The sequence below is a fragment of the Callospermophilus lateralis genome, chromosome 16 (genome assembly GCF_048772815.1).
Source record: "Callospermophilus lateralis isolate mCalLat2 chromosome 16, mCalLat2.hap1, whole genome shotgun sequence".
Lineage (NCBI taxonomy): Eukaryota > Metazoa > Chordata > Mammalia > Rodentia > Sciuridae > Callospermophilus > Callospermophilus lateralis.
Window position 1 is genome coordinate 33924055 of NC_135320.1, and position 144179 is coordinate 34068233.

Consider the following 144179-nt stretch of genomic DNA (forward strand, 5'->3'; position numbering starts at 1 on the left):
CCTATCTGTAAATCTGGCTTCACCACCAAGGCTGCTTTGTAAACTTTAAAGTCACTGTAAATTCACCCATTTATGAAAATCACCAGGTGCACTGTCCATTAACTCAAGAGATAAATTAAGAGAGATACAACAATAGAGAGATAGAACACTTTAAGAAAACTGTAACTGGCCCTGGCATCTTGTCTATGGCAAATGCTGGGCCAAACACAAACAGTTTTTCATCTGTACTGCCAAGACTGAGTGGTTGGATGGCAAGCAGGTGGTCTTTGGGAAGGTGAAAGAGGGCTTGAACATTGTGGAAGCCATGGAATGCTTTGGGTCCAGGAACGGCAAGACCAGCAAGAAGATCACCATTTCCGACTGTGGACAACTCTAATACATTTGACTTGTGTTTATCTTAACCACCAAACCATTCCTGTAGCTCAGGAGAGCACCCCTCCACCCCATCTGCTTGCAATATCCCATAATCTTTGTGCTCTCACTGCAGTTCTTTGGGTTCCATATTTTCCTTATTCCCCTCCCAAGTCTAGCTGGATTGCAGAGTTAAGTTTATGATTGTGAATAAAAAATAATGACCAAAAAAAAAAAAAAAAAAGAAAATTGTAACTGGGACTGGGGTTGTGGCTCAGCAGTGAGTGCCCATCTAGCACTTTCCCGCATTTCTGTCCTTTGTTCTGTTATCTTGCAGCGACAGAATGTAGGTAGGATATACCAGATGTACCTAACTACAATAACTATCTAACTTTAAATCTGGCTTCAGTGCTGGGGATCAAACTGTCCTTTGTTCTGTAATCCACTGTCCTTTGTTCTGTTATCCACCCACATTCTATCACTGCAAGATAACAGAACAAAGGACAGTTCCATCCCCAGCACTGAAGCCAGATTTAAAGACAGGTAGTTACTGTAGATAGGTACATCCTGTCTAATATCCAGTGAGGTGAAGATGGAGCCCATCCCAAGGAAATGTTAATAAAGCAGCTCGCAGCAAAGAGATGCTAATCCAAAAACTATGCTAAACAAAGAGATGCTAATCCAAAAGCCTTTATTGCCCAGATTATTCCTTTGGGCCCCTTTGTCCCCCACCCTTTGGGCCTTCCCACCTACATTCTACCACTGCAAGATAACAGAACAAAGGACAGAAGTCTTTTCTGCTGTCCTTTAATAAAGCTTCTACTTTCCATTCTAAACTTGCCTGGGCATGCTCCTCTGGTGTTATACTTCAGCATTGGGGAAGCAAGGACTTGTCACCGGTAAACCCTGGTAACAGCACAACATTTAAAAAAATAATAATAATAATTAATTAAAGATATTGTATCCAACTACAACTAAAAAATATTTTAAAAAAAGAAACATATAACTGAGGGAACTTTCCAACATTATTTATCAATCCAAGAATGGAAAGCACAACAGCTTAAGGATCCTGAGAATGACCAGACAGACATCAGCCTCACATATCTACCCCTCCCCAATTCCCTTTAAAAGAGAAGCCAGGAATCTCAAAAGCAATTTTCTCACTTTCAAGATGGCTCTCATTCTCCCTTGAATGTCTATTTCCTTGTTTTCCTAAATAAGTTTGTCTGTGCCACTATGTAGTGACAGGTGCTGAAATTCTTTTCCATCAAAGTCCCTTCTGGTCCACAGTCAAGGTCTGCCTGTCTGGGAATTCCACCAGTGACATCTCCACCAAATTCCTATTGTAATAAGGACTTAGACTCTTCATATATACATATGAATATTCGATGGATGCCTAAAAGTTGACTAAAGATTTGGCATCTCTGCCTCCATTTTGCATCAGTCTCCTTTACTCTGAATCACTTTGGATTCCAGGAATGAGATCTGATCTGATAAACATCTTGTGAGGAGAAGTCAGACCCAGGCAACAGCAACTTTCTTATCTGGGACCCAGTCTGACCAATTCTGAAATGGTGGACAGACCACACCTGATCAAGATTACCTACTTAGGCAGTTGTAAAAAGGCTTCAGTTGTGCAAATCCTTGCCCTCCTTCCTTTTCCTATAAAACTACAAGGTCCGCCTCTGTTCCTCAAAGACAGGATTAAAAACTTGGGTCCCTTTGTCTTCCTGGTGTAGCTGTCTCAGGAAGTTCCTTTCATGCTTTTCATCATTACCATTTCTGTTTGATTTCTGGGGTGAGTAGCTATGTTACCAAAAGCTGGGTCCTTGCCCCCTGAATGCCAATCAAATAACGAGGACACGGTTTTAAGAAAAAGGAAAACGATTTATTGTTTTGCTGGCAAAGGAGAAATATGGGGTGGAGGGGGGGGACCTCCTGTCCCAAAGGCTGTGATTCTGCCCATTAGCAAGAATAGGGGGCTTCTAGGGGTGATCCAGAGAAAATGAGTTTAGGGAGGAGAAGGTCAGGAAGATTAGGGAAAAGATCAAGAAGGATGTTAGGGAAAAGAAGATCAGGGAGAAGATTGGGAAAAAGAAAAAAAGCGACAAGGAATATAGTCAAATTGAACCTATGTTACAGCTGGCTCTGATTTATTGGATCCCCAGAATCGGGCCTCTGGCCTAGGACTCTGGTAACACTATTAGGGTATTGCAATACCCATGAATTTGTGTACTTTGTATCTTTCTTGTCTCCTCAACAGGACCTTAATTCTTCATGGAAAGGAATGGTATTATGTTTACCATTCTAACAGTATAAAAGGCACACAACAGGTAAAGAACATTTCAAAAATACATATGTAGTCTGGATATTAAGGAGTTATTAATGAAGGGTTTTGTTGTTGTTTTTGATACTGTAGCGTGAACTCGGTAAAGGGGTGCTTCACCACTGACCTACATAGCCAGATGTTTTCTCTTTTTTGAGACACAGTCTCACCAAATTGCTGAGGCTGGCAATCCTGCCCCAGGCTCCCTTGAGATTGCAGGAGTGCTGCTACAGGCCCAGCCTAACAATGCACTCTTTCTAGAACAGTGGTTCTCAAAATGTGGTCCTCAAACAAGGGCCTCAGCATCACCTGGAAAGCTTATTAAACGTGCAAAATTCAAGGATTCCCCAAGCCAGAACTAGAGAACATGAATTACTTTTTAACCAGCCCCAGGGCGGAAAATACTGCACCTAAAAGTTGGAAAACACGGGTATCAGTCCTTTTCAGTTTTGGTTTATGATCATGTACTGCGTTAAATAAACCCTAGGATCTGTCTCCTTTTTAACTACGGACCTTGTTTCTAGTCAAGATTTACATTTTAAAAGAAGGGAAAAGGCAGACTCCCGCTTCCGCATCAGCCCAGCCGGTCATTACCGTAGACACAGGTTTACCAGCAGGGCACTGGCCACCGACTGGCGGGGAATTCAATGTCCAGAGACTGGAGCAGGAACCGACCAATCAGAAGCCAGGTTCGAGTTGCTCGCCCATCCCGGCGGTGTGATTGGGTGGTTTTTTGCCGACGGAAGAGACCCGCCGTGGTCATGCTTCATGCCCTCTAGCGCGAGCCAATCGTTGCTCGCCGCTCGAAGAGGCACGACCCGCGCGAGCGATACAACATGGCGGAGTCCGCTTCCTCAGCGGCTCCGAGCCCGCGGGGCCGTGCGGACGGGGAGGATGAAGAGTCCTCCCATCGAGAGGGGATGGAGAGGGCCAGAGAAGACCTAGAACAGTTTGAATACCAGGAACTGACCGACTGTCAGATGCAGTTGGGGGCCCCTGAGGAAGAGGGGGGGGAGGCGGAGGAGGAGGAGGAGGAAGAAGAGGGGGAAGACGCGGACCTGGTGGCGGAGGCCGAGGCAGTGGCTGCTGGCTGGATGCTCGATTTCCTCTGCCTTTCTCTTTGCCGGGCCTTCCGCGACGGCCGCTCGGAGGACTTCCACCGGACCCGCGACAGCGCTGAAGGTGAGGGGCGGGTGGCTGCGCGGGAACGGACCGCAAAGGCTGGGTTTCCAGCGGGGTCGCGAGCAGGGCTCTTGCGGCGGTTCGGCGGAGGCTCGGCTGAACCAACCTCTGTTTGAATCCCGGTTCCGCCTCTTGTCATCAAGCTTCTGTTTTGCTCTTCGGAAAAATGAAACTAAGACCCGAGGCTAGGGCTGATTAAAAAAAAAAAAATTGAGTTGAATTGAATAAGATTGCACCCGACCCACTGCCCAATTCCTCTCTCCTTTGCCTATATTTGTTGCTTTTCTGCTTAGGCATTCCTGTAGTAATGTTAATTTGTCAATTATTTAAATCTCATTTGCCTTACTTGCTGACTATAGCCTCTGGAATAAAAATGACTATGAAATCTACTGTCTAGCTAGCCTTTAAGTGATGGGAAAAGGTAGACCCAATGAGAGGAGTTAGCATTTTGAAGGGCAACGAAATGATATCCCGGGACTTCATTTAGCGTTGCCATTGAATTAATTGTGTATCTATAATATGGCTAGTATTTAATACAAGATTCTCAGCAAGCCATATCGGTGCATCTTCCTGAGTAGGCATAGAATCGTATAGAAGACTGAATTAGTTAACCTAAGGTACTGGTAGGTTAAAAGGGGTGTTAAACATTAAACATGCTTTAATGTTCCAATTCAAGGACCTTTCTTCTACGTGTCATACGTGGATACACTGGAGCCATAATTACCATTAATTAGAAAATTAAATCCTAGAATGAAGTCATTTAGTAATAATTAGAATTATTAAAAAGTTGTCTTTGGGGCTGTGGCTATAGCTCAGTTGGTAGAATGCTTGCCTGGCATGCACAAGATCCCTAGCTCCATCCCCAGCACCACAAAAAAAAAAAAAAAGGTTGTCTTTGGGCAGGAGGATTGAAAGTTCAAGGCTAAAACTTAGCAAGACCTTGTCTCAAAATAGAAATTTTAAAAAGGCCATGGATGCTGCTAAACATCCTATAGGGCACAGGAGATATCCCCAATCCCATTCTCCAAAAAAAAAAAAATGTCAAGTGTTTCCATTCTACCTTATTAGAGATAAGACCTAAAGCAGCTGGGCATCTGGTCTACGCCTGTAATCCCAGCAATTTGAGAGGCTGTGGCAGCCTCAGGAGTTTAGCAAGGCCCTGTCTCAAAATTTTAAAAAGGGAGCTGGGGATATAGCTCAGTGATAAAGCACCCCTGGATTCAATCCCTGCTACAAAAAAAAAAAAAAAAAAAAAAAGGAAGAAGAAGCAGCAGCAATACTATTCTTTTGGTTTCTCAGTTTTTTCATCTGTAAAATCTGTTAAGCAAATCAATTGATATGTGTAAAGGAAGGTTTCTGAATGGCAACTCTTGAAGTTTTGGACCATGTAATTCTTTGTTGGAGGATGGGGTTGGTGATATCTCCTATGCCAGGATGTTTAGCAGCATCTGTGACTTTGACCCACTAGAGCCAGTCCTTGTATTATGAGACAGGGTCTTGCTAGATTGCCCAAACTAGCCTTTAACTTTCCATCATTCTGCCTCAGCCTCCTGTTTACCTGGGATTACAGGCATGTGCCTCCTCCCCCACTGTTTTTGTATATTTGATGATAACCCTTCTGACTAAGGTAATATAGAAGGAATTTTTTTTGACTTTGTTTTGCAGTGCTGGACCTCAGACTCAGGGGCTCCTGCATACCAGATAAGCATTCTAACAGCTTTCTTTAGTATAGAGTGTTGCTTTTGATTTTTTTTTTTTTTTTTTTTTTTTTTTTTTTTTTTGGGTACTGGGGATTGAAGCCAGGGGTGCTTTACCACTAAACTGCTTTCCAACCACTTTTTTTTTTTTTTTTTTTTTTTTTTTTTTTTTTTTTTTAAAAGACAGAGTCTCATTAAATTAGTGAGGCTGGCCTAGAACTTGTAATCTTTCTTCCTTAGCCTGCTGGGGTTACAGGTGTGCACCAGCACGCCTGACAAATGCTGCTTGATGAAAGTAGTTTTAAGTGTTTGTTATTCTGCATATTAGTCAGTTATATTTTTCAAGAAAAGCATTAATTCTGAAAGGTTATCTTTTTTGTTTAGTTTTTTTAAAAGTTGACTTAAGTAAAACATACACCTCTAAATTTCTGCTAAATTTTTTTTGGGGGGGTGGGTACCAGGGATTGAACTTGGGGGCATTCAACCACTGGGCCACATCTCCAGCCCAATTTTGTATTTTATTAAGAGACAGGGTCTCTCTGGCTTGCTTAGTGCCTCAGTGTTGCTGAGGCTGGCTTTGAACTTGTTACCCTCCTGCCTCAGCCTCCTGAGCCACTGGGATTACAGGCATGCACCATCACTCCCAGCTCTGCTGATTTTTACAAGATATTTGTAACCTATTAACAAACCACATAGTGGCACTGCTGGATTGTTTGTTTTTAATAAAATTCATTTTTTTCTTTTCTAGCCATAATTCATGGATTATCCAGTCTTACAACTTATCAATTGAAAACTGTATACATATGTCAGTTTTTGACAAGAATTGCAGCAGGAAAATCCCTTGGTAAATATGTTTTTATCTTATAGTAGAAGTATTTTGATTTATGTCTAAATATAAGAGAATGAGAAGAAACAGATGGGAGCTGTCTTCTCCCTTTTATTTAAGTTTACCTACAGGTATACAGCATATAAACACATACACACAAACACATATATATGTTCACGTAAGTATATCTAAAGCAAGTAAAAGTATATTCTCTGTCTTCTTAGCATAGTGGTTTTCAAACTTTAGCCTGCTTCAGAATTGCATATAGTACTTCTTAAAAAACATGAGTGCTGAGTCCTTCTGCCCCTCATGAGTTTCAGATTCTGTAGGATGGGTGTGGAGCCTTGGAATTTGCGTTTCTAATAAGTTCCCAGATAATTTTGGTGTTGCAGTGGAAGAATTATGCCTTATCGATTCTTGGGGATTTCACTTTAAATTTTATACACAATAACTTTGTAATGATGCCTGTCATATACACACTGTTTTTACTGGTAATTATGATATTTGAAACCTTTCATAAACTTGATGTTAGTACTTATTTATTATAAGGAAACGTGGTTTATATTTAAGTTCAGTTAAGATTGGAACAGGGAGGTTTAGTTCAGTTTATCAATAATGACTATTTACAACATGGTCGTTTAAATGACTGTTTTGTGCAAATAATTACATAATTATGTTGGGTTTTTACCACTTATAAAAATGCTTTCTCTTCCATTCTGGGTGGTGGGCAGTACTTACGTGACACTGCTTACTTAAACATGTATTACATAAGATTACAGAGTATTACCACATGAATCCAGCTCTTGCTCATGTATCCTGCTTTGTTTGGCAACTGAGGTTAGATCTGGAGTTAATGCTGAAGCACAAGTGGAAGAACTAGAGGTAGAGTAGATGTGGAAGAGAAAGGATGAAGATAGGACCTGTTACTGAGGAAAACAAACTGATGTGGACACAAATGGAAATTTTCAGACCACAAGTTAACATTGCTATTCAGGGTTGTTTGGAAAATTAAATGTGAGAAAATATACTAAAGTGTCCAGAAGTTCTTTACATATAGCATTTGTTCAATATATCTTAGTTTCTTCTCAGAAACCTCCCAGCAAAAAAGGAAGGGAGATCCAGATATTATGTGTGACACAGAGCTGGGAATATAGCTCAGTTGATAGAGTGCTTGCCTCACATTCACAAGGCTGCCCTGGGTTCAATCCCTAGCACCACAAAAAAAAAAAAAAAAAAAAATAGTAGTAGAGTGCCTCTGGATCCCCAGTACCAAAAAAAAAGAAAAAAAAGAAAGAAAGAAAGAAAATACTAGCATTATTTAGAAAATAAGCTATAGTTGCTGTCTTGATATCTTCATGCTAATCTTCCTAAACTTGGTCCTCACCCAGGCCTCTTAAGTTAGTAAATGTCAGCACATTTATCCATTAATTAAAACCTGAGAGGCCTTCCTCTCTTGATTTTTCATTCTGTATATCTAATCCATTAGTCAAGTCTTGTTCTATTTTAAAATAAGTTCCAAATTGGACAACTGCTTGCCTTTTCCATTATTCTGATCTTAGGTAGCTGACTCTTCCTTCTCCTTTTTTTGGTACTTAGGATTGAACCCAGGGGTGCTTTACCAGTGAGCTATATCTTCAACCCTTTTTTATTCTGAGATAGGATCTCATCAAATTGCCAAGATTGGCTTCAAATTTGTAATCTTCCTGCTTCAGCCTCCCATATCCCTGAGATTAAGGCATATATAACTGCATCCAGCCAAAAGGAATTCATTATTGTAGTAAAGAAAAGTTTCAGTTGTTTTATAATTTTATCAGAATTTTTTCAGTTTTAAAATCTTGGCAAATTAACTTAGAAAATCACTTCCCTAAATTGGTGTGTGTGAGAACAGTGTCTGGCACATAATATATACTCATATAAATATATAATATATACTCAAATATTTACAAGCAATGCATCTTTAAAAAGCTGACAAAGTAAGGTTCTACTTAAGTCTTCTAAATTACTTATTTTTCTTCTGTTTTTTTAAAAGACGCACAGTTTGAAAATGATGAGCGAATTACACCCTTGGAATCAGCCCTGATGATTTGGGCTTCAATTGAAAAAGAACATGACAAACTTCATGAAGAAATAGAGAATTTAATTAAAATTCAGGTATGAATATTACTTTGTACTTACAGTTGTTATTGTGAAAGAAAATGAAAGCATATGATATCTAAAACAATTGGTTTGGGGTTTAGCTTAGTGGTAGAGCATGTGCTTATTACTAGCATATATATATATAGAGAGAGAGAAATTGGATAGGATACCCAGAGTAAAATTTAGAATCTTTTAGAAATTTTGACCTTTGTTTTGTAGTCTTGATATACACACCAGCGCCTGGAACTTAGATTATCAAGCAGTCTTCAAAATTGAGGAGTTGTACCCTCCCAATTTCTATTTAAGGAGTATTTTTTTTTAAATAGGCAATTTTTTTTTTTTTTTTTTTTTGGTGGGGTTTTTGATGCTGAAGATTGAACATGGGGCCTCATATATGCTAGTAATAAGCACATGCTCTACCACTAAGCTAAACCCCAAACCAGTATTTTCGATTAAGAATAAATTATGGATTTTTGCAAGCAAGAGTATATAAAATTTTAAACATGTTGAGAATTTTCATAGACCATTTAAGAGTCAGAAGCCAAAAGCCATTCAGAGATATAATTGGTAAAATATGTTTTGCTAGCATTAAAGCCAATAGTATAGACTTTGTCAGTTAAATAAACTTTTCCTCATTCTTATAAAATTAAAGTTGTTTTTTTTAACATGGTGAAGGTAGAGAATCTAAGTGGTTTTTCCCGTTCCCAGGAATTAGTGTGATGACAGTCAAGTAGAATTAGGACATGAAAAGATTGGGCAGAAAAAGGCCTAATTACTTTAAGACTTGAACTCAAGTTGAAGAGATTTTTCATGTTATTCCAGGCTTTAGGGGCTCTAGAAAAAAGCTAACCTTTGTCACTACACTGTAAGGTTGAGGGGTTGACAATAAGTACATAGTAAACATTTAATATAATACTTGCCAGACATTCTAAGCCCTTTCACATTTGTTTATTGTTTCACATTTGTATATTGTTCTTTTCATCATTTTACGTATTTATAAGGCAACAAGAAGTATCCTGCCAAGTTTATAGTTAACCTGATGATAATGGTGGTCTGATATCTTCTCACATGTTGTATCAGAAAGGCTAATGTGTAAATGATCATTCAAAAGCAGCTGACTTCCTAGGTTTCTAGTAGAGATCTTCCAGGGATCCTGACTACTAGCAAATTTTTTTATATTTTAATTATCAAAAATAACATCTACCTCCTGTCTCATTTTCCTGTAGCTCAAAATTAATATTTAGATAGGTCCTAAATGTACATCATTTAGCTTCTTATCTATTAGTGCCTGCTTTACATTTGGCTTAAATATGAGATAGAATGTTGAGTATTTGTTTTTGAATATGTACAGGACCAATGAAAAATTTTTTTTCATTTTTTCATACCTATTGTAAATTGTTCTGTTATTTGTCAAATCTAACTTATTAAACTGCATAAAAGTTTTAAATGTATTTCAGATTCACTTGATTTCAGTAATTAAAAAAAATTCTGGATATATAGTAGTTTAAGGTGTGTATTTGTCATTTTATCTTTAGGCTATAGCTGTTTGTATGGAAAATGGCAGTTTTAAGGAAGCAAAAGAAGTCTTTGAAAGAATATTTGACGCAAATTCTCACACGGTAATTGTCTAAATTGAAATCATAGAATTTTAGAAAAAAATTGTCATTTTTACATTAAATCAAAGTATTATTGATATTTTATATCCCCCTTTTTAAAAATCAAGTCTTCTAAATCTGTTGTATACTTTATATGTTTAATATATCTAAATTCAAACTAGTCACATTTCAAGGAATCAGCAGTTATGTGTGGCTAGTAGCTACCATATTAGGCAACTCAGGTATAAAGAATGCAAATTTTAACTTGCTTATTTTTCCAGTTATTTTTGTGATTATTAGTAATTTGCCTGTGGATAATGTTAGTCAATAGAACTTTTTTTTTTTTTTAATATTAAAAGCATAGTATTTTTGGAGTGAATTAACATTCATAGAAAAATGGTTTTATATGTTTTTAGTGAAATTTTTACTGAACAGGGCATATCTCTAGAAGAGTACATGTATATAAGTAGCTGTGATTTTACAAAAGGAATATGTTTATGTGAGGAGCCTCTAGATCAAAAAACAGAACCTTAACAGCATCTTCCAGTCACTTGAGGAAGTAGTTACCTTCTCAGGTATAACTACTACCCTGGCTTGTACCACCAAAGATTGGCTTTACTTTTTTCTGAACTTATGATGGAATTATATAGCAAGTTTATATTTGTAAGATTGATCCATGTTGTTGCTTATAATAATAGTTTGTTCACTCTCATTGTTTCATCATATAAATATGCTATAATTTATTCATTCTACTGTTGAACATTTAAATTATTTCCAATTTTTGGCTGTAGCATACTTTTTGGTTTTTTTTTTTTTTTTTTTTTTTTTTTTTTTGAAGTACTGAGGATTAAACCCAGGAGTGCTTTACTGCTGAGTTACATTCTCAGAAATTTTTAATTTTTTTAAAATTTTTGAGATAGGGTCTCACTAAGTTGCTGAGGCTGGCCTTGAACTTGAGATCTTCCCATCTCAGCTATGAGTCATTGGGATTTCAGGCACGCACCACAGCACTTGGCCAAAGTTCTGTAGTTTTTTATTGTGCATCCAGCATTGAAAGAATTACTGCTGAAGAAAAACTTGTAATATCCTCAAGAAGATATGAAGAAAAATGTTTAGGGGCATTGCAATAATGGCCGATAGCCTAAATCCTCAACATGCTGGAAGAGTGGGTGAACAAATGATATTTTTGATCAAATATTTTTTCAAATTTTACAACTATGAAATAAGTAGTTCTACAAACATCAAACATTCCCATTACAATAGGAAAAAAGTTTGATAAATTGTAAAATCATGTTGCTAAAGACATGGAAGCAATGAGAATGAGATGCGCTAAAATTCTAATCACTAGAAATTAAAAGAGACAATAAAAGTTGAAAAACCCCGTTTTAGATAAAATACTGATATATTTTTTCCTTTTTACCATCCCCTTTCCTTCTCAGTTTTTCAGTATTTGATGTTTTAGACACACAAACATTATTTAACTTTTAATTGTTCTTTGAGTTTATTATAAAGTGCTTGTTTCCAATTAAATAATATGATGAATTCTTTTGTATTTGGAATTTACTTGTGTGGCATATTATTAATACATTTTTTTCTATTTCCTTTAGCCTTTAGAAAGGAAATTGCTTATGATAATCTCTCAGAAAAATACATTCCATTCTATTTTTCAACAGTTCAGCTACAACCACATGATGAAGAAAATTAAGAGTTATGTGAATTATGTGCTTAATGAAAAATCATCAACTTTTCTAATGAAGGTATGCGTATTCAGAGAGTCTTAACAATAGACTTAAGAGAAATTCTTAAGATAAAGAGGTTGAAATAGCCTTAAAAAAACAATCAGAATTTTGCTGGGCATGGTGGTATATGCCTGTAATACCAGCAACTCAGGAGCCTGAGGCTGGAGTTTTGGATGTTCAAGGATAACCTCAGCAATTTAGCAGGGCTGAAGCAACATAGCAAGACCCTGTCTCTAAATAAAATATAAAAGGGTTTGAGGGGGTGTGGCTCAGTGATTAAGTAGCCCTGATTTCAATCCCCAGTACCTAAAAATTGAATCAGAATTTTGTGTAGTGGTTTTATAGAAGAATGTGGTAAAGTGTTACAATTTATGAACCTACTAAAAGGGTTTTATAGGTGGTCTTTGTAGTATTTTTGGAACTTTTCAAAATAAGAGTTGCATCCGGGCATTATGACTTATGCCTCTAATACCAGCTGCTCTGTGAGGCAGGAGGAACACAAGTTCATGGCCAGCCTGGGAAACGTAGTGAGATCTTTAAAATAAAAATATTTTGAAAGATCAGAATAAGAGTTGGGGAAATTTTCAAAACTGTGTTATTAAGAGGAAAACTTAAAATGCATTAAGAAAAATGAAAGCACATATTTAGTTTTATTGCCAGTAAATTTTAAACATTGTGGGAGAAGCAAAATCGGATTGAATAGGGATTCCCAGCCCCCACCCTTCCTACCCCACTCCCCCAGTGATGGGGATCAATCAGGGCCTCACACATGCTAGGCAAGCACTTTGCCATTGAACCCAGTCCTTTAAAATATTAAGTAACATTTTTTAAAAATATTAAGTAACATTTTTTTTTAAATATTAAGTAACATTTTTAAAATATATTAAGTAACAATTTTATTCTATCTTGGCCACAAAATATTTTAAGTTATTTATTGTGCATCCAGCATTAATTTGTTGCTGGATTAATTTGAGGGAATTTTATTTCAAAATAACGGATTTTTTTTTTTTTTTTTTTTTTTAATTTTAATTTTTTAGTAGCTTTTGGTCTTAAAATTGCCTAGAGAGGGCTGGGGATGTGGCTCAAGCAGTAGTGCGCTCTCTTGGCATGTGTGCAGCCCGGGTTTGATCCACAGCACCACATACAAACAAAGATGTTGTGTCCGCTGAAAACTAAAAAATAAATATTAAAATTCTCTCTCTCTCTCTCTCTCTCTCTCTCTCTTTTTCTCTCTCTCCCTCCTTTAAAAAAAAAAATTGCCTAGAGATCAGTATGTCTGTCAAATATATTTACAAGGAAAGATCCCCTCCATAATGCTTTACCAAGCAGGTAGCTAAAATAGCTGCCAGCATTACTATAATTATTGGTGAGAGCCTTGCACAGTGGGGCATGGCCTGTAATTCCAGCAACTCAGGGGATATAGCTCAGTGGTAAAGTGCTCCAGCTCAATTCCCAGTACCACCCCCCCCCCACAAAAAAAAAAAAAAACCCTATTGGTGAAAATAGTAACATTATACCCTTTATTGTTCTGTGAACAAATATTTGCCTATGATTATTGGCAAAGAATTAAAAGAGTTATTTAAATGTTGTTTTTTTTAAATAACCTAATGTGTTCTTTCCTCTTCCTTTCTTCTACACAACCCTCTAAGGCAGCAGCAAAAGTAGTGGAAAGTGAAAAATCGAGAAAAATAACTTCTCAAGATAAACTTAACGGTAATGATATTGAAATGGAAACTGAAGTCAATTTGGATAAAGTAAAAAGGTTTGTAAAGTCAGTAATTTTTTATCTTATAAATGATCCTTCTTTATGTAAAAGTGATGCCATTGAGCCATTATTATTAAGAATAATAAGTTCTTAAGTGTGTAATCTTACTAATGATTAACATTGGCTTTTTGAAGTACTATAGAGTTATTGCATGACATACACAAATTATGTATTCTAAGCAAAAATGGAATGAGAAAATACTATGGCTTAAATAATGTAGGTAATTTCATTTATTATTCTCAGCAAAGATGTGCTGAGAAAACTAGATTGAGGTTGGAAAGTTGAATCATTTGTGCCCCTTAGTTCTATTCATAACCCACATACCTTCATTATATGACTCAATTATGCACTAAGAATTATTCTAGTATTTTTAAATATTGTTCATATGTCTTCTCAAGGGTAAGCTGATAGTTCAGATGATGTTCAGCTAAAGAGCGAGTAATTTGCTCTCTCACTGAAGAGAAATAGGTTGTATTAGTCCTAAGTATTGAGAGACAGTAGTTCGATTTTCTGCAAAATTAGGAATTTTTAAGGCTGAATTTTTCTTTTAGCTTTTTTTTTTTTTGGTGCCATGGATCAAACCCAGGGCCTTAAACATGCTAGACAAGTGTTTTACCACCACTGAATTACATCCCCAGTCCAAAGGTAATTTTTTACTTTTTGCATTATAAGCTAATCCTATTGAAGAAAATGCAACTCAATCATTAAAAAGATCTTTTCTGTTAAATCTGTAGTCTACCTGGCACAATGATGCACTCCATTTAATCCCAGAAACTCAGGAGGCTGAGACTAGGGAGGTGATGATGAGTTTGAGGCCAGCCTAGGCAACTTAGAAGACCCACAAAATAAACATTTTTATAAAGGGCTAAGAATGAGATTCATCAGTGAAGCACCCCTGGGTTGTGTCCCAATACCACAAAATAAACAAGCACTCAGTGTTTGTTCCCTTTGTGCTTCCAACCTTAATTCGAAGCCAGATAGTCTTATTCAGAGCCTCTGATTTCTGGATGAATATATTTGGCAACAGAAATAATATTATTTCTTCTTAGGACCACAACTTGAGTGCTTAATTATTAGAGATAGGTATTAGGATTCTAGTTGGATATATATGGCATTGGTAACACCTCTGGACTGAGGCTTAGTCTTCTTACAGTGTTTCCTTTTATTGTTCCTGCCTATCAGAGAATGGCCTATCCCTCATTGGTTCATCTCGAGGTCTTATTTATCATTTGACTTTTTTCTATGATCCATTTTGAAAAGTAGAGATTGTATTTTTATTGGATACATTATTTCATTTTGTTGAGAAAAATCAAGGTTTAATGATTCTAAAACCCCAAACATCCTTGAAGCCAGGCCTTCCTTATTTTATGATGTAGTACTATCATAAAATAAAATAAAAACTTATTCCATGGTTCTTGCAGATAATGAGCACATTTCCTATATTCTTTCCTTATATAATACCATTCACTTATTTCTGATGTTCTCCTAGACTGAATGCAATATATGTATACTTCTTCATGTTCTCATCTACCTTTCTGGTGTGTCCTGTCCTCCACCTCATAAATCCAGATGTCTCTTGTATTAAGAATCTCATCTCAGAAATATTTCTCTAATGTGTTCTTTCTCTCTCTCTTTTTTTTTGTACTGGGGATTGAATTCAGGGGCACTCAACACTCAACCACTGAGTCACAATCCCAGCCCTTTTTGTACTTTATTTAGAGACAGGATCTCACTAAGTGCTTAGCGCCTTGCTTTTTGCTGAGGCTGGCTTTGAACTTGTGATCCTCCTGCCTTGAGCTGCTAGGATTACAGGCGTGCGCCACGGTGTCCAGCCTCTTATCTCTTTTTTTTTTTTAATATTTATTTTTTAGTTGAAGTGTTGGACACAATACCTTTATTTTATTTTCATGTAGTACTGAGAATCGAACCCAGGGCCTGGCACATGTTAGGCAAGCACTCTACTGCTGAGCCACAACCCCAGCCCTCATCATTTTTATCATAGATTATTACATAGAATTCTATCATATAAATCCAACCTTGACATAATTCCCAGAATTAGCTTTCACAAAATCAGATGTTTAAATCCCAGGTTAAAAACCTTTTGGCTCGTGTTTCCTACTAAATATGTCAGAATTTATTGGCATGGCTTACAAAGCTTTATATGGCCTTGTTTTTTGCTTTTGTTTTGTTTTGTTTTTCAAAAGTCCCCTTGTATCCATAGTTTCACTTACAGGTTGTCAACCATGATCTATAAATATTAAATGGAAAATTCCAGGAACAATTCAGAAGTCTTAAATTGTGTGTCTTTCTGAGTAGCATGATGAGATCTTGCATCTTCTTGCTGCACCCTTTTGCTCTCTCCCAGGCAGGACATGAATCATCCTTTTGTCCAATGTATCCATGCTATATTCACTACCTACCCATCACTCATTTAGTAGCCATCTCAGTTATCAATTGACATTTGTAATATTGCAGTATTTGTATTCAGGTAACCCTTATTTTACTTAATAATAGCCCCAAAGGGCAAAAATAATGATGTCCCAATTTAGATATCCCACAAAGAACCCATAAAGTGCTTTCTTTAAGTGTCAGCTTAAATGAAAGCTATTGACCTAATAAGGAAAAGAAACACTGTATATTGACCTTATTAAGCTTTAAAGTAAGAACAAATCTATCCATGAAATAGTGCAGGAAAAAAAAGAACGTTATACTAGTTTTGCTGTCTTACCTCAGATTACTGCTACAGTGCTTCGTAGATTCTTACTTTATAAGGTTCAGTACTGTCCACTTTCAGTCATCTGCTTGGAGGCCTTGGAAATTAAAATTAACCCTGGTGGGTAAAGAAAGGGGGGATGTGCTGTGTACTGTACTTCGGCTTACAACATGTTAACCTTCAAACAAATCATATTTCTTTGCCCACAAATTTAAAGTTTGAGGTAAGACAGCAAAACTAGCATAAAGTTCTTTTTTTTTTTTTTTCCTGCACTATTTCATGGATAGATTTGTCCTTACCTTAAAGGTCGTCATGAGCAGTTTGAGGTACAATAGAAAGACTAACATGTATGTTTTGGTCTTTCTTTACAATTTGACAGCTAGAATATTTGTTTTTACATTAGAACTTAATAGTGTTGGCATATGGTGCTTTTCTTGCCAAGTTGAGAGCTTTTGCTTTTTTTATTGAATGGATAGATGCTGTGTGGCTTCTCTTTGGCACATTCAAAATGCCAAATCACTACGTTTTGTGCTTCAGGTTCATTATTAAGGAAAAAGGGTTACTTGAGGGCCTGTGGGTGTAGCTCAGTTGCGGAGTTCCTGCCTAGCATCTACAAGGCCCTGGTTTAGATCTTTAACACCACAAATAAAATAAAGCTGCATTTAAAAGAAATGGGTGTGATGTTGCATGCCTAAACTCCCAGCTACTTGGGAGGCTGAGGAAGGAGGATCACAAGTTTGAGACCAGCCTTGGCAACTTATCAAGACCCTGTCTCAAAAAATAAAAAGGAATGGGGACATAACTCAGCGGTAGAGCTCCCCTGGGTTCAATCCCCAATAACACACACCAAAAAAGGTGGGGGTTGGCAGGGGGTATTTATACACTGCTTTGATAAGTGACTGATGGGTAAGTAGCATATATAGCATGGATATACTGGGCAATAGGCTAGTTCATGTCCCATGCAGAACAGCAGGGAGAATGTGAGATTTCAACATACTACTCAGAAAGGCATGTAATTGAAATCTTAATATACATTCAGCAGTTTTCTATTTAATATTTTTGGACTGCTGTACACCGGTAATATCGGATAAGAGAGAACTAATGGCTCAACTATGGTATATGGTTTCAAATATTCATTGGAGACCTTGGAATATACCTTTCATGGAAAAAGGGGGGCCATCACATAATCTCATTCTTAAGTGTTATCCCCCTTTATGCCCACATGCTTGAAACTTTCTAGAAAACAGAATTTATCACTGATCTTAAAATGTTACCCTGTTCCCTTGCTTAGTTTCTTCTATTTTGGATTCCCTTCTTTTTATTCTCTCTATGGCAGGCTGTTATTTGTTGTTCAAGGTCTACTTTACAGATCACCTATGCAAAGTCTTGCCTACCTCTGATCAGAGTTATTACTTCTGGGCTCCAATGGTACCAAGTCACATCTATAAAAAGGACTTATCTTAGATTGTAACTTATTTGTTTACCTGTCTGCATCTCTCATTAGTCTTTAGACTAATGAGAAGGTTCTTTTGTGGCAGAGGCTAGGATGGAGGCTGGTTCTGGGCAGTGTGCTAAGATTGAGGCCGATTCTGGGAAATGCTTGGGATTGAACCACCCGAGTTAAATCCCTAGCTCCCCTTCTGAAGGTTCTTATTAGTCTTGAAGCATCTTAATTGGCTTGGTAACCTTGATTACCAAGGTTATATTAGAACTATTAGTCCACTAGTTACAGGGATTAAAATAAAAATTAGAGACAGGATAAAGATTGGTAACCAAGCAAACATCAATATTATCTTGTAAGCAGAAAAGGACAAATAAAGCATTAAACCACAAGTATCAGAACAGCAGTCAACGGAATGCAAATGAAACAAGCATAGCATCAGAAGTATGATTGTGAGGTCAGACAAATGTTAGAAAAATCAAATAAATGTTCTTAAAAATAAAATCAAATGAATGTTCTTAACTTCCTTCCTTGGGACCCAGAAGTGCCTTGTGACATTTTAAAACTTATTAGTAACTCTCATATTTGAAAGTACTGAGTGCTTTACATTTAAAATGTACACTGTTAATAAAAGATTAATTCTAAAAAGAAAAAAAAACTCTCCTTAAGACTAGATGGAATAAATGTTTTGCTGTGATAAAGCTTTTAATCTATTTGAGGCATCAACAGTTATTGGCAGGAAACAGCAGAAAATCTATAATTTGTTGCTAAAGTCTTTAGATAGACCTCAGTGCTGAAGGAATTGAGATAGACTGCTTTGTAGAAGTATTAGTTTTGAGCAGGGACTTGAAGGATGGTTGAGATTTTTCATGAGTAGATGGAAATGTTACCTCAAAAAAGAGGAGTAGAAGCAGTGAAGGCATGGAGATGAAAATGGTCATGCTATATTTTGGAAGCTATTTCAACTATAACAAAGGGGAATTTATTTAAAAGTTCAGTTGGAGACTTGGCAGGATCAGAAATTAAAATTGAATTATTCAAATTGTATACATCAAACACAAAGCAGTATTTTTTGTAAATCGATCATACCTCAATAAAACTTTTTTAAAAACATGAATTCATGAAAATAAGGGCCATGGAAAATTTTTTTAAGAATGATATTATGAATGTTTGATGAAAGCATTAAATGTTTAATGTTTGAAGCTTGATATATGTCTTATGCCTCTTATAAGCACATCTGGATAAGCACATCTGGGCAAAAATTAACCATGTTGTAATGGACTATGTATGTCTTAATGTTACCAGGCTTTCTTTCCAAAGATATTTTTATAAATCGAAATGTGACTTGACTATGTGGAAAGTGCTATCTTTAGGCAAAATTGCTTTTATTTACATTCTCACAAATTTTTTCTTCTTTTAAAGTGTTAGTGACAAACAGTCTGCGGTAACTGAATCCTCAGAGGGTACAATATCCTTATTGAGGTGAAGTAAATTGATGTTTTTCTTCTCTGTTTTTAAAAGTCTTTGATTGAAACAATTCATGCAGACTTAAATATGTTATTATAACTGCCATGTAAATGGTATGATTAAAAGTATGTCTGGGTTCTGCGTACCTCAACAAATCCTCAAGACCCTGATATGTCTTAAAATTTCAAATTAGAGACCTACTTCTGGAATCTGGGTTGTTTTACATTGTTTCAACAAGGCCATTATTGGAATAATATATAGGGAGTACTTGAGCTTACATCAGGTGTTCAGTAAACTTATTCTGTCATAGAAACAAAGATGTGATACTGGGGCAGGAAGGGAATAGGGGAAACATATCTGATAAATGTCCCATATTCCAGTTTAACGAAATTACTTGAAAAACTGGTTTTGATCTAGAAATGCTGTGACAGATGATAAATGAGAGTCTGCATGAACGGTTTCAGAATAGAGTAGTTGGGATGCTTGATGGAACCATGGGAGAGGGTGGCTAATATGGTGTGGAAGAGATTGTTGAAGATGAGGATTTGAGGGGCTGGGGATGTGGCTCAAGCGGTAGTGCGCTCGCCTGGCATGCGTGCGGCCCGGGTTTAATCCTAAGCACCACATACAAAGATGTTGAGTCCGCCGAAAACTAAAAAAATAAATATTAAAATTAAAAAAAAAAAAAAGAAGATGAGGATTTGAGAAGCCAGGATGTTCTATGGTTTGTCCACAAACACTGAAATTATTCATAATGGCAGCACTTAGGTGTAGAAAATGGTCCATGAATGATGGGAAGTTCTTTGAGGGATAGTGAGTGGCTATAGAGAATTGATAAAAGGTGATATATATCAGGAGCTTGATTCCTCAAGAACTGAGACTTGTGGGGAAACAGGCTCCTGAACATGGTATCCATTGGTAAATGAAAACTATATTGGGGTTATGGATGTAATTCAGTGAGGAATTGCTTGTCTAGCATGTGTGAGGCTTTGAGTTTTATCCCCAGCACAGGAAACAAAAGAACAATAAAAATACTAAAATACTATGAAGATCCACCTCTAGGAACCTGTGGCTTATAGAGAGTGGAAGATTAAGCCAGCCTCCACTTGAGAAAGCCAGAAAGAAGAGAAATGTCCCAAAAGAAGAGCTAGATTTTAGATAAGGCAGAGATAGAGAAACTAGTGAAGCCATTGAGAATGGCATTCCAGAGAGCACAAGAAAAACTTTTGGGAGAGGGAAAGAGGGGAAGTATCATTAACTGGAATAGAGTATTTGTAGGGATAGCAATGTAGCAGAGCCTACGTTTTAGTTAGGTGTAGATAATATAGCTGTCTAAGCTCAGGCACTCTGCTTTTTGAATCCTTTATTTAAATGAGTATTACCAACTTTGCAGGGTTGTTAAATATATATATATAAATTATAAACATGTAAATATATATATATATCTCACATCCTGTAATTTCAGACAGCCTACATCTGCTATCATATAAAGGAATTTTGGAATTTCTTTTTTGGGGAAATAAACTCAAAAGCCATAGGGAGAATGAAAGTTGGAGGGTTTTGATTTCTCCCCCCCCCCTTGATCTAATTGGAAGGCCAGTAGAGTCTTGATTTCTGAGAAAAGAGATGAAAGAGGGAAGTCTGACAACAGAAGTCTTAAGAAACCAAACGTTAACATGAAACACTAAACAAGGAGAGCATGGAAGGAAGCAGGCCAAAGTAAAAGATCCTAGAACAGAGATAGTGATAAATCATGTACCTTTTCCTCCCTATCTTTACTAGTCTTTCTGGAATCACATGCTTTCACTTTTTGTTTAGGTCTCACAAGAATCTCTTCATATCCAAATTGAAACATGGAAGCTGGCAGCAAGACTTTAATGAGAAAGAGGAGAGAGTAGGAACTCTTCAAAGTAAGTACTATTACTGTAGTTTTAAAATTGGAAAGATGCTGTGTTCTCAAAAATGATCCTCAAAGTTGAGGTCACCCTGCAACATACAAGACACTTGAGAAAACAAGAGAACAAAGAATATGATAGTTACTTGAGATAATACTTAATTTAGAAAGTTCTGAATGCTTAAAGTTCTTTTGCTTGTAACATAGTAACATAGTAAAACTTGTTTTCTACCTTAAGTGTATTCATCATCTTCATCTTCTTTTCTACCTTAAGTGTATTCATCATCTTCATCTTCAAGTAATTACTTTCTTGAGACACAAATACACTCAGATTTCATTATTCACAGATAATTATAAGTCTTGAGAGCACTGAATTAGCAGATACTGAATCATTATCCCTAGGAAAAATACAAAGTTAGATTCCGCTGAGCCTTTCACCACAACTTTTTTTTTTAACTAACTGATTAATACATAATCTTGTTTTGTGTATTGATCAGTTGTTAGAAAACACTATTAAACACTATTAGCTGTTAAAGAAGGCACTTTATTATTGATTAACATTGAGTTACTGCCACCAGCACTACAATGCAAGCCTTGACGAACTTTGTGTAACATCTGTTTTTCTATAAGGTGCATCACAGCCTTCTTGCTCTGAGAAACACTAGACAGCATTTCCAGATTTAAAAATATGTCACTAAATCAACCACAAAAGACACGTCTACCAATGGACCTGGAAACTTCCATGAGTATTGTTTTTGGAGTTAGACAAATTTTAGAGAATAGATAAATTTAGAAATTGAATCTGAGGATTGACCATATGAAGAACCTATATATCCCATATATTTTCCTTATTACTACTTTTTTTTTTTTTTTTTTTTTTTTTGATGCCAAGGATTAAACCCAGGGGAACTTTACCACTGAGCTACATCCCCAGCTCTTTTTTATTTTGAAACAGGGTCTTGGTAAGTTGTTGAGGTTGGTCTTGAACTTGCAATCCTTGCCTCCTGAGTTGATGGAATTACAGGTGTGTGCTGTCATACCTGGCTTGGATAGCTTCTGAAAACCGGTCTGAAATTATTTTCAATTGTTATTTGATTATCAGTTCCTTCTTGGTATGTATTCATTTAACAAAAATGCATTGACCGATATTTTATTCTAAGCACTGTATTAATGGAGAAATTAATGTAAATTATTTAGGTATAAACCTAAATATTAGGTCTACATCTTTATTGATCAGAATAAAAAATAAGAGATTTAAGAAAATTAGGCTTGTTTTCCATGCTCATAGTTACCAACTGAATACTCAGTACAATAAGTAGGCCTTCAATAAATATTATTAAATAAATGTATTCAGATCTGATACCTGGTGACATGGCCAGTATTAGCTAATATTTGTGAATATAGTGCTAAAACACATTTGTAAATACTGTCATCACTCTCATTTTAAAGATGAAAAAACTGAAACTCCATTATTTTCCTAATGTTGGTAAATTCCAAAATCGAATTTCTTCATCTCTTACTACAGAATGTCTCAAAATTATAATTATAAACTAGAATAATGTGAGCCTTTTCTTGAGCTTTTAATATCATAATACAAAATTCAAGTAACAGTAAACATACACTTGTTGATGCTCAACATAGCTCATCAGTAGTTAAACTCTGAAGACTATAACCTTGTTTCAGAGGGGTTTACAGTGACTGTGGATATTGATTCTATAAGGACTTGTGATTTTTAGCATTTTAAAAATCTAGTTTACTTAAATAGTACCAAGTGTCCTCTCAATTAGAGGATATTAGTTTGGTTGTAAAAAGGTTTTCATTTTTTTTAAAATGAATTTTGGGTGCCATCTTTGATAGCACAAATATAAAAACAAATATTTGGTTTATAAAATTGATAAACTAATTTGGAAGAAAATCAAATATTTCAGAAAAGTTGAAAGAAAAGAATCATCCAGATTCCTTCTATGCAGAAAAACTTCACCAGCATTTGACAAATAATCATTACTATTTGTGTTAAAAGTTCTTTATATAGAATTCATTTAATATTTAAATCTACCTTTTTAATCAAGGTAGAAGTTGAGATAAAAAGAGGTTAATTAAAATGCCCTTTGCTATATAGTATGTGAGCAGAACCTACCCTAACCAGAATCTGAAATTAGACTTTCAGACTTTAGGCAGACCCATGTCCTTAAAGGTTAGAAAAATATTACCACATGTTATCTACAAATATGTTTATATATAATTTAAATTTTAAAGTAGATCTGAAGGATTCAGTGAATTTCAAATATTGTTTCATAAGAAGCATCACTGTATGAGCTCTCCAAAATCAAGAATAAATATGAAATGCTTTGAAAGGCTGGGTCCAGTTGCATCTACAAATATAAATTTAAGCCTTGGCTGTTGATTGGTTTTTAGCAAAAATGTGTCCCACCAATGCCCATTTTTCTTAACGTTTTATGTAATCAAGATTTGTAACCTGTTTTGTAGCCATAATTCCTGTAAAAATTTGATCATATTTAAATTGATCTATTTACGAAATCCTTCTACCAAGATTCCCTTAATCCTCAGCTCTTTATTTTATTTATTTTTGGGCTGGATTTTAAAAAAATGGCTTATAGACACTATAATTTCTAAATTCATGCATGTCCAAGAACGTCTACTCTTTTTTGCTTAAAAGATTTACCTACATATACTAGAAGAAAAAGTAGGCCCAAATCTCTCTTGTCAGTGTAGGAACTGAATTCTTCAAGTCTCCTAAAGCACAAGAAGTAAAATCAAGAATCAATAAATGGATAGTATCAAACTAAAAAACAACTTCTCAGCAAAGGAAACAATCAAGAATGTGAAAAGAGAGCCTACAGAATGGGAGAAAATCTTTGCCACCTGCACCTCAGATAGAGCATTAACCTTCAGGATATATAAAGACCTCAAAAACCTTAACACTTAATCAGTAAATGGGCAAACGAACTAAACAGACACTTTCCAAAAGAAAAATACAGTCAACAAATACATGAAAAAATGTTCAATGTCTCTAGCAATTAGAGAAATGCAAATTAAAACTATACTGAGATGTCATCTCTTCAGTCAGAATAGCAGTTATCAAGAATACAAGTGACACTAAATGTTGGTAAGGATGTGAGGAAAAAAGAACACTCATACATTGCTGGTGGGAGTGCAAATTGGTGCAACAGTTATGGAAAGCAGTATGGAGATTCCTCAGAAAACTTGGAATAAATCCACCGTTTTGACCTAGTTATCCCACTCCTCAGCATATATCCAAAAGATTTAAAATCAGCATATTATAGTGATACAGGCCACATCTTTGTAGCAGCTCAATTCACATTAACTAAGTTATGGAACCAGTGTAGGTGCCCTTCAGCAGGTAAGTAAAGAAAATGTGGTATATCAACATAATGGAGTTTTAATGAGCCATAAAGTAGAATGAAATTATGGCATTTTCTGGTAAATGGATGGGACTGGAAACTATTGTGCTAAGTGAAATAAGCCAATCCCAAAAAAACTTTCTCTCTGATATTCGGATGCTAACTCACAGTAGGTGAGGGTAGGGTGGGAGTAGGAGAAGAGTGGAGGTTCACTGGGTAGACAGTGGGGGAAAGGGAAAGAGAATGGGAATGGAAAAGACAGTAGAATGAATTGGACATAACCTTCCTATTTTCATATATGAATACACAACTAGCATAACTCCATATCCTGTACAAACATAAAAATGAGAAGTTATACTCCACGTATATGATATGTCAAAATACATTCTACTGTCGTATGTAACTAAAAAGAAAAAAATTAAGAAAAAAAGATTTACCTACATATAATATTTTCTAGGAATACCTTTTTCTCACAGCTTTGTAAACTTTGATTCAAGTGCTACTGTGGTCAAGTCTGAGGTTAATTTGACTTCTCCCATAATTCTGTATAGGTGTTTCTTTTTTTCCTTACATGCTCAGATAGTTCTAATATTATTGTCTGTTTTATGCTATAAATCCCTTTTTTCTGCTTTAGTTGTACCCACAAATTTCATGTTGGATTTTCATTTCGTTCAACGTATTTTTTTCATTTCTGTTGAGAAACTTTTTCTTGGCCCTATGGATTATTTTGAAGTAGCTTGTTTAACTTCCAAATAATTTAAGGATATTATACATGTCTTTGTGTGATTGATTTTCATTTAATTCTGGTCTAGTCTGAGAAGGTACTTGTAGAATTTTTATTTTATAAAAGATTTTTTTATGGTCCAGAATATGATTTCTCTTGGAGACTCTTTATGTATACCTGAGAAGAATAATGGCCCCTGAGCATCCTGCAGTTTTGCTATTGTTATGGGGTGTTTTAAAATGTCAGTTAGACCATGTGTGGTGGTGCATTCCTGTAATCCCAGCATCTCAGGAGGCTGAAGCAGGAGGATCACAAGCAAGGCGCTAAGCAACTCAGTAAGACCTTGTCTTGAATAAAATACAGAATAGGGCTGGGGATGTGACTCCGTGGTTGAGTGCCCCTGAGTTCAATCCTCAGTAGCCCCCCCCCCCAAAAAAAAAAAGTCAGGTCAAGTTAATATGCTACTCAAATATTCAATATTCTTACTCCTTTCCTGCCTACATGTTCTACTGGTTACAGAGAGGTGTTGAAATCTCCCAACTATAATCCTGAATTTGTCTGTTAATACATATGTATCTGTTAACTTTTAATTCCTTTTTTACTTTTTTTTTTAGCCTTCTAGTATCTGCTTAAACAATTTTTCCAACCAGGCATAGTGGCGCACACCTATAATTCCAGTATCATCTCCAGAGACCAAGGCAGGAGGAAGCAAAAGTTCAAAGCCAGCCTCAGCAACTTAGCAAGACCCTGTCTCAAAGTAAAACATGAAAAAGGCTAGGGATGCAGTTTAGTGGTTAAGCACCAGTGGGTTCAATCCTTGGTACCAAAATAAATCAATGAATACATACATCACATTTCCAGTACCTTGGTCCATTCTTGCAATGATGCTATAGTATAGTCTCATTATTTTATTTTATTTTAGCCGTGCTTGGAATTGAACCCAGGACCTTCTTGGTCACTATTGTTTCAATTACTGTAGTTTTGTAATAACCAAATATGTGGTAGATAGTATTCTTCTTCAGGAGTGTTTTTCTATTCTAAAGTATTTTGGTCTTCCATATTGTCAGTTAAAAAAAAAAAAAATCCCAACCATGGAGATGATAAGCAATAAACCTTTCACTCCATAGGTGTGCCAAGTCAAGAGTAAGACAGTCTATTACAGTATAATTGCATGATAATCACTATAGTTGTGTTTATTCACTAACCCTAAGTCTCATGGGCAATGCAGTGAACCCAGATTGATGATATGAAAGCAGCAGATTGTATTTCACCTGAGGAACTCAGTGTCGAATGCTTAGCACTTTTTGAGTACGCCACATGACATTGTTGTGAATAGCAAACAAGCCAGTATCCTCCTTCAGGAGAGAACAGTTGCATAGTGATTTCCATGACTTATCTGCTTAGCTATAGAAACTGCATGGTACCAGGGTATGAATAACGGTGTACTTTTAGCAGAACTACAGGGATGCTCAGGGACTATGGTGGACTACCTCTCAAAGAACCTTTTTAAAATTTTTATTTGAAATTACATCAGATCATTTTAGTGAGATCTAACAATTATATTATTTCTTCCTATGCATAAATAAATTTCTTTAGCCAGGTGCAGTGGTGCATGCCTACAATCCTGCTAGCAGCTTGGAAGTCTGAGGCAGGAGGATCCCAAGTTCAAGGTCAGCTTAGGCAACATAGGGAAACTCTGTTTCAAAATCAAAAACAAAAAGGGCTGGGGTTGTGGCTCAGAGGTAGACCACTCGCCTACTATGCATGAGGCACCGGGTTCTATCCTCAGCATCACATAAAAATAAAGATACGGTGTCCACTATAACTAAAAAATAAATATTTTTTAAAAAGGGGCTGGGGATGTGACTGTGCAGTATGGATGCAGACTCCTGGTTTGATTCCTAGTACCAAAAATAAAATTATGTTAGAGAACTATATTTACTTATATATACATAAGTATGTGTGTATATGCTTTATAACTTATTACACATTGTTTTTGTACACTTTGATAGAGTTATTTCTAAGAATTCACTTTCTTTTTTTTTTTTTTTTTTTTTTTTTTTTGGTACCAGAGATTGAATCGGGCACTGGGCCACATCCCCAGCCATTTTTTCTATTTTATTTAGAGGCATTTATTTTATTTATTTTTTATTTTATTATTTATTTATTTTATTCATTTTCTATTTTGCTTAGTGCCTCACCATTGCTGAGGCTAGCTTTGAACTTGTGATCCTTCTGCCTCAGCCTCCTGAGATGCTGGGATTACAGGCATGTTCCACCGCACCCGGCGTCTAAGAATTCATTTCTTGCTAATGTAAATGGTCTTGATTTTTTTTCTTGGTGTGATTTTTGTTTGTTTGGTTTTGATTTTGTTTTTGGTACTAGGGATTGAATTTAGGGGTACTTAACCATTTAGCAACATCCCCAGCCTGTGGGTTTTTTGTTGTTATTGCTGTTTTTAAAAAACTATTATATATATATACCACATTTTCTTTATCCATTCATCCACTGAAAAAGGGTCTTGTTTAAGTTGATGAGGCACATCTTGAACTCGAAATCCTCCTGCCTCACCCTCCCAAGATGCTAGGATTATAGGCATGCTCCACTGTACCTGACTCCTGTTGTTTAACTGTTTGCTAATTATTAGTGTATGGAAATCCCATTGTTTTTTATGTGTTGATTTTATAGCCTACCATCCTGCTAATTCCTTTTACTTATTTGTAGATTCTTTTAGGTTTTCTATCTAAATAATTATCATCATTCAATATTTACAGTTCTGTTTCTTTTCTGTTGCATGTATACATTTATTTTTTGTTTTACTGTACTGACTGAGGGAAAGGTTATATATACTTTATATGTCAAGTACCCCTAAACATTATCATAAGAAAATTTCAAAGATCACTTGTGATAAATATGTTTCCTTTCTTTAACAGATGATGAACATACAGGCTCAGGGAAAGAAGGCTTTACTATTTTTTTTTTAAATTTTTTTCTTTAGTTGTTGACAGATCTTTATTTTATTTATTTATACATGGTGCTGAGAATCGAACTCGGTGCCTCACACATGCCAGTCAAGTGCACTACCACTGAGCCACAGTCCCAGCCCGGAAGATGACTTATTAAATGACAAAAAAGCTAGACTTAAAACACCCTTCCCTCTGATCTTAAACACCTGTGATTCTTGTACCTTACTGCTTCCAGATTTGAAAGAAAAAATTAAACATGCAGAGTTCTTTTTTTAAATAGCTAAGAAGAGATGAAACTTTGTAATAGCTTCTAAAATTGTAATTTCTCTTTTTCCTTTAATGTGAACAGTTTTCCAACTTTTTTTTTAAATTGGTGTATTACAGTTGTACACAATGGTGGGATTTGTTGATACATATTTATACGTGTACACAATATAACAATATTATTTGACTAATAATGTTCCCTAGTATTTCCCATTTCTCTCCTCTCCCCTCCCTCTGATTCCTTTCCTCTATTCTACTGATCTCTCTTTGATTTTCATGGGAACCCCCACCACCATCACCTTTCTTTTCCTTTTTGCTCTCTAGCTTCCACATTAGAGAGAAATTATAACTCTTGACCTTCTGAGCTTGGCTTATTTTGCTTAACATAATGGTCTCAAGTTCTGTCCATTTTCCTGCAAATAACATAATGTCATTTTTCTTTATGGCTAAATAAAAAACTGTTATGTATATATACCACATTTTCTTTATCCATTCATCCACTGATAGACACCTAAGCTGATACCACAGTTTGGCTATGCTGCTGTAAACATGGGTATGCAAGTGTATATGCATGCTGATTTTCTCTCTCTCTCTCTCTCTCTCTCTCTCTCTCTCTCTCTCTCTCTCTCTCTCTTTTTTTTTTTTTTAGTTACCAGAGATGAACCTAGGGGCACTTAACCCAGCCCTTTTAAAATATTTTATTTGGAGACAGGGTCTCTCTGAGTTGCTTAGAGCCTCGCTAAGTTGCTGAGGCTGGCTTTGAATTCACAATCCTCCTGCCTCAGCCTCCTGAGCCACTGGGATTACAGGCATGTGCCTCTATGCCTAGTCTTTTGAGAAACCTCTGTACTGATTTCCATAGTGGTGATATAGATTATAATCTCACCAGAAGTGTAAAAGTGTTTCTTTGTTCCACATCCTCTCCAGCATTTACTATGGTTTGTATTCTTAATGACTGCCATTCTGACTGACATGAGATGAAATTTCAGTGTAGTTTTGATTTGCATTTATGTGAAAATTATTTTTGATGGCAATATTTTTAATTTTAGGTGGAAAGGAAAAAGAAGAAAACAGAAGAGTCACTGAAAGCAAGAGAGTATATGTTTCAAACAAACAACCCAAAACTCCTAAAAAACAGCGACCTAGGAAAAAACAGGTATCTTAAATTATAATACTTATGAACAAAGCTATAACATAAAGTCAGTTTATTACAGGTAAGATGAGACTTATATCCACATTAAAAGCTTTTATATTTCATTCTTCCAACAGATTCAATGTAAGATTTTTCTATGTGTAAAAACAAAGAATTATATTGTTTGATTAGAAAATTTTATTAAGGCAAGTCAATTTTAGGGTTTAACGTATTTGTTTCCTCACTTGGTATAGTCCTGTACCATCTGTCCAATATCAGACTATTTTTTATTTATTTTATCTAATTTTTCTATTGTTTTTTTTACAGCAGGTAAATAAATCTGGTGCTTGTTACTCTATTGTTTCTGGAACTTTTCACTTTATTTCAGATGTTGTTTTTCTTGACAAGCAATCTGTAGATGGTTCCTATTGAAGTGTGATGGACAACTAGCATCAAGTTGCAAGCCACTAGCAATATTATCTGTGACTCAAGTTATATTGGCCTTGATATTTCCCTCAATGAATTTAACAAGCAGCTTCTACTTTTGACTTGTTTGCTACTCATACTACTTCCCTTTGATTCCTTTTTTTTTTTTAAACCTGCTCTCTTTACCATTTGGAGTGATATTTGGTTGAAGGAAGCTTCTGCTGTTTGCACACCAGGGATATAGGGTGTGCACTTCATGGTGTGTTCCTTACTTTGGAAAATTATACACCACAGACCTTCTGAGATCTGAAGGCAAAGTAACTGTGCCCTACTTCCTCATATCCCTGTTAAGATTTGTTATTAAAAAAAAAGAAAGAAAGAAAATCACCCCCCCACCCCCACAACACACTTTGTTTTAGTTTCTGTTCTTCAGAGTTTGGGATTTTGTTTATTTCCTTGTTACTTTGGGTGAATTTTCAAAGGGAGAAATATGGACTTTATGCCACTGTATATGACCACAAAGTCATAAGTAATTTTATGCTTGATTTTCTTTTTGCAGTTGAAATTGATGTATATAGATTTCGATATTTTGTCATTTACCCTACTTGGTGTTCTCTAAGATTCCTCAGTCTGTATTTTGTTCTTTGTCATTAGTTTTTGAGAATTCTCAGCCACTTTTACATCAAATCTCCTATTCCTCTTTTTTTTTTTTTTCTGGTGTTCCCATTATAAATATGTTACATCTTTTGTGATTTTTCTGAAGTTCTTGGAAAATTTTTCCTGTCTTTTTATTCTTTCTTTTTTTCCCTCTTTGCTTTTTGATTTGAGAAGTTTCTCTTCACTGATTCCTCAGCTCTGTCTAGTCTATTAAAGAATTCACAAAAGACAATTCATTTTGTTACTGTGTTGCTGGTTTTAGCATTTTCCTTTGATTCTTTAGTAGGTTTCCTATCTCTGCTTACATTTGCCCCTCTGTACTTCCATGTGGTCTGGTTTTCTCTCAGAGGCTTTGGTGTATTAATCATAATCATTGTAAATTCCAAACCTGACAATTTCTGTGATTATCTGCTTGAGAGTGTGGTTCTGATGCTTGCTTCATCTCTTCAGAAACTATTTTGCCTTTTAACATGCTTGCAATTTTTGTTGATAGATGGATATTTATTTCATGTTGCCTTTGGTGTGAGGTTATGTTTTTTGTTTTGTTTTGTTTTTTTATTTTTTTGGTACTGGGGATTGAGCTCAGAGGCACTCGACAACTAAGCCACATTCCCAGTTCTATTTTGTATTTTATTTAGGGACAGGGTCTTACTGATTTACTTAGCACCTTGCTTTTGCTGACGTTGGCTTTGAACTCGTGATCCTCCTCCTGTCTTGGCCTCCTGAGATGCTGGGATTACAGGTGTGTGCCACCACACCCAGCTTATTATGAGATTTTATGTTTGTCTAGCTTGGAGTTAGGCTGTGCTTTACTAAGTTAGCTGTAGCTGTTGGTGTGGAGGCTAAATTTTCCTCCAGTGTCCTTATTTTTGTCTCTAGTTACCTTTGGATTTCTCTTGAGGCTCCTTAATAGAGATCTAAGGCACCTCTTTTAGTTGAAATCCTGTGTAAAATGTTGTGAGACAGGGAGAAGCATTCAAAAGTTCTGTGTATAGGTCTCATTCTTTAGTGAGCCTATGTCCTAGGCTGTGACTTTCAAAGTGTACTAAAACTGTTCTACTCATTAAATAGTAACTCTCCATTCCTTGCCTTCCTCTGCCAGCGACTGTCATTCAACTATATTTGAATTTGACTGTTCTAGGCACCTCATATCAGTGAAATCATGTAATACTTTTGTGTCTAAATTACTTCACTTGGTATGTTGTTCCATGTTCATTCATGTTGTAGCATATGTTAGAATTTCCTTCCTTTTTAAGAATGAGTAATATTCTATTATATTTATACACCACATCTTTTAACCATTTGTCCATTGATAGGCACTTAAGTTGCTTCCACATTTTACTTGTTATGAATAATGCTTCTATGAACATGAATGCATGAATATCTCTTCTGAGTCCTTCCTTTCGTTTCTTTTGAGTATATACCTAGAATTAGAATCATTCATTGGATCATATGGTAATTCTATTTGTAAATTTTTTGAGGAACTACCATATTGTTTTTTACAGTGGCTGCATCATTTTATATTCCAATCAATAATGCACATGAGTTCACTTTTTTCCCCTCATCCAAATAAGTCAAGATGATAAACTAGATTTTCTTTAAAAATGTGGAAGTCTAACCAGGTGTAGTATACACACCTGTAATCCCAGTAGCTCTGGAGGCTGAGGCAGGAGGATTGCAAATTCAGGGTCAGCCTCAGCAACGAGGCCCTGTCTCAAAATAAAAAATAAAAGGGCTGGAAATGTAACACAGGGTTTAAGCGCCCCTGGGTTCAATCCCCAGTTAGCCCCTACCCCCACGCCACTCCCCTGCCCCCAAAAAGTAAGTCTAAAAATGCAGAAGTCTTCTTGGACATTTCCCACATAATCTGGTAAAATTAAATAATAACAGATGATCAAACTCTCCTTGCCACCATAAGGAGTAATTAGTCAGTCACCTGTAGCAAATGCCAAATGTCAGTGATTTTTCTATGTATGGTATTCAATTTTATTTTAAAATGTTATCATTTTCTTCCAAAATGCCCTAAATGTTTTAAATTTTGTTTTGTCTTGGGTTTATGGCAGTTGTTGAACCCAAGAGCACTTTACTACTGAACAACATCCCCAGCCCTTTTTATTTTTTGAGACAGGGTCTTACTAAATTGCTGTGGGCCTCCTTAATTTTCTGAAGCTGGCCCCCCAATTTGGGATCCTTCTACCCCAGTCTCCATGTTGTTTGGATTATAGCTATGTGCCACTGTGCCCAGGTAAATTGTATTTTTTTAAATTTTTTATTTCTTAAATTTTTTTTTTCTTCAATAGACCTTTATTTTGCTTATTTATATGCAGTGCTGAGAATTGAACCCAGGGCCTCACACGTGCTAGGCAAGTGTTCTACCACTGAACCACAACCCCAGCCCTAAATTGTATTTTTGAAAATTTATTATATACACACACATATACTTCCCTCAATGTTGGAAGAATAGGATTTTCACTGAGTTTGTTAATGAAGTACTAAACATTTATAAACTCTGTTTAGAGGTGTGGAATAATATATAAAAACATCATAAGAAATAATGTACCTTAAGTTGGACAGATTGGTTTGGCTAGAAACCAAGTAGCTCTGTTGCTTTCTAGCTGTCCTAGAGCTTATATAAAATGAACAGCAATAATGATTACCCTTAAAATGTTTAGATAAGTTTTGTAAGAAATATAGAGAGAAATTCTTCCATCTTTAAGAGACTGTAAGTATTATTTTAACAAAAAACAGTTGTTCTTTAAAAAAGAACAGTGGGGTGTTCTTACAGAATCATTTAGAAATAACTCTTCTACTTTTTTTTAAAAGGCATGGCTTTGGGAAGAAGACAAGAATTTGAGATCTGGTGTGAGGAAGTATGGAGAGGGAAACTGGTCTAAAATACTATCACATTATAAATTCAACAACCGAACAAGTGTCATGTTAAAAGACAGATGGAGGACTATGAAGAAACTAAAATTGATTTGCTCAGACAGTGAAAACTGAATGTATTTGTTGAAGCTTGATAAAGGACAGTTAAATATTTTGATAACTACATTTTGTTTGAAACTTATTGGTCGTTGATGTATTTCAAAATTTTTGTTTAAAGCATTATTTTTAGTTTAGCAAAGATTTGTGCTATAGAGTAAAATTACATGCCTCATTTTTTTCTTCAAGAATTTTTTAATTTTGATAAAGTGTAAATATGTTAACTCCAAATTCAGTACTCCATCCCCAAATCTTGTTCCAGTAAAAAAATGAAACCTGACAGGAAAAAAATCCGTTTTTTTATTTACCTATTTTGTGTCTATAAGGTACCTTCAGCCTCCTAAGACACAGCATGAAAATGAATTTTCTCACTAAGTGAACAGTAATAGTCCTTTTATAGGAAACTTGATTTATGGCCTTAATATTCTACTTAATTACTAAAACATTTGTTAATAGAGTGATAGATAAAGCTGTTTTTGTTTTCTTTTTTGATACTAAGGATTGAATCCAGGGACAGTTAACTGCCAAGACACATCCCCAGCTCTTTTCCACCTTTTTTTTTTTTTTTTTTTTTTTTTTAAACTTTTGATATAAGGTCTTGATAAGTTGATCAGAGCCTTGCTAAATCTCTGAGGCTGGCTTTGAACTTGCAATCCTCATGCCTCAGCCTTCTGAGTCGCTGAAATTCAGGCATGTGCCACCACACCGAGCTAAATAAAGCTTCTTTATAACCTGATACTGAGTTCTCTGGGATGCTTTGATTTAATATGTCAATATTGGACATAAATAGTATTCTGTAAATGCTTAAGTTGTATTCACCATGATCATCTTTATATAGTATTAATAAATAAGGTTAAACATACCTTACTAGACAATTTGAATTTTCATTAATTTATTTAGATGTCCTAGTCAAATATTAATAGAATTATTTAGCATTTTGTGTTATGTGATTTGTTTAGCAAACAAGTATTGAAATATTGAGGTAGTTGCATTAAAACCATATGTAATATTTTATGATCTTGTCCATTTCTTATTAAAGTTTTTTTATACTACTTTCTGGTTGCTCGTGAAATTATGTTGTCCTTTATGTATAAACAGAAACATGAATAATTACTGTATGGTTCCTGACTCAGTTTGTCCTATTATACCAAAAATATTGTGTTTATCCAGGACATCAATGATTAATGCCAAAGTACCTTAAGTCAAAACAGACTTATAAGTCAACCACCTCATTCCAAACATGAACCATAAACCATCAAATCTAAATTGCCATTAATTGTATGATGCTTTGTTACTTCATATACTTAAAAAGAAAAATCACCATCAATTATACTATAGTTTGGTGCTTTCTTTGTTAAAAGTCTGTTTTATTAAAAGCTATTTTAGATTTATTTAAACATAACATTCTTTTCATCTAACTTGTGTATATGTAAAAATTTTATAAGCTCAGTAATTTTGGTGGCATATTCCTAAAACATCCCTCCCATCTGAATCCTCTGACTTACTTTTTTTTAAAATTGATTTTTTAAAAATAGTTTTAGGGCTGGAGTTGTGGCAGAGTGCTTGCCTCGCACATGTGAGGCACTGGGTTTGATCCTCGGCACTGCATAAAAAATAAAAATAGTTGTAGATATACATGGAGTCTTAAGAGACAATGCAAAGATCCCTACATGCTTAGCTCAGTTTTCCCCAGTATAAATATTTTGTAAAGCTGCAGTATATCGCCACCAGGAAATTGTACTAGTGGAATCCATTCATTTTATTCAGATTTCCCAAGTTTTGTACTTAGAGTGTAGTTCTAAACAATTTTATCATTTGCATTCATCTCTCTACCAGAATCAAAGATCCTGAACAGTCGATTATCATATGAGAATCCTTTAAGTTGCTTTTGTATAATGATACTTTCCTCCCCTGGCAACCACTAATCTATCCTTTATTTCTAAAGTCTCATCATTTTTAAATATTATGTAACATGATGTCACCAAAAATAGTATAGGGAACTCCCAAGATCTGGCCCTCGACTGAAATAACCATGAAGTTGACAAGAGAGTCAAAATTTTGGAACTTCAATATCTAGTACAAACCTAGAACAACCAAGGAAATACTTCATGAAACAGTTTTTTTTTTTTTTTTTTTTGTGTGTGTGTGTGTGTGGTACTGGGGATTGAAACCAGTACTACTACTGAGCTAACCAAGGTGAGGGGCTGTCCTGGAACAAGATCTTTCTGCCTCAGTCCCCTGAGTTGCTGAGATTACGGGTATGTACCATTGCTCCTGGTTGAAAACTATTAAATTTTGGTTGAAGTTTTGGTGCTTTTCCTTAACCTCCTACCATACCCTAGTCCTCAGGTTGGCAACTGCTGTGGCAACTTAGTGCCAGTGCCAAAGATTGCAATGCAGATCTTGTCTTCAAAAAACAGATTGTGCATTTCGACCTGTTTGTTCCTGAGGTTAAGCTCAAAAGTTTGCATTTGTTTCACACACACCTCCTCACCGCTGAGTTGGACCAACCTCCTGAGTGGTGTTGTCAAAAGCTTTTTAAAATAGGCTATCTGCAGCCACCTGGGTAAAGGGATGGGGTAAGCAGCAACAGACTAAAAAACCTGAGAGGAAACAGCTGGGGAAGAGAGGTGTGGGGGAAGCTCCAGCTCTCACATATACCAGGAGTCTGGACATGCCCAGGACTGGACACATTCAGAGAAAAACATGAGTACTAGAGACCTGCACCTCTGACTGATCTTTAGGTTCTACAAAAGGAGGATGCCAAATCAGAGTTGTAGGTGGCCTGGCCATGGGTTGAAGAATTGCTCTACTCTGATCCAATCTGCAAAATGTGGGAGAGTATTTTTTTTGTTTCACTCTTGTGACATTAAAGGAATTAAATGAAATGTAAGTATCCTTCATCATCTTTGACTCAATCCAAATTGTATGTAGCTATGGCTTATTTTCATTTCGACATCATTTTCCATTATAAAGTTACACCAGTTATTGTGCTATTGATGAACATTGAGTTGTGAAAATAAATGAAGACCATCCAATAATGAAAATAAACATTTATTCAGCACTTGCTGTAGCAAAAGCCCATCACAATCCCTTGTATATGGCAGGCACATGTTTCTGGCAGGACAGCATTATACTATTGATACTGCTGTTTAACCAGTGAAAAGTCCTGCTTCCTCACATTTTGAAGTATAACATTAGAGAAGTGTGCTGAGGCAAGCATATAAAGCAGGGTTTATTTTAAAAGGGGTAACAGATTTCTCCCGGGAGGGAGAAAGGGACCATAGCTGGTTTCCTGGTATCCCAAGAAGTGAGATGTTCTGCCCTTTTTTGTCCTAGGCTTCCTTTGTTCTGCTCTCTTGCCCTGTCTGTCTCCTTCCTGTGTGTGTGACTAGGCCTAGGAAATGCTCAGTGGGGTGGCCAAAAAGTGGGAAACAGGTGAGCTGAAGGGAGAAGAGCAGAAAGGAGGAGCCCAGGACACATTAATTAACAATCTTATAGCTCTCTGTAGGGAGGGGCAATTCCTGGGACAGGATACCTTAGCAATAGGTTGGAGCAGGGGCAGGTTCTTGATAAGGATGGAGGAAGGGCTCTGGAGTTTCAGCCTCTGGCTCTGAATTAACATTTCAGTCCCTCAGGGGGCAGTCTCCAACTCACTCAGATTGGCCTCCTTGACCTGACCTGACTCGATTTACCTATATCTATACTGCCTGCCTGTCTAATTCTGGCTTCACTATAGTGCAAAACTAACAAACTTCAGACACTCCGGAAGTTCTTGACATGAGGAAACTGGACACAAATAGCAGCAGACATTTTATGGGATTGTTTCAGGAAACATATTTGGCTTTTTCTCATTGGTCCGAGTCAGAGGTGAGGGCAAGGTATTGGAATGTTGGCAGCCAAGTCCTGGCCATTGAATGGATCACTTAGGGGGGTTTGGGTTTGGCTTCTAGGACTGGTAACATTTCACATGAAGTATAATATTAGGAATAATAGTTCAAACCAAGAAAAGTTAGTTATAAATATTGTGGTCATTAGATTAAAAAATACATTAAGCCAGGTGTGGTAGCACAGGTCTGTAATCCAGGGATTCTGGACTCCAAGACAGGATGATCAAAAGTTCCAGGCCAGCCTCAGCAATTTAGTGAGGCCCAGTGTGAAAATAACAAAACAGAGGACTGGGGAAGGGAAAGGGAGACTGGGGATGTACCACAGTGGTAAGTACCCCTGGGTGAAATCCTCAGTACCAAAAAATTTAGAAATACACTAAATGATAATTAAAAACAATAGAGATTGAAATGCTTTACTAAAAATCATTTTATGCAAAAACAAAGGAGGGAAGCAAAAACCACGAGGACAAAAAATGGTACAACCTACATCAAATCCCATCAGTAATGACATTAAATATTAACAATCTAAGCCCTGGGATATGGAAGAGTTGTTGGCAAACCCTTTCTATAAAGGACCAGATAGTAAATATTGTAGACTTTGTAGGCCATAGTCTGTGCATACTCTGCTTGGAATTAATCCTAGACGATATATCAGTGGGTATAGCTGTGTTCTGATGATTTTACAAATAATTTTATTACTCTTATACCACTTACAATCCCCCTCCTGTGTGTGTGTGTGTGTGTGTGTGTGTGTGTGTAATTTAATTTACACATAATTTACAAAAATAAATAGCTTAGCTTTGGACTACTGACTGAAGTTTGCTAACTTGATTTTGTTTACTTCCTTTAAAATTTATTGGATTCTTTCTGGCAGTTATTCTGGTTTTCGTTCTTTGTTTTTGGTACTGGAGTTTGAACCCAGGGTTGCTTAAGCACTGAACCATATCCCCAACCCTTTTTATTTTGAAACAGGATCTCTCTAAGTTGCTAAGGCTGGGCTCAAAGCTTGTGATCCTCCTGTCTCAGCCTCCTGATTAGATGGGATTACAGATGTGCCACCACCGTGCCCGGCAGTTACTCTGTGGTTTTGGTGCTAGCGATTGAACCCAGAGCTTCACTCATGCTAAGCCCACACTCTGCCATTGAGCTATACCATCAGCAAAGCCCAGCAGGAATAAAGGCAAGATGTGCCTCTATCAGCTCCATTGAGTCTTTCTTTAAAAGCCTTTTCTATCTTTCTAGGTCATTCTTTGTATCCTACCATATTTTTTTTTAAAAAGGATACAGAATGGCAGTAAATGAAAAAAGGGCTTTTGCTTTTCACAGTTCTACTTTTTTTCTTTGGAGGGGGGGCTGGGGATTGAACCCAGGGCCTTATGAATGCAAGGCAAGCACTCTACCAACCAAGCTCTATCCCCAAACCTCACTAGTTCTACTTTTTAGAGGTTATCATCCTATTGGTTCTTAATTTCATGTGTTCTGGCCATTCTCATTCTAAATAACATGTTTGTTTCCATTCATTCCTTGGTCACTTAACCTTACTTAATTGCAACTCATCAATGTAAGTCCAGGCATTAAGCTCCTCATGGGACCCCTCTTTCCTCCCTGTGTTCTCCTGAGTTTGATTCATTCATGTAGTTGGGTTTCTCTTTCTTATGCCATCATCAGCTTTAGACAGAATTCCTTGGCCCTGCCCTGTAGGGTGAGGAAGTCAGTACCTCTGCTCCTCGTGTGGCCTAGCGTCCCATTCCTGCCTCTAGTTGGCTATTACTTTTACATTGTCAAAGGGTGGGTGGGTGGGTTGGTTGACTGGCTTGGTTTTAGTTTTACCATTTGCAGTCCGTCCATTAGTTAATAATTAAATATTTTGTGCTTTAGGTATGGATTGGTTCTAAAAATCATAAACCAACAAATCTATATTATGATTATATAGTATGCTGTTTACATTTGAGCTTATAAATACAGTTAACTCATTTTAAAAAAATCCTGTATCATAAAATTCATATAACTCAAAGAAGTTTCAAGGTAAATTATATTTTCTCTCCTTGTCTCTTTCTCTTCCTCACCTCAGCGGCTCAGAACCATGCCACATCTTAGCATGGTTATATTTTGATCATACTTGTTTTGTAATTTCTTACCCCAATTTTTATTTCCGTTTTTATGAAAGGAATACATGTTCATAATTTTAAAACAAGAAATTGTTATACATGACTCAAATTGGAAAACACTATTTTCTACCAGGCATGGTGGCTCACACCTTTAATCCCAGCTACTGGGGAGGCTGAGGCAGGAGGATTGCAAGTTCAAAGCTAGCCTCAGCAATTTAGCAAAGTCCTACGCAACATAGCGAGACCCTGTCTCAAAATAAAAAGGGCTGGGGATGTAGTTCAGTGGTAAAGTATCCCTAGGTTCAATCCTTAGTACCAAAAAAAAAAAAAAAGAAAGAAAGAAAAGTATTATTGACTTCTTACTGTGTGAGATGAAATGTTGGGTCTCTTACATAATCCCCAACCGCACCCTCCCATGCAAACAGACATTCTACCCACACATGGGGTCCACCATGCTTCCAACACAACTGTCAGTTTTTTGGCTTAATGAATACTGAGTGTTTATATTATAACAACTGGACCTGTTATTTACCCCTGAGCTGGGTAGTTTCTAAATTCTCTAACCAAATCAAAAATCAACAAACCCCTTGAAATATGTTGGCCATCCCACTGGTGTAGTTTTCTTTTTTTAATAAGTTATATTCCATGTATGTATACCTTTGGGGATCGAACCCAGTGCCTCACATGTGCTAGGCGAGCGCTCTACCACTGAGCCACATCCTCAGTCCCTGGTGTAGTTTTATTGAAGCCATCCATCCTCTGCTCCCAGGAGGCTGGTCCCAGTCCAGTCGCAAGCTGTCTTCTCTCTCCTGAGTACTCCTCATTTCCTGCACCCTCTGCCTGGTTTACACTACTGTTTAAGTTGACCACCTCCTCCCTGAAAGGGTGAGCAGAATGGAGAATTTTTGTATCTTACATGTCTGAAAATATCATTTTAGCCTCACATTTGATTCATAGTAATTTTATTGGACACAGAATTTTTTGTAACTTCTTACCCAAATTTTACTCTATTACTCTATTCTAGCTTCAAATGTTGCTTTAGATAAATAATTCAATACTATTCTAATACTGATCCTTTACATGTGACCTGGCTTTTCCTCTCAGGTTTTAGATTCTTCTATATATCTGAAGATCTGGAATTTCATGATAATGTGCCTTGGTGTGATTTTAAGTTTTACAGATTTGCCTCAAGGGAAAGGAACTTTTTAAAAAATTCATCTTGTGCTCAGTGGGAGCATAAGATGCTCCCCACTCTAAGGAAGAATGGCTTTTACATCTCACTCCACCATCTTCTCTATACGAACGGGTCCCTCTATCCACATCTGGCTCATCATCCATCAGTAGAATGTCATTTGCTTCCGATCTTCACAACGATTCTTTAAAATCACTGAGCTTCTCATCTATTTATGGATTTGGTCTCTTTGGTAAGTCCTGTAACCTCAAGTGGGTTCGAAGAGAGAGTAAATATGTGCATCTGTCACAGAAACCTAGAGGTTTCGCTTCCCTTTAAAATGCTCATCTTCTGATTGCTTAACTGCAGAATACCCAGGGCTTGCCTTCTAAGTCAACTTGTAATTGTTGGTATGAAACTTCACTAGAGGGCACAAACCTGTTTCTTTTGTGTCTGTTTTGTGCCTACCTGGAAAAAAATGGTTAATTAAAATTTTTATGCCAGAAGAGACCCAAACAATATAAATTATTGCTATTTATGCTTAATTATGACATTTTCAAATAAATAAAGCAAGACTCATAAAAAAAAAAGATTGGTGCAATTATAGTTCATCTTGGTCCCCCCCACTCCCGACTCTTCATTTTTCCTTCTTTTCCACTTTTCTACATGATCATTATTTCTAATTCCTTTCCCCTTCTTTCCTGGTAGGCATATTTATTTTTGTTCAAATTACTTTCCACATTCACTTTTGAAAATCAGTCTAATAAGTGATTTTGAGTCTGTAAATCAAGGCAGAGTGCCTGCAGAAGGGACCCTGACACTGGGGCTTATTAAAAAAGAATGCCAAGAGGCCTCTAAATACTTTGATCTTTAACTTTGAAAATAAAAACTTTGGGTTCTTCATTAATCACATGGACTACATGTTTCAGTTCTGACATGTTTCCTAGAGCTTGGCTAGAATTAATAACGAGCTTTTTAAAACCATTATTTAATAGTCTTCTAGCTTAGGAAATTTTCTCAAAAATAAAAGTAGCAAAAATATAACTTCAATATGAAAGTAATTAGTGGTTATGCACCAAAATAAAATGCGTAAGGTGAAAAATGGATTTATACAACACGATTATGTTAAGTGTTGGAACACATATTGGAACCATAAATGCATCAGAGCTTTATTTATTTATTTATTTATTTATTTATTTATAGTTGTGTATGGACTCAATGCCTTTATTTGTTTTTGTGTGGTGCTAGGATCGAACCCAGTGCATCGCACTTGTGAGGCAAGTGCTCTGCCTCAGCCACAGCCACAGCCCACACTATTGCTCTTAATGATTATTTCACCTTTACCTATAAATTATGAAAGGGTTTTTTTTTGTGGTTGTTATTTTTCTTTTGGTGAAATTTTTATGCATTCTCTGACCATTCCAAAAGTTTTGGGTTCTTTTTTTAGTCAAACCAGTGAAGAACTTTTGTAAATGTAATAAGAAAGTTTATTTACTGATATAAACATTTTAAGCAACATTGGAAAATACCCAGAGACATCATTAAAAATCTTGCTTTATAATTGATTAAAAAATGGGCTTAAAATGTTAATACTGACATTATAGTTGAAGTGGTAGCCTGGGTGAGATTCAAATTTTTTATCATTAATTTCTAACATTAATTTTCCATTAAAATAATTTTGGCAGTTAAATCAGGATACAGTCAGAAATATTACTACTCTCAGTATCACATATTGGGGACTTTTCCATCCCTTTTCTATCTTGCTGTTGTCATCCTGTTATTACATGAAATATGTGTTTTAGGGCATGGTGGCACACGCCTATGATCCCAGTGACTTGAGAGGCCAAGGCAGGAAGATTGCAAGTTTGAGGTCAGTCTGGACAACTTAGAAAAACCCTGTCAAAAATAAAAAGGGATGTGGGTGTAGCTCAGTGGTAAAGTGCCCCTGTGCTGAACCCTGGTATTCTGCCCGCCCCACCAAAAAAAAAAAAAAAAGAAAGAAATATTTATTTTAGTAAACTGTTTATTAGTAAATAACTATATAATAACATTGAACTCAGAGAAATTTTATATGATTTAAATCTCAAGAGTCAATCCTTCCTTCAAAGGAAATATTCTCAATATAAAGCCTACTTCAAAACTGAAATATTTGGCATAGTCAGCTTATTACTGAAGCTGAGCACCAGTGAGGAGCCGGATCTAGGCTCCGTGGCTGTCTGCAGAATGACTTGTTGTCTCAGACCCTTTAGCTCACCAAGTCAATTTGAGTTCAGTGATCTGCTAGAGGAAGGAGACTGACATCAGGAGATGTCAGTAGGAAAGCTCACAGTATTCGTAGTGAAATCCATGCCTCTTCCTCTGCCTTCCATCCCAAACATAAGAAAATGCATGCTGTAGAAAAAGAGTACTACACACACTTCAACTAAACTTGAAGTTGGGCTCTGAAAGAGTATTCCATTCAACTTCAGGCTTTAAGCTTTTGGAAATAATGTTAGATGCAAATAATGGTAGAATTTTTCATAATGAAAGAAATTGTTTCGTTCGTTGGCAGCAAAATTTCTCTTCATGAAAATTATAACATTTAAAAGAATTTCTATTGCCGAAAATGGCCATTTCGCTAATCTTTTCAATTAACTGAAGAAAATGTCTTCTTCAAAATATTTTTACAGCCAGGTGAGGTGGTGCACGTCTGTAATCCTGGTGACTCAGGAGGCTGAGGCAGGAAGATTCCAAGTCCAAAGCCAGCCTCAGCAAAAGCGAGTTGCCAAGCAACTCAGTGAGACCCTGTCTCTAAATAAAATACAAAATAGGGCTGGGGATGTGGCTCAGTGGTCAAGTGCTCCTGAATTCAATCCCTAGTACCCCACCCCCAATATTTTTAGCATAGCTGGTTGGCTTTTCATTGCAAAATGCTCACTGAAATTTTAAACAACTTGCCCTGTGGAAAATATTGGGGATAATTTGCTTGAAATTATTGTTTCAGGATTTATGGAATATTGTATGGGAAATATGTGTGGTTTGTTTTTTTTTTTTTTTTTTTTGGTGGGGGGATAGGTATGGGAAATTGATCTCAGGGGTGCTCTACCACTGAGCTACATTCCCAGACCTTTTTATTTGGAGACAGAGTCTTGCTGAATTGCTGAGGCTGGCTTCAAACTTGCAGTCCTCCTGCCTTAGCTCCCTACATTGCTGAGATTTCAGACATGTACCACAGTGCCCAGCTCTATAACATTGCTTTTTAAAGTGAGGAATAGAGAGAAAAGGATGCAAGTCAAAGTGTAGTTACCCTTAAATAATAACTTCCTCCAAAGCGGAGCATGGGATAGTAATTCTAGTGCAAACCAACACATATTTTGTGACTGGATGGAAGGTCGAGGACATAAAACCTCAGGAGCTTTTCTAAGTCCTCAACTTATAAAAGTAAGAAATATAGACATTCCTTGAGAATGTTCCTTGAGAATTAGCCTCTAAGTTTTCTTTCTATACTTCAGTGTATGGCACTGATGTGTTCAGGAACTTGGGCCCAACAGTTTTTAGAGTTTCTGAAGTGTTACACACAACCTAACAATATTCAGCATGCTTACAAAACACATCTTGAAATAGTTACATGATGATCTATATAAAAATGAAACTGTGAACTGCTGGACAAGAACAGTGGTCTACTCGCCGGACTTTTTTCCAGGTTCCTTGACATCGAGGATTGCCGATTGCTTGCCAGTGAAGAGTCTGATTTCTGAAACAATATTTTTGAAAGTGTTAGTCACGATAATAAGGCCAGCCCCCACAACTTTGCAAGTCCCTGTCCCAAAATAAGTAAAAAGGACTGGGCATGTAGCTCAGTGGTAGAGCACCGCTGGGTTCAATCCCCAATCACAGAATTTTGAAGTTCCTTACTAATAGAATTTTTTTTAAATAACCATAAAGGGGATTTCTTTTCCTTAGATTCCATCAAAGTAAGTTTCCATTTGATCCCTATCTGAGGACACTCTCATGGTGGAAGACTTGTTTGTTCAATTCACTGTGCTCACAGGGCTGAGGATATAGCTTAGTTGATTGAGTGCTTGCCTTGCATGCACAAAGCCCTGGGTTCAATCCCCAGCACCACCAAAAAAAAGTCAATTCACTGTGTTCACCGTGTTCAATTCTCCCACTTGATCTGAATACAAGTGCCACATAAAGGTGAATGGCTATTTCAATTTATATTTAAATTCTAAAGGTACCCAATTACCTCTTTCATCCCTTTCCAATTCTTTGATTTTGTAATGAAAAAATGAGAGTAGTAAAAAGAGAGTGAAGCCAGATTATTAAAATTATTATTTTTAAAGTCACTAGTGCCTTAAGCAGGGTTTAAATACTTACTTTATTAGGTACAAATTGAATTATAGAATCATTTAAAGTCAAAATATGGATGAGGTATTCAGAAAAATATTAAATCTAAATATCAAGTTCCATTTGATATGCATTCCTCACCAGCTTTATTGTTCGTATGGTGTATGCAATAGAGGCCTTCCTTTGGGCACAAGTGACTAATGAACACAAATTCAAATTATTAAGTATTAAAGCATACAAAAGGAATGACGATTGACAGGAAAGTTCAATATTTTGGTTCTTAATCTGTATTTTGATCAGTTTCATCTAACATTCTTAAAACTATAATCCAAGTATGACCTAAATTGGTCCTTGTCCAATAGCTGATCCAGTGTGACGTTGACCCTTCTCCTAGTTATAAATGGTGTTACCAGGACTAGGGTAGATTTACAGGATGGCAAATGTTTTTTGGCATCAATTCTTTCAGAAAAATCTGTAGATGTATGTGGAGTTATTACCCTGCAGAACTGAGCCCATGACTCTATCCCTGTTGTGACTTCATGACAAAGCCCCTTTGGGCAGTAGTTCTGAAATGTCACCGTGGGTTTGAATCATCTGGGCAGGGTCAGCAGGCTGTGACCCCTCATAGGCCAAATCTGACCTACGGCCTCTTTTTGTACAGATTGTGAGTTAATAATTTGTACGTTTTCAAGTATCAAAAAGGAAAAATCAAAAGAATGATATTTTGTGACACATTTAAATTTTAGTATCCATAAATAAAGTTTTGTTAGAACAAAGCCCAAGATTTACACAGCATGTATGGCTGCTTTCATGCCACAGTGTCAGAGTTGAGTAGTTAAGATAGTAGCTGCTGTATAGGATGCGAAGCTAAAAATATCTACGCTCTGGCATTTTATAGAAAAAATTTTCTGACCTCTGACCTAAGAGATTATTAAGAATCTACATCAGCCAGGCCTGTTGGCACACACACACCTATAATCCCAGAGATTTAGGAGGCTGGGACAGGAGGATCACAACTTTTGAAGCCAGCCTCAGCCGTTTAGGGAGACTCAGCAACTTATTAAGACCTGGTCTCAAAATATCAAATAATAAGGACTAGGGATGTAGCTCAGTGGTAAAGCACCTCTGGGTTTAATCCCCGGTACCAGGAAAAAAAACCCAAAAATCCATTCCCCCAAATTCTGATTTCAGCTGGTCTGAAGAGGGATTAAGAATTTGCATATTTTAAATCTCCATTCTAAGAGATTCAGATACAAGTTGTCTTAGAATGTGGCTTTGGAGCAAACAGATTTTCAGTGGTCATCTGAGAGCTTTAACCTAAATGACCCAAATCAAATTGACCCATGCAGTTGTGGTACTGAAAGCCTCTGAGTTCCACAGAGAAAACTGAAGTCCTGGGCTCCGGGGCAGCTGCACAGATGTTCCTCCTCGCTGCCCCAGATCATGCCTTTTTGTGACACACTGGTCAGCCACTCTGGATGTGGAGAGGACAGATCCTCAACATGAGTAACAAGTCCTTCCATCAGTTCCCGCCCTTACCCGTCAGAGTCCAGGCCATCTCCAGAACAACGAAGGCTCACAGAATTCATGGCGGGGGGCTGACAGTCCACACACACGGTGTATCCCTCTCGGAGATACTGCATCCACCGCGTCAGGGGCCGGTTCTCCAGAGCACAGTGAGGAGTCAGGGACTCTGTCTTGAACTCCATACAGTATCTAGGGCAAAAGAAGTAATAATGTCACCTGCTAGTACCAGAGGTGGCCTGACACTGTGGAAAGTCTTAGGAAGTCTCCAGTGGCCTCTGGCAGACTGGAGCATGGAGTCACATCTTCACAAGTCACACACGACTCACAGAGGTCTTCAAGTTTCTTTTTCACTAAATGCTGACCACATGCGACTGACCACCATAGAAAAGCTTTTTAACTCTTTTTCAATCCATTATTGAATTATCTGGCCAACAGAAATTTGCAGATTTAGATAGCCTCTATCCTTTCCAGTCAGATCACTAAATTGTATGTAAAGGCATGTTTTACTAGCAAACCAGCCCTCGGTAGTTTGGCTTGTGTTCTAAGGAATTATATAAATTGAACCAGGCATGATGGCACATGCCTGTAATTCCCAGCAACCCACAAGACTGAGGCAGAAGGCTCACAAGTTCAAGGCCAGGCTGAGCAGCTATGTGAATTCTTGTTTTAAAAATTCAAAAAGGGGGCCAGGGATATCCTCAAACATTTATTATTTATTATGTTAAATTTTAAAGGGGCATGGGGTTGTGGCTCAGTGGTAGAGCACTCTCCTAGCACATGCAAGGCCCTGGGTTCGATCCTCAGAACCACATAAAAATAAATAAATAAATAGAATAGAATAGAATAAAGGTGTTGTGTCCAACTACAACTAAAAAATAAATATTAAAAAAAAACTTTAAAAATTATTTCCTCTAAAAAAAAAAGGGGGGGGAGGGAGCAGGAATGTAGCTCAGTGGTAAAGCGCCCCTGGTTCAATTCCCAGTACCAAAAGAAAGGTCGGGGGAAGGGAGGTAGGCTGGTGGTTCATGACTGTTATCTCAGTGACTTAGGAGGCTGTGACAGGAGGATCCCAAATTGGAGGTCAGCCTCAGCAACTCAGCAAGATCCTATCTCCAATTTTTTAAAAAAGGGCCGGGTGCAATGGCACACACCTGTAATCACAGTAGTTTGGGAGACTGAGGCAAGAGGATCACAAGTTCAAGGCCAGCCTCAGCAACTTAGCAAGGCCCTAAGCAAATTAGTGAGACCCTGTCTCAAAAAATAAAAAGGGCTGGAGATGTATGTACCTCAGGGGTAAAGCATCTCTGAGTTTGAGCTCTGGTACGACAAGGGTTAAAAAAAAAGTTACATAAATTGAACAAGCATTTGCATGAGTCTGAGAGCCCTTAAATATGAGTTCAGGAGGGTATATCCTCAACACCCAGGCCAGCACCTGTGCTGTTCAGTCTCACAAATGGCCCCAGCCCTCACCTTCCCCACCCAACCTACCTGCACGATCTGTTGTCACACTGATGAACATTGAATTACATCAGGCATCACAGATGAGAACAGAAAGCGGGAGCTGAGTAACGTTTTCTATGACAGGTTAGTGTCACCTTATACTGGGCTGTGGAAAGCTCTCCCATGTATGTCTAGACTCTGAAGGTCCCAGGGGAACATCCAGATATGAGTAAATATTTGAAAATTTTGTAGTTAAAAGAAACATAATTTTCCAGTTCTCAGGGAAACAAAACATAATATAAATCCTGAGTTGCCATAGTAGAAACTTGTATTTTCAGCTCAATGGAATAATTTCTTATTCATCAAATTATGAGTTATAATAGGTTAAATGGAAAATGTTTAGACAGTCTACTTCAAAGATTTTTTTTATTATTTTCTTTTTTTTAAAATTTTTTTAATATTTATTTTTTAGTTATCGGCGGACACAACATCTTTGTACGTGGTGCTGAGAATCGAACCCAGGCCACACGCATGCCAGGCGAGCGCGCTACCACTTGAGCCACATCCCCAGCCCTTTTTTATTATTTTCATTTTCACTGCTTCAAAGGTATTTAACAACTGAGTGTGGTGGCGCAAGCCTGTGATCCCAGCGAGTTGGGAGGCTGAGGCAGGAGGATCACGAGTTCAAAGCCAGCTCCAGCAACTTAGTGAGACCCTGTCTCAAAATAAAAAGTAAAAGGGGCTGGGGATGTGACTCAGTGGTAAATTCCTCTAGGTTAAATCTCTAGAGGGGGGCGGGGAGAGAGAGAGAGAGGGAGAGAGAGAGAGATCTTTAACAATGGTAAGTACTACTTATTAGTAACTAAGTGTAACTGGTATCTTTAGTTATTAAGGTAGGAAATTATGATGTGCAGCTTCAGTCAACCCCAGACAGCTTAACCCAGACATCTCTGCAATGTTATATTCTCATTAAATGCTCATGCCAAACCCATGTGGTAGGTATTAATTTTCTTTAAAGAGAAAAAACTGAAGGGGAACAACTTAAATCAAGTGAGTGGCCCCATGAGGATCTGAATATGCAACCATCTGGTCTCCCTTAACTAATGGCAGAAGAGTGGACCCAGGTGAGCACAGGGATGGTTTCAATAAGAAACCCTCTACCTAGGCATGGTGGTACACCCCTGTAATCCCAGCTACTAGTCGGCTGAGACAGGAGAATTCCAAGTTCAAAGCAAGCCTGAGCAACTTAGCAAGACTGTTTCAAAATAAAAAATAGAAAGGTGTGTAGCTCATTGGTAGTGGGCCACTGGGTTCAAGCCCCAGTACTTAGTGGGGGGAAAAAAATCCTCAAGTTGAAGTGTGTGCCACTTTCAAATTCACCAGAGATAGTGCTAGAATCCATGGTTCCCTAGGGGGACATCCTTAGCATAATTAATCAAATAATATCATCTCATTTTTATACAGTTTGCTTCTTTTTAGAGATCAGGCATCAGAGACAGATAAATACAGTCCCACAAAAAAAATGGAGTCTGGTGAAGGGTCTATTTTCTTGGAAGTCAATGAACAAATAACAGAAAAAAACAGTGGAGCCAAGTTGACTCTTCTGAATAGACTTGACTATACAACTGGAAAAACATAATAAGTTGTTTTCATAAAAGCACCAAATTACCCGGCATCCTCTGTGTGCGTAGACCACTGTGGAGACGCAGCTTGTCTTGTTCTCTCCTTGTTGAAGGCAGAGGTAGTTATGAAGGCAGGGACTGGAAGAGGGAGAATTATGTTGAATCCACACAAAGCACTCAGAGCACGGTTTCCCAAATTTGGTTTCATGCCCATCTCAAGGTCTCCATCTCCAAAACCCACGCTCAGTACACCATCAAGGAGTGAAGTAAGGCTCATTACAAAGTCCACAGAACCAAATTGGTTAAAGACCTGTGTGCGGGCAGATGGCAGAGAGGGCACCTGCAGGCCTCTGACAAGGCTGTTCCTCTGCGACTAACCTGAGGAGCCAGGAAGAAAAACCAGGAAATGATAAAAAGATGAGGGAAAGGCAAGGGGGGAAAGAGAGGTGATAGAGATTATAGGAGAAAGAGAAAGGACCTTTTCAATAAACGAAAGGGAGAGCTGGGCACGGGTGGCACATACCTGTGATCCCAGCAGCTCAGGAAGCCGAGAAAGGAGGAGCAGGAGTTCAAAGCCAGCCTCAGTAATGGCAAGGCGCTGAGCAACTCAGTGAGACTCTGTCTCTAAATAAATACAAAATAGGGCTGGGGATGTGGCTCAGTGGATGAGTGCCCCTGAGTTCAATCCCTGATTACTTCCCCGGCTCCAATAAAGAAAGGAAGATCTAGGTGGCAGCAGGCCTGTAATCCCAGGGGCTCAGGAGGCTGAGGCAGGAAAATCACAAGTTCAAAGCCAGCCTCAGCAAAAGCGAGGTGCTAAGCAACTCAGTGAGACCCTGTCTCTAAATAAAATACAAAATAGGGCTGGGGATGTGGCTCAGTGGTCGAGTGCCCCTGAGTTCAATCCCCCGTGCCAGAAAAAAACAAGGAAGGAAGAGAAATAGAGAAGAAAAGGGAAAAAGAGGGGAAATAAAGTAAAAGAATAAATAGGAGAGAGAAGGAAGGAAGACCAAAGAGAGAGAAAATGAGATGAAAGGAGAGAGAACAATCAGAGAGAGAGGAAATGAAACAGGCAAAAATAAGAGCAGAGGAAGGTGCTCCTTAGCCTCCTGGTAATGACATCCTGGAAGCTTTGCCCCCACACAGTGCCCAGCTGTGACTGCCCCATGCCAGCCAGCACAGCAAGTCCCCATACGGCCCTGGGGAAAGGAAGACTCCCTTCTTCTCCTCCTTCTTCCTCCACCCCCACCCCCAACCTCTGACACTCAGGGTCAGAGAAAAGAAAAGGAGCCAGGACATACTCATACATTGCTGGTGGGACTGCAACCACTCTGGAAAGCAGTATGGAGATTCCTTGGAAAACTGGGAATGGAACCACCATTTGACCCAGCTGTCCCTCTCCTAGGTCTATATTCAAAGGACTTAAAAACAGCATACTACAGGGACACAGTCCATAATTGATTATAACAGCACAATTCACAATAGCTAAACTCTGGAACCAACCTAGATGCCCTTCAATAGATGAATGGATAAAGAAACTATGGTATATATACTCAATGGAATATTACTCTGCAATAAAAGAGAATAAAATTATGGCATTTGGTATTATATGGTAAGTGGATGGAGTTAGAGAATATCATGCTAAGTAAAGCCAATCCCAAAAAACCAAATGCTGAATGTTTTCTCTGATAAGTAGATGCTAATCCATAATGGGGGGTGGGAAGAATGAATGGAGGAACTTGGGATGGGGCAAAGGGGAGGGGCATGGGGATAGGAAAGATGGTGGAATGAGATGGACATCATTACCTTTAGTACATGTATGATTGCATAACAGTGTGACCCTACTTTGGGTACATCCACAGAAATAAAAAATTGTGTTCCATTTGTGTATAATGAATCGAAGAGCACTCTGCTGTCATGTATAACTGATTAGAACAAATAAATACATTTTTAAAAAGAAGAAAGAAAAAGGAGCCAGGAATCCCTCCTGCTTCCGGTCTCTCCCATTTCTTGGTGTGTCTTGCCTCTGTCTCATCACACAGTCTAGGAGGGCATCTGTTGCTATACACAGCAACCACAGCAGCCTCTTGATTCCACTCTGCGATCAACTCAAGAAAGGCAGGGTTATGCCTTGTCCATTACCACACCCCTCACACGTTTACATGCCCAGTAAAGAGTTGTGCAGCCCAGCACAGTGGCTCACACCTGTAATCCCTGGGACTCAAGAAGCTGAGGTAGGAGGATCGCAAGTTCAAGGCCACCCTCAGCAACTTAGTGAGGCCCTGTATCAAAAAAAAAAAAAAAAAAAAAAGTGCTGGGGGTGTCATTCAGTGGTAAAGCCCTTTGGGTTAAATTCCTACTGCCAAATAAATAAATAAACAAAGTTGTGCAGTGAGTAGATGGGCCAGTGCGTGAATGAGCAAAGTCATGGAATTGCCACCAAAACACACAGGTCCTACTTCCCCAGGGTCTTCTGTTTCTATACAGTTGTTTCTCAGTATCCATGGATATTTAGTTCCAGGGAACCAAGAGTACACCCAAAGCAGTAGATGCTTGAGTCCCTTAAGTAAAATGGCATAGTACTTGCACATAACCTATGTACATCCTCCCATATACTAATTTTGTGTGTGTGCATCTGTGGTGCTGAGGGTTGAACCCAGGAATTTGTGCATGCTAAGCACATACTCTACGCTGAGCTACTGCCTCTTCAAGAACTTTAAATCATATCTTGATTATTTATAAGACCTAATACAATGTCAATGCTATGAAAATAGTTGTATGCTATTCTAATAGTTTAGAGAATAGTGGCAAGAACAAGTCTGTACATGTTCAGGACAGGGGCAATTTCCCCACCCTCCCCAAATATTTTCAGTCCCGGTTAGTTGAATCTGCAGATGCAGAGTCTTTGGCTCTGGAGGCTGACTATACTGAGCATCGCAACTGAGATGCTCAACAATCTTCCCGCCTTTTGTTTTAGAAACTGTTTAGAAACTCCCAGAAAGGGCAGACACAAGCTGCTGTTGGCTCAGGAGATGCCAAAAATGTTCGCTGATTTTAGCTGATTCCTTTCTGCCACCAGATGGCAGACTTCAATTCTTTCTTAGATTTTTCTTAATGAGGAGTCCCTTTTTATATTACTAGAGGATCTAAGACAAGAGCAATCCAACTCTTGCTCCAAGAGTTGTAGGTGTAGTTCTTGTCTCCTGTGGTTTGGTGCCTAATCTCTCCAGTACGACAATTGTCTACACCTAGAGTAATCTCTATAGTCCCAGCGTATGGGACTCTTTCTTGCAAAAAGTTTATTTTCCAAATTAAGCATGTCATGCTTTCTAAATGTGGCTGTTACATTTCTAAAACCCACAGACCGAATTAAGAGAAGCAAGTGAAAGAATGGTCCAGATCCTTCCCTGTGTCTCTCAGACCCGATAATCAGAAATAAAACATCTAAAGGATTTTAGCTTTCCAATACACTTTCATTTCTGTTCTTTGACACATAATTGTGAAGAATAAATTTACCACTAAGTCCTTGTAGCTTCTCACAAGTCAAAATATAAAACCTTCAGGATATGTCTCTTTAGCTCAAACCATGATCTAATTTGTCCTGCATATATCATTACAAAACTTCAAAGGAGCTGGATGTGGTGGCACATACCTGTAATCCCAGTGGCTCAGGAGGCTGAGGCAGGAGGACTGTAAATTCAAGGTCAGCCTCAGCAACTTAGTGAGGCCCTAAGCAAATTAGCAAGACCCTGTCTCCAAAAAAAGGGGGGGAGGTTCTCAGTGGTTAAGCACCCCTAGGTTTAATCCCTAGTACCAAAAAAAAAAAAAAAAAAAAGAGTAAAATAAAAAAATTTAAAAAAATAATGCTTCAAAGGTTTGGCACTTAATGTATAGCTCAGGTTAGGAAGTAGAAGGGAAATAAATATATGACTATAGTTTCTAAATAGAATCCTTAGAAAAAGTTCTATAACTATACAAGTAAAAGTTGACAATTATGCACTTCTAGCTGGGCACAGTGGTACATTATGAGGCAGGAGGATCATAAATTTGAGGTCAGCCTGGGCAACTTAACAAAAACTTCTCTAAAAGAAAAAAAAAAAGGCTGGGGATATAGCTCTGTGGTAAAAGAACCCCCGAGTTCAATCCCCAGTATTGAAAAAAAAATTATGCACTTCTACATCCAGTCACAACACAAGGCTAAGTCACTTTTCATATACTGATTCATTTCATTCTTACAACCACGCTTAGAGAGGTATCCTATTATTTCCCCATTTCACAGACAAGAAAACTGTAATACAGAGAGGTTAAGAAATGTGTTCAAAGCTCATGTCTAAACATGGCAGAGCCAGAAAAGTTCTCCCAAGCATTTTTTTTTTTTTTTAATTTATTTTGAGGCAGGACCTCACTAAGTTGCTAAGGCTAGCCCTCAATTTGTAACTCCTGCCTCAGCCTCCTAAGTAGCTGGGATGACAGGCATGCCCCACTGCACCTGGCCCCAAACATACTCTATGATAATGCAGATTATAGAATCCTGCTGTTCTATGTGGCATGTTTCCTATGAAGTGTTTAAATTCGGCTCTATTTTCTCCTTCTGTCCCTAATCATCACCCTCAGTGTCAAAGTCGGATTTAAGAAAGAAAAGGGGAAAACTGTAGCCCATTATACTCTGTCATGCAAGAGGTGTGGGAGAAGGACGGCAGTGGGCAGAGAGTCACAGTGCAGTACGGTGGCCTCTGGTGCAGCCTGCTGCTTAATGGTGTGATTTCACATCATACGTTCTCACTCTTCACAGAAATGTTGCAAGGAGCTGATACACCAACCTGATTACTCAGAAAACAGGCTCACGGAGGTTACCTGAAGGGAAAGTCACCACATGACCAAGCAAAGGCCCCAAGAGAGAAGATGTCTTCTGCTTGTTAAGAATGACTATCCACAGTCATTTTCTGTGCTCTGTGGTTATGGCACATCAGAAAAGCAGGCCACTTACCCAGGGCCTTGCCTCTCCCTCCCAACCCCCCGGCCGCCCCAGAGCTCGGATGCTGGCACATTCCACCAAGGGTACCCTTCCCCCCACGAGTCTTCCATAAACACACCAGCAGCCTGATGGCCTGGAGCTCTCCAAACCAGAACCCTTTTTAATATGCCCCACAGAGTCCGTTTTCATTATAGAAATTCTTTTTGCCTTCAGTCCCACTTCTGCTGATGCGGGGAAGCATGGAGCTAGGTGCCCCAGGACAAAGCTTCTCCATAAATGTTAGTTCCCCTTCCTTTCCCTTTTCTGGCAACAACATTCCAATGTAATAGATTCTTTGTGCCCATTTGCCAACTTTCCTGGCAATCTGGGAGCCTACCATCATTGGCTTTTACAATAACTTCCCACCTTTGAAAGCCTGGCACCGCATGTATTTCCTTTGAACATGAAAGTCCATTAAATTTGCCTTGGGAATTTTGAAAGCTCTCTGACACAATAGAGAGTACCACAAAAGCTGGCTTAGAAACACTCGTCTGTAGATACAGCGCAAGAGGGCAACATGGGAATTTGACAAATGGCACCACCCTACCACCCTGGAAGGGCACAGTTTAGAATAATACAGCTTGATCAGCTTTTGGGAGGAGAAATGCAAATAAATGTCTATAATGGGCAACCAGTTTAATAGTTCAGCTTTTTCTATGTGTTTTTAATGATAAAATATAATCATATTCATTAAAGGTAACAGGAAAAAAATGTAACATCTGCTCCACCATTAACAAGAGAGGCTTAGCAATGGTGTTTTGTTCCCTGGCTTCCTGGGGCGTTTAGATTTCTACTTAGTTTCCAGAAGCTATAATCACAATGTTTGCATTAATGATGACAGTTAATGGGCCTGGGGCTGTAGCTCAGTGGCAGAGCACTTGCCTTGCACATGAGAGGTACTGGGTTTGATCCTCAGCACCACATAAAAATAAATAAATAAAGATATTGTACCAACTATAACTAAAAAAAATATTTTTTAAAAAATGACAGTTAACAACAAACAATATGGGGGGGGGGCGTGTCCCACAGGACTAGATCCGTGAGACCCAGGTTTAAGTTCTGTTGCATTTGCTACATGAACTCCAAAGCCCTCCTGTACAAAGGATGATGACCCTGTCCTACTTCCCTGTGCCAGACATGATAATGTCCCCACAAAGATGTCCATGACCCAATCACCAGAACCTATAATCATGTTATGTTACACAGCAAAGAATTAAAGTTACTGATGGAACTGAAGTTGCTACTCAGTTGGACTCTAAAAAGGGAAGGTTCTCCAGGATGACGTGGGCATGCCCAATGTAATCGCCGGGGGCTTTAAAGAGATCCAGCCGTGAGCCAGGCAGGCTGGCACACAGCTGTCATCCCAGCAAGTAGGAAGGCTGAAGCAGCCTGGATAATTTAGTGAGACCCCTCTCAAAATGAAATTTTTAAAAAGGCTGGGGATGTATCTCAGTGGTCGAGCACTTGCTTAGCACGTACAAGGTCCCCGGGATCAATCCCCAGTACTGCAAAAAAGAAAGAGAAATCCAGAGGAGATGTAACTACAAGAGAAAGGCAGAGAGAGATGCAGTGTTGCTGGCTGTGAAGATGGAAGAGAAAAGGAATGCGGACAGCCTCCTGAAAACGGAAAATGCAAGGCAACAGATTCTCCCCTGGAGCCTCCAGAAAGGAATGCAGCCCTGCCAACGCCCTGACTTGAGTCCAGTGAGGTCCACGTCAGACTCCGGACCTTCAGAACTGCAAGACAATAAATTTGTGTACTACAGACCTCAGTGATATTCTCTACAATCTGCTTTCCTAAGAGCAAATTTCTTCCTCCCTCCCTCCCTCTCCCTCTCTCTTTGTTTCAGGGGACTGAACCCAGAGGCCATTAACCACTGAACCCCATCCCATCCCCAGCCCTTTTTTATGTTTTATTTTGAGACAGAGTATTCCTGAGTTGCTTAGGGCCTCAGTTGCTGAAGGCTGGCTTTGAACTTGCAATCCTTCTGCCTCAGCCTCCCAAGCCACTGAGATTACAGGTGTGCACCACCATGCCTAGATATCTCTCTCTCTCTCTCTCTCTCTCTCTCTCTCTCCTCTCTCTCATTTAGAGCTTTACAGTTACACATAGCAGTTGGGTTCATTTTGATGAATTCATACATCCATAGAATTAGTTCATGGTCCCCCACTTTTCCCTCCAGTCTTCCCTCCCTCCCCCATTCTCCCTCTGCTACTAGACTTCCTTTCTCTCCTCTACTTATTTATATTTGATTGGTTCTTTTTATTTATGCATAAAGGTGAAATTCCTGTGGTTTATTTATATACACACACAACATGATCTTTTTAAGAATTCATCGTGTATTGCCTCTCCTTACCATCCCTCCACTCTGCCTCTTGATCTCCTTCTACACTGCTGATTTTCCCTTTATCTTATCCTTCTCTCCTTCTTTCCTTTTTTTACTCTAGCTTCTATGGATGAGAGAAAGCATTCTACCTTTGAGTTTCTGAGTCTGGCTTCTTTCACTAACATATTCTCCATTTCCAGCCATTTACCAGCAAATGCCATAATTTCATTCTTCTTTATGGCTGAGTAGAACTCCATTGTCTCAAATCTCTTAATTTTAGCATACTTTGCCATTTGGGTAGACTGAGAATTTTTCCAACTCACCAAATCCTGATTCTATTAGGATTAATTTTTTTCCCCCCATCAATTTAACTCTTTGCTCTCCTGTTTCACTAGAAGTGGCAACAAAAATACCAGGCTTCAACACTTGCTTGAAATTTTCCTTAGCTAAATATCCAAGTCCAGTTCATGATTTCCCAAGTTCTACTTTCCACAAAACTGCAGGGTACAACCTGGTCTGCTTTGATCTCCAGCATATTAAGGATTCCCTTTCATCCATGAAAAGTCAAGGAACTAGATTCCCACTAGAGCTTTTGGGAAGGAATTATATATATATGTCCTTGCTGACTCCTTGATTTTAATCCAGGTAGATCTGTGTTGAAATTCTATCCCAAAGAACAGTAAAATAATAAATGTGTGCAGTTTAGGTCACTGCCACTGGAAGATAATAGATTTGTATTGTTTTAAGCCACTAAGTTTGTGGTGCTTTGTTACAGCAGTCATAGAAAACCAATACACTCCCTGTGAGACTACAATGAAGACTGACTCAATAATGTCTATCAAAGCTCTCTGTCATACTATTCTGGTTTGTACATGAGGTGTCCCCCAAAAGCTCCTGTGTAAGACAATGCAGGAATACTCAAAGATGATATAATTATGGGAGCTGTAAAGTAATCAATGGATTAATCCATTTGATGGATTAGTAATGTGAAGGGATTAATGGGTGGTAACTGCAGGCAAGTAGGGCATGTCTGGAAGAAGTAGATCACTGGGGTTGTGCCCCTGGGAATTATATTATCCCTGGCTCCTTGCACTAAAGCTCTCTCTGCTTCCTGGTTGCCACATTGCCCGAGATGTTTTCCTCTGCCACTCCCTTGCACCACCATGCTTTGCTTCATCTTGGGCTCAGAGCCATGGAGTCGGCTGACCATGGATTGAATCTCTGAAACTGTGAGCCCAAATAAACTTTTCCTCCTTTAAATTGTTCTCATTGAGTATATTGGTCACAGAGATGCAAAGCTAACACACATGCAAATGGGAGGGATTAGTATGTCATCCTGTGTTCACAGGAAGTCTAGTGGAGGATGAAAGATGGTAGTGACAGGTACACAGGTGACTGTGCAAGAGTACTGAGAGCCCCCAGATGAGGTGGGCACTCTTCTCCATGCTCCCACACCAACCTGTGTATCTCTCTACCACAGAGCTCATCGCCCTGAATTATAATGAGCTGTGATCTATTTGTTAATCAAGTGTGGATCTCCAAAAACTAGCGCAGCAGTGGCATGTAGTAGGTGCTCAGTGAGTGTTAAATGAGTAGAAACACATAAATAAATGCTCAGGAGCTGGGGTGAAACAGGGCCACAGAATCCCAAATAATCCATCAGAAGGGATGATCACTTTACTGTCTGTCTCTCAGTTCCCTCTCATTTTCCCCTCGTTGTCTATCATTTTCTGAAGCATATTCCATGAATACTAGTGATTTCAGTGAGCTACCCCTGGTGGAGAAGGTTCATCTAATCCAATAAAGTAGGAAAACTGCATATCCTATCTCCCTCTTGTAGAGAGATCGTGCACATATCATAAATTCTGAAAAGTCCTTTGGTAGAGAAAAAAAATTCCTAAAAAAAATAAAAAAGAAAATAAATTGTCCTTTTTACATACTAATTATGAAAGAAGATGATCTTTGGGCACTTTTACCAGCTTCAACACAGGCAGGGCCATGTGTCCCTGCTTGGGCTGCAGAAGTGGTTCTCCAACTCCAATAAGCATCAGACCCCACCCTCACCGAGGCCTAGTTACAACTCAGAGTGCTGGGCTCACCCCAGGGGTCTGATCTTATGGGTCTGGGGGAGTGTGGTGGGGTGTCCAGGAACTTGCATTTCTAACAATGTAATTCCCAAGTAATGCCAACGCTGCTGCTCCAGAATCACAGAAACGGAGGGAACATGGCCAAGACACTGCCAGTGGGCAGGGGAATCCTGAAGACTGAAGTCAGGGCTGAAAATGTGCAGATTCCTCCTTCCAAACCAGGAGATGATTATTTTGTGTTTAGAAAAGGAGACTAAGAACAGATAACTCCTGCTAGTGTCAAACCAAAGTCACAGACAGCTTCTGGGGGTGAGACTGTTTGTCCTGTATAGTCCTCTTAGTGGAGTGTGATCAGAAGTAGTGACAAGAGTAATTTGTGAAGACAGGACATTTGGAGCAGGGCAAGCAACTTAGAACACAGAAGTGGACATCTCTAGGCAGGGAAGAGACCCCCAGGGGCTGTGCATGGACCAGATTTGCCCCCAGCAACACCAGCCTCTGGGCTGATGACATGCTCCTGGTGCCCTGGACCCATGTTCCACAGCATCCTATTCTTTTTATTTATTTGTGCATGTGCACGTGTGTGTGCATGTACATGTGTGTGTGGGTGTGCACATGTGAGCACATGCTGGGCGAGTGTTCTATCCACAGAGCTATACCTTCTGTATAGGTATAGCTATATACCTAGCATATAGCTAGGTATATAGCACCTTTTTTTTTTTTTTTTTTTGAGGGTGCCTCTCTAAATTGTTGAGGCTGGCCGAAATTGCAATCCTCTTGCCCCAGCCTCCAGAGTCCCTGGGATTACAGGGCGTGCACCACGGTGCTCAGCTCTTACTAGCATCCTCTTCTTGAACTTCCTGCCCCATTGGCCTTTTGTAAAGGGACCCAAGGTTGGGAAGAAGCAATAGCTTATGGTAGCACCAAAGTCTAATGTGCAGAGCCTGGATTGAATGTGACTGTGTTCTACAGTTTACCTGTGAGCAAACACTCTGGAAGCACTACCTTACTTCTCCATGAGTTTAATGGGACTGCCCCATGGATGCGAGGCCTCCCCCCCAGGCTCACCACTACACAGTGATACTTCCAACCAGTTCTGGTTTGTTTTTTGTTTGTTTGTTTTTTCTATTTTCCCACCACAGTTCTGATTACTGTGGTTCTTCAGGGCTCTTAAACAAAAGATCAGAACTTAAATATAGCCCTTTCTATGCTCCCTATAGGCAGGCCTTTCTTGGCTTCTCAAATGGGCCTCGGACTTCCCCAGTGTTATAAAAATGAGACACAACAGCCCTGCGTTGGTTATTTCCTCAACACGGGCTGAGACCCTGTAGCTGAGAAGCCTGGCATAAACCCAAATTTTTACACATCCAGTTGTTTAAAAAATAGCTAACCAAGCAGATTTTTAGCCATTTAGGACCTGCCTGCTTTGCATACCTGTGTCATTATAGCCAGCATTTACTGGCCATTGATAAGACAGAGCCCAAGCTGACATTGCCCTTTGGAGTTTTATCCAGAGACTCCGTGCTGGGGTCCTGAGAAACATCACCTAGACACGCAAACCTCTCTCCAGTCGCCACCCCACCTTGGGAGTTCCTGTGCCCTTCCCTCTGGATGGTAGCCCTCCCTTCCCCCCACCCACCATAAGCCTTAACAGACTCAGGCTGTGGGACTTCCTTTCTCATGCCACCCTGTCCAAGCATGTTACTGCCTGTCATGGTCATATCTTTGCCCTTGATTAGCTCCCAGATCCCTCAAACCCCTTCCATCCAACAATCAGCTTTAACCATGTTGGTCTGTTGCCCACGCAGCTCTATGTTCTCAGCTCCATCTCCAGGGAGCTGCCGGCCTGCCAAGACCAAGGGGGATCACCTTATTACACTTAACTCAGCTTTAAGTACCACTCAACTCACTTGTTTGCTGTCAGTTACACCTATTACCACAACTATGTATTTCTGAGATTAATTTTCTGGGACATTTGATAAGGTGCTCCCTCCCGCTAGACAGTGATCTGAAGGACAGCAACCTCCACATTAATTTTCCTCACAACCCTGACCCTGGCACCCAGTCCACACCTGGCATCAAGCAGACCCCTAAGAAAGAAATATAGGAGCTGGGAATGGTGGCGCATGCCTGTAATACCAGCAGCTAGGGAGGCTGAGGCAATGGGATTGCAGATTCAAAGACAGCCTCAGCAATGTAGCAAGGCTGCAAGCAACCTAGTGAGACCCTGTCTCAAAATAAAAAAATAAAAACGCTGGGGACATAGCTCAGTAGATAAGCTATAGGAGCCAGTTGTCATGGCACATGCCTGTAATCCCAGCAACTCAGGAGGCTGAGGCAGGAGGAATGCAAGTTTGAGACCAGACTCAGCAATTTAGTGAGGCCATAAGTAACTTATGAGACCCTGTCTCAAAACATAAAATAAAAAGGGTTGGGGTGTGTCTCAGTGGTTAAGTTCCCCTGGGTTAAATCCTGGTACCAAAAACAACAACAACAACAACAACCAACAACAACAACAAAAAATAAAGAAAGGCACAAAATTTTCCAAATTTCTATGAAACAGATACGGTTTTTACTATCCTGAGAAGTCAGTATTTTGTCATATTGGGTTCAATCCATAACAACACACAGGCATTTTCATTGAATTCTTTGTGAGACTCATGGGGATCCTAGCTTATTAGTGTGCCAGCTCCCAGACCCTCCATTGCTACTCCACAACTATAGTGATCTTTTAAAATCACCAAACCTAGGCAAGTCAGCTTAAGAGCAGAAGCAGGTGTTTTAAGAGAATTGTTGTATCATTGTTTAGAAACATCATTTTTCTATTGTTTTCACATTTGTGAATGTGCAAATAAACTTTTAATTTAATTCTTGTTGAATAAGGACTCGGGGTGGAGGTGAAATAGTAATCCTAGCTGGACACTTGGACATGAAATATTATCATCCTATCATTTCACTCTATGTGAAATATCATCATCCTATCTAAAGTTCTCCATCACGGTGAGGCACAGTACCAAACACCTGTAGTCTGTGACCTCTGCCACTCAGGAGGCTGAGGCAGGAGGATCTCACTTTCCAGGCCAACCTGGACAAGTTCACAGACCTTGTTTTAAAAATAAAAATAAAAAGGGGCGGGGTGGACTGAGGATGTAGGTTAGTACTAAAGTGCCCTTGGTTCAATCCCTGGTACCGCAAAATAATTCAATTAATCAAAAAGTTTTCTATCACCTGTCTGATTCACTAAAAACCATGTGAATGCAAAGGCTGGCGGGTGGCTCACAGGTAGAGCACCTGCCTAGCAAATGTGAGGCCTGGGGCTTGATCCTGGGTGCACAGGTATGCACGGGCCAACACCCCCCCCCACACACACACACACATGCACGGCCACGTGCGTGTTTTATTTTATTGCTGAGTCTGTGTACAATGAGAATGGGCCATGGAATTAAAAACACACTGAGGACAGCGAGGGAAAGAGAGTCATTTGTACAGCTGGCCATTCATTCCTTCTCAAGCATTTCCTGAGCTTCCTATCTATTTTGGGCAGACCGGCCCAACCCACTCGCTCCCCGCAGCGTGTGCAACTCTCCCTGCACAGCCATGGCCTTTCACGGAAGGAAGGGGCCAAGAAGTCATCGAAGGTCACAAGGGCCACAACCATGCAATCATCCCTACCGAAGGCGTGTGCGCAGTCCTGGCCCTGCCGCGTGGCGTACTCCAGGCAGCCGGCTCTCTCCTCCAGGGGCGGGCAGGGCGCCCCTCCGTTCTGGGGCTCCTGCCGCACCGAGCGCCTGCGCACGCGGACGGTCGGCTTGCACTGGTCAGCGCAGCCACTCCAGGGGCTCCACTCCCCCACGAAGCACGGACGAGCTGGAAGACAGCACAACGGGACGCGCCCCTGAGTAAACCCAGCCCCCTGCAGGGCTGCTCCGGCCAACACCTACAGTCCAGCTTAGCCCAACTTCACCTTGACCCGGGGGCCTGGGTATCAGGAGGGACACACAGCATCGCCTCCGCCCCGCGCAGATGGGGAACTGATAATGGAGAGGCGGGCGGGGGAGGCCCCCGGATCCTGAAGGTGTGTCTGAGCCAGCCAGGTAAATTCCTTCAGGGAACTTCCTCATACTGCTAGGGTTAGATAAGATCTTTGCTTTTGTTTTGTTTTTAATATTAACTTTATGTGCCCCTGCCTGTAACATTTTCCCCTTTTCAGATCATATCACTTGTACATATTTATAAGGTGCAGAGTGATATCTCAGTGATGTATTAGATAAGGTGTAATGATCAGATCTGGGTAATTGGCAGATACATCACCTGACACATTTGTCATTTCTTTGTGTTGGGAACATTCAAAATCCTCCATTGAAACATGTGATTAATTGTTGCCAACCTTAGTTGCCCTACAGAACATTAAAAATTGTTTCTCCTAACTGCACCCCTGTACCAGTAGCCATCCTTTCTCCACACCCCCACATTCCTCCACCTGGACATTTTAGTATAACAATAAAACATATTTATTATAGAAAACATGGGGAAGGGTATAAAAATAAGAGGTACTTACCAGTAATTTGAATACTTAGCCATGTCAATTCCTCTCTGCAAATGTGTCTCCATAAGATACAAGGCTTAGAGCCACACACAGGGTCCTCTATAATTTAAGACTTCTCCCACTTTCTCAGATGGAACTCGGCCTGGCCCAGTAGCTCACAGACTCTTATGTGACAGCTGGAGTTTGGAGATGAGTAACCAAGACCCAGAGAAGTAGAGTATTCACAGTCGTTCACAGAGAGGTACAGTCAGTCTTGACTTAGCCCTAAAGGCTAGTTCTTTCCATTAGTTGTGTTTCTCAAGCATTTGGTAGAATTCAGGACCCTGCTGGCCTATAGCAGCCAGCCATGTGCTAGGCTGTTCCCTGGAGTCCAATGACATGTTTTAGAACTCACCTAAATAGACAAATCAAACCAGTCTCTTTTATTTTGTTCTCAAGTTCACTAACCAAATCTGAAGAGAGAATTTAAAATTCCAATTTCCTCTCCATGACTTTAAAATCAATTGGCTTCACATTTAACTTTCCCATTGAAAATTCTAATGAGTCTTTTTAAAAGACGGCAATGAGTTTTTAAATTGAGTTATTTCAGGACTTGAAATGAAATATAAGAAAAAAAAAAAAAAAAAAAAAGACAGATGTGCCCTGAAGTAGATGCCAAATCTCTCCACAAAGTGAAATCCATTTTCCCTACCACTGTTATATTTCAAGTTCATAGTATTTCCTACAGGAAATCACTCTGACTTCTTTGAAACCTTAATTTGGACTTGTAGCAGTTCATATGTGAAAACTTATTTTGCCTTTCAACAGATTAGTTTAAGGTTCATAGTTGGGGAGGACATATTTGTCAACACATATTTACCCCTGATGTGAAAGAAGTTCTCCCAACATAAACATCTGTTAGTAATTCAAATGTTTTAATGCTATTTTAAAACATAATTTCATCATCATCTAAAAACTCATAGGTAGCTGAGCATGGTGGCACACACCTATAATCCCAGCCACTTGGGAAGTTGAAGCAGGAGGATGGAAAGTTCCAGTCCAGACTAAGAAACTTAGACTTTGTTTCAAAACAAAAAGGGCTGGGCATAGAGCTCAGTGGTAAAGTGCCCCTGGGTTCAAACCCCAGTAACAAAATACATAAATTACATGCCCATTGGTATCAAGACAACTATCTACAGAAGTAAGAATGAGCCATATTAGTATTCATCCCCAATATCCACCATGTATCTACATCCTTAGGAAAATCACTAACAAGTCACTACCCTGCTGTGGTCATCTTTTGTTGACCCCACCTTTTTAATTTTCATGACACCATTTCATTGAACCATTGGACAAGAAGACATTTAAAGAGACCCCTAGGCTGGGTACTGATTGAGAAGGACATTTTTTTGTCTTTACTTCACCACTGCAGTGCTCCGGCTTCCTCCCTAAATCTAGGTAGTCCTGCCCTGATGTCCTGATATGTTGGACATGAGGATAAACAACACAACAACACTATCTATCTATCTATCTATCTATTTTTTTATAGTGGGGATCTGGGAGTTGAACTCAAGGGTGCTTTGCCACCGAACTACATCGTCAGCCCTTTTTATTTTTTATTTTGAGACAGGGTCTTTCTAAGTTGCTTAGGACCTCCCTAAATTGCTGAGGCTGGCTTCTAATGTGTAATCCTCCTGTCTCAACTTCTGGAGTCACTGGGATTATATGTGTATAATGCCATCACACCTGGTATTATATATGTATTTTTAAAATGCATTTATTTCAAATATTAATATTTGGTATCACTATAAAATAAAGTTTTGCCACAGCCTTAACTCAGAATTTAGTAATATGGCCTTGACTTAGTCTCTAGCCATTTGGCAAAAGATGATAGTGAGGTGAGGAGTCTGACTGAATTTAGCCTCTTAGGATTTCAACATTTGTGTTTCATGTCCAATATTTATTTATTTTATTTGGTTTGGTCCCAGAATTGAAGCCCTCAAAAAATACGGAATCATTGCATCATTGTAACAATTCCTGTTGATTGAGGTTCTTCCTTGGCATAATGCTATTTCCTATTTTTCCAATTTATCTCTTTAAAAGCCCCATTAAAGCAGGGAACTGTGGCTCAAGTCCCAGATACTTGAGAGGCTGAGGTAGGAGGACCACTTGAGCTCAGGAGTTTGAGACTAATCTGGGCAACATAGGGATACCCAATCTCAAAAAATTAAAATAAAATCCCATAAAGACAATCAGAAAGTTCTAGGGTCCAAGACAACAACAGCGCAATGGTTTCATTGTAAGACAAAATGGGGGAAAATTCACACAGAATCATAGAAATAAAAACATATTGCACAAAATATTTTTGCGTTGTAAGGTTATCTCAGGTACTTATTTCTCTTCTACACCAAATCTTCTATCCATGATTCACTTGTGAACTTTTGATTCTTTGGACTGCAAGCTCTGGTAGGTCACAAGAGGTCTTTAGTCACAGAGGTTAGGGGCTAGGAAGGAATTTCTATCTGATTTATTACCACAAGTCATATATTACGGCTTTATGACACACATTTCCTTTTGAACTGTCCCATTAGTATATTTGTCCCTTTCCCACTAAAGCTTATCTAAATCACATCTATTTAGAGCATTTCAGAATGTTTTTTTCTTAAAATCTGACTTTCTCAATCTTCACATTTAGTTTCACCTGCTATCAATGGAATCTGTCAGGCTGGGTAACCTAGTGTCATGACTCAGGCCTTTGACTCAGGAAGGAAACCTAGTGTTAATGGGTGCCAGAAAACTCAGTGACTTTCTTTTCTTCTTTGTTTAAACTTAAGCTAATGTTCAGGTTTCCTCAGAAGCAGCCCAGAAAAAATGGATTTGAATGCAAGTAATTTATCTGGGGGCTGTGACCCCACAGAGTGCTATAAGGGAGTGGAGAACAGAGACAAAGAACACATCTTACCTCCTACTGTAGTCCTAGTGGGCATCTCTGGCTCCTAGCTCGTTGGACAGTGAGATGATCGACAGATCCAGGGTGTAAGGAATGACAGAGTCCTTCTCTCTCGACTTTTTCTTTTTGGTATAGGGGATTGAACCCAGCACTTTGTGCATGCTAGACAAATGCTCTGCCACTGAGTTATATCTCTGGCTCTTTTTATTTTAACACAGGATCCAAGTTGCCTAGGCTCATCTCAAATTTGCAGTCCTTCTGCCTCAGCCTCTCAAGTAACAGATTACAGGCGTGTAACCTATGCCTGGGAATCAGATTCTTATGGATTTGCCAACTAGTTTCCTTTCCTCAAGAGCTTTCTGGTGATCAGATATCCCTACCACAGCCACAAGAAAATGGCCAAGAAGAGAAAAATGAGTTGTATATTCTAGCAATGAACCTAAACAAAAGGGTAGGATATATTTATTTCCTTCCTTCATTCTTTTCTCCTTTGGAGACTGTGAGGGAGGGGGAAACTTTTCCATTGAGCTATATCCCCAATCCTTCTTATTTTTTATTTTGAAACAGGGGCTCACTAAGTTGCTGAGACTTGCCTTCAACTTGCAATCCTCCTGCCTCAACCTCCCAAATAGCTGGGGTTACAGGCATGCGCCATCATGCCTGGCAAGAATAAGATATATTTTCACATGACCTAATAATAGGAATAGTGAGTCATATCCAAGTTCAATTACATTAAAATTTGTACCACTGATTTCTCTTCTGGGGGTGGAGTATTTACTTCATAAACTCCCTCATTTATTTCATTTGGATTTTATTAGGGTTTCTTTGGTTTTGAACTGGTGGGGATCAAAGCTAGGCCTTTGAGAATGCTAGGCAAACACCATACCACTGAGCTATATCCCCAGCCCTTGGATTTCACTTAAAATGAAATCCAAATTCCCTGCTATGGCCCACAGACCCCGTGTGACCTGGCCTCTTCCTGACCCTCCACTCCCACTTGAGGTTCCGCAGATCTACCACCCCTGTGCCCCACCTCTGCTCCAGCCACATTGGCTCCTCCATCCCTTGAACAAAACAAGTTTATTTATATCCTGGAATCTTTGTCCATGTTTTCATTCTGCAGAGAATATTCTTCCCATGTTGGGCATGGCTGAGTACAGTTCATCCTTTAGATCTCAGGTGAACTGCTTCCTTTACAGAGTTTTTCTCTGGCCAACTTGGCTAACTAGTCTCCCAGCCTCCAAAACACACACACACACACACACACACACACACACACACAAATACACACAATTATTTCACTTTGGAGCTCAGTGTTGCCTTGTAGCAGCTCCAAAATTTATGATTATATATTTGTTTTATTTATGGTTGTTGCCCCCTGAGAACTGAGATCATTTTTCATTTCATGCCAAGTGTTTAGCACATGGTAGGTCCTCAATTAATATTTGTTAAATGAATGAATGAAATGGCACGGGGCAAATCCTCCTCCCTAAATAATGTTCTACATTAAACAGACTCTGGTCGGCTTATACCATTGGTTGGAAGCCCAACACAAACAGAGGCTCCAGAGAGGGAAGGACAGGAAGTGGAAGTACAGGAACAAATCAGAAACCCCCACAGCCAAAATCACAGGCCTGATCAGTCTGGGCTCTCCTGGCAACCTTGGGCCCCACGGGGTGCCCACTGGGAGGAGCACTGTTTTCTGTGCCTTAAGGTCAGGGAGATTTCAACCTCTCCTGACCCCCAGGAGACCAGGTATTTCCAATCCTTTCTTTTCTTATTTTTTAAAAAATTTTTTTTTAGTTGCTGATGGACCTTTATTTTATTTACTTAGTTATATGTGGTGCTGAGAATGGAACTCAGTGCCTCTCACATGTGAGGCAAGTACTCTACCACTGAGCCACAACCCCAGTCCCTTTCAAATCCTTTTTAATCCATTCATATTACCTGCCAGTATATTTTGAAAGTCAAACTCCTTTAATTATATTATCTGTGATATGAAGTAGTGTTTATTTTTATTTTATCCGAATTTTCCTCACTCAAGTATTTCAGAGGGCTGGGGTTATACCTCAATTGGTAGAGCATTTGCCTAGCATATTTGAGGCACTGGGTTTGATCCTCAGCACCACATAAAACTCAAATAAAAATATTGTGTTCATCTACTTATAAAAATAAAAAATTTTTTAAAAAAGTTTCAGAAAAGGTGAAAAAACAAAATTGTTTATCTTATTGGTTCCAATCCTGGTCTGTTTCCCTATGTCCCTCCCAACAGGGCAGATCAGGTGCATGGCTCCAGGTCTGACCCCATCTTTCTGTGGACACTTCCTGCCTCACAGTTAACACTGGGCTTCCTCCAAGTCCATCGCAGCTCAGTGAGTTGTGCCAGTAAGACTGGACACACTGTTCTGTCTTTGGCTACCAAAGGGCAATTTTAATAAAAAGTTTTTTTCATGTTTTTCCTGATAATGCCAAATATACCCCCCCAAACACACACACACACACACACACACACACACACACACACCAACAAATTAAGCTGCTAGCCAGAGAAGAGCCCTTCATTTTATAAATATCATTTGGATTATTTCTTCCTCATTGTAAGGCCTTGTTCTTGTTTTCATGTAGCAGTGTCTCCTTGTTTAATCACAGAGACTCAAGAACTCTCCTTTGTAATCTAGCCCTGCCTGCTTGGCTTTTTGCCACCAAGTTTAAGGCCACCCACAATCAAGTGCTTTCTTCCTCAAGTTGTTAAGTTTTGTTAAGTTCAAATAGTCCTAATTGTTCTTATGGAAATATTCTTTCTACACCTCACTCAGAGCAGTGCCCATTTATACATAGCTATTGCTTCTCGACATTTTATGGAAGAGAAACTAAACATCTTTATCTCCCAGCACACACACACACACACACACACACACACACACTCACACCTCTCATGGTGTCACAACTTTAAACACCTGTCATCTGCCTTTTTCTCTATGTATATGTATATCCTTTTCAGTACAATCTTGTCAAAGTTTCTCTGAAAATTGAGTGAGACTACATCACCTAAAGGCCTATTTACCCCTTCAAAACCTCCAATAAAAGGATCAAATATTTTTTCCCTCTGGCAGAAATCATGTTGCTGACCCCCAATAGGTTTTCATTTTTCTTTTGAGATATTAGTTGAGATATTAGCAGACAAGGTCTTGCTGAATTGCTTAAGCTGGCCTCCAGCTTGTGAGCCTCCCGCCTCAGCTGTCCAAGTTGCTGGAATTACAAGCATGCACCACCTTGCCCAGCTAGACCCATAGAATCTCACATACCATATGAACCCCGAAAAGAAAAAGGAAAAGGAGATACCAATAAAAAAATAATAATAATAACGATTCATTTCCCCCCGCCCCGTAGCAGGTTTCCAAGTGAGTTGTTATCTTCTTCTGTGTATTCCTGTGTTTTTTCAAATTATCTGCAATAAATATGGATTTTGTGGTCAAGGGAAGGAAAATGTTATTTTTAAAAGGAACTGTGGTTCCACCCCAGATAGCGGTGCTCTCTGAAGCCACAGACAACATCCCTTAGGTGGAATGAGTGGGATGTTCTTTTGACAAACATTAAGAGGCCTGATGAGACCATCAGGAGTTACAAACAAGGCTGGGGTACAGCTCAGCAGTAGAGCACGGCTTAGCATGCATGAGGCCTAGAGTTCAATCACCAGCACCAAAAACAAGGGTGAGGGGGTTACAAAGAAGAACAGGACACTACCTTCAAGGAGTACAAAGTCAATGGAGAGATGGCTCACCCTCTCCACTGGTATTAAATTGGAGTCTACCCTGCCAAGTACACAGTGTCTCATAAAGCTCATTTCTTTGAGGCAGAAAAACATAGTGTTTAAAAGGTGTGGGCCCAAGACAGGGATTTCCTGGCTTCAAGTCTCACTCCATCATCTATTAATGATGGCACCTTTCTTTCTTTTTCTTTCTTTTTTGTTATTGTTGATGTTGTTGCTTCTGGGAATTGAACCCAGGGGCACTTGATCATAGAGCCACATCCCCTGCCCTTTTTATTATTTTGAGACAGGATCTCCCTAAGTTGCTTAGAGTCTTGCTAAGTTGCTGGGATTGGCCTTGAACTTGTGATCTTCGTGCCTCAGCCTCCCAGATAGCTAAGACTGCAAACATGTGCCTCCGTGCCCAGTAGTGATGTGACTTTTGACAAGTCACCTAACCTCTCAGTGCCTTGGTTACCTTGCCCATAAAAATGAGACTAAAAATGAGACTAAAATAGAGATCAACTTGAGCAAGTTGTGAAGTGCTTGGGCAAGTGCTTGGGATGGTGTCAGTGATGGTGGGCGTCCAACTTGGACAGGGGCTGCACCTAAGTGCTGTTATGCCAAGGTGCTTTGAATACTGGCTCTAGACCCTGCTCATTTTTTTTCCTCAAAGGCAGAGGAAGCCAACAAGGCCTCTCAGGCTGTTCCAGCTCTTGTAAAGCCTCATCTTTCTAAATCATCACAGACTGCAGGCCCTTCCTTTGGGTGAGCTTTAGAACACCATGGCCCTGTTCCCTCCACAAATAATGTCCTCATATTTCGACCAGTTTGTTTTCTGCACTCCTCATGAATCTAAGAGAAGACACTATTCCATAGGGGCTACTTATTTTTTGTCCTGCCCTAGTTGAGTTAATTATTGCTCTTTCAATTGCTGTCAATGATCCAAACCAACCTATTGTTTTGACCATCTTAGCATGAAAATCTTAGATGCCCAGCTGGTGAATTAGAGATTGGTGTTATTATGCATATAGTAAGCAAGTCTTCCAAGAAGTTCTTTCATGATAGAGAAACTTGAATCTGTTCCCTTTTCTACCTATCCCTGGTCAAGCACAGCCAATGCAAAAAAAATTTTTTTTTAAGTACCCAGGATTGAACCCAGGGGTGCTTAACCACTGAGCTACACCCTTTGACTCTTTTATTTTATTATTATTATTTTTTTTAAATTTTGAGACAGGGTCTTGCTAAGTTGCCTAGGGTCTCACTAAGTTTCTGAACTTGCCTCAGCCTCCCAAACTGCTGGAATTACAGGCTGTGCCACTATGCTCAGCTCTCAGTGCAGAATTTTTAATCTTATTTGTTTTTGGAAGAGGAAAGGGACTTGCAGTACATTATTGGTGTTAAACCCATGTTATCATCATAATGAGGTTTTCTGAGATAATTCAATTCAAAACAGATTTCTTTTGACAGTTTAGTTATTCTGTGGATTCAATAACATTTTTTATTTTTACATGAGAAGAACAAAAATAAACCTTTCAAATTAGAAAAAGAAGTGTATTTCATCTCAGCCACCACCTCCCAAATCTGTTTATCAAGATGAAAAAAAAAATCAGAAAGGACAGAAGTAAAACAGGTTTAGTTAATACTGACACAGATACATTTTCCATTCACAGTGAATGTAATCTCAGGAGATTCCTTAGAAAACTTGGAATGGAACCACCATTTGACCCAGCTATCCCACTCCTTGGTCTATATCCAAAGGACTTAAATCAGCATACTATAGTAACACAGCCACATCAATGTTTACAGCAGCTCAATTCACAATAGCTAAATTGTGCAAGCAACCTAAATGCCTTTCAGTAGATGAATGGATAAAGAAACTGTGGCATATATACACAATGGAATATTACTCAGCAATACAAGAGAATAAAATCATGGCATTTGTAGGTAAATGGATGGGGTTGGAGAATATCATGGTAAGTGAAGTAAGCCAATCCCCAAAAAACAAAGGCCAAATGTTCTCTCTGATAAGTGGATGTTGATCCATAATGGCGGAGGGTAGGGTGAGGCATGGAAAAAAATGGAGGAACTTTGATTGAGCAAAAGGGAGGGAGGGGTGCGGAGGATGTGTGGGGGCAGGAAAGATGGTGGAATGAGATGGACATCATTACCCTAGGTACATTTATGACTGCACATATGGTGCGATGCTACATCCTGTATAACAGAAAAATGAAAAGTTGTGCTGCAGTTGTGTACAATGAATCAAAATGAGTTCTGCTGTCATATATACTTAAACAAATAAATTTTAAAAACTTTAAAAAAGTATACTGAAAATCTACATAACTGTTTTTATGACACTGACATTGTTTCCAACTAGTCCCTACCTGGAGCAATGAATTGTTAGGTTTAAAGGCTTTAATAAATTCAGGTTAAAAAACAAAAAGGCTTTGGGCATCAGCAATGAGTTATATAACCTTGGGTAAGAAGGAAGACAGATTCTAAGATACTGAAAGTTTCTGTGTACGGAGAGTGAATGGGGACTTCTAGTAATATATAATAATCATGAATTTTCACTAACAGATGTGGCCAGTGGCAACTTTAAATCAAATAGTCGTATCAAGTTCCCAGTTCTACTGCTCATTCATTTGAACTTGAGAAATGGGAACTCTTGGAAAGTCTTAGCTACTGCTTTTTTAAAATGCTAATACAGGTCCATTTCTTTTCCCAAATCCTAGAAGCAGATGAGTTTCAGAATTCAGGATTTCTTAAATGTAGAATCTGCATATCCCCTCTCCCCAGCAGAGCTGGGGTAGATCCTTGCAGAACATGTTAATATTTTTGAGGCAAAATATATTTATACTATAATGGAATAGAAAAATGATTATCAATAGTCTTCCCCTCATCAGTTCAGGGAAGGTGAGAGTTTTGGTACCAAATGACTGATGAAAAAAACTTTCAAGTTTTAGCACTTTTTAGACTTTAATTATCAATTTTTTTGGATTTTGAGACTGTGGACCAGACTTGTCTTTCTTACAGAAATTTTGGGAAGATTGAATAAGTATGTCAGTACCTAGCACATGGTGGGAGTCAATAAAAGATACTTATTATTTAAACTAATACAAATGACTGCACTATATTGTTTGACTGCACTAAATTTATTGAATACATATTTAATGAAATAAAATGTTAATCCATGCCCACTGATGATAAGAGCTGACCAATGATACATTTGTTACCCAAATGCCTTTACCATATGCCAGGTCCCTGGCACTTTTGATATTATCTCCTTCTGTCCACTTGATAGTCCCACATGGTGGTCTTATCGTTCCCCATTTATACATGAGGTACTTTAGCTGGGTACAGTGGTGCACGCCTGTAATCCCAGTGGCTCTAGAGGTTGAGGCAGGAGGATTGTGAGTTCAAAGCCAGTCTCAGCAAATTAATGAGGCCCTAAGTAACTCAGGAAGACCCTGTCCCCCCCCCCCCAAAAAAAAAAAAATATATATATATGGCTGGGGATATGGTTAAGCACCCCTGGCTTCAATCTCCAGTACAAAAAAAAGAGAGAGAGAGAGAGAGAGACACTTTGTGCCCCCAAGAGGCAGACATACATTCTCCAAAGTCACAGAGCCAGTAGGTGGCAGGGTAAAAGACTGAACCCAGTATTCTCTGACTTTAAGGGGGAAAAGTGCTGCATTTGGATTATTTCTGGGGGAGGGAGAAGTAATCACAAGTATACAGTAAATATTCAGAGGTAATTCTCTGTAAGAATGGAAGCCTTCATTCTACAACTTGCCTCTGAGCGGGCTCCCAGCTGTCAGTCAGCTCTGGACCTGGGAGGCAGGCCTGTGGGGACCCAGCTGAGAGCCCAGTTGGGCTGGCTGAGGGCAGAGGAGTCTGGGCCCTATCCTCAGCAAGCAGCCAGCTTCTGACAGTCTCTATTGTCTTCTCCCCTTTACAAGGAACTTCAACTGCAGAGAGTTTACAGCAGGAGCCTTTCCAGGGCTGAGTCTGCTTCTCTCTTATCTAGGTCTGCAAGGTCCTCTGTTGACACCCTGGGGAAGCACAGGTACCCGATCCCTGCTCCTTTAAAGATACCATTTCCTTTTCTGGCTTTGGTTCTTTCATCTACCACTCACAGCCCTTCTCCCAGGCAGGCGCTTGCAGTGATTTGTTTTGAGTTCTTCAGGAGATGGCAAGATTGCTTATCTCTTCTGTACTTACCCTATAAATCCCTACTCCAAAATAACTCACGCTTGGTCCTACTATTTCTACCTCCTAGACTGAAAATAAGGTAGGGATGTGATTGAGTTTGTGTGTGTGTGTGTGTGTGTGTGCGTGCGTGCGTGCGTGCGTGCGTGTGTGTGTGTGTGTGTGTGTAATGAAGGCTTGAGGGTTCTGCGAAACCTGTTAGCACTGTTAGGTCTCCTTAGAAAGCAAGTCCCTCTCTCCACACTTGCCTCATTTTAACCCATCCCTCTCAGGTGCTGAAATTCTCCAGATCTGGCTGCATCCACCCTCTGTCCTGTTCACTCTTTTAGTTTCAGGGTCTAGGACAGGACTTGGCACAGATTGCCCTGCACCGTTACCTGCTGGACAAAAATGTTAAGCTTCCCTCCCAGAGCAGCACCCCACCCTTTCCCTGGAGACCTCTTATTTATTATCCTGACTGGGTCATCCATGACTTCCTCTGGGAAGTCTTCTTTGCATTCTTCAGGTCTTCTAAGTGTTTCCTCATACATCACCTCCCAGATCACCCATTTTGGCAGCGGTCCCCCCCCCCCTTATTCCAGTTTCACTTCCTGTTGTTTCAGTCACCCGTGGTCAACTGCCATCTGAAACTATCAAATGGAAAATTCCAGAAATAAGCAATTCATAAATTTGAAATTGCATATTGCATGCAGTGTTACAGGTGTTCCTGGCTAGACTATGAACTCCCAGGGAGCCAAGATTGCATCTTTGCGTCCCTGTGCTTATCACAGATCTGGAGGGACAGTGTGAGATTAAATGCTATTTACAGTGGCTTGCAATTTCAAATTTATGAATTGCTTATTTCTGGACACATCATCTGGGCTACATAAATTCTGTAATTACCTTTGAAATGTAGCAGGCCCTTCATGAGACTGCGATCCTGTCGTGAGAGAGGCTTTGCTGGAGTTATCCAGGTAAGAGAGGCAAACAGGAATTTAGGATGCTCCAAGGATGGGCCAGAGACAGGCCCGCGGAGGGCACTGCATTTCCTAAATAGCTGACTTCCCCACCTTTAAATACCCTGGCCTTGGAGCAAGGAAGGCAAAGAAGCTTATCAAAAAGATTACTCTTCATGGGGACAGATTAACTATAACTGTCATGGGTACATCATTAGCTTTCAACCAGTGTCAACAAATCTTAATGTTTTTCAATTGTATTCTTGCAGTACCAGGCTGAGGTGACAGGCACCGCCAGGGGCTGGCAGCCTTCTCATGCAGCAAAGAGGGAGGAGAGGTGCTCATTCCTACTGGGCATCCAATTCTTGGAAGATGGCATAGCCCTGTGGGTTCTTCTCCCTAGAAGACACGGAGGATTCCACACACTGGGATTCTTGAATGCAAACCCCAATCTATGTGTGGCTTTTGGGGTGATGTGATTAGCAGGGAGCAGGACTACTTTTACTTTAAGAGCTGAATTTTCTCAGGCACACCATGTTCTGCAACACCATACTTTACCATTTCTTCCTTTACCTTTTAATTCAATTGAACCAGCATTTATTGATTCCTGCAGAGGCAAGAAACTGTGAGATCCTGTCGAAATTTAAAGATGAAAAGGGCTGACCCAAAGGAAAAATGAACATTTCCTAAGAGGAAAGGGCCGGCCATGTGGTAGGGTCCAGAGGTGAGCACAACCTCAGTCCTCCAAGAACTTGTTCTCCAGAGCAAAACACTCTCCCTGAGTAAGTTTGACACAAAGTGGGGCAATCACACCTTCCTGCCCTTATTACCACTCACCAGCTCAAAAAATTCCTGAGGGTTAAAAGAATAACAGGTGGAGTCTGGCCTTGCTCCAGGGCATGATGCTGGAGCCTGTCAACTCCATCTTTCCAGGCACCATGTGGCCCTACCCAGATGGAGATCCTGAGTCTCACAATTCCAGAGCAGAGGTGGCTCCCTGCAAGCTTCAAGGAGAAGAGCAGAGGGCTCCAACTCCTTTCATCCAGGCTCTGGTGGGGAGAGGTGCTTTGAGCTGTCCAGGTGGAGAGTATTGAGCTGGGTATGAATGGAGGTGGCTGGGAGGGGACTTGGACAGATGGAGTGGACAGGCCAGAATGGAAGAGGCTGGGGAACACCAGCTCCTGGGTTGCGGTCCTTGGCACCGCGCCCGCCCCAATGCGGGTTGGCTGCGGGCAAAGCGGTGGCGCCCCCACCCTGAGCCCAGCCACCCACCTGGGCACGCCCTGGCGTAGTCGAAGCAGCAGTCCCCCGTGAGGCGGCAAGCTTGGTCGCAGAAGCAGGTCCCATAGACCCTGTCCAGCCTCCAGCCGCGGGCGAAGCAGGCGGGGTCCCGACCAGGGCAACAGCGCCCCGCCTCGGCGCAGCCAGCTAGGGCCCCGGGCCACAGATGGGCCAGCGCGCACAGCGCCATCCACAGGGTCCTCATGGCCAGCGATCCGGTGGCGCCTGCGACGTGTCGGACCCTCAGGGCAATTGCTCTCTGCTCTAGGGAGAGCTGCGGCCCCTGAGCTGCCCCAGCGGCCCGCGAGGCACAGCCGGGCCCTGCCCCGCGCCCGGCCTCCGCCCTCCACCCTTCCGCGCGGCCCCTCCCCAGCCCTGGCGGCGCGCCCATCGGGCTCTGGGCGGGTGGCTGCGGCCGCCCCTGCGCAGGTGGGGAGGGCGTCGCTGCCTTCCCGGGATGCGCCCCGCAGTCAGGGACAACACTCGCTTCACACTGCCACCCCGTCCGGGGACCGCCCGCAGTGGGGAGCAGGGGTGGGGCCGGGGGACAGGTGCCCCGGGGGCCAGGAGCATCCCGGAGCCCGGCCAGGGCGGCCACTTTTCCTGCCTCCAAACTCTGCTTGTTTACGTCTAGGGACACTTTAGCATTAGGGTATTTTCCCTCTAAAGCAATGAGACAAATAGCTCTTGATGTGCATTAAACCAGGCATCATCAGCACCCTGCATTCTAGCCCCGACCTCGCCCAGAAAAGCCTGTAGTGGTATTTTTTTCCAAGTATCAGTTTGCCTACCCTCTGAGCCCCCACACCACTTTGCTTCACTTAAGAGGCAGTTAATGAGTGTGCAGGAAAGGATAGATAAAATATAAATGGCGCTCTGCTTTCTGTGAAACCAGATTTCCCCCAAAGAAACCCTGTTCTATATTTTAGAAATAACTTGCACTTGGATGAAATGCTTGCTTGATTTTTAAATATGCAAGTATATCATGACTTCTGCACTTCACTCATTTTGTTCACCAAAATTTATCCTAGAAGTCACATTTTCTTTTATGTTCTTAAATCATTTGACTTAATATGGGCTTTTTTGAAAGACGTTTTCTGCATCTGTCAACCTAAGAAATCAAATTCAGAAGAATCCAGAGACTAGTTTTATTCCTTTTTCATACAGGGACCTCTCATAGAGGAATTTACTCACCAGAGAGAAAAGTAACGAAAGGAAAAATGAAAAACATATATGTGTGTGCGTGTGTATACGTGTGTGTGTGTGTGTGTGTGAAATGGAAAAGATTTACTACATTGTAAGACTTGTATAATTTTTATTTTTTGTATTTATTTTTTGTCCACAATGCCAGCCTGGCATGGAACTTTTTTTGATCCTCCTTCCTCAGCCTCCTGGGATTACAAGGATTTGTATTTTATAAACTCTAATCACATTTAAAGTTTGACAAATGTAGAATGTAATCTTACTTTATTGTCCAAGGAAAACATACTTTAAAGTCAAAAAGAGATTCTTTCTTTGTGAGTTTATACAAATAAATTCTCAGCATTGGAAACTTTTTCATTTCCGCTTTGAGTAGGCTTCTTTCCCTTTTGCAGTTTAAAGAAATAATTTCTTCTTCTTCCTCCTCCTCCTCTTCCTTCTCCTCCTCTTCTTTTTTGTGTTTTTAATTCTTGGTAGCCAGAACTAAACTACCTTGTCAGCAAATTATACCCTTTGCCTTTTACCCATGCAGTAGGTTTTATTAGCAGTGTTGTACAAACTCACTCATGTAATTTATCCCCCACGCCTTCTCTAGGCTGTCTGCTTTCTGGAATGCCTTTAGGCAGATACTTAATCTGTAATATCTTAAGAATCTGGAATTGTTCCAGAAAGATGTAAAGGAAAATGATCTGCTGACAAGTTCATTTTCAGGAATTAAAACCTGCACTGAAGTGATAACAGGAAGGAATGATGAGGTCTAGGTTAAGAGAATTAAACATATAATACCAAATGCCTGATCAAGTACCATCTTTTTTTTTTTTTTTTTTTTTTAACCTCTGTTCCTCCAACAAAACCAAAACCAAAAATTGAAAATAAAATTTTGGGCTTTGAGGGGCTGGGGTTGTGGTTCAGTAATAGAGCGCTGGCCTCGCAACTTCGAGACCCTGGGTTGGATCCTCAGCACCACATAAAAATAAATAAGTGAAATAAAGGTATTGTGTCAAACTACAACTAAAAAAATAAATAAATTTTAAAAAAATTTATGTTTTAGGTGTAGATGGACACAACACAATGCCTTTATTTTTATTTTTATGTGGTGCTGAGAATCTAACCCGGGTTCCGCCCACGATAGGCGACCTGAGCCACAATCCCAGCCCCAAATAAACATTTTTAAAAAAAAAAAAGTTTGGGTTTACATCAACACTATTAATGCATGGGATTTATTTTTAGTTTTGTCACTAGCATAATTATGTCATATTGTACTTAAAATATAGGTGGCATAAATTTTTGACAGTTGAATAAATGATATAATAAGCTTCAAAAAAAAAAAAGTTTGGGTTTGAAGTTAGACAGGACTTGGGACCAGTTCTGGTGTTATGATCTCGGACAACTGCCACAGTGTCCTCATCTCAAACATAGATTTTAATTGATTGCTGTGAGATGCCTATAGTAATTGGGTGACAAGTATAAATTAAGCACAGAGTGGGTGCTAAATATCAACTAGAGTTCTAATATTCACCCGACTCCATGATTTGAGCCTGATGTCTTATAAAAGACAGATGTAGTTTTTTTTTCTTTTTTTGGGGGAGGGGGGAGGGCGGGGGGGCTGCGGTGCCAGGGATTGAACTCAGGGGCCACATCCCCAGCCCTATTTTGTATTTTATTTAGAGACAGGGTCTCACTGAGTTGCTTAGGGCCTCAATCAGTTGCTGAGACAGGCTTTGAACTCTTGATCCTCCTGCCTCAGCCTCCTGAGCCACTGGGATTGCAGATGTGTGCCACTGTGCCCAGCTAGATGCAATTTTAATGGTGTGTAACACCAGGAAAAGCACAAAGCTAAAGAAGGAGAAGGAAAAGGAGAAGGAGACAAATGGCTGATTATTACTTTAAAGCAAACATAAAAGGGAAGTAACATTGAAACAAACTCAAACTCTCAAGCTAAAGCTTGTGCTGTCTTGAAAACATCAAGATAAGCCTCCACTGGCAGGCCCTAGCACACACAGCAGTTCCTGCAGGACCGGGCAGAGTCAAGGGACACTGGCATTTAAAGTGAAGGGGTTCATATCCTTACTTTGAAACTGGATGTAGTCAAATGTAACAATGAGTTGCTTTGTTTTCCGTGCTGTGTAGATGTTTGGAGAACAGAAATCATCCCATCAATCATGTGGATGAACATAGGAAGTAATCAGATGCACCTTAAAAGAAATCCTTTCTTCTGAAGTGTTGTATTTGGAAGCTGTCCAAAACCGGTAGAACTATAGAGGGAAATGGAGACCTACCTGGGCATCACATTCCAGAACACAGTAATTTTAAAGGACCTCCACCTACATGATCTCACTCGGTCCTGAATAACTGTGAGGAAAATATTAGCACCCCTGTTTTGTAGATGACAGACAGATTAGACATGTTGCTAATTAGTGACAAAATGGGTCTAGAACTGAAATTATTCTTTCCAAACACAAAGAGGTTCTTCCCATAAATGAAAGCTTGTGGGAGGGGGTAGTGGAGGAAGATGGCAGTGGAAAGTAAAATTAGGCACTGTGCTTAATGCTGTAAATGAGTAGATGTGGAAATCAAGAGGTAAATAATTTCACGAAAAGTTTGGATACATTTAAAATGTAAGTTTTACCTTCTTGTCCATTTAAGATGGATAGGGCGTTATTCAAGTCTTACGCGATACGGTGAAAGCTGTAGGGAATCTCTTGAGGTTGACAAATGGGACAATTGGGGCTCAAGCACAGCCCTCATGTCAGAGCTGGCACTGGTCACTTGGTTGCAGTCATTCTCTCCTGAGGCTGAGATATTGCTCTAGGCTGAGGGTCAAAGATGGCTAAAGCTGGTCCGCCCCTCAGGAGACTAACATCTAATGGAGGAGCTAGACATGTCAACAGACACTGCGACATATTGTGAGGAGTGTTCTTATTAAAGGAAAAGGGAAGGATGTCTGGAGCCAGGCAAACAAAGAAGATGTTTTTAAATTGAGGTTATAAAGGTTGGTATTGAGGTCCCATTAACCCTGTTAGTCCTCTTACAGTCTCCCTGGAAAATGTAGAGTCAGTTACTGGGAAAATTTCCAGTAACTTTTGTGAGGGTCCTGCTTTGATAGACTGGCATCTAGTCATTTAGTAATGCCAAAATGTGCAGACAAGGATTCAAAGATGCTTGCTTAAAGTTGGCATACACAATTCTTCCTGTACCACCTTATAGCAAGCAACCAGGGACCTTGCTGCCAAGGTTTATGCTGCCAGTTCTACATCTTTGATTCTATCAATTAAGTAAGTGCAGAGTGGATACAGAAGTGGTAAAGTAAACTCCTTGTTTGCCTATAAAAGGTCCATTAGTTCCTTTTTTTTTTTTTTTGTACTTGGCATTGAATTTAGGGGCACTGTACCACTGAGCTATATATCTCCAGCCCTTTTCAATTTCATTCTGAAACAGAGTCTTGCTACATTGCTAGGCTGATCTACAATTTGTGATCCTACTGCCTTAGTTCCCCAGGTGGCTGGGATTATAGGCATGCTTCCCTTCTTCTTTGTCTAATGGCCCTCAGATTTTCCTTTCTGAAGGAAGCAATATTTACCCTTCCTTATTAGACAGCACCCCACGCTCCACTAATGGGCTTTGAGTTAATTTTATCCTCAGTCTATGGGCCGCTCAGAGACCAATCCAATCAGAACTCCAGGCATTGGAATGTTTGTCCAGTAGGTGATTTGGTTTCACCTTTGCTCCTACTAGAGGCAAGTGATGATATGGCCCAGGTGAAGCCAGCCTGAGATCATAGCACCAAGATCCAGGGAAGATAGATCCAGGGAATCATAGGACCCAAAATAAAGTATTGTAAATCCTTTAGGCCTCAGTTTTCTGATCTGCAAAATGAGATAAGGAAAAGGCTGAGGTATATAATTAATGCATGTCTCGTGTAATTCCTTATACACAAGAATGAGCTGGTAATTAATGGTAATGACTGTATTGGTGCCCTGACTTTAACACAAAAGGCATGTTTTAATAATGAGTAGTAATTTTTTCATAAACTATTGTGTCAGGCTATATGATGTAATTGGAAGAGGTCTGTACTGGGAATCCAAAGACCTGGCTTTGATCCTGCCAATGAGTGATTTTAGGCAGTTCATTTAGGTTTTCTGGGCCCAGATTTCAACCATATAATTTGATTTGATATGAATCAAGAAAATTTCCAGGAACCCTTCTAGTTCAAAAATTATGACATTTAAGTAACAGTATAAGCCATAAATAGTCTCACATTCTTTCTTTGACTGTAACAGAAGGTGGCAAGTAACAGGGGAAGAAGTCCAAGTCTCTCCATGTTGAGATCAGAGTTAATTTGGAGACATATTTATGTTCACAGATCAACTACAAATTCAGCATAGACACCTGCATGGATGTTGTATTAGTCAGCTTCACATTACCATAACAAAATAGCTAAGCCATCAACTTACAAAGAGAAAGAGTTTGTTTTGACTCAAGGTTCTGGAGGTTCCAGTCTAAGGTGAAGTGATTCTATGCATTGGGTCTCTGGCAAGGTCAGCATGTATTGGCAGGAGCAGGTGGTGGAGCAAATCACCAACCTCCTGAGCTAAGAAACAGAGAAACAAAGGAGAGGAAGAAATTGGGGGAGGTTCACACAATCCCCTTCAAGGGCATGCTCCCAGTGCTCCACATCCCCTACAGCACCATCCTGGGGACCAAGTCTTTTAACATATGGACTGTTGCATCGCACTCATACATATCATAAAGTATATGTATAAACCACACAATTATTGAAGCAATGGCGTGGTAAAATGGAAAAAAATCTGATTTAGGGACCAGGAGTTCTAGAAGCTATATATGAACTATGGATTTGTTTGAGCCATTATAAGGCAGGAGGCTTCTTTTCTGGGAACTCACAGGTGAAATTCCTGGTTCGAGAAAGCCCAGATCATGCTAATACCCTGCCGTAGCTCACAGCCCTAGTTTCAAATGCAGCCACCTGGAGATGCACGTAACCTGCCAAGCCCCAAACAACTTGTTTTCCCCACTCTTATTCTGTTTTCCTGAAGAATTCCTTACTAATCCCTTCAGTGTGTCCCACTATAAATAAAGCATTTGTGGGCTCTTTGTTTTGGTTAGGATAAGACCTATCAGATCTTTTCCACCGGTCAAGCCTCTGCTTTTGAATATATATATATATATTTTCCTCTCTTTTGTGTTTATTTCTTAATATTACTTGCCTAGCTTTTATATCCAGCTGGCCCACACCTGCGATGGGTACCTACTCTCTTCCCACACAGGTCCTGAGCAGGACAGGAGATTAACATTCATTTATTTTCCATAACCCACTACCTATCTGACTTGAGCAAAGCATTGAATTTCTCTGTGCTTAGAATCTCAGTTCTATAAGGCAAATCCAGAACTGATTTTGTAAATTCAATCAAGAATAGGTGAATTATGCCCATTTTTTGTAAGAACTGTGATTTAAGAACACTTTTTGACTACTTTATTTATTTATTTATTTTACATGGTGGGGAAAGATCAAAAAGAAGAATTTTTTTTTTGTATCATGTGAAAGAGGACATCAATAAAGTTTTATTGATAAAAAAAATAAAGTTTTATGTGGTCTTAGTTTTCTGTTGCTATAGTTGAAATATAGACTGGGTAATTTTTTTTTCTTTTTTGGTACTGAGGATTCAATCCAGGAGTGCTTAACCACTGAACCATATCCCCAGCCCTTTTTTTTTTTTTTTTTTTTTTTTTAATATTTTATTTAGAGACAGGGTCTTGCTGAGTTGCTTAGGGCCTCTCTAAGTCGCTGAGGCTGGCTTTGAACTCCAGATTCTCCTGCTTCAGCCTCCGGAGCTGCTGGGATTACAAGCAGGCACCACCGTGCCTGGCCAGATTGGGTAATTTATAAAGAATAGATGCTTCCTTTGCTCACAGTTCTGGGAAGTCCTAGAGCATGTCAGCTTCTGCTGGGCTTCTGGCGAGGGTCTTCCTCATGGCATTGTAGTGCAGCCAGACCAAGACAGCCAGAGAGAGCCCACTTCACAACAAAGCCATTCCCAGGATAACCTTGGCCCTCAGGACCCGTCACCTCCCGAAGGTTCCACCTCTCAGCACTGTTGCCCTGTTAAGTTTCCAACAAAGTAAACGTTGGGAAGGCACATTCAAACCAGACCACATGCCTGAATCGTGTAAGCCTGCTTTTATGCTATAAGAACAGAGCTAATTAGTCATAGCAGAGAGAAACTATCGGACCCACAATGTCTAAAACATCTTACCTGGGCCTTTACAGAAAACCAGTCCATCTAGCTCTAAAATTCTGTGAACTAATACCCACTAAACACTTTGTAAACTCGTTTACACTCATTCACATGTAAGGGGTTTGCATAAAATGGAATTCTGAAATTTAGAAGGCACAGCCAGAAGACTCATGCCCAACAAACATTGTTTATGATGGAGAGGCTCTGGATAGTGCCAAGATTAATCCTGTGCAGTTAGGAAATTCTTTGGAATTAAAAGCAAAACTGAAAAAAAAAAAAAAAAAAGGAGAAAATCATCTGGATGACATTAAAGAAGTCATGTAATTTTGCTCCTTTTACGGTAAAATAGCCTCTGATTCAGAGCAGGGGTCTTTATAGCAAATTGTTCTTTCTTCCTACATGCAAACCCTTGGTGTGTCATCGAAGGGCACAAAGCCCCAAGAGGGTGCCGCAGGACAAGCCAGAGAGAAATATGCTCCTTCAAGGCAGAGGAATGTTCCTGCTCCATTTGGTAAGTGGGAAGTGAGCGCACTCCCTGACCAGCAGGCAGCCCTGTGTGGGTGTGAATGCTGGCTGTGGCTGCATAGGACTTTGACCTTGCTCCTAGATAGACATTTGCTTGAAAGAAAATATGCTTTTTGCACGCTAAGCCTTCAAGTGCTCTTCTTATTTATTGGGAATAATGGAGCTACTATTTGTTAAGGCGTATTTGGTAACAGGAACAATATTAAATAACTTGATGTATTTTATTTTGTTGAGGCTTATAAAAATAGGTGTTGTTATTTGTTTTTCATGGTTGAGGAAATAGAAGTATGATAATAATAAATAACTTCCAAACTAGAGACATTCAAACCAGTTTTGTACAATTTCAAGACTCCCACAGTTTTTCCTACTCAGAAAACTAATTATATAATTAACAACTGATTTTATTTTATTTTTTTATTTATTTATTTTTTAATATTTATTTTTAGTTATTGGTGGACACAACATCTTTGTTTGTATGTGGTGCTGAGGATCGAACCCGGGCCGCACGCATGCAAGGCAAGCGCGCTACCGCTTGAGCCACATCCCCAGCCCCAACAACTGATTTTATATTAAAATTTCACAGATTGTTTTAAAATAATTTTTTGAGCTACTCAGGATTAAACCCAGGGGCTCCTTACCACTTGAGCTATATCCCCAACATTTTTATTTATTTATTTTTTTGTTTTGAGACAGAGTCTTGCTAAATTGTTGAGGCTGACCTCAAACTTGCAATTCTCCTGCCTCAGCCTCCTGAGTTGCTAGGATTACAGAAGTGCATCATCATCACTCTCAGCTACTAAAATTTCATAAAATTTTAAAAATTATAAATGTCTTGACAAATAGGTCATAAATTATAAAAAGACCAAAGATTTTAACCATGGGTATTATTTCTAGTTTTTTTTTTTTTTTTTTTTTTTTTTTTTTGGTACCAGGGGCACCTAACCACCAAGCCACATCCCCAGTCCTTTTTATATTTTATAGAGACACCCGGTCTCACTGAGTTGCTTAGGGCTTCACTAAATTGGTAAGGTTGGCTTTGAACTTGCAGTTCTTCTGCTTCAGCCTCCCAAGCTGCTGGAATTATAGGTGTGTACCATCATGCCCAGGTATTAATGGCTTCTTGAATTCTCAAATATTTAATTAATGCTAGAAAATATTTGAATTGGAGGTTGGAAGAATTGGGTTCCAATTTTGATTTTGCTACTTCTTAACTGTGGGAGTTGAGGCATTTACTTAAACTCTACAAGCCTCAGTTTTCCTTATCTGTAAAACAGGGGCAGCAAAGTCTACCTTGCAAACATCTCAGGGATTTTGTGAGGATCAAATAATATATGTGAAAGTGCTTTATAAACACTTATTCAAATGAATCTTGACCAGTGTAACTCCACATCATGTACAACCACAAGAATGGGAAGTTATATTCCATTTATGTGTAATGTTAAAATATATTCTACTGTCATGTAGAACAAATAAAAAAATAAGCATTTATTAGTTCTTGTTCACTGTTTAGATTCTTTTTTATGTTGAATTTTTTTTTGGGGGGGTGGTACTGAGGATTGAGCTTAGGGGCACTTTACCACTGAGTTATATCCCCAGCCTTGTTTATTTTTTATTTTGAGACAGGGACTCACTGAGTTGCTTTGGACCTCACTAAACTGCTGAGGCTGGCCTCAAACTTGTGATCCTCCTGTCAGAGGCTCACAAGTTGCTGGGATTGCAGGCATGGGCCATCTTGCCCTGCAGTTTGAATTTTTTTGTATTAAGATGTTACTATCCTAAGTTAAACAGGAACATACTTCAAAGATTTAAATAGCTATAATGCAAGCTTCATACATACTATTGGCTTAAAAATGTACTTTAAAAAATGTATGCCCCTTGTAGTAAGTCTTTTAAAAGGAAAATTATTGCCACAAAGAAAAAAAAAACCACTTCTAACTTTCTGTAAGATAGTATGAAAAGAGAATGACTTTGTGACAAACTCCTACAGGGTTTACATTTTAGACAGAGGTGGCAGAAGATTCCATATCTACATACCAGGCTGTACACAGGCACACGTGCCTAGATTTTAGCCCCCACAAATATTTCCATAAGTCCCTGCTTTTGTAGTCTTCCAAATCTCAGGAAACGCTGGGCCACAGCTTATTAGTAGTCTCCATGCTCAGCAATCACCACACGGGGCGGCTCAGCCACCCATCTGCGAATACCTGCAAATTGACAAGGGCAAGCTGTTCCAATCAACATCGCCATCTGCTGGCTGGCTTAAGGAACGAAGTCAATTATACACATTTTCCCTCCGACCTCTTTGATTATTTCTATTATATACAATTAATTCGACCTCAGGAAAATTTTCTTTTCAGTACTGGAAATTGATCTCAGAGTGCTCCACCATTGAGCCTCACCCTTTATACTTTTAATTTGTTTTATTTTGAGACAGGGTCTTACTCATTTGCTGAGCCTGTCCCCCAACTGGCAATCCTCCTGCCTCAGCCTCCTTCCTGCTGGGAATTATAGGCATGATCCACCACGTTGGGCAAGGAAATCATTCTTTTACACACATCCTCCTTCATTTCCATATTAGTTTGCTAGAGTTGCTGTGGGTGGTTTAAACAGAAATTTATTGTCTCATGGTTCTGAAGATTGGGAGTCTGAGATCAAGATCTTATTGGGCTGGTTCCTTCTGGGAAGGAAGGAAGACTCTGTTCCGTGCCTCTCTCCTTGGCTTGTAGATGGCCACCCTCATGTTCACATGGTGTTCTTCTTGGGTGCCCGTCTCTGCGTCCAAAATTTCCCTTTTTATGAGGACAACAGTCATATTGGATTATGGCCCTCCCAAATGACCTCATTTTTAACTTTTTTTTTTAACTACTTACATCTGCGATGGCATTATTTCCAAATATGGTCACATTATGAGATACTGAGGGTTACCACTTCAACACAAGAATTTTGGGGAAAACACAATTCAATACATAACAACGCCTTTCTTCCTTCTTCCAACTTGCTGAGACACCCCAAGGCAATCTTATATTCTACTTCTCCCTTGTATCTTCCCCTCCACCTCCCTTTCAGCGAATAGATTATCCCATAGATGATTGGAATGCAAAATAGGCATGTTTAGGAAAAAAGAAAGCCATGTGCTTTGAAATACAACTGGACCTGCAGAGGGATGTGAGCCACCTCTGAGACCACTCAGAAGATTTGATTCTCCATCAGAACGTCCTTCCTAGTCCTTCTCTATTCCAACCATCTGATTTTCTTTTTCTCAAACACCGTCATGAAAGATAACTATTTCCTACACAGCATTTTCCCCATTCCAATCCCTAGTATTCAAATAATATTTTGTTCTTCTGTATGTTCATCAGTGTGTAGTATTTTATCTGTTTTAAAATAAATCTGGAAAAAAATCCTAATGAGATGGTAACTATTCCTCCACACCCTCCGCCCCACGTTATCCCTACCCCACCATCATCATATCACTACAATTTTTTTTCTCTAGGTATTTATCAAGTACCAATTATGTGCTGGGCATCGTGGTAGATGTTGGAGATCCAAACTTAAGTGGGTTTTGCTGTTTGCTATCCGGATAGACAGATACAAGCATTTCTGTAGGTCTTATAATGGTCAGTTTTTAATAATATGATACAACAACAGAGAAGATGGAGGGATTAATTAAGTATCAGAAATCAGAAATCACCAGCCCCTGTCCATCTAATCAGTGATATCCTTCTTGGAGAAGGTTCAATTTCTTAATAGGTTGAATGATAAGACAAAGGCCGCCCTGCAGAAGCGAGGGGCTTTTTAGCACATTGTGGGTGAACCAGGAGATAGGTGGGGGCATACGATATCAGATGAAAGGATCTTTGAGCAGTCTTGTGCCCAACCATTGGCTCGGCCTATTGCTGTGGATTAGTTTGAATTTGTTAAAGACCCCGGAATGTTAAAGTGATGGATGCTGTCTTTGACCTCAGGGACATGCACATTGCTCAGTGGAAATGAATGAAGTATTTCTGAACTTGCTTTTAAAAAAACTGCAATTCAAGCCCCTTCATCAACTTACAAGAGTCATTATAATCATCCAACCAGTGAATTGTTGACACACTATTTCATCTACCCTACAGATGACTATTATGAGCGGCAATGGGGCCCGTCATCCAGAGAAACTTTTAATTTTCTCTTGGTAGTTAGTTTCACATCATTTCCACCTTGCACCGATTCTCTAAGTTTCTTTGAGGCTGAAATATTTCAGCATTTGCCACATACTCACGGAGCAAAACCTGGATGCACCGGTAAGGAGGCTTTAGAATTATTCTTTGGCTAAAAAGGCATCAGAGTCTCAATTATTACGTAAGCCATTTATTGGATTGTGTTATCAAAATCAGAAGGACAAGGTTTTCTTTTTTTCACCCTTTTATTTTTGTTTTGTTTCATTTTATTTATGTCTAAAAATGCCAAGATTTGGTTAGGATTTTACACAGAGTCTTCTATAACCACTGATTTCTCACTTTTAACTTCTTATCAGTTAATAGGAGGTGAGTTTATTTGCTCTAGTTTGGATTTTGAATATCTCCCCCAAAGGCCCATGTGTTAAAAGATTGGTCCCCAGAGTGGTGCCACTGGAAGGTGCTGGGATCTTCAGGCGGTAGATCCTTATGGAGGTGCTAGGGTCATGGGTGTGTCCTTGAAGGGAACCCTGTCCTCTTCCTCTCTTGCTTCTCAGCCATGAGGTGAGCAGTTTGAGCCACCACACACTTCCTGCCATTGCCATTTAGCACTGGAGTCCTAAAAGCAGTGGATCTACCTGATTGTGAACTGGAACCTCTGAAACCATGAGCCAAAATAAACCTTTTCTCTTTATAAGTTAAATATCTCAGGTATTTTGTCATAGTTACAGAACATTGAATACAATATTCATGACCCATTATTTTAGTCAGCTTTTTTTTGACACTGTGGTCAAAATCCTGACAAGAACAACTTAGGGAAGGAAAAGTTATTTTTTAGGCTCACAGTTTCAGAGGTCTTAGTCCATAGATGATTAACTCCATTGCCCTGGGCTCAATGTGAGACAGCACATCACGGGGAAAGGACCCAGCAGAAGAAAACTTCCCAGCTCATGTCAGGGTCAGGAATCAGAGTGGGTGGGGTGGGGAGAGAGGAAGGGGAATGGGCTGTAGTAATAGCACCCCTTCTAAGACAGGCCCCAGTGACCCATCTCCTCAAGGCATACCCAACCTGTGTACAGTTACCACTCAATCCATTTAAACTATGGCTATCATAATTTAATAATTCCACTTCTGAATACCTGCATTAACAGGAGCTTTAGGGATACTTTGTATCCAAACCATGATACTCACATTGCTCCCACCAAATCTTAGGCTCTGCCTTGAAATGGATTTCTGTCCCCAGAATTTTACAGAACCAAGACATTTCAGAATTTTAAAGCTGAGAGAGTTAGAACTCATTTTATCCACTATATCCTCCCCCCCCACCCTCTTTGTTGTGCTTGGATTGAACCTAATGCCTCACTCATGCCAGCAGGTGTTCTACCACTGAGCCACATCCTCAGCCTTCCACCATGCACATTTTTTGATGAAGAAGCTGAGACCAGAGATATGACCTGTCTAGCACAATCCAAAAGAATCCAACCTCCCTCTGCCAACATTTAGTTCTTGTTTTTTAACACCAGGGATTGAACTCAGGTGCGCTCTACCACTGATCTACATTCCCAGACCTTTTTTATTTTATGTTGAGACAGGGTCTCACTAAATCACCCAGGGTGGCCTTGAACCTGTGATCCTCCTGCCTCACTCTTTCAAGCTGCTGGGGTTACAGGCAGGTGCCTCCACACCAGGCTCCTCAGTTTTACTTTTAATGTTCTCCATTCCATTTTTTATTCTGTTCCCACCCTCACTTTTTCTACATGTCAGCTGTGTTAAGGATTCTTATATAATAAGAGATGGGGGTCAACTTAAGGGGGTTTTTGTTTTGTTTTGTTGTTTTAAAATATTTTTTTTTTAGTTGTCGATGGACCTTTATTTTATTTATTTATATGTGGTGCTAAGAATCGAACCCAGTGCCTCCCACATGCTAGGCAAGCACTCTACCACTGAGCTACAACTCTAGCCCCAACTGAAGGGTTTTAAGCCAGAGTGAGCATGACCCATTTTATACATCTTTTAAAAAACTCCCTAATGGCAGGTCGAGAATGGATTCAGGTAGTACTATAACAAATATATCATGGGGTTTCCCTGACCCCAGTCCTGACTTGGCTCCATGTGCTTCTTGTAGCCCATTCATTCACCCAGAACACTGCTCAGTGTCATTGGATGGACACCCAAGGACAACAAATCTGGCTATGACCAAGTCACCCAAATAGAGATATTTGGTAAGACCTTACTCTCTTTCCTCCAGAGATTATGATTGGATTATCAAGATGAGACTCCTTTTTAATGGAGACTTTATTTATTTTTTAGTGTGTGGTACAGGACAAACCCAGGTCCTTGAGCACACCAGGCAGGTGCTCTACCACCGAGCTCCATCCCCAGAAAGTCTAATTTTTCCAATGCCCCAAGTGACTTCAATAACAAGCCCATTTTGGGAGCCATTACTCCAGTGAATCTGAATTAAGAGATACAGAAACGATTCTCAGCTGTGGTGGGCACTGGACGAGGGTTGTGGTATTGGAGCTTGAGATACTTTGGGGCCAAGTACCAAATGAATGTTTAAAAGACAGAGGCAGGGAAGGGCGTGAGGGACTGTGTTTCTGAATTCCCAGCTGCTCAGGACTTGCTTGTACTTTATTTTGTATCCCCATAACTTATAAGAATATTGGATCTTTTTTTTAATATTTATTTATTAATTTTTTTTTTAGTTTTTGACGGACACAACATCTTTGCTTTTATGTGGTGCTGAGGATCGAACCCGGGCCACACGCATGCCAGGCGAGCGCGTTACTGCTTGAGCCACATCCCCAGCCCCAGAATATTGGATCTTTACAGTAATCCTTCCTTCTCCCCTCCACGTGTGGACCTGTGTGCATGAATGTGCTCACGCCCACACCAAGTCGCGTGGGTTTCTGATCCTTGCACTGGAACACCCATGAGGTTGGAGAAATACACAGGCTTTCCTTATCTTTTCCTTCCTTAACTCTCTCTTCTCCCTTGTTCACTCCTATCCAAACCCATATCTTTGTCATGGTCTTCCTCTCTTCCCAGGAATGACCTAATCCAACTTGGGGTGTTATCAAATACCAGATAAAGCTGTGGCAGGCACAGGGAGTCTACTGGAGAGCCCTTCCAGAATTCCCATAGCACACAAAATACTGGCTTCTTGGAGAGCACAGGGACCACAGTGAGCTGAGCAGGAGGAGGGTGGTTCATGATGGCAGTGTTGGGGGGCTGCCTTATGTCCTATGTTTCCATCACATTTTGACAGTAGAGAGAGATCAGACAAGCCTGCTCCGAAAACTCTGATTTCAGCATTTACTCAGAATCCTGAAAATTCAACTTCCTGCCACCAACAGAAACTTTAGTACTGGCCTTTTCTCAAGTCACAAGGACCTGAAAAGCACATTGTATTACCTGGTCAGAGTTAGATCCTTGTAGATGAAGCTAAAAGTATCTACTGAAAGACCCAAGAGCAAAATTTTATTTAGAAGTGGGTCAAATTAGCTGGTTGTGGTAGTGCATGCCTGTAATCCCAGCAACTCAGAGGCTGAGGCAGGAGGATTGAAACTTTAAACCCAGTCTTGGCAATTTAGCAACATCCTGTATTAAAATAAAAAGGGCTGGGGGTATAGTTCAGTGGTAGAGTGTCCCTGGGTTCAATCCCCGGTGCCCCAAACACAAGAGAATTGGATCAAATGAGGGAAATGGCAGTCACTGCTCTCAAGAAAAAATTTTTTTTTCTAGTAGAGTAATCCTTAATGCGTGAACACACACACACACACACACACACACACACACACACAGGGAGAGAGAGAGACAGAGAGAGAGACAGAGAGAGAAAGGTGTGTAGATAGAAATGTTGGATTCCCAGAATGTTAATTGAGATTAACTTTGGACGAAGTGACTCATGTGTTTTTATTTTCACTTGTTTAGTCTATGCTTATCTGTTTTAAAAAAATGATTTATAATGAATATGACATTTGCAAACACTATTGCATTAGTATTGGAAGAAAATGAAGCATATAAACTCATTTTTGTAAGAAAAAAAAGAAAGGAAATATAGAGAGAAAAAAGAAAAAAAAGGAAAAGAAATAAAATTAGAAGAGGGAGGGAGTCAGGAAGCAAACTCTTGGAGTCATACTCTCCTTGTCTAGACCCTGCAGTCTGCCCTGGTGTGTTTTCTTGACCTGTTCTGCAGAGATGGGTCTCCAAGCCCTGTGTGTGAAATGTGGATGCTAATCTTGCCACCAAGAAGGGAAAAACAGAGGGCCACCATCTGCACGCAGAGACGTTCCTCCAACAGAGGATTTACTCAATAGTAAAAACACTTTGTTCCTGTTTCAAGTTTAAATTATAGCCACCGCGATATTGAAAACTTGATGAAAGGATCGTTCAGGTCAACTTCAAAGCGGGGCTGAGACGCTGGCTCTGTCAGGGGAGACCGCCACACCTCCATCCACCTCCTCCCCGACTAAACAAGCCCAGCTCGCTTTGTTGGTTCTCAGGGGATTTAACTGATGGAATCAAGATGAGGAGGCTTCAAGCATGCTGCATTTTTCTGTTTTCTTTTCTCTCTTCCCTTCCTTGCTATGTCTTTATATTTGTTTACTCTTTAGAGATAAAATTCACCCCCACCCCACCTTCTCTCCGTTTCTGTCAAAAGCCTAGAATGAAAATCTCCTAAAACCAGGAGCTGCCCTGGCTGTGACTGTGATTCACAAGCTCCTTCGGAATTGACTGGCTGCATTATCTGCCAGGGCTCAGTCCCTAGATGGGAACTGACCTGGACATAATTTAGAATCTTTTTAATTTTTTTTGGGGGGGGGATGTGTGCCAGGGATTGAACTCAGGGGCACTTGACCACTGAGCCACATCCTCAGCCCTATTTTGCATTTTATTTAGAGACAGGGTCACACTGAGTTGCTTAGCTCCTCCTTTTGCTGAGGCTGGCTTTGAACTCACGATCCTCCTGCCTCAGCCTCTCAAGGTGCTGTACCACGGCACCCAGCTCTTTTAATTTTATTTTTAAGATTGCTTTAAGGATCCCTAAGGATATTTATGTTTTTTTTTCTATAAAAATACATTCATTTCAATTCTTCTAGTACAGATAAGCCTAAAGATGATACCAAACAGGTCAGATTAAACTAGCATTATAGCAAAACTACAATTTAAATTCTGAGCCTCAGAGGTCACATTTCAGAAAAAAGTATTTCCTTATTTTACCAATAATAGCAATCAGCAGTTGTGTTTTGTTTTTCACGCATACAAAGCATTTTTATTCATCTGATTGAACATACTAGGCAAGCGCTTGACCACTGAGCTATATCCTCAGTCCCTCGTTTTCACACTGTCTTAGGTGAACCTTTCTACAACCCTGCAAAGGAAACACCGCAACTATTGCCTTCACTCCAGTTTACAACGATGGGTGAGACTAAAAGAACTAGCAACCTTCAGAAGAGGGTAGCCAGCTGGGAAAAAGCTGAGGTGCCACTGTTTGGCCCATGTCTAGGGCCCTCTCCCGCTCAGCTCCTTCCCAAAAGGAAACAGTTCCTCCCCTGGCCTTACCCATACTGCCCTCAGCACCGCAGTTTTGATTGGGTTTGGGGGAGAAGTCAGAGGATCCCTAAAATAAATGCATTGTCAGTATATCTTAAAATATTTTATGTCTAATAATTGTTTATCGAAAAAATTTAAAATATATGTGCTGTTTTCATTAACCAAACCCTAATAATATTGAACTCATTCCAGAATAAATTTTTAAACACCATCTTAGAGACCTAGGAAATCAAATCATTTACATGTATATTTTTATTGTACAAAATTACAATAAGGTAGTCAGTAAAAACTTTCAAGCATAACAAGATAACTAGAAAACATTTTTTATGGGAGAAGTGAAATGGAAACACCAGTCTGGGAAGGAAAGGCACATTCCAAACTGCTCCACCATGGAGAAGAGCTTTTCAAAGTTCTGCGAATTCATTCCTATTGGTAGTTTGTCAACCAACTCGTTGGTGATCGTGGTTATAAATTAAATACACTATTTGTAGTTCAGTGGATATATTTAAAAGAGAAAGATAATGGTATTGTTTTTAACTGTTGATATTTATAATACAATAGAAATTGCATCCTTTCTATCAAATTACCTTACCTTAGTGATAGAAATTAGATGTCAAAACTATTTAAGTGTGAGGGGTGCAAAGTTTTTTTTTGTTTGTTTGTTTTAAAGATTCTTTGAAACAGATATTTTGATGCATTAGAGAAACTGCTGCCTCATCTGAGGATGGAAGCAACAGTGAAAGGTGCTTTTCTTAAAAACCTATTTAGTTATTTAGTGGGAGAGAGGAACTTCCAATGGACTAATACAGGCCTATTACCAAATTGGAAACAAGACTTCATTTTGCATTAGATTGCACTTGGCATTTTAAAAGCTTCTAAAAAGAGCTGTGGGATGGGGGATTTGACAGAGTACTTTTAAAAAGGCAAGAATGGGATACTAAATTGAGTTGTTTTGTAATCAATCAAGTCCTGACTGTTCAACAAACCACTTATATATCTTTCTGCCAAAACCATAGTCTTCTTCCTTTAATTAATTCAGCTGAACAGTGCAAATAGCCTAAGGAGAGCCACAGTAGGTTCTCTCCTTAATTAAGGCAGTGCACTGTCAGCCTGCATACTCCCAGGAAAGGGGTGAGGCAGGAAGGGCTTTTCCTAATTTGTAGAAACTTCAAGAAGGGATCCCAGTAGTGAGAGGCCAGAGGGAATTCTGTGTGTTTGTATGTGTGCAAGGTGTCCTGAAAAAATCTTTCTTGATGCTAACTGGAATTTTAAAAAAAATCATTCGTGTATCCATGAATACATATATTTATTACTCTAATGAAATAGGGTTAGTATAATTTTTATTGATTGAACTTAGGGCCTTGCACGTGCTAGACAAGTGCTTGACCACTGAGCTACATCAACAACTCTTTTAATTTTATTTTGATTTTAAGTTAATCAGGATAGACTGGACTTGTGAACCTCCTGCCTGAGCCTTCCAAGTAGCTGGGATTGCAGGTATATACCAACAGATCCTGCAGGTTAGTATGAATTTTATTCCTTTTAAAATGTAAAAACTGAGAACTTCTGTTCATGTAAATAATTATATAAGAATGGAAGGTATTCTTTTTTTTCCCTGTGGTGCTGAGGATTGAACCCAGGGCTTTGTGCATGCAAGGCAAGCACCCTAACAACTTAGCTATATCCCCAGCCCATTGTTTTTTTTTTTTTGTTTGTTTTTTTTTAACAGCAAAATCCCTCAGTCTTTTTACCTTCATTAGAATATTCTGTAATCAAAATTATTTTTAATGTTTGGCCTAGAACTCAAAAAGGTCACCCTTCAATTTTATTGAAAACAAATACAAAAATATGTACCTGATCACCAGAATCACTTTCTCAACACTGACTCTGAGGCAATCTGTCAAATTGACCTTTCCTTAGGCACCAAGATGCATGTCAGACCCAGGGCCATGCAATGTAGTGAGATGTGAGATGGGTTTTATTTTTCTTTTGTAAAATGGAAGAGGGACAGTTTTTAAAGGAGCAGTGGGAATGAGGGTCTTTGGGCCGAGAGGTACGTTGCTGGGTGTGATATTTTAAGAAATAGAAACAGACCCTGACTTTCGATAGCTCAACTTAGAATTTTTCAACTTTCCTGATGGTGCAAAAGTGATATGCATCTGATGGAAACTATGCTTTGAATTTTGAATTTTGAGATTTTTTTCCCAGGCTGGCAGGAATTCTGCACCTTCCTCTCTCAAAATGCTGGTCACAGTTCCCAGTCAGCCACGTGATTATCAGGAGAAACCACTGGTACTATGCAGGAACAGTGGCTCGGGAGGCTGCGGCAGGAGGATCATGAGTTCAAAGCCATCCTAATAGTGAGCTTCAGCAATGGCAAGGCACTAAGCAACTCAATGAGACCCTGTCTCTAAAGAAGATACAAAATAGGGCTGGGGATGTGACTCAGTGGTTGTGTGTCCCTGAATTCAGTCCCTGTACACACACACACACAAAAAGCAATCTGTGAGCTGCTTACCTCTTGAAAGAATTTGTGTACTGCAAAGGTAATACGTTCTAGCTTGAAGACCACCGCCTAGGTGAGTGTCGAGGCTGCATCCCACTCACAGTCACCTCTACTTCTTTGCCCTGTTCCCTCCCTGCCATCTGCCACCTGCTCTATCTCCTCAGGATGTTTGGCTCCATCTGCTTTCTGAGTCGGTCCTATCCCATCCCTCTTTCCAGCCAAGCATCTCAGAACTCAGCCTGAGTATAGTTCAGAACAAAAACAAATAGACAAAAAAATGACTTGAAGAACTCAGTATTAAATAGCTCAAAATTAAATAAGATAGCTGGTTATTTCAGGAGCCTCAGCAAGGACCCTCTTCTGTAAAATTGCCCAAGGGTGCCACAGTGAATCCTGTATATGTATATATCACGACATAGTGATAATGCACTAATTAATAGTAGTACTAGTGGTAGTGAAATACTACTACTACTACTACTACTACTACTACTACTACTACTACTATAGCAATAATAATAATAGTTTAGGTAGCTAAACTGAAGTGATATGAGCTGGAGATGGGACATAGTAGAAAATATTATGGACAGAGGAAGATTTTATAAGGCTAAACCTACAGTGGAGTAGAGAAAATAGATTGGAGTGAGGGAAGAGGGAAGGAAAACAGAAGGTACTAGGGAAGGAGACTAAGCAAATTATGTTACATGAATGCACAAATAGGGCAAAATTAGTCCCACTCTTAAGTATAATTATAATGCACCAATTAAAAAATTACACAAAAAAAGGGGTGGGGAAGAGGAGAGAAGAGGTGAAGGGCCCCATAAACAGCAGCTACTACAATAATTGTGATAATAGTTATCAGCAATTGAGGACTTACCGTGGTGGGGGGGAGAGTCTTCTGTCCGTTAAGGCCAATGAAGCATAGTAAGATTAGAGATGGGTACTATCTTTCTTTTGTAAAATGGAAAATCAACAATTATGAAAAGAATGAAGTCCTGATAATGAAGGTAATCATCTGCAGTCAATTTTATACTTATTTAATGAATGAGGCAACTAGAAATGAAAGGGTTTGGATAGGCTGCCTGAAGAGAGCCTTAGGAACTAGTTGGTAGAGCTTGAATTAAAGCCCACACTGCTGATTCCCAAGTCCTTGTCTTCTCTATTATGCCCTCCAAGCAAATACATGAAAAGTGACCATTTATGGCCTATTCCACCTCTATGCACGGTTAGAGGTGGCAGTCAAGAGCCGCTGATCATCCTTGTTTTCCCGTGACCTACACCCTCCCTGACCTCCCTGTTGCTTTTGACGTTTCCTTCAGATATACCAATGCCTGCGGGCTTCTGGAGGCACCCTGGGCACTGCACATTCCTGCCCACGTCGCAGAACTCTGTGTACCCTGTCTTCTGTGAAGGATGTTCTGGATTTAGGCCTGTTTCTATGTCACATTCCATTCCTGGACCATCCCCCCCACCCCCACTGAAGCCCACACAGAGTAATTAATGCCAAATAATAAGACAAGTTCTTCAATAATTAACACCTGGAAAGAAGCCAGCCAACTGGCATCAAAGCCAGGCACCGTGCAACTGGGCTTCATGAGCTGGACAGATAATGAAGAAAAGAACATTTAGTCACCACGGGAGCATTTGGGTGGCGGTGGGAAAAAAAAGCTGGATGACAAGCCAGCACACAAAGATTCCTATCTTTGATAAGACAGTGGAAGCCATGTGGAATAATAATGTGGACAAGGGCAGCCCAAGCCAAGTGATGTGAGCGGGAGATGGGGACACAGTGGAAAACACCATGTGGCCCATGGACAGAGGAAGGCTTTACAGAGCTAAAACCACAGGTCTCATGAGTTCCCGTAAGTTGTGTGCCACCAGTGAGATGGGGCATTTGGAATAGCTAAACAATTTTCTGAAATCAGTTCTGTCCCCTCAGAGCTGGCTATGCCTGGGGGCATGAGGAGCGATGGCATAGCTGGTGTGAAATGAGCAGAAAGCCCCACCCTCACAAATGCCATCCTGGTCATCTTTGTTGTGCCACCACACATGCCCCACTAATTACCTTCTGGGTGAGAGCACTAGAGGTGTCCGTGTCCCTGGAGAGCATGTTGGGGGATCCTAATGGGAGCACCAAGCCGTTGCCTTTCATTGATGGAAGTGATCTTTTGCGGGCTGGTTAGGTTTCCCTCCTCCACCAGCCAGCTGCTTCATGACCTGTGCGCGTGACAAAGGCATGCCCACCCCCCGGCCAGCCACAGATGCTTTGGCAGCTCCTAATGGCAGGAGGGGCCAATTATTCTGCTGCTCTACCATGACATAGACAGTGCAGTCTGACTCTAAAGAGCAGTTTAAAGTCCACCGTTTATGATCACCTTTGTTTTAGGTTTTTGTTTTTCAAAGAAAATGTCTCCTCAGTTTTTGCTTGGGTTGACTGAAACAGTCATGTGCCACATAACAACACTTCAGTCTAGGATGGGCCGCATCTCCAGCAGCGCTTGCACAACATTACATAACCTAGGATACAATACACCCTACGATGTCCACACAAGGACATCCCCTAATGACTCGGCTCTCAGAACGTTGTCCCCAGTGTTAAGCAGCATATGACTGTACCTAAAAAAATACCTGGAGAATGGAACTTCTGCTTCAGTGAAAATTAAATGCCCTAAAAAAAATCACCCTCATTAGCGAGTGAGTGATTCACTTCTTTTTTTTTTTCCCAATTGAGGTGAAATTCACATAACATCAAATTATCCATTTTAATATGAATGATTCAGCCAACTGACATCAAAGCCAGACTCAATGAAATTTGGTTTCATTGAGCTGGACAGATAATAAAGAAAATGAGCAACATTTAGTCACTCACCAGTGTATTGGGGGCAGTAGTGAAGTAATAAAAACTGGACAACAGTGGTATTTAGAACATTCAGGATGTTGTGCAACCATCCCCTCTATCTAGTTCCCGAACATTTTTACCACCCCAAAAGGAAACTTTGTACCTGTTCAACAACCACCTGATTCTTTCTTTCTCTCAGTTCCTGACAACCACCAGTCTGTGTTCTATCTCTGTGGATTTATTTATTCTGGCTATTCCAGGTGAATAGTCAGAATAAATAAATATGACTTTTAGAGTCTGGCTTCTTTAACTTATTTTTTTTAAATGTTTATTCACATAGTAGTATGTATCAGTAGTTCAGATCTTTTTTTCCACTGCATAACGTTTCACTGCATGAATGTACCACAGTTTTGTTTATCTATTCATCTATCAATGGACATATGAGTTGTTGTCACCTCTGGTCATTGTGAAGAATGCTGCTCTGAACCCCTGTGTATATACATTTGTTTAAATCCCTGTTTTCAATTCACTGATGTGTACTTAGGAGTGGAATGAAGGGAATCATGTTATTTATTTATTTATTTTGTAGAATTATTTTATTTATTTTTGTACTGAAGATTGAACCCAGGGGTGCTTTACCACTGAGCCACATCCCTAACCCTTTTCAGTTTTGTTTTTTTTTGAGACAGTGTTCTGCTAAAATGCTTATGACCTCTCTAAGTTTCCAAGGTTCCTCAAACTTGCCATCCTCCTGCCTCAGCCTCCTGAGTCACTGCTGTTACAGGTGTGAGCCACTATGCTTTACTCATTTTTACTTGTATTACCTCATCTAATCCTCATGACAACTCTATGAAATATATTTAATAGAAGAAAAGACGGAGATACCTTACTCCTAATCACACAGCTAGAAAATGGCAAAGCTGGAACTTAGACACTCTTTGGATAGACAAGAGGAAAAGTAAAATAGTATTGGATTGAAGTAGTCCTCCACTCCATTTTTTTTTTTTTTTTGCCCTGACAATGGTCTTTGAAAGGTGGTTTTCAGGTTAGTTTGGGCTCCAGAGTTCCATGAAGCTATTCAGAGAGGAAGAGCTGTCATATTCAGACCTGAAATGTCTTCAAGAGGGCGAAGGTTCTGGGAGTCTTAAAATAGAAAAAGGAGTTGACTACAATAAGCAGTCCTTGGAGGTGAAATGGACAAGATTCAGCGAAAACCTGTATGAATTTCCTCTGGTGAATGGGATCCATGAAGGAGGAGAAGTGAGGAAGAGGAGCTCTTCAAAGTGCTAAGACCAAGAGCTCAGTAAAGAACACATGGGAGCCGGTGCCGCAGCCCACACCTGTAATCCCAGCAGCTCTGGAGGCTGAGGCAGGCAGATTGCGAGTTCAAAGCCAACCTCAGGAATTTAGCAAGGCGCTAAGCAACTTAGCAATACCCTGTCTCTAAATGAAATATAAAAAGGGCTGGGGATGTGGTTCAGTGGTTAAGCACCCCTGGATCCATCCCCCAGATCCAAAAGAACACATGGCTGTTGATTCCCTACCTCAGAAGACCGGCAAGCTTGTTGATGGCTCAGAGATACATCACCAGATGAAAACTTAATGAAAACCAGGGCATCAAAATGCTCATTGGGGAATTTAAAAATAAAATAAAATAAAATAAAAGCTTAGTGGTTTATGTTTCAATTCAGAAGAAAAAGCCATTCCAAATACACTGAGTAAGCTTTTTAGTTTTACTTTGTAGCTGGACTCATTAAATAAAGGATGTGCTCAAACCTCACCCTGGAACTATGCTAAATAGCCTTTGATATTGTTATTGGCTTGATAATGAGTGTATTAATAAACCTAAAAACATGAATAAGTTTTAACATAATGATAAATAATAAACCTAAAAACATGAATAAGTTTTAACATAAGTGGGCCCTGAACCTGAGATATACCATATTCCCCTAAAAACCTTTTATTTGGCTCTTTCTTTCAAGTCTTTTTCCATCACTAGAAAATACATGTTAGTTGATAGCCAGAATTTAGGTGTATAAGAAACTTTAAAAAACTGGATAACTAAATGCCAGAATAAAAGTGGGGTGGAGGAATTTGGAAACCAACTTGATTTGATGAAGAGAACAAAATTGGCAAAGAGTGGGATAAAAGCCAACTGCCCGAGGACACAGGATGGATTCTGAGTTTCACATCTGATAGTCAACAGACTTGGCAACTAGCCAATCACCTGCTGCATAGACATTCATTGTGAACTATCAGTAGACACAGAACAATGCTTAACCAAGGTAAGCCTGAGAAGCAGCTTTGAAATTCAGCACAACTGCTGTGCACATGCAGCAGGGAGCAGTGACGTGTTCCCTTGAATTAAAAAAAAAAAAAAAAAAGAGCTTGTTACTCCATTAGTCATGTTATCAAATGATGGTCATCTCCTCTGACTCTGTCCATCAAGGGCACGTAGATATGATCGTGGGAAGATTGAGGGAGGGAAAAGAGATTACTAGACAGAGTTAGAAAAGATGTCCCTGTGGAGTAAGGTTTGGAGAAGGTTCTATAAAAAGGAGCCACTAGAGTCAGGGGTGAGGGGCAGGAAGGATGTGGGAGCTCCATCAGCTGGGGTGAGGGCAGGGAACAGAGACTTCCTGAAAGAGAGGTCAAGAGAGTGTGTGCTCAGACAAAATGAGGGAGGGGAGTCCGCAAGGCAACTGGGATGAGAATGGCACAGTGTGGCGGTGGCCAACTGCCTTGTGAGGGGGAAAGAAAGTTGTGGCTGGGTCAGAAAGCCTGGAGGGTGAGATTATTCTGGAAGCAATATTTGGACCTCAGAAAACAAGAGGGTTTGTTGGAGTATGGGTCACACTGGCCAGGCAGGTCCTGAGAAGCAGGCTTTTGTTTTGATTTGTTGGTTTGGCAGGTGGGATGTGAGATGGGTGCCATCTGTATTGAATCCTGAAACCTCCCGTTACAGCATTGATCCACCCGGGCTCAGTCAATGATGGTCCTCATCCCTAGGATATATTTCTCTGGCAACAAGAGGAGTAAAATACTGATGATTAATTCAGTGCTTCTCAACCAGGGGTAGTTTTGCATTTGGCAATGTCCGGAGATGTTTTTGGTTGTCACACCTGGGAAAACGAGGTGGTGCATTGATGTGGTGGGTGGAGCACAGGGTGTTTAGCAATGCACAGGGCAGCGCCCACAACTATTATCTGATCCAAAATGTCAATAGTGCCGAGGGTGAAAAGCCTCCATGTAACAGATTTCCTTTCTCTTGTGCTCTATGTCCGCACACGAACACATGGGAACGCACACACTTGAATATGCATGCACATGCACACACATCACACACATGTAAACACACACACCACAGTCACAAACCAATGCATACACGAGCACACATGCAGAGTGCATTCAGGGATCTGGGTTTCAGTCCCAAATGCCAAGGTGGTGGGCTGTCACCTGGAGACCAGAATGACTGTGTAACGACAATGACAGCTAAGGATCTGGAGTTTCGTGACGGGTGCTGTACTTTATCCATCTCTCTTTTCATCCCTATATGGCCCTGCAAGTCAGGTATTCTCAGTTTGATTTCGCAAAGGAAGAAATGAACTTGGGAGGCTGAGGCAGGAGGATTGCAAGTTCATTTAGCAAGGTCCTAAGCAACTTAACAAGACCCTGTTTCAAAAAAAAAAAAAAAAATATATATATATATATATATATATATATATATATATATATATATATATATATATTTTTTTTTTTATATTTTTTTATATATTTATATATATTAGGTTTGTGGCTCAGTAGTTAAACATCCTTGGATTTAATCCCTGATACAAAAAAAAAAAAAAAAAAGAGAGAGAGAGAGAGAGAGAGAAGAAAAGAAACTAAGACTCAGTTACATATCTTACTCAGTTACATATCCAGCCAGCCCCTTTAAGGGCTTAGCCAGGATTCAGAACCCTGTTCTGATCAGATTTCTAAAGCCAGGTTTCTAATCAAACTGATTTGACATCCACTGTGAAGCCGGAGCCAGGAATATTTTGCTGTGGAGAGAAAAGGGGCATTAAAGGCTCAGCTGTTTTTTCTACTTTTTTCTTTTTGTGGTTCTGGGGATTGAACCCAGGCCTTGTGCCTGCAGTGTAAGCACTCTACCAACTGAGCTATAGCCCCAGCCCCTCAGCTGTCTTTTGTTTAATCAATGACATTTTGGTCTGTTCCTGACCTTCACCCCTTTGGTTGAAACTGAGTGAGGCTCAGGGGGCGCTGAGGGATGGAGACAGGCTCAGGAATACCTGTCATTTCAGATTTTATAAGGTAATGTAAACAAAGAGACAGGAAGGTGGCCCGACTTTGGCCCTTTCTGCTGCACCATGCTCCCACATTTCTTCCCAGAGGGTTATCTTGTGGGGCTTGGCGGGCAGCCTACATTTGTTTTCCTATATGACAAAGCATTCTATCTCCCGACTGCCCTTCTCCCCTCTCCAGAATCTCTCAGCAATGTGAACACTGTTACCTCCCTCCGGGTCTCAGCAACCATTTCACAAGTGCTCCTGCTGTCTCTTCATTGCTGTGCGTGACGCAACGTGAGGCTGTGCTGCACACTTATCCATCTCCTCTCCAGAACTGGAACATCCTGTAAGGCAAGGGTCATGTCTTTTTTTACCTTTGAAATCCAGTTCCTAGCACATTGCTGACTCAGTAGTCTTGGTGACTACTATGTGGGAGAGTGGGCCTCAAACACGAGGTTTGAAGACCGAGTTCTGGTTGGTACCTTCACTTCCACCTCTCAGGGGTGAGGGGCCATGCCTCAAAGCCATGATACTATGGAAACACTGGATTCTGGTTACTTCAAGCATGGCAGTTGGTCTTTTGTCCCAGGAAAGAGAGAGTCACGGTATTTGTAAAAAGGGAATTTGATGGAGATTGTTGTGGTTGGGATCTGGAATGTTCCCCAAAGGCTCATGTGTTGACCAATGCAGTAATATCCAGAGGTGGAGTTCTGGGGAAGTGATTGGACCATGAGGGCTCTAACCTCACCAGTGGATTAATCCATTGGTAGCTGAATGGATTGCTGAGAGATGGTGGAAACTGTAGGCAGGTGGGGCATGATTGGAGGAAGGAGGTCATGCAGGGTGTGTCCTGGAAAGCACACCCAGCCCCTTCCCTTCTTTCTCTGACACAGCCCCTTCCTCTCTTTCTCTGCTTCCTGACCATCATGAGATGAGCAGCTATGCTACACCACATCCTCTCTTCCATGATGTTTTGCCTTACCTCAGACCCATGGCAATGGAACCAACTAACCATAGACCAAAACCTCCAAAGCTATAAGCCAAAGACCAAAATAAATAGTTTGTCCTCTACTTCATTTTTCTCAGGTACTTGTCACAGTAACAAAAAAGATGAATAACAGAGATACACGCTTTTCTCTGAATTTCAGTACGCTTTATTTTTTCTTAAAATTCAAAATAACCACAATATCAAACATTTAACATTTATTATGTATTTTCTGAATTATAGCTTAAATAAAAATTAATTTAAAATTCAATAAAGAAGAGGAAAGGATGAGGAGAAAAAAAGAAGGGAGGTGTAATTCTAATTGTACTACCACCTCATTGTTTCCCAAAAAAATGTGTGCTTAGACAGTGGATCTTGGAATTGAAAAACAAACAAAATATGTCCTTAGTGAGTGGGGCTTTTCTTTTTTCTTTTTTTTTTTTGCATTGATTTTTATAGTACAAATTAAAGAATATTGTTTTTATAGTTCTGGGTTTGATAAAAATCACCCTGGAAAATGATTTTGGAATGTTACTGATTGCAAGAGATTGTTTATTCCATTACTTTGACCAAGCCCACATCTTTCTCTAAAGTATGTCTTATTTTTAGGGTTTATAAATCAGATGTATTGTAGAGCTGGAATGCTGCAAGAAATGTGCTCAAAACAAAAAGCCAGTCTTATTCAGCAGCTTTTACACAGGATAAACAAGAGTGGAGCCTCTTAAGACTTTTTATTCCGTGAAGGCCTTTTTGGAAATATTTAACATGTGCTCTTTTTTTTTTTTTTTTTTTTTTTTAGAGTTGGAAATCTGACTTTAAAGAAAATATCTGGCTACTTGGACAAATTCTTAGCAGGAGAGAGAGGAGCCAACATTTTATTTCAACATTAAAGCATCCAAGTTTTAAATATTTAAAAACTACTTGAGATATATGAATATGTAAAATGAGTGTAATGATAAAAATAGGTAGAAAAAAGTAATTCATTAACATGTGATCCACTCCATATCTAAAAAAGCAAGGATGTGCTCTTGATGAGTGGCTTGTCCTGTCTGGGCCCAAGTCTTTTGTCTGACAGATGAACAGGTGAAACTACAGATGTCCAGCTTCTTCCTCGTATCACATACTATGATTCCCTGTTTCTCACTCTTAAATCTATTAACCACTTTATAACTCTCCTATGTTAGTCAGTTTTCTGTTACTATTACAAAATATCTGAGATAATCCACTTAAAAAGAGGAAAGGTGTACTTTGGTTCAGTTTCAGAGGCTTCAATCCATGACCAATTTGTGCTGTTGTCTTGGGCTAGTTGCTCTCTGGTGGGAGCACATGGTAAAAGAAGCTGCTCACCTCATGATAGCCAGGAAGCAAAGGGAGAGGAAGGAGCTGGAGTCCCACTATCTTCTTTAAGGGCACATCCCAGCAACCTAACTTCCTCCCACTAGCCCTACCTCCTAAAGTTGCCACCACCTCCTAATAGCACCATAGGCTGGGGACCAAACTTTCATCACATGGCCTTTTGGGGATCCATCCAACCACAATAGTCACCCATATTTTCATTAATATTGGGCAGGGTTCTCTTTTACACATGAGTCTTATGGGAATTTTTAATTCTGCTTGAAAATGGAACAAAATTCTTTGGGGAAAGCAAGCTGATGAGAGAAGGGCCAAGTCTGCTGTGATTCACTGTTAACACAAGACTCATGATGAGAAAGGTTTCTTGAGTTTTTCTGGCAGGATTCTGGCTACTAAAGAGCCTTTATCCTTATCCCGACACCAGCGGCCCCAGCCTCTGGGGAGTCAAATGACCATGCCCATGCCCATATTATCACATTGAGTCTTAGGCTCAGCACTCCAGGTTTGTTTTCTCGTCCTGGTTATATCTCTGATACATCCCTTAAACCACATCCCGTGTCTCTCCTATGGGCCCTTGCAACTTGACTCCTTGCAAAATTTTTATGCTCGCTGGGTGTTTGGAAATGGCAGTGGCCAAGAAGAACCTCAGAAAACCTGTTTTCTAAAAATAGCCATTTAAAAATTAATTTATTTATTTAAAAAAAACTTTATTTTATTTATTTATTTATTTTATTTTTATGTGGTGCTGAGGATTAAACCCAGCACCTCACACATGCTAGGCAAGCCCTCTACCACTGAGCCACAACCCCAGCAGCCATTTTATTTAAAAACAAAACCAAAGCAAATAAACCTTGCATATTTCACTGTCTTTACTAACTCATCAGGAAAATGAGAATAATAGCCTTTGCTTCCTCACTGAGATGTTGTAAGAATAGAATAAAATGTGTGTGTGTGTGTGTGTGTGTGTGTGTGTAGTGAAATACAATTTGTGGGAAGCTATTTGAGCTCCTGCAGTAGTAACTCCAAACAAAAATGAAGTTACTTATGGTGCATTCCATCCAACAAAACCCAAACTGAGGGGTTCATCTGAGGAGCTGGGAGAGAGGGTGAAGCCCAGTCCTCACACAAGCTGGTTTTAGTGGGCATGATAAGGAAGTCTCCTCTGCTTTAATAAGGAGGGATTTTGAAACAACAAATCCACATTTTGTTCTGTTTCTGCCTTCCTCAGCCTTCCCTGACTATGAAGCAACATCCTCTGCCCAGCCCATGGGAACATTCATTCTATTTTTTTTTTAGGATAAGATGTTGCCAGAGTCTAGAATCACAAATACAAAGCAATTAAGATTTCTGAAATTTGTCATAATTTTGTCCTCAGGCGATATGTGAAACGAGGTCTGAAAAAAATTTCATTACGTATGATATCAGCCTAAAATAATATCCCACAATGAAATTGATGTTAGAACAATCTCCAAGAAATATTATTAAATGTGTGTGATGCCTCTTTGTATTGGCTGATAAATTATAGCTTTCAGATCCAAGTTAATGGAGCGGTGGGAAAGAATCCTTCCTCTCCCCATGCCTCCCACCCGTTCTTTTCTCCTTGCCCGAAACATCTGGCGGCCCTTTGTAGTTCTGGATGATTTGATTTGGAATTCATTAGTAATAATTGATGTGCTTTCTGGAATTTGTTTAAACAGTTAATCATGTGGTGGGTAGCCAAGCCAAAAACGACTGTTCAAAAGGAGCCTGCCAACCTGGTAGGGCTGAGATGGGCAGTAGCTGAGTCCTGGCCGCCTGGGGCAGAGGAAAGCTCCCTACGCCCCTGCCCTGCCCCTCACCCAGTTTGGGTGTGAAGGAGCTTGTCCATCATGGCAGAAGCTTACTTTCCTTGAAGTGTGTGTTTTAAGGACTCCCCTTTTGGCAAAGTAATGAGGAGAGCAGTCAACCAAAGACATTTGTACTTACTGACTATAGATGAGGGGTCCACACAGATGTGTAGAGTTAGCATTTGAGAAGTTTAAAATCTGAGCAGGCGAACGTCCACTCCGGCAACTATAAGCAGAGTGAAGCAACTCCAAGGCAAGTCTAGGGCAAGGGGTCCTCATCTTTTGGGGTGGGAGGGGTCATGGACCTCTACAAGAATCTCTTGAAAGTTACCGATATAGGTGTGCAAGGGTATGAATGTGTTTGAGTGTGTTATTGTGCAATTAATTCCATTTGGCATACAATTTCAAGTGGTTCACAGGTCCCTGAAGCACATCCAAGAATCCAGGTTAAGAAAAGGGCTGAGGGCACCATAAAGAAGAATGAAATTCTGGTATTTGCTGGTAAATGGATGGACCTGGAGAATATCATGCTAACCGAAATAAGCCAACCCCAAAGAACCAAAGGTCAAGTGTTTTCTCTGCTCTGCGGATGCTAACTCACACTGGGGAGAGGGAAGAACAGAGGTATTTGGACTAGACAGAGGGGAATGAAGGGACTGGAGTGGGTAAGGGGGTAGGAAGGATAATAGAATGAATTGTGCATATATGATTACATGACCAGTGTGATTCTACATCATGTATAAACAGATGAATGAGAAGTTATACTCCATTTATGTTCGATGTGTCAAAATGCATTCTACTGTCCTGTATAACTAATTAGAACAAATATATATATATATATATATATATATATATATATATATATATATATATACACACACACAACACACACACATTAAAAAAGAAGAGAAAAGGGCTGAGGGCATAGCTCCTTGCTGAAGTGTGCAGCGCCCTGGGTTTGAACCTCAGTATTGCACCAAACAAAAATAACAAAAAGCCCTAAAACAATGATGATAAAATACTAAATATCATGCCAGTTATGAATTTTTCTGTAATAGATACCAGGAAATATGTCTTTTTTTAAAGCACCATTTTAAAAATGATTCAGTGAGCTCAAAATTACTCTGTTGAATTGCTATAAAAAAAGTTTCTGAGATGGTTTAGATACAAGGTGTCCCCCCAAAGTTCCTGTTCATGCAGGAATATTCAGAGGTGAAATGGCTGGATCACCATAGCTGTAGCCTCATCTGTCCATCCGAGTTTGAGTGGCCCCGACTGGGTGGTAACTGTGTGGGGGAGGGGTGAGGGGAGGGGGGAGGGGCATGGCAGGAGGAGGTGGGTCACTTGGGTGTGCCAGGAATGGTGGTTTTTCCTTTGACCCCTTCTTCTCTCTTTCTTGCTCCCATGAGGGGAGCAGCTGTCCTCCATTGGTCCCCTCCACCATATTGTGCTGCCTCACCTTAGGTTCAGAGTAATGGAGTCAGTTGTCTATGGACTGAAACCTCTGTAACCATGAGCCCCAAGTAAACTTCTCCACCTCTAAGCTGATCTTGTTGGGTGTTTTGGTCATAGTGACACAAAAACTTAAAAAAAAAAAAAAAGAAAAAAAAAAAAACCAAAACCTAGTTTTTAAAAGTACACTCTCAACGTCTGTACTTATGTTATTGAGGACTAGTTAGTCAACACTTTGTAGGCTGTTGTGAGTCCCTGGATCCCTCTCAGTAGCCAGCCCTGTACTAGGTCACACCACTTCTTGGCTACCCAGAAACATGACTCCAAAATCCTCCCCTCTGTCTCCTGGATCATCAGTTTTCTCCCTCTTTACAAAATAACCACCACCATCATTCAAACACACTGTTAAGAAAACACTGCAAACTGACTTAGTCATGTCAGGGAATTTCTTGGTAACTTATAACCACACAGAAACATCATGGAATATCTTAAAGACTATTTTACCCCTAAACAGTTCAGTTTAATAGTCTAAAAATTAAGGGCAGTTTCCTATATAACTATCCTACTAATAACCTAAGACAATATAACAATAATTCCTTAAGATCATCTAATTTCCCCAACTATTCCTCTATCATTTGTTTACAGTAGCTTTATTTTAAACAGGATCCAAATAAGGCTCACACATTGCATTTGCAGGATCTGCCTCCTCAGACTCATAATCTTCAATAGTTTCTCCCCCATCAACACCCATCATTTCCCCCATGCCTCTGACTTGTTGAAAAGATGATCAGTTATATTGCAAAGTCTCACATTCTCTATTCCTCTATGGGCTTCCTTATAATGTCGTTTAACCAGATCTTCTATCCATTGTATTTCCTATAAACTGGAAGTCAGATCCAAGGCTTGATTAAACTTGGGTTTAAGCTTTTTGATGAGAATATTTGATAGTGATGCAATTTATTCATAATGTAAGGTATTTAAAGTATAAGGACTTAACCTCCTGCCCCCCCCTTTTTTTTGGTCAAGGGCACTCAACCACTGGGCCACATGCCCAGCCTTATTTTGTACTATATTTAAAGACAAGGTTTCACTGAGTTGCTCAGCACCTCGCCATTGCTGAGGCTGGATTTGAACTCATGATACTCTTGCCTCAGTCTCCAGAGCTGCTGAGATGACAGGCATGTGCCACTGTGCCTGGTTCCTTTCACTTTTTGTGAGACAAAAATGTTTTAAGTGGATCCAGGTGTGATGGTACATGTCTATAATCCCAGATACTCAGGAGCTTGGCTCAGGAGGATTGCAAATTTGGGGATAGCTTTGGCAACTAAACAAGACCCTGTCTCAAGATTTAAAAATAATATCCAAGGGCTGGGGATGTAATTCAGTGGTAGAGCACTCCTGGGCTCAATCCTTGGTGTCACAGGGGAGTGGGGCACTGAAGCTCCAAACCTCTGCTCTTGTGTTCTGACAAAAGAAAATTTAAAGTCAGACATGAAAAGCCAAACAAGAGAATTTTATTATAAGTGGAAATAAAGCAAGTCTCAAGGAGAGAGAGAGAGAGAGAGAGAGAGAGAGAGAGAGAGAGGGGGGGGGGCATCTCCTCACAGAGATGGACAAAAGAAACCTTGCTGCTTTCAAACTTATTGGTTTGGTGTTTACCAGGAGAACTGGGTTCCACCTTCTACAGTCTTTACCAATCAGATTTTTATCTCCTTCTTCCCATTGGGCAAAGGAACTGTCATGGTAACTATCTTATTCAGGGGGCTTCATCCTCAAGTCAATCCTATGATAATACAGGTGCTAGGGTCAATGACCAGGCCGACTTCATCTTAGTGCATCTGTGCTATTGATGAAATTCCCTTCTGAAATATATTGAGAAACCTCTGTCCATGAATCCTAACTTTACAGTGGCCTCAGTAGACCCTGCCAAGAACTAGCCCCACTGATCTTTCTTGAGGTATTTCTTACTTGACTCCCTCTGTTTCTACCTGTTTATTCTCGGGGTTAGTACACCTGTTATTGTTCTATAAGTTACTTCAATGTTCATTAAAAGGCAATTTCAAGAAAACCCTGTGATTCTGCTGCTATTGGTTCACATTTCACTTTTCATACTACTACCTAACACCAGTAATTGGAAAAAAAACAAATTGATCAGTGAGTTCAAGAGATGGCAATTTTTCTCTCCTTCGTAAAGAAACACATCTTCATTATGATCAAGGAATCATCCATGGGTTGATGCAAAGTATTACAGAATATCAAAAAAGGCTACCTAAGCAATTAATGGCGAATGCCAGAGGCTAGGTAGCTTCTTACAGGCATGGGATTGCTTTTCTTTGGGAACTTTCTTACTAAACACTCATGTAATATTTCTGAGCAGGTTCAATCTTCTAGAACTCCAGCTGCCACAACAGATAGAGAAATTCCTGTACAATCCTGGGCAGTTTTTCCTTCAGTGTGATTAGGTTTCAGCAGTATGCTAGGAACTCCTCTTATCAAGCCCTTAATCCTCTTCCTCAATAACATAGAATCTGACAAAACTTGTAAGGATTGATGACACTGAATATTTGGTCTATTTTTCTTTTCCACAAAACAATGCAGTTGTTAGACGTCAAGTATTTTTCAAGTTTTCTTTTAATTTATTTATGGTAATTATTCCTCTTCATTTCTTTCTCTTTTCCTCAAGCTTAGAATTTCAGACTATTTATTCCCATTAGTCTGCCACCAAATATTATTGAAGCCAAGTCCTTGTCCTGGAGCTGTAGAGCAGTGGCCCAGGTGGGCTGGGGCATGGCAAGGCAGAGCAAGGAGAGCCAGGGCACGCTGACCTGTTGCCCCATAGCAGCCTGGGCCCAGCACCTGGCACAATGCCACAGCTCTGAACCCTCTAGCATTCACAATTTATTAACCTCTACTTCCTGGGAAGACCTCAAAAATTGCCATCTGTTGATTACAGCCAAGTGGGGAGAAAGTGGAAGTGGGGCACACCTGAATGAAAGTTTAAACGCAAGGATTAACCAATAGTTAGTACTTTTCCAAACCCTAATTAGCATAAATTTGGACTAATAGCATTGATCCAAGTGCTATATAAACCCCTAACATACTCAAGTGGCAACCCCTCTTCGGTCCCCTCATACGCTTGGGAGTTCTTTTTTGATTCACACTTGAATAAATCTATGCTGACACTCACTCATCCTTGTCGTGGGCTTCATTTTTCAAATTTTCAAGACAAGAACCCAGAAAGAAGAAATTGGCAGTGAGTTCCTGGGGTCTGCTGCAGCTCTGTCATTACGAGCTGCAATATGTTTTCTGACTGAGAGGCCTATAGCTTACATAGACCCCACCATCCAGAAGAAGCAGAGAAAGTCCAGTATCATTATCATCACAAGAAACCATTTATTAAGCCTTATCTACTTCCTCAGAGCTTTCAGATTGTGGAAGATTTGAAAGACCTGATGTTTTATCTTTTTTTACAACTTTCCTTGAGGAGAGGCAAAAATTTATGTTTGGTGGTATTTCTGTTAAAGTTAAAGCTAACTTTCTTTTGGAATACTAAAAACATATGCTTTCAATTTTGTAAAATAATATACAACAATAGTCACAGTCATTAGACTCTTGGTTTCTCATTGTGTTATCAAAATAGAATCTAAGTGCATGAGAATATTTTTAAAAATTGGAAATTTTAAAAAATATTTAAAAAATAAAAACAAATTATGACGCTATTCATAAACTTTTGACCAAACTGTCCCTCCCCCAGACACAAATATCTAATAAATTTTTCCCTCAGATACAGATATGGGCATTTCTGAAAGTTTGTAAATACATAGGAGGTATAGAATCTCAGAATTGGGGGCAGATCATAAAGTCATGAAGTCTAAACACCCATCTTATCCTTACTCCTACAGTCTGACCAAAGGAGGGGTCAAGTGACCTCTGCTGCGACCTTCCACAAGTGGAGCCATCTCCAGCATTACTCTACTCATTTATTGAGCACTTGCAAGGAGCCAGATGCTGAGTCAGGGCCTGATGACTTCAAGAGGCATCTATGTGGGTACAAAGAAAAGGCATACAAGTGAGGAACCGGAAAGAAAACTGGAACAAAGTGAGATGCTTCTGGATGCCGACAATCAAAACAAAACATAGTGCATCCTACAACATGTAAGGAGCATTTCCTTTCTGCCCTTACCCCATGCCTACTGACAATTGTTCAGCAGACTCACATAGGTGATTTTGTGTTTTCATTCTATGTTCTCAAAAATATCATCACACTGGGTGTGGTGCCACACGCCTATAATGCCATGACTTGGAGCCTGAGGCAGGTGTATCCCAAGTTTGAGGGCAGGCTTCAGCAATTTAGCAAGACCCTCAGCCACTTGAGACCCTCTCTCAATATTTTAAGAGTAGGGGGTGCTAGGGATGTAGTTTATCAGAAAAGCACCTCTGGGTTCAATTCCTAATGCCAAAAAAAGAAAAAGAAAAAATTATTTTATCATTCTGGGCCACATTATAGTGACCCACATTCTTGTCAAAGGGTTTTATGATTTAAATCCCATAGAAATCGAGATGACACTTTAAAAGAATGTGAAGTTTCTGTTCTGTGTCTCTACCTGCTCTTATCAGGACAAACTGTGGATACCGCGTGGGACTCTATACAGCCAAGTGGTAAATTACATGTCTTGTCATTTCCTAGGACACACTTTCCCCTACTAAATCCCTCAACACAGTCTTTGAACAGCACATGGTAATGTGCCTACAGGTAACCTCTCCATGTGGATTTCTTGGGCTCTATCAGTGAAAAAGGAAGTGGGGAGGAAGGGAGAGAAGGTAAGCTATACTGTAGACATTCAAGGGGAAGGGAAGGAGCCCAGGGGAAAGCAGATGACAACTCCTATCTGTAAAGCTAATCACTCTGTCGTGAGCAAGCTATGCCATTTATATAGGCCAGACACATCTGTATCTCTCCACAATGTCAGAATTTATTGAATAACAATAAACTCACAGGCTACATCATTTTTGTCTTTTGTAATTTAGCAAGTACTTGTGGGGGTCCATTGGTAGCCATAAACCTGGCAATCATAGGTTCTTTTATTCCAATCTTGATTACTAATATCTATAACACTCAAGTCACACATCACACTTCACCCAGTGATTTAAATCAACTACAGAAAGGCTAAGAACTGGTGTGAGGAGGCTGCACTGACAGAAAAGGCAGAAGTCAGATACAAATGCAGAAGTCACTGTGGGTGGTCAGATAAGAACCAGAACCAGCTGAAGAATTTGCTCAAGGAGTGGAGCAGTCAGGGCATGGAATCTTTTCTAAGGCAGCATCTGGTCTGAGGGCAATTTCAAAGAGGGCCAGATCCAAGCAGGGAGACGGAGCTGAGCTAGAACCCGGGGCATGGTTTCTCTGATATGGGTTTGCCATACCATGCATCCATGTCCTTTTGATTTAATTTGATAAGTTTACAGGTGGACATTTTTTATGAGCACAATGAACTTACTTATCAGTTTATGCCTTCCGCTGGTGCTGAGCTGCTGGGGGTTATTGACTTGTACAAAGATGTAGAGTCAACATACTTTAGCACTTATACTCAAAACGGAGTCAATCATGGAAAACTATTGCTTTTTAAAATGGAATAGCTCGGGGCTGGGCACAGCAGGAACACTGCTGCTCTGCACATCACGGAGTAACTCAGAGCAGGGCACACCTGCTCTCCATGCTCCGCGACACCCACTGCTTCTCTTAGGAATAGGATGGCGCGTTGGCCCCCGAACCACTAGGCTATTGTTCCAACACACTGATGTGGAAGGTTGTGGCTTCCAATTGCCCTATAGGAGTCTCAGTGTCCATTTCTTTTCTTTTTTGATTTTTCATTTATTCCTTTCCTCATCCTTCCTTTGTGTGTGTGTGTGTGTGTGTGTGTGTGTTATTATTTTTTTTTTTATTATTTTCTTCCCTTATTTCGCTCTTTTTGTTCTCTCTTGCTCTATCAGTCTGTCTTCTCCCTCCCCCGGTTAATGTCTCTCCTGTAGACAGAGAACATTCTGGACTTTGATCTAGAGACTGAGATCAAAGTGTTACTGGAGCACAGGGCTGACAGAACATGGGGCTAAGGTTCAGGAAACCTGGATTCTCTTCCTGGCTTTGTCATTAATATCTATGACAGACAAGATGAGATGAAAGACATGAATGTGCTTTGAAAAATAAAACAGAGTACAATTGTCTATTCTTCCCAGGCCAGTACTATCATAGTGTGATTGTGGATGCCCAGAGACAATAAGAAATCCATCCAGTCACCCTACTGCTGTGCCTGGCATTGGGGCAGAGACTTCATTCAGCATGTAGAACTTGTCTGAATTTAAAAAGACCCATTTATAGCAAGAAACCCTAGAGAATGCCTGCAACACCAGGCATGCAGCGAAACCTGAGAACACAGTCATTCCTGAGCTCATTTTAAAATCAAGATCAATGTCATTCTTCAATCACTGTTCCACTGAGCCCCATGCCGAGGATGACTGCCACACTGAGCCACAGGAGCCATTGGATCCAGCTCCACACCATGAAAGCATAACACATGCAGGCGCTGTGAACTCTACGCACATACTTGAACCACTACTGATCTCTCTGATAGGGATCCATTCCCATAAACATGCTGCATGGAAGAAAAGTGATCTTTACAAACTGTGTGCTTGCTTAGAGTGGTCATCACTTCAAAATACCTATGCATGCAAGTCCCCTTTTCACTTCTGAATTTTTCAAAGTAAAGTCTACAAAGAAGAGTCAAATAGCTAAAATGGAACATGATGGCTGCTGGGTGACCTGTTCTGATTCAGGACTTAAATCAGACAAAGCAGAAATTCTCAAAGTGTGGGCCCCAGTCTAGCAGCATCCACATCTCCTGAGAGCTTGTTAGAAATTCAAATTATCAGGCCCCTCCAAAGATCTTCTGAGTCAGAAACCTTAGGGGGTGGGGCCCAGCAACCTGAATTTAACAAGCCTTCCAGGTGTTTCTGATGCACACTACATGTCTTGGTTTTCTACCACTGTCATGACAAAGTACAACACCTTTAGTGCTTTGACACAACCTTCAAGTGTTACCTTGCAGTTCTATAGATCAGAAGTCTCACAAGAGTCTCGCTGGGCTGAAATCAAGGTGTTGTCAGGGCTGAGTTCCTTTCCGAAGGCTCTGGGGGAATCTGGTCCATGCCTCTTGCAGCTCCCATATTATGCCTCCATTTCTGCTCACTGCCCCTTTCCTCCACTGACAAAGCCAGCAACAATGGGTCCAGTGCTTTTCTCTCTCCTCTTTCTCATTCTCTGACTCTTCTTCTTGCACTTTTAAGGACATATGATTAGACTGGGCCCCCTGAGATGACTTAGACTAGTCTCCCCATCTCCCAATGTCGGCTCAGTAGCAGCCTGCGTGGCATCTGAAATCTTAATTCCTTTTTGCTATGTCACATAACATGCTCACAGGTTCCAGGATGTGGACATATTGGGTGGCTCACATTATTCCGCCAACCACAGTCCACACCGTGGCCTTCAAAGATCCATGCTGTTCCCATATGCAAAATTCATTCATTCTCTCTAGGTGCCCCCAAATCTCCACCCACTATAGCATCAACCCAGAGTACCAAATCTCATCTAGATAAAGTGTGGGTGAGCCTCTGGAAGTACCCCATTGGGTGCATTACTGTGGACTTGGGAATTAAAGAGACAATAGTTATCAGAGTCATTTGCTCGGAAAATACAATGACAACACAATCATTGGATAACAGAATTGGAAATTCCCTTTCCAAACAGGAGAAAATTAAAGAAAAGAAAAGAAATCACCATCAAGCAATTTCAAAAATCCAGCTAGGTGAACTCAATTTGGTTTTAGGACCTGGGAATCAACTTCTGTGGCTTACTGCTCTGCTGTATGTACATCCTACCTTTTCCATAAAAGGAAACTGAGTGGTTTTCTCATCCCTTTCCTGAATTTTGAAGGATCAGAAGGCTTCTTTCATTCTGCATTCTCTCTGTCTCTTATGGTCAAGAATGAATCTTGCAGTTCTCCAGTGGAAGACGGGATTTGCTCCGTTAGATAAGAAGATCTCTCAAAGATATTTCTTAGATAGCTCCATGATTATTTTTTATTTCAGATGATATGTCAAAGCTGAAGAAGGGATTCATGAGCCACATAAATCTGAACTCTATGAAGAGTTTTTTTCATGTGTGATCAAAGACTCAGGGACAAGTATTTTTTTTAATTACATAGATTGTTTTTCATCACAATATAATTTAAATTTGTTAGAAATGTTATTCAATTGAATTCTCAGATACATATACCATATATTTTGTATTCAATTCTCATATTAAACTCGAATTATATATAGTACTGTGCTACATATTAATGGAGCACTGCATGTACAAAGGTGGTCCCATAAGATCATATCACTTGGTGACATTGTAGACTTCTTAGTTTGGTTAAGCACCATGACATTCACAAAAGGATAAGATCAACTAACCCAGTTCTCAGGGTATATCTCCTTTGTCAACTGACTCATGACTGCCTTGTTTGGCCTCTAAGGAAATGCTATGTAATAAAAAAGAAAAGAAAGAAAGAAATGTTTAACATCTGTGCAATCCAATATGGTAGCTGTTAACCACATGTGGTGATTGAGCACTTGAAGTATGGCCAGTGCAAGACTTTTGAAGGAGAAAAAATGTAAGAGAATTATAATACAAAATAACTAAGGTAATATTGTTTTGATGATATCTTCTTCCAAATGATCTCCATTTGATGAAACTCAGGTATTCAAGAGAGAAATCAATATAAAGACAACAGAAGTAGATAAACTGATAAAAGGATAAAAGAACTGTGGCTGAACTTTGTTTCATTTAAGTATAGAGCTACAACTAATAATTGAGTATTTTGGATCACAAAATCAACTATAAATGCTATAAATTGTGACTAACAAACTAAAAATAAAATAAGTCACAAAATCTGGAATGGGTTGTGAGAAGATAGAAGAAATTTTCATAGTAAAGTGGTCATTGGTACTGCCTAAAATCTTCCAATGCAATTAAAAAATAAAATAAGATTCACACTTCTGAGTGGTAAAAATGTCATACTTGATCCACATTTAGAAGATTCACAACATACTTGAAAGTATTATAGAATCTGACTAGCCACAGCAATAGAGAGAAGAATTTCTCAAATTTTCCACAGAATACTTTTCACATGATGTTTCATGGGACATACTTCTAAGAAGGCAGCTCTAGTCACAGCATGTAGACAATGACAATTGTCAGGAATTCTGCTGAGAACTGAAGCTGTTTGATCTATTAAAGACAGAATCGGAGTAATCATGACTTTTAAGTATATGAAGAATTCTGAGACAGGGTCTCACTAACTTACCCTTGAACTTGCCATCCTCCTGCCCCAGTCTCTAGATTGGCTGAAATTAGAAGGGTGTGTCACCACCCTTGATAGCTTATTGTTTTTTAAACCATTAACAAATGGTTAATGCATTAATGGTTAATGCATTTTTAAAAGCAAATTGTGAGAATCATTAGAGACTACACGGCAGACTAGACTCGGGACCTGTGCTGGGGGAAATGGCAGAATGTGGCAGATGAGGTTCCTTCTGCAGGGGGCTCTATCTTAGTGGAGACATTTCCCTGGAAAACTTGAAATTTCAGACAGTTCTGTGAAAGGGAAGAATTGAACACAGTACTAACTAAAGTCAATGGGGTGAATGACATCCTCATTCTGGAGAGCCTACAGCCAATACTGGATTGTGTGAATGCTCTTGTACTTCATCACAAGATGGCCTGAAGAAGACTCTACCAAAACTTGGTCAAGTGGTGAACAAAGCACCCTTACACCCTGAAGGCGCCCTGAGAGAACTATCTCATCACTTATGATGTGATAATTTCAAGTCAGGCTGTGCAGTTCATGTTGGCCCAGTGGACATGCCTATATATGTCTCAGAATCACTCTACCGCAGAGTTTGAAGGCATGGCTCACAGCGGCTGCATTGACCAGAATCTCCTGACCACCAACTGGGTCACTTGTGGGAAGGGTGGTGGGCATGGACAACTCTAGACCTCACGGAAGCATTCCTAGCTGTTTTGTTTTTAAAAGTATGTTAAAACTAGAAGGAGTGAGGATATGTTTGTTTTGTTGTTGTTTAAGACAGAAAGAAAGGGAAGGGAAATTTAAACACTTAAGGGCACCCAGAAATGTGCTATCCTCTTTGGAGGAGTTTCAGATTTGTGCCTGGTGTTGGTTTACATTCTGGAACCTATAAAAAAGATTTAACGTGACTTGAACCCATAGAACCAAATTTCATCATAGATTAACATTCAACTAAAATTAATGATAAAGAAGATATCATTTGAAGTTATATTAGTTCTCTCATCTTTATCCTTTCATTTTTCTATCTCCTTTCTTGATCATCTTCCTCTCTTTTTCTTTCCCTCTCCCCTTATCTTCGCAACTTATAAATTGGAAGACTAAAGCCCAGTAGAACACCTTACTACCATATTAACTTTGCACACACACATGCACAAAGATCCGTCCACAAATACCTGAGCCTGTCCTTAGAGTTTAAGCCTAGGGAAGCATCCCAGAGGTATTAGCTTATGATGTAGCTCCCACAGTACACAAAGTAAATGTGGGTCCAGAAGGGCTGTAGGATGATCTTGCCTCTGTGTGGTCATGGTGAGATTTGTCTTAGAGCAAAAAGTGCCATCTTCTTTATACCATTCCATTGAGGTCATAGAATGTTAGCATTAGTAGTCTGCCACTGTCCCAAATACTTTGTGTTTGCTAAATACTTACAGCAGCCCTAAGTGGTAGGTACTTTACTCCCAACTTACAGATAGGGAAATTGAAGTACCTGACATTAATACAGAAATTAATCAAGAAAATATGAACACTAAATACAGAATTTAATCAAGGAAATCTGACTCCAAAGCTTATTTTTTTTGCTACTCTGCCATACCATCTTGAATCAATGTGTTATTTTTTCCCATATTTTTTTTTATTGGGGCATGATAGTTGTAGGATTTATTGTTACATATTTGTATGCACACAAAAAAACTTGGCCAATATCATTTCTCATTGGATCAATGTGATATAGCTTGTAAAATAAAATATTTTGAAGGAAAACAAAGTCTGTATCTTCATGACATTCCCATGCTATATAATCCTTTAAATTCCATTCCCTAACCTATCACATCTCCATATCAAATCCATAACACCATGATGTACACATAGTGCCACACACCAAATCAATTGTCAGTTTCTGTTCATTACTTTCTATCATTCTCACGCAGATGACAAATCAGCTCTTGAACATTTGCCCATGGATGATCCAGCTTTCAAATAAGCTCATCTTCAAGAACTACTTTCTATGCATCTGGCAGGCATTCAGGGTCATGCAGTACATGTTGGAGAATCTTTAGAAATAACAAGATTAAGGGTCCTATTAAAATCCAGAAAGAAAATTTGACTTCTAACCAATGGAGAATAATGGATGGCTTTGAGCAAAAGACTGGTAAAGAGTTGAATATTCAAGTTGGGAAAGAACTTCAAGATCATCCCAACCAGTGCTGGCAAATACACTGAGAGACGCCATCATTGCTTCCTTCCACACATGGGGCAGATATTACTCTTTCCCACAAAGCTCAGAGGGAGCCTCAAAATCTTTTCAACCACACTCCAGGTATCTGCTACTAATGGAATTGGTTTGAAAAATAGAACCTATTCCATATTTAGATCTAGATCAATCCTTGGCCGGGAATGGAGCTTCATGGTAGAGCAGTTGCCTAACAAGCACACACACATTTATGAATCTTCTAATTTTGTAAATGTAGAAACTGAGTATTAGGTTAAATGAACTGCACAAGATCACATCATTCATGAAAAACTGGAACAGCAAGAGCTGGCATTTGAGTCTTCTGGTTTCTACTCCAGGGCTCTTCTGGGGTAGCACACTATAGCAGTTGTTCTCCAGGAAGCCCACAGGAGAGAGTCATGGAGAGGAGAGAGATTGGGGCTGTCAAACCAGGTGAGGGGCTGTCATAAAAGTTTAACAATAAAATTAATCTCTCGAAACAATCAAAGAAAATTACCCTCAACATACTCAAGAGTTGCTGTGATTATCACTACAGCACTATGGGCTAATGTGCATGCAATGTCTCCATTGGAGGGCAGGGTCATGAAACAGGTCAGAGCAAAGGGACAATCTGCCCAAGTTCAAATCCCAGCATTGCTCCTTGGGGCAAGTTATATCACATCTCCGTGCCTACTCAGAGTCATAAGCTCATCAGTAGTAAAGCCAGGCTTGGACCCTAAATCTCTACACTCCACATCCAGTGCCCGTCCCACAATGCCACAGTGATTACATACCAGCAAAGAGACTTTGAGTCACACACCACACAATAATGTTTCCGTCAAGGGCAGACTGCATATACAACAGTGGTCCCATAAGATTATGAGGGAGCTAAAAATTCCTGTCACCTGTTGACACTGTAGCCTTGTAGTATGTTAGCACAATGCATTACTCACGTTTGTGGTGAAAACAAACCTACCACACTGCCAGTTGTATAAAGATAGAATATACACAATTTTATGTGTGGTACATAACACTTGTGGTGATTATAAATGATTATGTTACTGGTTTACGTATTCACTAAACTACACTTTTTAATTTTGGTACTGGGGATTGAGCTTGGGGGCCCTCAATCACTGACCCATCCTCAGCCCTAGTTTGTATTTTATTTAGAGATAGGGTCTCACTGAATTGCTTAGTGCCTCACCATTGCTGAGTCTGGCTTTGAACTCATGATCCTCCTGCCTCAGTTTCCTGCACCGATAGGATTATGGACATGTGCCACTGCACCTTGCTTAAATTATAATTTTTATCATTATTTTAGAGTATATGTCTACTTTTATTTTTAGTTTTACCATAAAACTTATTCTGTGGGCTGGGGTTGTAGCTCAAGTGGTGGAGTGCTTGCCTCAGATATATGAGGCACTGGATTCAATCCTCAGCTCCACATAAAAATAAATAAATAAAATAAAGGTATTATGTCCATCTACAACTAAAAAACTGAAACAAACAAACAAAAACTTATGCAATGTTACACTGACAGCAGCCTCATATATCTCATGCTTACTACGTCACTCCATTGCATTGAGACACATCCAGTGATTGACATAGACCATCTAGGTTTGTATAAACACACTCCTTCAGGTTTGCACAGTGACAAGATAACCTAAAGATGCAGTCTTAGGACCTATTAAGCAACACTAATATTTCAAAGCAGTTTACAGATGGAATTGGAGACTATCATGCTAAATGAAATAGGCCAGTCCCAAAAAACCAAAGGCTGATTGTTCTCAGATATGGGGATGCTGACACACAAGGGTGTGGGAGTGTAGAAGTTCAGTGGAGTAGTTAAAGGGGAATGAAGGGAAGTGGGGGTATGGGAATAGGAAAGACAGTAGAATGAATTGGACATGACTTTCCTATGTTCATACATATGAATACACAACCAATGAAACTCCACATCATGTTCAACAACAATAGTGGGATCCTAATTAGAATAATTTATACTCCATGCATGTATAATATGTCAAAATATACTCTACTGTCATGTGTATCTAAAAAGAACAAATTTTTTAAAAATCAGTATTTGGTGGTATCATTCCCAGAGACAGGAAAACTAAGCAAAGAGAGCAAGCTCAGTTCAGGTGCACATGTGGTTGAATTGCTTGTTTGGAAGATCAGGTTGAAAAAGATTGAGCTGTTTTCCTGATCCACCAAGATTACACTAAATATTTTAAGTAAGAATTTCAGTAAAATTTAAAAGTTTTTCTAATTAGTTATATATGACAGTAGAACGCACTTTGACACATCATACATAAATGGAGTATAACTTCTCATTCTCTGGTTCTATGTGATGTAGAATCCCACCAGTTGTAGGAGCAATGGTTTCCGTGGACCTGTATATCACTTGCCTCTACAGAGCCTTTCATTCCTTTTACTTGAAAAGCTTCAAATGTGAAAATGGCAAGTTTCTTAGAGACAGGATGTAAGACCCAGGTCATGAATAACTGGATGGAGAAAGAGGAGAGGAAGTCGGAAATGGAGAGTCTCTGCTCATCTAGGTAAATGAAAAAGGGAAGTAGTTAGTGATATATAATAACATCTTAAAATAAAATCACAACACTTGGCAGCTTATAAAAAATGTGCTACCATGAGAACTCTTAGGGTTACCCATTAATAGAATAAATGGGATCAACATTTTTACAAATTACCTACATCTCAGATTTCACTCTCCCAAAGTAATAGCTACCAAACACCTTTTTCCAAGGTGTAATTATTTAGAGTCTGGGATCAACTGCCAAGATTGTAAGCTGGTCTTAGGAAATAGTCTGGGTGGGAAGCAGTATTTTCATGACAGTCTAAGCCATTGATAGGATGTATGTGTATGTGAAAATGCTCTTTTTTTAAAAGAGTAGTGTTTTTGCTTCTGTAATGATAGGAACAAGATTTTTCATCCAGCAATTGGTAAAATTTTCAGTACAAAAAGTTATGGACCATTGCCCTAACACCCACCTGGAGAATATTGCAATCTAACCAAAAGATCAGTTCTAAAATAAGGTATAATCTTGCAGGAATGGCAGTTAAGTGCAGAGCAAATTTTGAAGTAACAAATTCTCTTGAAAATATGATTCTGAAATATAAATACTTATTGCAAGACCCGATTTTACAGGATACTATTGAGATCAATAGGTGGGAAGAGGAGAAGGACATTGCAAAAGAATATAAGGTGGATTTAAAAAAAAATTTTTTTCTAATTAGTTATACATGACAGCAGAATGCACTTTGACACATCATACATAAATGGAGTATAACTTCTCACTCTACATGAGGTAGAATCACGTAGTAATATAGGAACATAGGACAATAATGTCCAATTCATCCTACTATCCTTCCCACCCCCATAAGGTGGATTTTTGTTTTGAGTTTGGATCCAAGCAGTATTTCTTCCTGGAGAGCAGATGTTCAAGAGGATCTGGGAATATTGAGTTCAACCAAGAATGTCCCTGCTTTGTTTTCAACACACACCAGCAAACAAAAACCCTCCAGGGAATCTTCTTTTTGTGGCTGCCCTCTCCAGGTGCCATGAAACAAACACAGCCACCCACACCAAATGGGAGCTGTGTCTGGCTGGAGACTGCTCCAGAGTGTTCTACAATGTGTGGGTGGAGCATTCCAGCTCACTGTACCCCAGAAGACTGAACCATCCCAGGGAAGAGGGTGGAGGGTATTGCATGGCATCCTGGGATAATGCTTTTGCCAAATGCAAAGGCTTCAAAGTCTTTTATCAATGAACTCAAAGCAAATGGGAATTCATCAGGTTTCAACTTTGTTTCTTAAAACAAAATTCCAGGACAAGTCTATCTACCTCCCCCCCACCACCACCACACACACACACACACAAAGCCTGGTTTAACTTCCTGACTTTCTGTGTGTTTCTCCTCCGGGCTCTTTCTTTCTTTCTTTTGAAGGGGCAAAATCAAAGCTTTATTATTAAATCTGTGTTACATTTTTGTGTTTCTAGGTATCAAATCTAGGTGCTCAGGCATGCTAGGCAAACACTCTACTGAGTGTTAAAGATGCCTTATAGACAAATATCCCTAGCACTTTCTATTAATACGTGCTAATAGCTGGGTAAAGTGGCATATGCCTGTAATCCCAGCAATTTAGGAGGCTGAGGCAGGAGGATCATAAGTTCAAAGCCCCTGGGCTATTTCTTATATCACTTTTTGAGTATAAACTTTCAGAGAACTGGTGTGAATAGTCTCTGAACAGGATCTATATTTATAACACACTTGCAGAGTTTAGAAGGAAAACTCAGAGTGGCCAGGATGGTTTCTCCTGGGAGACACTTAATAAGTGCCGACAAGCCCTTCAGTGTTGTTAGTCCAAAGGAGAGCCTTGGTGCAAATCTCTGCTCTTTAACCCTCAGTCTCCTCATTATAGAATTATTTTCAAAAGCAAAGTGCATTAGGCCATTTATAAGTCAGAAACAATGAAGGATCTGAAATTTTACCCTACTTGAAGGTTAACAAGTTAGTCTGATGTGAGTGTGTATGTGTGTGTGTGTGTGTGTGTGTGTGTGTGTACTGACAGCATACAAGAGACTTCTGGGACAGAAAATGAACCACATCCCCTATGTGATGAGATCAGATGTTACCTGTATGTGCAGTGGGGTGAATCACAAGAGAGGAACCCTGAAATTAGGAAAAATCTAATCACATGTACATCTGCTGGTGACCTTCCCATCCCTTCTAGAGAAAGAGGGATTACTCATTACCTTAGAATGTAAGCAAATCTCTTCTGGGAAGGGGAAGAAGAGGTCTTTATCTTTATTACCCTGGGATGTCTCTAGAAAGAGAGACATCTCTAAGCTTTATTATTCTGGAATGTCTCCTTATATGAACATTAGCTCTATAAATGCCTGTGCTCAGAGATCCATGCAGAAACAGAAGGAATTCATGGATAAATGTCTCTCAGCAGCCACTTACTTGCTTGAAACCCTTGGTGGCTTCCCCCTGCAATTAGAAGAACACCCAATTCTGCCTTGTTGTGGCCTCGGAGGCCCGACTTGACCTGGCCCTGACCTACCTTTCCAGTCTCACCTCCTTCATTCCCCAGTAGGTACCAGCTTCACTGTCCTTATTTGTATAATTGGAACATATCAAGGTTTTTGGTTTTTTTTTTTTTTTCCTTTCTTTCATCTTGGAATTCTCAAACTTGCTGTTTCCTCTATCTGCACCACTAATCTGTGGGACATACCCATGACTGTCTTCTGATCCTCATTTAAAACATAATTCTACCGTCACTTCCTCATAGAGGTTTTCCCTCCCCCAACTCCATCACATGATCATTCATTGTCTTCCTAGCCCCTATTACTCGCTTTTGCTCACTGTCTGCCCCTGAAAGTATGTAAGTTCTATCGGAATTTTGTTCTCTTATTTTGTACTTGTTTGCCAGGCACGGAGGCTGGGGGAAGCAAGTCATTCAAAAGAGTGTTAGAACAGAGCCTGGGATCACATTGAAGAATACAGTAAAGTCTGAATAACAAGTTCAGACCTTAGACCCAGAAAAGAAATGGGAGTGAACAAAGATTTAAGGGACACAGAAGGATAATGTGGGCACACCAATGTTGCAATTATGTTACCTGACATTAGTCTGTGGGGGCCTGCAGAGAGACCATACTGGTCCCAGTGAGAATTGATGAGAACCTAAACCAGGGAGGTAATAATGAGAATGGGGAGGAGGGATGGATACAAGCATTGCTGGAAAAATAATTAAATTGCCCCCCACTTCTTAATAATACAATGGGTACATCCATGGGGTCTTGGAATCAGCCTGAGTTCACGTTCTGAATCCACTGCTTTGGGGACTTAATTATTCAGTGTGTGGATTTCCTCATCTTTAAAATGGGGACAACATTAGTACCTCTAGGGCATAAATGTATACAAAGAACTTAGAATAGTGTCTAGAAACATATTCAGCCAATAAAACAAAGCAATTATCTCCATTAAGGTCTTTGGGATCTGGCTCCCAGACTTCCTTTCCACCTCTTCCCATTAACCCACCAGACCTGAGTGTACACTATACACACAAGGCCTTCAGTATTCATGCCCAAGCCTTTTCCATTTTAGTGGCCTAGCTTTAACACCCCTCATCTCCACTACTTTTCTAGAAACTTGCCTTGGATCTTATCAACCAGAACCATTTTAATATCCAAAACCTTAAGCTGCTACACTCTACTTTCTCCATAGTCTAGCTCTTAAAAAAACTAATTTTTAAAAATTTATTTATTTATTCTAACTGGGTACATATGACAGCAGAGTGCATTTCTATTCATTGTACACAATTGCCACACAACTTTTCATTTCTCTGCTTGTACATGATGTAGTGTCACAACATATGTGCAGTCATACATGTACCTAGGGTAATGATGTCCATCTCATTCCACCATCTTTCCTGCCCCCATGCCACCTCTCCTCCTCATCCTCCCTTTGTCTGATCATTTTCCTCCATTTTTCAAGTTCCTCCATTTTCCCCATACCCTCCCCGACATTATGGATCAGCATCCACTTATCGGAGAGAATATTTGGCCTTTGGTTTTTTGGGATTGGCTAACTTCACTTAGCATGATATTCTCCAACTCCATCCATTTACCTGCAAATGCCATAATTTTATTCTCTTTTAATGCTGATTAATATTCCATTGTGTATATATATACCATAGTTTCTTTATCCATTCATCTATTGAAGGGCATCTAGGTTGGCTCCACAGTTTAGCTATTGTGAATTGAACTGCTGTAAACATTGATGTGGCTGCGTCACTATAGTATGATGATTTTAATTCCTTTGAGTATAGACCAAGGAATGGGATAGCTGGATCAACTGTTGGTTCCATTCCAAGTTTTCTAAGGAATCTCCATACTGCTTTCCAGACTGGTTGCACCAATTTGCTGTCCCACCAGCAATGTATAAATCTGCTTTTCCTCCATATCCTCGACAACACTTATTGTTGTTTGTATTCTTGATAACTGCCATTGTGACTGGCATGAGATGAAATCTTAGAGTAGTTTTGATTTGCATTTCTTTAATTATTAAAGATGTTAAACATTTTTTCATATATTTGTTGATTGATTGTATATCATCTTCTGAGAAGTGTCTGTTCAGCTCCTTAGCCCATTTGTTGATTGGGTTGTTTATTTTATTTATTTATTTTGGTGTTAAATTTTTTAAGTTCTTTGTATATCATATAGATTAGTGTTCTATCTGACATGCGTGTGGCAAAGATTTGCTCCCCAAATATAGGCTCTCTCTTCACCTCATTGATTGTTTCTTTCGCTGAGAAGAAACTTTTTAGTTTGAATCCATCCAATTTATTAATTCTTAATTTTACTTCTTGTACTTTAAGCTCCTGCTCTAACTGGGCCCTCTCCAATGAAGTTCTGATCATCAAATCTGATGAAAATAATTCAGATGGTCTTATGGACTTCTGCCTTGGAGACTCTTGTTCTCACTGTCCTTGAAGCATTTCACTTGTTTAGAATCCAAGACAATCACGCCTTCTCCAACTGCATATCTACCCACTTCTTCATGGGCTTCCTTTAGTTCTAATCATCCCTTAGAGGCTGCCATCTCTATCCTTAACTCTCTGCTCCTCTTACACTGCATACTTTCCTAGAGCAATTGCAGATGATTTTATCCTTGATTATGGTTTCAACCACTGTGCCAATAACTGCCAAAATCTGTATCTACAGATCTTTTCTGAGTTCCAGACATATACATCCTATTCCCATATCCCACTGACATTTCAAACTTGATGTGTTCAAAGTGCAGCTCACCATTTTTCTTTCTAAACCAGTTCACCTGCTTATTATTATTTTTTTTAATCTCTCAGTTGGTAATGCTTCTTATTTTAATCCAATCACAAAAAGTTGGCAGATGCTTTGGATTCCTCCCCCTGCTTTCCTTATCCCTCATGTCCAAGCAATCATTCACACCAGCTGAATTTACTTTCTGAACATTGCTGGGCCCTGTTCTTTCCTTAGCACCCTAGGTTGGGCCCTCGTTCACTCCTGCTTCTCCAGGGCCACAGTGAGTGCCTATTAATTAGTTCCCCTGCATTCAGTCTTAAAACCCACAAGTCTATTCTCTTTTCTTATTGAATCAAATCCAAGCTTTTTAATAGAGCAGAGGTTTCTCCACAATATGGCACCTGACAAATTTGGTATCCTCATCTCTTGCCCTTTCTTGCCTCACACTTTACACACCTGAGACCTTGACCTGCTTTTGTTCCCTGACCTTGCTCTGTTCTTCCACATTTCTGGTGCTTTTTTTTATGCAGAGTACACTCTCTGGCTCCTATACCTCCAACACACACTCACCTTCACCTGCTCAGGTATAGCTTCACTTTTTTTGTGGGAGAAAGAAGGAGGGAGGGAAGGAAGGATCATTTTGTAGTGGGAAAATATAACGTTCATAGACAACAGGCTGATGAAATAAAGAACACAATCATAAACACTTCAGTTCTGTCTTGATTAAAACTAAAATTACAGATCAGAATCAATTTGATTCTTAGGGACAAGATCTTGTGTATAGAGTACTGGTTATTAATACAGAGGTGGGCTGAAAAACATCTTCACTCTGATAGTCTCTGTGGTGTAAAGAACAAAGAGTCATTCAGGAGGGAAATGTTTTGTTTTGTTTATGTTTGAATGTACAAGCCCTGTACACTACTCATGTTTTCTGCAGAGAAAGAAAAAGCTTCCTGAGATGTTCACAAGTTTGTCAAGTGTCTCTTTTTTGGCCTTAATGGTCCTAAAAGATAAATGCATAGTTGCTGGAATGTAAACTTTAATCTCAAAGCATGTAAAGAAGTGAATTGTTTATTTAATCTATAGAACACATTTGTCTCAGGGACTGGAATTTACTCACTTTAATTATAAATTAACTGTTAATCTGATTGATCATTATATAAATTGTAGGGAAGTACTTGTTACTAGAGAAAGTTATTCAAGCCCCTGGATCTAGTGTTTCTCTATGCCAATCATGTGATTCATAATAAAAATAAGATCTTTTAGCTGAGCCAAACCCAAACAAAAAGAAGTCTATTTTATTTCTTCTTTAAAATATTTTTTTAGTTGTCGATGGATCTTTTAATTAATTAGCTAATTAATTAATTTACATGTGGTGCTGAGGATCAAATCCAGGGCCTCACACATGCCAGGCAAGCACTCTCCAACTGAGCCACAACCCCAGCCCAGAAATCTAGTTTCTTTGAAAATATATCATCCCTTTTTTCAGTCACATCTTTTTTTTTTAATTTTTTAATATTTATTTTTTAGTTTTCAGTGGACACAACATCTTTATTTTATTTTTATGTGGTGCTGAGGATCGAACCCAGCGCCCCACGCATGCCAAGGCAAGCACGTTATCCCTTGAGCCACATCCCCAGCCCTCAGTCACATCTTATTATCCTGAATCCACGTTTCTAAAAAGCAGTGCTAAAGAGCCAGTTTTTTAGTCTCTAGATTGAAGTTTCTTTTAAAAATCATAGTCCTCATTTATTTTTAAACTTTTTTTTTTTTTAATGGAAAAAATAATACAAAGATCCTCTACTTGACCATGGTCCTGAATTTCCCAAACATTGGAAACAATTTGAGGCTGTTCCTTCACCCTATTTTTCCATTTCAGTCATATTTTCCTTTTAAGATATTGAGGTTATTTTCCATCTCATGATTTGGCTGTTAATAATAGGGCATTTAAGAACAGAAAGCAGGGAGGGCTGGAAATGTAGCTCGGTGGTAGAATGTTTGTGTGGCATGAATGAAGTGCTGAGTTCAATCCCTAGTACCAGAAAAAAAAAAAGAAAAAAAAAAAAAAAAAAATATATATATATATATATATATATATATATATATATATATATATATATATATATAAAACAAAACAAAAGAACTGATAGCAGAGAAAAGTGTGGCCTGGAACTCTGATCCTGGGGTGGGACCACATTCCTTGTCTAATTCTATCACCATGTACCCAAATGAAACACTTCTGCCCAAGAGCATGGCAACAGCCCAACTATTAGGTGAGCAGGTAAAGTGCTGGCCTTGGCAGCCTGTATGAAGTAGAACTTGATACTGTGGAAGGCTTGTGCTGTGGTCAGAATGTTTGTGTTTTCCCAAAGTTCATGTGTTGGGACGTAACCACCAGGGTGATGGTATTAAGTGGTGGGCCCTCTGGGAGCATTAGTTTAGGAGGGCTCCACCCTTAGGAATGAGATTTGTGCCCTTATAAAAGAGGCCCATTCTGGGCCCCTGTGCAAGAGTGTGGCCCCTTGGACACAAGAACATCTACTGCAGTGACCAGAGCCACAGGAGTGCCTCTCACTTCTACTCTTTGGTAACCTGCAGGGTTAACCTGCAGTGCCTTTGAGAGGTGTCTGAGGGCACCCCACCCTTTCATCTCTAGCTGTGCATCCAGAAGACTGTTCAGCCCCATGAGGTGGTTGTTTCTAGATGGCACAACTTGTGATATGACCAGAGGATTTCATGACATGGGCACTCCTCAAATTTCCTTTGTGTGCAGTGGGTACCCTGGTCAATGCTGTGTTCTATGGGATTCAGTGAGCCTGCAAGACGTAATATTAGAATGCATCCGTTCATCCAGTAACATTTTTGAACATATATCTGATGCCATACTTTATTTGAGGTTTGGAAAACTAAGGTAAGTATACAACACCAATCCCTGAAGCTCTTCTGACCAAAGTGGATAGATAAAGAAGAACAAGCAGCCTAGGATGCCGCTTTGATGGGGTCTCTGTGGTGGGATCTGGGAGGACATTCCAGCAGTCTGTGGAGTTAAGATGTTTGAGCCGCATATTTGAGGTTGAGGAGAACTTAGCCAGGAAAAAACAGATGGCAGAGGTATTTGTAGTTGGAGGCAGCCAGTGTGGCTAAGTGTAGATTTGCGCAAGGAATTGGGAGGAGCTGCGGTTTCTCTGGGTGGTGGGCAGGAAAAAAGTCTTAGGAACCTTTCTGCCATATTAGCAGTAAGGACCTGTGTTAGTCAAACTTTTCGTTACTATGAAAAATACCCAAGACAATCAATTTATAAAGGTTTATTTTGTAATAAATAAAAACAGCTCTGGAGGCTGAGACGAGAGGATTGTGATTTTAAAGCCAGTTTCAGCAAAAGTGAGGCACTAAGCAACTCTCAATGAGATCCTGTCTCTAAACAAAATACAAAATAGGGCTGGGCATGTGGCTTAGTTGGTCAAGTGCCCATGAGTTCAATCCCCGCTACCCACCTACCCTCCAAAAAATATTTATTTTGGCTCAGTTTTCAAGGTTCTAGTCCATGATTGGTTGGCTCTTGGTCCTTGGGCCTGGGTCAGGACATTATGGCAGGAATGTGTGGTAGAAAAAAAAAAAACACTGATATTTTCATGGCCAAGAAGCAAAAGAAAGGAAGGAAGGGGCAGGGTCCCCTCATCCCTTTCAAGTCACGCCCCAAAGACCTAAAAACCTCCCACTAGACTCCACCTCTTAAGGGTTCCACTGCCTATCAATAGTGACAGAGGATGGGGACCAAGCTTTCCACACATGGAGTTTTAGGGGACACTTAAGATCAGACCTATGCTAGAAATTCCTGAAATTATTTAAATACATTTGTGTTGCAGAAATCCCTCCATCCTTCCAATGTGGAAGATGAACTGAAGGTGAACAGTGGTGGTGGCATAAGAAAGCAGAATGGGTGGGTCTTGGGGACTGGGTGTCAGAGAGATGGAGGCATCAAGAAGACTGCAGGGCTGGGGAAAGTGGCTCTGAAACAGGAACAGCCAAGGAGAACTGCATGACGGTGAGTCCAGATCTCCCCTGAGATCTCCAGGTGAGCAGCAAGAGAGAGAAATCTGGAGCTAAAAACTGCGCAGACCCCGAGGCTCCCTCCCCCAGTCCCAGTGCTCCTGATGGGACCTAATGACTGCACTTAAAACTCTCCCAGGAAGGGGGAAGGAGACAGCGGACACCTCAAAGGGGACAAGCCCCTGCTCTGTGATTAAGTGAGAGCTGACTAATAGGAAGGGGCCCCCAAACCTGAAGCTTCCTGTAAGGAGAACTCTGCTACCGCAGACAACAGGTAATCACAAGGTGTAGCATCCCTATTTTCGTGATAAACAGGAGGTCTGAACATTTGCAAGCCAATAAAACATTTTGAAGGCTGGATGATGAGCGTACTTTAAGAGTTTGGATGAATGCCATTCAGAAAGTGCTTCCTTTTGGAAGGTGTCATTATAATAATGAATGTTTTGCATTTGGGGGAAGTGGTGTAATATGTGGAATGTTCACCCAAAGGGGAAAAGAGTGGTAGCTAGTTGTAATACTTCTGGAAAACATGAGAATTTTAGTTTGAATCATTTCCCCTCCCTTCCCCCAAAGTTAAAGCCAGAGCGGAATAAGGAAAAATTGAAAACAAAAACCAGTAAGCTGACTGTAACATAATAATTGTAAAAGTACTTAATCATATATTTCAATACTTTTTTAAAGTGCTTTGACATTGATTATCTGATTTGACTTAACTTATAAACAAAGTACAGTGAAGGCAGCTTGGTTATGTCATCTATCTATCTATCTATCATCTATCTACCAATCATCTATCTATCTGTCTATCTATTTACTTACTTACTTATAATTGAACCCAGGGTCATCTTCCACTGAGGTACATTCCAAGCCCTTTTAATTTTTTTTTTTTTTTAATTTTGAGACAGTGTATCACCAAATCACACAGGTTGTCCCTCAAACTTGCGATCCTCCTGCCTCAGCCTCCTGAGTCACTGGAATTACAGGTATGTGCCGCCACACCTGCTATGACAATCCTTATTTAAAGAAATGAGGACACTGAAGATGATACAGCTTCTTCCTCTGTAGTGACATTCTTAGAGAGAGGGCCCAAATTATATACCTCTTCCTGACATATGATGACCATCCCTTCCTCCTTGCTTTCCTTCGTTCCTTCAGAAAAGCAGAACTGAGTACTCTGCCTTATACCATATATATAAGACACTCAGCCTAAGAAAATCTTATTACAGCCCGTGCTTCCATATTATTCTAATTTCAAATAGACATTCTTTCTAGACTTTGGTGTATAGGAAATGAGAGACAACCTGCATTATGGTTTGGAACATGGGGTCTTGCATGGTCTTACATTCACTCACAAGCTCCTTGGACCAGATAGTTAGATAACTTTAAAATGTCTCAGTTTCGTCACTTGTCAAATACCTCCCTTGCTTTTTTTTTTTTTTTTTCTTCCTTTTGGTACTAGGGATTGAACCCAAGGCCTCACACATATTAGGCAAGTGCTCTACCACCGAGCCCAATAATAACTCCCTTAGAGGATTATTAGGAGTATTAAATGAATATGTGTAAAGCCCCTACCTGGCACTCAGCACACATTATAAAAGTGTGTTTAATAAATAAACGAGCAGGCTCTGCTGAAGATCCCTCTGTAGAGAAGGATTATTCTTGATTCCCATTGCTCAACAACTTGTTCACTCGATTATAACTAATCTGCAAACACACAGGAACAGGTCATGTATTGCTTCTCTTCTTTCCACCATGTAGAAGAGATTCCACAGATGAAAGGGTTTATAAGAACTAAATACATATCATCAAACATTTCCTCTGAGGGCTCAGATCCAATGCCTACTTTAGGAAAAAATAAAGACCGACTTCTGCCCTGGTGCTCCCTTATCCCAAACCCAGGGGCATTCTGTATCTGAAATGTTGAGGCGGATGATTCCAGAGTTTTGAGACTATTGAGCTGATTTTATCAGTTCCCTGCATCTGGGGGTGGTGGGAAGATTTTACAGTCTGCTACCGATTCTTTCCAACTTCTGGAGAAGGCGACTATTCACTCATGGTTGCTTCTGCTAAGGTCCTGAGGTCACAGCTTGATTTTTTTTTTCTTTTGTCCTTACAAGGAAATCTTCAAAACTTTCTTCACACAGGAAACCAAAAATAGTGACAAAGAGAAAGGGCTGCCAAGTGTGTGTCCTTTTTCCCCCCTTTATTTCATTTATAGTAAAATCTTAAATCTCTGAGAGTGGTTTTGCACGTTCCTGTCACTAGACACTGTTTATTTCCAGTGGTAATTCTTGCTGCATTTACCCCTTGGCTCTGGAGATATCTTATGTTTTAGTATCTTTGTGACTGTTTGTTTTCTCTTATCAATAATTTTCCAGAAAGTTGAGCTCACCTCTTTCTGACTTGGCCAAGTTTTGTGGGATGTCTGCGGTCTCTGAGAAAGGCAGTTGTGGGTAGATACACCAGGGTCTCTGGGGAGAGAGGGAGCCACCGCTGACTTTGAACTCTGGAGAAGGTGTCTGTCTTTTGTACTTTCTCACTTGAGACAATCAGATGATACTGTTGCTGCTCTTTCTTCCTCACAGAACTGTCAGAAAGGTCAAGTTAAATAACAATGTAGAAGAGCTCAACAGCTCCATTCAAAAGTTACATCATTGCAGAGGTTCTCGCCTATAATCCTAGCAACTCCAGAGGCTGAGACAGGAGGATCCTAAATTCAAGACCAGGCCTCAGCAACATAGCCAGGCCCCAAGCAACTTAGCAAGACCTTGTCTCAAAATAAAAAAAAAAAAAAAGAAAAAACAAGCTGAGGAATGTGGCTCAGTGGTTGAGTGTCCCTGGGATAAATCTTCCGTTGAAAACAAAGTTATATCGACACTTTATGTATTTACTCCTGTAAGGAGAAAATGCGTTATATTTCACAATAGAGAAGTTGAATGTGAAAAATATAACTTTGTGACAATTATAAATAATTGTCCAATTTGCAAGATAAAATGTAGCTTATTCAGCAGTTAGTTGCTACCCTAAAAGTTCAAATAAAAAATACATTGTATATTTCAGACACAAATATATGTGAAGTACTAGACATGTCCTAAGGGGGCTACAAACTTGTGATCTAGCAACTCTGAAATTTTAGAACCTAAGATTTAGAAAACAGATTTCACCCCCTTCGGATGACATTTTTGCATCTTTCCTCATTTGTTTTCATCATTGCTTCACTTTCTGAATGAGTAAAAAATAATGTAGATGCAGTCATGTTTATGGCAGCTTATTAGAAATTCCCATCCTCTCTTCCTTCAGATGAACTTGTTTTTAGATGGGTACACTGGCACTCTGCTACAGCTGGCTTGCAGCTAGGTATGGCCATCAACTAAGCTTTGGCCAAGAGATATAAGCAAGAGTGAGGTGTGGGACTTCTAGAAAGTTCCATAAAAGGGAGAAGTAGCACTCCTCCTTCCCTTGCACTTCCTGTGATGTTAGGAAGGTGTCTGAGTCAGCAGAAATGTGGCAGCCATCTTGGACATGAAGAAGCAGGCCACGTCCCTAGGCATGGATCCTAGTTAGGCCAGAAGGAGTTTATACCCCTGGAGATAATGGACGCAGCATCTAAACCTGGATCACCTTGCTCTGGACTTTATATGTGTAAAAGAATAAACTCCTATCTTGTTTACCTTTGTTGCAAGGATAGAAGGAAAGTCTCTGTTATTTACAACAGAAGCTTACTTTTCCTGAAAAACAAAAATGTCAATCTATGGCCCATCAGTTTTAAAGACCAAGTTTGAGCCTCTTTCCTAAAGTAGGAGACCAAGAGACAAAATCATTATTTGGCAATTTACTGATGGTTTTGAGATAAACCCCTATAACTTTTGAATTTTCAGTCTGTAATAAACAACATGACTTCAACACAGCATAAGGTTTACCAGTGTCAGCCAGAATAGAATGGACAGATTGGCTTTAAAAAAAAAAAAATCTGCCTGTGGGAACCATGAATCAAGCAGAACATGTCAGACTTCCATGTCACTTGATCTTGGAAGCCGTTTTTGACAGAGTAGCCCAATCACTCAACACGGGTCTACTGAGAATCTAGGGAGGCACACAGGGTGAATGGAGGTCCCTGTGTAGGTACCTGGGCCCAATAATTTCATGTGCATCACTGAGGAAATTAAGCTAAACAATGTTTGTACCTCTATTTGGAAACTAATGAAGAGATTGAAAATCCCACTTGGATTGATTGGCCACCATGTTTTTGCATTGATACTAAAGACAGTCCCTCTGGGAAAGCATGATGTGATCACCACGTCTTCAGAATATGTGATGCTGTGCTATCACATATTCATCCACTCACTCAGCAAGAACTTCCGGAGTTCCTGCTGCATCCCAGATAACACATTAAACTGCTGGAACATCTTGGCTCATGAGATTCTCCTTGCTGAGGTGATATCCTTTTATTTTCTCCTTATCTAAGATCCATGTTATCAGAGGCCCAGGTCTGATTCAGGAAGGACTTCCTTGACCACCACAGGGCTCAGTGATGGCTCTGTGCTTTGCTCTGAGTTCCTGTAATGCTGTGTACCTGTACAACCAAACAGGTACTTAGCCAGTGCTGTATTTATTCTGTTTGGTTATGAGCACCAGAGATACACAGTTGGTGCTTAAAAAGTGCTTGTGGTTGGTATCATGTTCACTTAGTGCTGAATTTCTTTTTGTTAACATTAATTGGCACCTCCTGCATGCCTTGTACTAAGTGCCAGTGCAAAGAAAAGATGAATATGATTCAGGCTGACAGTCCAACTGGAGGAAGCAAACATTATTATATAACAATATGTATGTTAGAATAGAACTTGGATAGAGTACTAGAAAAGAGCCTTCTGATTTATTCTTGGAAAATTAAAGCAGACTTCCCAGAAGCACCTGCTCTGGGAAGGGAGGGAAGGCCAGGTGGGTGAGGGGAGTAGTTCAGGTGCATTCCATCAGTGACGCTCCACAACCTCTAGTGAAGTAGACAGGGCAGGTATAATTTCTCCACTCCACCCATCAAGAACAAAACATGTCAGGGCCCTTCTTGCTTGCAAAGAGAACTGAAGTGTGCCCAGAACCCCAAGACCAGCCTCCTAATCTGGTTCTCTTACCACCAAACCTAACTGCCTCCCTAAATAACATTGATGACCACCATTTCTGCCCTGGAGGAGATCAGGTGTCTCTTATTTTCTCAGGGAAAATGATTCAGGCAACCCAATTTATTTAATTTATTGCATTTTCCCCTTCCATTTTTCATAATCCTCATTTATGAGGTCAAAGTTCTCAGTAATTCCCCTTCTAGGAATCTTCCCTAAGGAAATAATCAGAGAGGCAGACATAGATTTATGCATAAAAACTTTCATTGCAGAGCTATTTATAATAACAGAAAATAGGAAACAACCAAAATTTCCAACAAAAACAGACCAGTGGGCAGGCCCTAGACATATTTCCATAGAATTTTAATGACATTTTAAAAATGCTTACAATTAATCTTATTGAAGAAAAGACCAATTAAAGTCTCATGATGCTAATTTTGTGGAGTCTACTTGTCTATATATGCATAGGAAAAAAAGGGTACTCAGCAAAGTGTTTACTGGGACAATCTTTACACTATTTGTTTGTATTTTCTATATTTCTCACAATGCACAACGATAAAAATTGTTTAATAAAATGCAAACATCTTCTAGAGGGCAATAGTAACAGATAGTGGATTCCTGTCAGGGTTCTCCTGAGAAATAGAACTAATAGGAAGTGTGTGTGTGTGTGTGTGTGTGTGTGTGTGTGTGTGCGCGCGCGCACGCACGCATGTGTGAGCATGCACACAGATGCTCCTTGACTTATGGTGGGATTACATCATGACAAACCCATAATAAGTTGAAAATATTGTTAAGTTGAAAGTGCATTCATTACGTAACCTAATCTACTGCACATGATAGCTTAGCCTCATCCTTATTAAACATGCTCAGAATGCTTACATTAGCCTACAGTTGGGCCAAATCATGTAACACAAACCTATTTTATAAAGTGTTGAAAATTACATGAGCAATTCAACACTTTACAAAATAATGAATACTGTACTGAAGGTGAAAACAAAATTGCCTCATGGGATGCTCTCATACCCTCGTAAATTCAAAAGATTGTAAGTTGAACCATTGTAAGACATGGACTCTGTGTGTGTACAATTTGTCCCTCAGTATCTGTGAGGGATTGTCTCCAGGACCCCCTGTGGATTCTAAAATTTGCAGATGCTCAGTCCCTTATAGAAATGGCTTGATATTTTGCATATGATCTATACATATCCTCCCATAGTCTTTAAATCATCTCTAGATTACTAAGAATACATAATATCATGTAAATGCTATGTAAATAGTTGGCACACTGTATTGTTTAGGAGATGATGTCATGTTCAGTACAGATAAAAATTTTTTTCCTGAATATTTTTGATCTGTGGTTGGTTGAATCTATAAATGTAAAACACAGAGATGTGGAGCACGAGCTGTGTGTGTGTGTGTGTGTGTGTGTGTGTGTGTACGCACCTGTTCATGTACACAACAAAAAGAAAGAGAGATATTTTAAGGAATTTTAGAGAACTAACACAAGCCATTGTGGAGGTGCAATTCTAAACTCTGCAGGGCAGGCCAAGAAGCCAGAGACTCAGGGAAGAGTTATGGTTCCAATCAGAGGGCATTTTGCCAACCAAATTCCCTCTTATTCAGGGAAGGATCAGTCTTTTCCAATTAAGGCCTTCAACTGATCAGATGAAGCTCACCAATCTGTAATCTGTTTTACTTAAAGAGCACTGACTTGAACATTAATCTCATCTGAAAAAGATCTTCACAGAAACTTCTAGAATATTTGACTAAATAACTAGGTAAGGTGACCTAGCCATGTGACCCATAAAATTACCTTACAATTTCTTAATCACTGAAGATTTCATGTAGAATTTATCCCCAGTGGACCTGACTGAAGACAGGGGCTCTGTCCTCCCCACCTTCCTGGCAGACATTCAGCAGCCATTGGCACCAGTGGTCTGGGGAGTGAGGGAGTGAGGAAGTGGACTGCTAAGAGGATAAGCAACAATATTACAAAATTATCAACTCACAATGTCACAAATCTACAGCCAGGATTCCTTAGCCTGGGACATGGCCAGCCACCTCAAAGTGTTCCTCCATGCCTCTCACTATAGGGTAGGCCCTGGCAGCACAGTTATCCCAAATCCCATCCCACCCACCTATTTAGACCTACTGAAAACTTGCTTACAGCCCAGGGATTACTGAGGACACTCAGTTTGCCCCAATGGGGTTCCAAGCAGTGGTCAACGAGAGTCAAGAGTCCCTCGGGACCAGAGATGTGGGCCTTCTGGGGGCTGCCTGAGTATAGAACCCCCACTGGAAGCCTCCATCGCTTCAGCCTAAGCAGGTGGCTCTGGGACCAACTCCTTATGACAAACTCCAGCCTGACGGAAGCTCCTGCTGCTTCAGCCCCTGTAGAGAGGGTATAGCTTCCCCAGGCCCAGGGTTTTCTCCCATTCTGGATGTGGGCTTTCATCCCTTCTGAGTTTCTTGTTTCGCTGGTTGGCTCAACTCTTGCCTTGGGCTAGGATCTTTCTTAACGTCACAGAATCCCAGAGCCTCTGACCCTCTGCTGTTCCTCCTCCTACTGAAGCCTCAGAGGGCAGGATTCCAGGTTCCCAGTCAATTCAGTAATGGCATTTTGATGGCTATAATCTCTAAAGAGCAGAGGTCAAGAAACTCAAGGGGCCCATAAAGTCATGCGAAAGAAGCAGCATGCAGCAAGGTTGGCTTCCTTACTCTGTGGACAGATAAAAATCTTCCATTAAAAAAAAAAAAATCCCATTTGATGTGGCAATCTTGTTCTGGTTATGAAAAAAAAATGTTTTTTATTTTACAAAAATCTACTATGAGAAATAAGTTCTAATACCTCATTTATATTAAGGAAAATTCAGATCCGAGCCTCCCAATTAAAAGAAGGAGATAATGTTTCGTTTAGGAGTCTAGAGAGAAACTGTGGCCAGCAGACATCAGATCATGCCAAAACCGTGTCGCAGGCAAGTCTGAGGTGGCAGAGGGAACCAGGCATCCCCATGATGGAGGACCAGGCCTGCTTGATGAGCCTGTCCCTTTTTAAACACAGTAGCGTTGGCATGGGTGCTCACTCATGTGCAGCAGATGAGAAGCATACCTGGTGGCCAGGAGGCCCTGAAAATCAACTATCTAGAAAGCACAGCTCATTGATGTTGTCTGATGGACAAGAATGTCACCTATTTTTGGAGTACTGACCGCGTGCCAGGCACTGCTCCAAGTACTCTGCATAGATAATCTCATTTAATCCTTGTATTTAATCCTGTTTAATCCCGTATGAAGTAACTACAAAAATTATCCCTCTATTCTAACAAAAGAATCAGGCCTACAGAGCTGACATGGCTTAATTTGCCCAGAGTGCACATCTCGCTGGTGGTGTAACTGGGACTCTGTTGCAGCATTGCAGTCCCACAACCACCGCTCTTAAACACCCAAATGCACACATGCACACACATACAATCTTGGGATTCCAAAATCAGATGCCTTTTCTTTTCTCCTCTTGCACAAAAATGACACACAAGCTCATTTGATTACTTTTCCAATCTCAGTCTGAAACAATTTGACTGCTGACCTTGTTCCATCTTGTCACAATGTTTCAGTAATAAATCTAACCGGCAGTATCCTACATATTCTTTATGTTCCTTTATGTTCCAGGCCCAGAAATCATCCCTTACTGAAAAAGCAGTCATTCTGAGCCCACTCAAGGTCTGCCCTGGAACACTTACTTTTTTTGTCTTAGTAGTCATGGGGACGCGTGGAAGAGAAGAAGATTAGCCCCCAGATCAGGACCCAAGTGACCCTTTCATCAACCCACAGGGCACCCTCTTGAGCACAGTGTTCTTATCTCTGATTGAAGGATTTGGTCTCAATGATCCACAAAACGTTAGCAAGTTGTGTTTCAATGGTCTCTTTCAAGGAACGTGAGATGGGTCATCCTTCCTTTTGTACCTACTGTGTTTCCCAGGGAGCCTGATAATCAGGCAAGAATGAGACACAGGAAAACTCAGGAGGAAGGCAAACATTTCTGGATTGCAACTGAAGGGTGGAAAAGCAGAGGTTGTCTCAGGTCTGGGGAGATCCCTCCCAAATGTCCTCCACATCTCCATGCCCTCAATGGGTACAATCTGGGCTAGGCATAGGATTGCTCCAGCTGGCACCAAGGACTGCACAGAATGATGAGTAAGCAGTTCTCCCTTCCTCCCTGGGTGCCCCCTGCAGGTATCATGGAGCAAAACAGGGCCCTGTGCAGGCTGCAGCTCACTCATGTGCGGGGGAGGCCTGCATGACATGGGGAGGAAGGTGTGAAGGAGCCACAGAGAGCCGTCTTGATGAAAGCTATGGACAGCAACTCACGGTACCATCGGACTCTGGAAAACAGTGGGCAGAGGGCATATTTAATATCTCCATGAGGGACAGCAGGGACAACCACACAAGGGAGAGTAGACTGTATTTGGTATGCACAGATCTTTGGTTTCAAAAGTTTGAGCAACAATGGTTCATGAATCGGGCACCCAGAACTATTACAGGTTAGAGTTCCCTGGGCAGGCAGTGTTTATAAACAGAAAAGGGAAGTGATAAACAGAGACAGCTTGATTGGTGACAACTCTGGCATTTGCTTTATTTGGATGTGGCCTGATCCGTGGGCAGCCTGGAGCTGCATTGCTATGATGGGTTGTGACAGTTATTTGTTAGGAAAAAATGTAGTCCTAACTGAGCCTTTTAGTTTGTTTCTATACTGAGTCAGATTGCAGTTCCTTAGATGTGAATTCAAGGTGCAGAGGTAGCCTCAGACCAAATTTAAGTTAAACAGATCTTTGAAAGTGTCTTGATGTATATACATTATGGGAATGGTGACTGTGGACCTCGTATCCAATGGAGCGTCCGGCAATACCCGACACCATGGTATCTGGTCCAGCTAGAAGTGGCTGGGACACCCAGGGAAGAGGCCACAGGCTTACCAGAGCTTCCCAGTCTGTTTCCTGGAGGTTTGTGAAAACAGCTCCACAATCAAGAGTACATTACTTCCACCAGAAGCTTGCCCTTCATCTCTGTGTCCCCTTCAGATGATAAAGATCTCTGATCACAGGGAAAATCTTGCTTGTCCTCTAAACTGTGGAGGCTTATATCCATACCCAGACCATCCCAGCTGAGGACATAAAGAAAATACCTGAGTCCTAGGTAGAAGCCAGCAGCCATAGAGCTCCATGGGGAAGGGGATCAAGGTCTTAGGGGTGTTTGGGGCCATCTCCTCTGATGATGCTAAGGATGGGGGGTTCCAACATGCCTTCTCCCAATGTGTTCATGAAATTATATAACGCGTTTGTGAAATTATATAATGCTTCTAATTGCAGCATCTCCTCCAATGCCCAACAAAGGGGCAACAGCAATGGCGACACCACACATTACAGCAAGTGCATTGGATGTGGAGACTCCCGAGTCTGCAGATTCTAGACGCATACATACAGCAGAAGCAGGAGTAGCTCCATGGAGTCAGGAGGAAGTGGAGCCGGCATGTCCATAGCAGGCATCCTCAGAGAGATTCCACAAAGTTAGAGCAAGTGCTTATAAGCATGTCCTTGTCCTCAGAGGGTACATCCAGTATGCCAGCAGGAGCTGTCGGCCTCTCCTGGAGGGAAGCATGGTAGTAGGATGCCCTGTCATCCTTGCAGAGTGAAGACCACACGAGTGGAATGAGATGGAAACCAGAGAATCTCCCCATCTGAGACTAAAGGCCAGAGGGAGACAAAGGAAAAGGACAGAACCCAAAGGAGGTCATGTCATCACCATAGGACTGGAGAGGACAAGTCAACCCTAATACCATCCATTT

At 40.0% G+C, this 144179-nt stretch overlaps 2 protein-coding genes across 4 annotated transcripts; one reads left to right on the forward strand and one right to left on the reverse strand.

The window, feature by feature from the left end:
• Positions 1-3493: 3493 nt before the first annotated feature.
• On the forward strand, positions 3494-34662 carry Terf1 (telomeric repeat binding factor 1). Of its 3 annotated transcripts, none has more exons than XM_076835425.1 (10): positions 3494-3859; positions 6305-6400; positions 8412-8533; positions 10054-10137; positions 11721-11870; positions 13502-13614; positions 19194-19253; positions 21057-21148; positions 29519-29625; positions 33508-34662. In XM_076835425.1, exons 1-10 carry the CDS (start codon positions 3514-3516, stop codon positions 33682-33684), a joined length of 1347 nt encoding a protein of 448 aa, XP_076691540.1. In that variant the 5' UTR covers positions 3494-3513; the 3' UTR covers positions 33685-34662. The 3 variants fall into 3 exon arrangements, with proteins under 3 accessions (XP_076691540.1, XP_076691542.1, XP_076691541.1); XM_076835427.1 differs by having other exon boundaries at positions 11787-11870; XM_076835426.1 differs by lacking the exon at positions 19194-19253.
• A 9788-nt stretch (positions 34663-44450) lies between these two features.
• On the reverse strand, positions 44451-77037 carry Sbspon (somatomedin B and thrombospondin type 1 domain containing). Its single transcript, XM_076836284.1, has 5 exons — positions 76824-77037; positions 62854-63048; positions 49801-49891; positions 46704-46880; positions 44451-44568 (listed from the first exon to the last, which is right to left on the reverse strand). Exons 1-5 carry the CDS (start codon positions 77035-77037, stop codon positions 44451-44453), a joined length of 795 nt encoding a protein of 264 aa, XP_076692399.1.
• Between the last annotated feature and the right edge of the window lie 67142 nt (positions 77038-144179).

Coding starts and splice junctions, on each gene's coding strand:
- Terf1 (XM_076835425.1), top strand. CDS start 3,514: ATGGCGGAGTCCGCTTCCTCAGCGGCTCCGAGCCCGCGGGGCCGTGCG. Junction 13,615..19,193: donor AATTTGGATAAAGTAAAAAG/GTTTGTAAAGTC, acceptor CTTCTTTTAAAG/TGTTAGTGACAAACAGTCTG. Junction 21,149..29,518: donor GAGAGTAGGAACTCTTCAAA/GTAAGTACTATT, acceptor TTTTAATTTTAG/GTGGAAAGGAAAAAGAAGAA.
- Sbspon (XM_076836284.1), bottom strand. CDS start 77,037: ATGAGGACCCTGTGGATGGCGCTGTGCGCGCTGGCCCATCTGTGGCCC. Junction 46,881..49,800: donor ACGCACACAGAGGATGCCGG/GTAATTTGGTGC, acceptor CTTTTGCCCTAG/ATACTGTATGGAGTTCAAGA. Junction 44,569..46,703: donor GATGGCCTGGACTCTGACGG/GTAAGGGCGGGA, acceptor ATATTGTTTCAG/AAATCAGACTCTTCACTGGC.